The following is a 121,955-nucleotide window of genomic DNA, read 5'->3' as shown; positions in this document are numbered from 1 at the left end:
CTGCAGGGTTACCATAATACATGTATTTCCTTGAGCACAAACCGCAACCTCAGGAAAAATGGTACCCCCATAGAACAGGTATACACCGACAGCGTACACCTCAGTAGGGAGGGTACCTGTGTGCCTTTAGGAAACTTTCGGGAAACTTGACTCATAAGCACAAACAGAACAAATTCTCTTGTAATGTTTTTTGTTGTAAGTTAAGATTCTAAGAACTTACAGATATGTTAAAAAGAGGTACATGTATATACTTGAAAATTATTTATTGTTTGATATAGAAAAATCCCATCTATTAAATGTGTACCAGGTAGGATGCGACTGTCATTGTTGGTCAAACAGTTTTTGAGCGTTAAGTAACGCCTGGCTGGAATGCTTCCCAGGGAGTGGAGATTGTGCACACATTGTGTGCGGGAAAGTGTTGAATCTAATGACCGGGGTAATAGTATATCTGTAAAGTGCTTAGAGACAACGTAGATGCATTAAGCACTATGTAAAAGTGGAAAATTCTTATTATTAATAAGTCAAATGTATATAGAAAGAGCCAAATTACTTCATAAGACTTAGTAATGTACTTTAAACTACCTTTGATTTACTTACAGCCATGTGCCTGACATCTTATGTATAGTCTGATCTTATGTTTACTATGTATTGTATACCAATGTATTTATTTTGTCCTAATGTATTGATGATTGTGTCTGATGATAATCCGACCTTGTGGATTTGTATCAATAAACTTGAAAGTTATTAAAGGTAATAGGCTTTAAATTTTGATTTATTTTTCTCAATTGGTTTCTCTTCCCCACTCTCCTTCCAACAATATTTGCAGATAATCAATCTTATCAATAGGATTTGAAGTACGATTGTCAAGTCTACTCCAATAATAAGATAAGCTGTGGAAATGTTTCCTCTCTTTTAAAAAAAAAGGCTTCCTTTCCAGTCAATGGTACAAGCATACAAATATTGACTCATCATTTGACAGGCAGTTTAAGTTTAATGATCTTGAAACTGTGCAGTTGACTGAGAACAAATCTAGGTGCAATTTTTTTTATAGAACCATCTTGAGATCACTGAGGGGCTATATATGGTAGGCTTAATAACCATGTTTCCCAATATGAGAACTATGAGAACTTTTAAATTGTGTACTGTTTATCATCTTAGAGAGGATTAATTTATTTTGAATTTGATATATGAAAGATAAGTTTGTTTTACATATTTATTTGAAAGTCTTAATTATAAATAGTGTCCACTTCTTTTTTTTCCCCCCGAGTGTAAAAAAATACACTATCCCCATTCATGTTTATAAGCATTAAAATTGTTTTAAATTTTTTTTAAAAGAAAGGCAATAATTGCTCCAACATATAACAGTGACCAATATTTGCAGAATTTTAATCAGCACTAATTTAATCACCATCCATTTCAGTGATCCTGTCACCGATACTGTCATGACAACAAAAGAAGAATATCATATCCACTACACTTTGCATACGTCCAACAAGAAAATGAGAGAGATAAATGGAGAGTTATGGGAACACGATCTCCTTAACACAATTGTGGAACGAAGACACCTACAGTGGTCTGAGCATGTACCTAGATGGAAGAATAGCTTGGCAAACATCATCTTGCAAGGAGGAACTACCCGGTAATGGGAGAAGAAAAAGGGGCAGATCAACTAGTGCATGGACTTGTTAACATCAAGCAGTGGACAGTAATGTCATTTGAGCAGCTATAACTATAAGAGGTGAAGATAGTAAGCTAAGAAGAACCTGTGTTTCAAATCCATTTCGTTGTGGCCCTAACAGCCTCAAAGCTATGGGACATACATTAGATAGATATATAAATATTTATAATCTCTGTTATTAAAGTGGTCTTTCCCTACGAAATGAAAGAAATCTGTACATTATGTGTGAACAATCAAATTGATTCTTATGCCATTCAAAAGGCACAATAGTGGGCAAATATTAAGATATTTAATAACAACAAGTGTCACGCCAGATGAAAAAGACAAGCCAAGCATGAACTGAGAGACGCACTCAAGGTGACGACTGAGTCCCATTTAGTTATTCTTTGTTTGGCTCGATAGACACAACATAAAAGGAACTGACACAAACCTCTAAAGTTGGGGGCAGCACAATTTCATTGATCAGGGTCGCCATTGGGTAACCATGTACCAAATGGTGTTGAATTATCTAATCATCCTCCCCCCCCCCCCCCAGACGTAAGGACGGACGGACAACCCCAAAACATAATGCCTCCGGCTACTTCGTAACGGAGGCATAAAAAGGGCAGCTGGCATACCTGTAGATTGGCTGTCTATAGTTAGTGACGTGTAACCTTGATGCTTTTGTAATAAAAAGAGAATTAAGTGAAGTTTAGTCCATTAATCACCTCTACAAATGACAAGTTAAATGAGGCTTGACAAATCATTACAATGCAAATTTATGATGAGGCAGAAATGAATGTAGGTGATTACCCACAATTAAAGTCAGGTTGAGGGTTATAGAGTGCCAGAAAGCTATGGTGAACAAGCGAATGAACCAGCGAATGAACCAAGACAGAGTGAGCCCAGGACAGGTAGAGGAGGGGGGACAGGGAGGGGGGGGGGGGGGCAGCAGCAATGAGAGGATGCGAGTCACATGGATGAGATGTAGAGCCAGCTAGAGCCACAGGTAAAGAGAAAAAGAGAGAGGGAGAGAGGGAGAGAGAGAGAGGGTGAAAGAGAGAGAGGGAGAAGAGAGAAAGAGAAAGAGAGAGAGAAAGCGAGAGAGGGATAGATAGATAGAGAGAGAAAGAAGTGGGGGGGGGGGGGGGGGGGGGGAGAGGGAGAGAGATGAGTGCCAGCTTAGCAGTCAGGTAATTATACAAACCATATAATAATAATCTGGATTTATTAAGTGCTTAATAAGAAACATCGTCTCTAAGCGCTATTCAGATATAATTACCATGGTCATCGGATTCATTCATGGACAATCTCCACTCCCTGCGGAAATTCCTACCATATGTTCATTGTGAGGGCATATATCTCAATTACCAAGACAAAGGCTTTCGTCATCTTACCAGGTCCCCATTTCTCTCCAGGGTATTGAGTAGTAAATCTAGATTAATGCCTTAATTGCCAAGGAAAATTAGTGAAGTGTCAGGGATCAGACCCACGACCTTTGAATTTCAAGACAAGTTCCTAAACCACTCGACTAAGACACCTCTATCATGGCAGCAGCAATGAGTGGGCAAATCATGGAAATAGCCTAACACACATGTATGGATATCAACAATACCTTATTTTATTGTAGATGCATGTATACGACCTGATAATAAAAAAGGAAGGTAGACGAATGTAAAGTTACAAAGAAAAGAAGACAAAATTCCATTCATGTTCATGAATTCAAGCAAATTGTTCGTAAGTGGCTGAAAACCAAATATTAAACATTTTATAATATTATTATTACATGTACTTTTTATAATGTTCATAATTAAAAGAATTCAAGAAATACTTCCTAGACATGTGATAATAAATTTGTTTTCATACTCTACTGCGTGTACGTACGACGCACCGGTACTGCGCAATCCTGCCTTCTATACAGTAGCTGCTCAGTAAGTTTTACGCCCAGTGCAATGTAGATTGTAATCGACACTGGTACTTACCGTATTATGTCCGTGATAACAGCATAAAATATGAGACTTTGAGACTGGAAGAGACCTGACATATGATCAATAGAGGTAAGTCAAATATTGACAGATATTGTCGATGTCATTTTTGTCATTATTTATTGGCTTTAGGCTATCTAAACCGGACAAATCGTGATGAAAAAGGCTGTTAATTCATAATCAATTATAGCTAGTGCTTTACAATACGCATGCACGTTACGTTACAATACACATGGTCTATGCATCAGGCTTGTTCACAGTACATGTATATATTTGCACAGCATAGGTTGCATGATCACATGATGAAACCTATGATTCTTTGATCATTTGATTATTTAGACTTGGATTTTTAATTTATTTCCAAACAAGAAGCGGGAGAAGCAGATGAGGAATGATTAACACCTTTTTATGAGGTAAAATGTGAAAATTGCTTGTTTCGAGCTATTTAGGGTGGCATTATATCAGAGACTCCATAGACAATGTAGTCTGCTACAGATAGTTTAGTCTGCTACCCATTGTGAATACACACTGTAACTGAATTAGCAGGCAGTATTGTTGAGTATTAAGTAGTTTGCTGTGTGTCTTGTATTGTGTCTTGTATTTTTCAGTTAAGGTCAGATTTGCAGAAAAGAACTTTTGAGCCTTACTACCATTGAGCTAAATTTCAAAGATATTGAGATGTTTCTTATCCATGCAAGCTAGGTTAATATTCCACAACATTTTACCTGGGCCTATTTAGAAGTGACAGAGAATTATATAGGCCTAACCAAACATTCAGAAAATTGGTAAAGAAGAGAATATACAAGGCAACTTTTTAAAATGTTCCTAAGATGTATTTCAAGATAAATAATGATGCCAGTGGGTGAATGTGGCATAGTCCATTGGCTAGAAAAGTCAGAGAAAAAGTTAATGACGTTTTCTTGTTTTGCTTTTAAAAATTGTTATTGTTAGCAGCATTTCATCATTATAACCGAGAGCCTTCATTTTACCAAGTGCAGAGACTAAAGTCATGCCCGGCAACTCCTAGAAAATATGATTTCAAGATTACTATGAATATTTGTGAAATAAATTATGTACATGTATGGATGATGATCAATAATGATGAAGGAAAATATGTTGCAAAATGTAGAGGCACATTTGTATGCACAATGGTGACTTACATGGCTTGTAGTGCACAAGTGGATTCAGCACTCTATAATACAGTATTAACGAACAATATTATAAAATAGACAATTTTAGGGAGTCGTTGTCAAAATTAGAATTAAATTCTACAGCTACTCTTTTCCTCCCTGATCACCATTCATTTAATATTATTAAAACTAGATGGAATTCGACTGCGCGCAGTCGAAAATGATGCCTCCGTCATAGAGCAATTTTACAAACCAAAACAGAAGACATTTTTCAAATTCAAGTTCAATTGTAATCCATTAACAGGTTCTCAGAATATCGTGATTACAAACAATTTCTCATATACATATATGACCCTTTGAACTTTGACCTCATGATCCTAATATCTACTCAGCTCATTGGCTCTGCAAGATATCCAGAGTTAAATAGTAATCCATCTGTCAGTTCTAATGAGAATGCGTTCACAAGCTATTTTTGCATACATAATGAGCCCATGACCTTGGACCTTATGAACCAAGAATCTACACAGTTCATTGGCTCTGCAAGATACATAAATGATCTAAGTTTGGCAGGAATCCATCAATCTGTTCTAATGATAACGCGATCACAAGCTGTTTTTGCATACATAATGGGCGCTGTGACCTTTGACCTTTGACCTCGTTACCCAAAATCTAATAAGTTCATCGGCTCTGCAAGTAACATACATGACCTAAGTTTGGCAGGAATCCATCAATCGGTTCTTGAGATAACGCGATCACAAGCTGTTTTTGCATACATAATGAGCCCTGTGACCTTTGACCTTTGACCTCGTGACCCCAAAATCTAATCAGTTCATTGGCTCTGCAAGATACATACATGACCAAAGTTTGGCAGGAATCCATCTATCGGTTCTTCAGATAACGCGATCACGAGCCGTTTTGCATACATAATGAGCCCTGTGACCTTTGACCTTTGACCTCGTGACCCCAAAATCTAATCAGTTCATCGACTCTACAAGATACATACATGACCAAAGTTTGGCAGGAATCCATCCATCGGTTCTTCAGATAACGCGATCACGAGCTGTTTTTGCATACATAATGAGCCCTGTGACCTTTGACCTTTGACCTCGTGACCCCAAAATCTAATCAGTTCATCGACTTTGCTAGATACATATATGACCAAAGTTTGGTAGGAATCCATTGATCCGTTCTTCAGATAACGTGATCACGAGAACGGGACGTACGTACAGACGTACGTACAGACGTACGGACGGACGGACGGACGGACGGACGGACGGACAACCCGAAAACATAATGCCTCCGGCTACTTCGTAACGGAGGCATAAAAAGGCTCACTTTACATTCAAATATTTGAACAGGCCTTTAATATCTGTTAATTTTCATTGTGTTTAAAATATGAATATCACAGGCCCAACATTGCATTTTCCCTTTATCTTTTTTCTGAACATGAATTGACTTTGATTTTGTGCATTGTTAAATTGTGTTGATTCTTAATCACATAGCTACTTATTCGTACGTATGCATTATGCATATAAATATGATTAAACACCATTATCAATAAAAATATTAAAAATATTATATATTTCTATATACCACAGGCACAAGAAAGGTGCTCAAGACGGTGCTCACAGCATTAACAAAATTCCTGCTGCCTGGCATTGCATTGAATTGAATCGCTTTTTGTAATGATTCCAGCATTTCCTGTGGATAAAGGTGCGGTGCAAAGGAAAACATTTCAGTCAGAGCCAAAAGAATTTGTTCCTGTCTACAAGTACATCTAGAACTGCAAAGAGTAAGTCAATCTCAAGTATTTGATAAACTGATGCCAAAGTAAAAGGGGGAGGAAAGGACAGAGTCTGCCCATCGTTCAATGTTGTTAATCAAATATTATTTATATAGCATGTTCTTATTGATAAAAAGTACATGTATATATTGAAGAAGAAAGAAAACTATGAAACACCTAATATCTGTTGTACAAAATAAACACAAGGGAAACGCTCTCGACGGTCTCGCCTGCATTGCTCATTACAACAAATTTGAGGTTAGGACATTTATAGGCAGGGTGGCCCATTAGCAGGCCCCCACAATGAAATCCTTTGAATATAATCAGCATTTTGAAGTGAATTGACTAAGAATCATCAGAAGAATTATTTACTTTAATTTGTACCAAGATTGATATTAAACTTCAATGAAATATGAACAAATAACAAAAATTGATATTTCATATAAAGTTGTGAAAATATAATCCAAGTCTACTGACCTAGAATGACTTTTGACCTTGACTTTGTGACCTGGAATTTGTGTCATATGATTTGTGATACTTGGTAACCCTAGGGTACAAGTTTCATGGAATTTGAACAAACACTTTCAAAATTATGTTAAAAATTCAAAATCGCTGCCACCGGAAAAGCAACGCCTATGTCTCGCTTTCGCTATGCAGGCGAGACAAAAACTTGACCGAGTTTGCCTTGTATATAAAGCAGAAATAAATAAAATAAATGATGAAGGTGGACTATAATTTTGTTTCCTCTCTTTTTATTACTAGAATGGATTACTGCTTGCTCTGGGATGTCATCCTTCCTTTACTGATACTTGTGGGCAAGCTTATGGTCTGTCATCTAATACAAGTCACTGAAAGGTACATACAGAATAACGCAGATAATAATCTTCCCCTCACAACTCAGGTCAGCAGGGAAAACAATGATGATGCTGATGATAATGATGATGAGTGATGTGATGAGCGATAAGTTGCATGTGATGCATTTCATAGACAACAACAATGTATTATTTACCTCAAAAAACGCTAAGAATCAAGATGGGTATTGCAGTGTGCCTTATGGTCTTCTTTGGACAAAAATTCAAATTCAATCAACTCAAAATGGCAGATGGGAAGATGCTGAGACAACATTCCAAATCCACGAGCTTGTCATATTGGTGCTACCTGTATATAGTGTGTATATACCGTACAACGGAAGAGAGTTTTATGCAATAACATTAATGCAATTGTGTGGATGCAGCTACCAAATAGATTATATGACGTATACTGTAAAATTATAAACTTCTGTGACATGTAACTATTATGAATGAAAGAGATTTTCACAGAATGAAACTTAAACAAATTACAAAAAAGAAAAGTTTTAGGTCAGTGGCAAGTCAATTTTATTATGGCATTTGGAAAAAAACAAAAAATTATTTGATGGATCAGGGCCCCGTTTCATAAAACTTGTTACCAAAAATAAGTTGCATCAACTGTTATTATAAGCTACTGAAATCATGGCACTTGATTGGCTGAGAGCAAATTTGTCACAGAAATTTAGCATTTGTTATTGATAACAAGTTATGAAACAGGGCCCGGGACTACCTTAGAAGTAGGGTCAAATCAGACATCAAAGAGAGCTGAAAAGATTGCAACTGCTTGTGTGAATTTATACATTGAATACCAGGCTGGTAGTCTTTTCGAATTTACCATCATTCAAGATTATTTGATAATGTGTAAAATAGTTCCTAAAAATGGAATGTTGATAATCCCAATGATGTAAAATTCTGCAAAAAATGAAATTTGCATGTGGCTACTTAGAGGTCCGGTGTGTAGCTATAAATTTTTGAAACCATATCCACAAGTGTTGTGCCTTTCTCTCCTTCCTTATCATCACCTTGGACTATTGTACTATATATTTTGTTCTTCTACATTCTGTATCTATTGATGTGCTAACGAAGTGACTGTATTGTAAGACTTTTTAGTATGATATTGTACATAAAATGAATTATTTATTCTTTTGCAAACAAAATGAAATGATTTCCAAGTGTTAACTTAAAATCTTTTATGAAATTGCAGGGTCATATCATAGAACTGCCATTAATTTTGCCAGAGAAAAAAAATACTTTAAAAATTTTGGGGGCTACTTTTCAAGCTTGCTTGCATGAAAATGACACTCTTTAATGCGTTTTGCATTGAAATCTATGCACATTTTGGGGGGCTCTTTTATAACTGTCAGGGGCTCTTTTGGGTATTTCGGGGGCTGATTCACCCCGAGCCCTTGTTTATTTTTTTCACTGAATTTTGCAAGGTTGATTGGGATATTGTATGCATGTAAACAGTGTTGTATTCTAGATGCATACCGTATTTACCCTACAATGTATGTTACCCTATATGAAGGAAGTAATATTTTTTATTTTTAAATACAATAAAAAAATTCAAGATAATACTCAATTGACAGTTGAATCATAGTGAGTGATTGAAATGGTGATGACAAGAATGAAACCAAAGTTCGGAGAACAAAAAAAATTTGTTACAACAATTAAACAAATTCGATCAATTGTACATGCATAGAAAGGAGTTTTCTTGCCAATTATACCACCATACATGTATGGAAAGCCTTGTCCAATGTATGTATATCCATGTTGGTATTTGAAAGTATTTTACACAATTTGGTTTTGACAATAATCATGTCAAGATGCAAGGACACTGTATATTTAGAATAAATTTAGAATAAATTTAAGCAGTTTCTCAAAGGTTGATTGTTATGTTGAATTTAAATTAAGTATTGTACTCAATGAATATTTACACTATTTAAGGGTAGATTTTGTTGTTCTTAATGTTCAAAAGTAATACAAGGTTTTTCAGCTCTAAGATTATTCTAGTGAGTGATTGAAATAGCGATGACGAAAATGAAACCAAAGTTTTGACAACCAAACAGAATTTTCAAAACAAATAAACAAATTATATGAACTGTACATAGCCCAGAAAGAAGTTTTATCGCCAACGATACCAATGATACCTCCATACATGTACGAAAAGCCTTATCCAATGTGTTTATATCCATGTTGGTATTTTACACAATTTCGTTCTGACGATATTATGTCAAGATTCAAGTACAGTGTATAATTATGTTACTATTTAGAATAAGTTGAAATATTTTCTCATAATATAATTTTATTTTGATTGATTGATTGATTGATATGATTTGATTTACCAACAGCAATACAGTAATACATTTCATACAATGTGTTTACATTTACGAGAAGAGAAACTATTGTTTTGTGAAAGAGGCCAGATAAAAGCGCATGTGCTAGTCGAGCCTATTAAACCAGTTTAGAAAACATAACAAAACAAAAATACTTAATTTATTATTACAATCAATACTTAAAAAATAAGAATACTTAAAAAATAATAATAATAATATATAATTTTTATATAGCGCTTAATACAAATGTCTCTAAGCGCTTTACAAGAATACATAACAATGTCTTACAATATACAAACTGATAATGTAAAATATAATTTTGTACATATATGCAGATTATTCAACTTGATATTTAATTCATGGTTTGTTCAACAAATGACTTGTAACAGAATTCTGAAACCTATTTCTAGATCTTGTTACATTAATAGGTAATCTATTACAACATTCACTGCCCACAAAAGACAATGAAAATTGACCTTGTGTGGTTTTAAACTTTGGAAGATTAATTGTCCACCTCTTTTTGTCTTGTGGAATAGCTATGCTCTAGTATAGAGTCTATAATGTCACAGTACTCTATCATTTTCTTAACACAAATTTAAATCTAAATCTTAAAACTGACCTGAGAGGTTTTTTCATGCTTGCCATTCATTTATCACGGTAAAACATCAGACTGCATAAGCTTGCTTGGAGAGCTCCCTTGTGCAATTCCATCTATTGTAGTTTAATGATGATGGCATGGTGCTTCTCCACCTTATTAAGGTACAGTGCTTAATAGCTACATTGTGTGCATTTACACTAAAAAAGGGGGAAAAAAGAAGAAAGAAAGAAAGAAAAACATTTTTTATGTCATTATTAAAAGTTTTTTTATAAATGTAATGCTTCCTGGGAGAAATTTCTGAAAAACAAGTCAGAAAAAATCTTGGAACCAGCGGGATTTGAACTGCCCGGCAAGCTGCCCGGCAAGCAGTAGATGGCAGGTTCAAATCCCACTGGTTCCAAGATTTTTTCTGACTTGTTTTTCAATTACAGATCCTGGGTGTTGTAAGCCAAAACATATGTTCAAATTATTCAAAGTATTACATGATACCTGCATGTACAACTTCTTTTTCTTCACTACTTACATGATAAAGAGGTATAGCGTGTACTACATACATATATGTAGATTACATGATAATCATTTTACTTATGTTGTACTTAAAGCCCCACTGCACTACAGCTACTTGCGCCCTCTATATAGTAAACAATGCCTACCAGTAATCGGTGACCATTGGTCCCCCATGGTCCCATTTTTCTTATATTAATTGAGAGCTGATTTGATGAGATAACCACCCGACAGTGACCATGCAGGGAGGTCTAATCCCTCCTGACCAAACTAGTACAGAGGGGCATTAATCTTTTTACTCAGAGTTAATCGATTTTTATAATAAATCTATTTAATGTTAACCATTCTCATTTGATTGTTATATTGCTGTACTTTTGTTTGGATAATAATCTTCAAACTCAAACTCAAATCATGTAGTTTTATACACTATAGTTCAGTTCAATTTAGTTCAATTTTATTTCACCTAAGACATTTAAAAAGAAAATACCGGTACACAAATGGAATCAAAGTATATATTATATGTATCAATCGGTATTACAAACAAATTGTAAATTTACATGTATGGGTACAAAATTAAATAAAGTTGCTTGGGAGGGGGACAGCCAGAAAGTGGCTGAGGCTAGACAGAGGCAAACAACTTACCGGTAGGCTGAGATATTTTTGTAACTCTTGTTAAATTCTGCCATTCTTTGGACTGATTTTGCTTCATTGCCAAATAAATGTTCATATTAAAATGATCAAAGTACAAAATAAAATTCACACAAATATATAAATAGAGACATATTGGATGTATTTATAAATAATGTACCATAGGCATTAGAGCATTCTGCTCAGTAGTAAGAAAGCTCTAAATGTAAATACATGCAGATGAGAACTGTACCTTGAAATTCATTGAAAGAAAAGTGTCCTTTGTATAGCTTTGTGGTGAGTTACTAAAGGTATAGCTATATATATATATATATTCAATTTTGTTCAAATGTACGTCTTATGTAAATTAATAGTATCTTTCTTGCTTTTATGTCAGCTTTGGGTTGATTGCGTATCGGTCTATTTGCTTTACAAGTGTTACATTTTTTGTACAGAGTGAACACCCCAGGGACTATGGGGTCATGAATTCGGTTCAAATGAACATATTGGAAGCATATGCGATTTTACAATATTCAACGATCATTGTCGCGGTTGAAATCGAGTCTAAAGTAATGAAATTGTAAATAATAAACTCTTTATGTTGTACAGCACCCTCTCTGATATTACTTTAGCTCTTAAACAATGTTTCTTGACAACGATTAACCGATTTGCTATTCCCGTTTGGAAATTATATATCAGAACTACATATTCTGAGATTTGCATGGTCGCAGCTACTATGGAATGGCCTTAGGCGCTATTTGAATTTAACAGGAGCACCGGTAAATTTTGTATTATTAAATTTCTCAAAAGCAGAAGTGTTTTAGGGGTTAAATTTTCTAGTGCTTATAGCTCCACAGGGGCATCCAAATATATCAAAACTTTAAAGAATTATTATCAATCCGATTTTCAAAATTTCCCAAAACTTTGCATTACCTTTAAAGGGGAGGGTCTGCTCTGAGGTTGGTTGGCATAAATAGTCATTTCTGACTGCAATGCCAAAACAAATTTTAAATTAACAACAACAAGAGGTTGGTTTTGGTAGAGGCGGAGGAGTGAGGGGGAGTGGGACTAGGGAAGAGGTGGGTGAGTTCTGATTAAAAGTGGAAAGGTTATGAGTATTTGAAGTTGAGATTGGTGCATGCTCTTGATGTCTTCCTTCTTCCCTTCGCTTCCTTCTTCACTGTAGTTAAGAGCTCCAGAAGTTTATTGCTATAGATTTTGGGTACGTTTTGATGACATTCTGTTAATAAATATTGTAACAGACTTTGTGTAACTTTACTCAGTCCAATATTGCAGTGTGTTTAACAGTTTACATTACCGATAAATGTGATTATATACTGATGTTATGGGACAATTTGGTAGATTGTTCCAGCGTATTGTAAATACTTACCGATTAATGTATGTATTTCTTGTTTGTTTGATACAAGTATAAGTTCTGATTGCTAGATTTATATTACTATTTGAGATTCTTACAGCTGATTTGATGTTTAGATTTAATTATGTCATTCAAGTAAATGACTATAATATTTGATTTCAGTGATTAAACAAGAGAATCAAGATGAAACTTATTTGATTTGGAGATAAATTTGTAACGGTAATTACTTTATATGATATTTAATCAAGAGGATAACAATGTCTCTGTTTAGTTAAATTACTTTGTTTTATTTTCATTAAGATAATCGTGTATTTGTGAAGATGACATTTGTAATTGTTTGAAAAACTAAGATGTGTTTCGTTTGATTATTCTGCCAATTGACAGGTTTTTTTGTTTCTGCGTGCATGAACACCGAGAATCAACGGTTAATGAATAAAGCACCGGTTACGTTAACACACGTCTCTTGGGGTTTCATTTATCGTCTCATTCGTACTACGAAAAATTGGGGGAAACTTCAATCATGAAAATCATTACTGATTTTATTATTTACGATATAAATCTACGTATCTACCTATTCTACTTTGCTATGTTGCACCTCAACATTGCATCACCGAAACTTAAAACACATCGCCAAATTGCTCATACCCCCCCGCCCAATAGCGCCCTCCGTGACCCTTGCGTCCGAGCGCTGCCAACGTAACCTCTTCCTCTTATCACAAGTTCCCTAGAACACACCTTGGTAAAGGCGCTGGGGATGGAGGGAGGGAAAATAGGTAGATACGTAGATTTATATCGTAAATAATAAAATCAGTAATGATTTTCATGATTTACATCAATAAATCAACGTATCTACCTATTCTACTTTGCTATAGACCAGCACAGATTAATGCCGGGTGGTAAAAACCAAGCAAACTTATCAATTTAATGAGAAATAGACGACGAAGCCGCCTTCAGAGAAGCGACCGCGAAGGCTCGTTCGCCCGCGGGCACATCTTTGAGGTAAAAAGCAGTAAAAGAACTTGGAGACTTCCAAAAAGCTGCCTTACAGATATCTCGAACTGAAACTCCGTTGAAAAGAGCCCAAGACGTACTGACACTGCGAGTATCATGAGCACGAGGAGCCCTGCCAGGCGTCAAGGCCTCAGGGCCCGCAGCCTTGATAGCCAGGACTAACCACCTGGAGATCGTATCCCGAGATGCCGCCGAATGTGGCTCTCGAGAAACCAGAAAGAGCTGATCCGACTTGCGAAAAGGCTTCGTCTTGTGAAGATACCATTTGAGGGCGCGAACGGGACACCACAGCTTGTCCCCGGAGACCGAAGACAAATCCGACAAGGGATGGAGCACCACTTCCACTGAACCCGACGTGTCAGATTGATTCTTAGCAATAAAAGAAGCCTTGGGAATCAAACGAACCCCACGTCCTTCCCAGCGGATATGCCCAGGGGCAACTGAAAGGGCATGAAGTGAGCTCCTACGCTGACCAGAAGCGATTGCCATGAGAAAAACCGTCTTGATCGTATTATGCAGAAGCGTCGCAGAACACAGCGGTTCGAAGGGAGGGCGTGCTAAAGCTTCCAAAACCTTGGGTAAACTCCACGCTGGCGTCAGAGGTCTGAAGAAGGGTCTCTTAAGGGAAAAAGACTTCAAAAGAGCCGCTAGCTGAGGAGCAGAGGAAACCGAAGCACCATCGACAAACCCCGAATGAACTGCAGCTATAGCTGACCGATAGCCACGAATCGTCGACAGAGCTCTTCCCTTGTCATACAAAGAGATCAGAAAGTCAGCAATAGAAGGTAAAGACGCCTCTCTAGGGGCGACGCCCACCTCCTCACACCAAGTGTGAAAAGCATCTAACCTGGAGTTGTAAACCGTCCTGGTCGACTCTCGTCTACTCTGGACTAGAAATTGTGCAGCACGTTCGGAGAAACCTGACGAACGAGCCCTCTCCCCGATAACGGCCAAGCGGTCAGATGGAGGATTTCCGGCCGCTGGTGTAGAATACCGGACAGAGGTTGCGACACCAGATCCGGATGACATGGCAACTACCACGGAGTCCCCACCAGGAGGGTCAGGAGATCCTGAAACCACGCCATCACCGACACGTTGTCCGTAAGTATCAGAACCGAGCGACCCACCAGACGAGCACGGAAGTGACGAAGCGAAGCAAACACTCCCATGAGTTCCAACACATTGATGTGGGGCAGAAAGTCCAGATGACTCCAGTCTCCTGAAATCATTGACCCCTGGCAATGACCTCCCCAACCCAACAGCGACGCGTCCATGGTGACGGTCACGGAAGGGAGAGGAACTCGGAAGCGTTTGCCCTGAAGGAGGAAGGAACGACGAAGCCAAGGACCTAGAAGACCCTTGATTCTGGACGACAGGGGGATCCACGTCAAAAGAGAACTCACGCTCGGCTGATAAAACTCCAACAGAAAGAGTTGGAAGGGTCTCATCAATAGTCGACAATCTGGAAGAATGTCGACTAGACTGGAGAGATACCCTAGCCACTGAAGCCAACGCTCGGCTTTCACCCGACGTGCACATCTCAGAGAACGAGCCGTCCTGACTATCGTCTCGACCCTGTCGAGACTGGGACGAGCCAGCTGATGACAAATGTCCAGCTGAGCACCTAGGTAAGACGGCGTGCGAGTCGGGGCGAACTCCGATTTCTCCCAATTTATGAGAAATCCGAGATCTTGAGTCGTGCTGATCAGAATCTGCACATGTATGATCCAACAGCAGAGCCTCCGACTTTGCGACCAAAAACCAGTCGTCCAGATAAGCGAAAAGACGAAGACCCCGTCTTCTCAGAAACGCCATGACCGACGCCACGACTCTCGTGAAAATCCGAGGAGCAGGGCGCAAACCGAACGGGAGCGCTCTGTATCGGTAGAATTTGCCCAGGAAGGAAACCCCAGAAGATCCCGCGACCGCGGATGTATCGGTATATGAAAATAAGCGTCGCGAAGATCCAAAGAGACCGCGACGTCTGCTGGATTCAAAGACGGAAGGATGGTTGCCAGATGATCCATTCGGAAATGAACCTTTCCCAGATGAAGGTTGATCCGCTTCATGTTGAGAATCATTCTTAAAGAACCCGAGCGCTTGGGAATCACGAACACCGGCGACAAACAAAGACACGGGTGATCGTCTACTTCTTCTATTGCCCCCTTCTCTAACAGAGACACGATTTCGGAGGAAATGTGACCCTGAAAAAGAGGGGACATGATCGGAGAGCGGCTCCGGAGGACGCCATTCGGAAGAGGTTCCACAATATCGATGAAGAACCCTTCTCGCACCACCGACAGAACAAACGCGTCGCTGGTGATCTTCTCCCACGCCGGGAGAAATCTCCGGAGCCGCCCGCCGACCTGAGACCCAAGCACTCGGGGGAAGCCATCATCTAGAGAATGACTTCCCACCTCCACGAAAGGGAGTCCGGGAAGATGAATATCCCCCGCGACTACCCCTGGACGACCTACCCCTAGAAGTCGAACCACGAGACGACGCACCACGGTAAGAAGAATCACGGTAAGACGAATCTCGAGACGAAGGACGACCACGATCCCGGTATTCCTCCTCGACCGGGTACCAGTCCTGAGGGCGGCCCTTAGACTGGCCGACGTTCTTACGAGAAGAACCCAAACTCTTCGAACTTTTCTTACGAGGTCTGGAGGAAGGAACCGGCTTTTGGACATCGCGAAAAGCAACAGACAGGTCTCGAGCCTGCTTCTCACCATCAATCTCGGCTTGCAGTAGAGTAGTGAAACTATCTCCACAAAGGTGGGGGCTGGCCACTGGAATCTGCGGAAGCAGTCCTGGAATTTGGCGTGGTCGAATGCCCAAACTAGTGAGCACAGCCTCCCGACGATGCTTCTCGATGGAATGCGAAGCCACCGCAAGCTGTGAGAAAAGAATACCCGATACCTCTCTCATGACCTGCACCAAGATCGAACGATCCTCAACAGTGATATGGAGATCGTCCGCACTAGCCAAAAGCTCCACCAGCATGTCCATAACAACGGACATCCGGAGACCAGAAGCAGTCAATGAAGAAAGATCAAACAGCAAGTTCACTTTTATCAAAAGGACCACGAGTCCCAAACTTCTTCCCCAAACGATGACGACAAGTCTTTTGCGGCGTTCACAAATTCTTCTTTGTGTAGATCAGGAAGAAACAGTCCCTGAACTGCTGAAGAGTCCGATTTAGAAGACAGGAAGCCCCGCCGCCCCGACGATAACTCCGGGACGACACAAGAATCGGGCACATATTTGTGAAACAAGGCTAACGATTCCGCCGCCAGAGACACAAACGGAGTAGACGCATCATCCCCCGCAGCTGAACCAGCCGACTGAGCGATGGAACCAGTGTCCCAACGATCAACCGAGCCCCCCCATCTTGACCAGATAAACAGGGACGATCCCCGCCTATCGGAGCGCCCAACGATGCGTGAGGCGGAGAAGCAAAAAGAGAGGACCCCGGCGGAATACGACAACTCGAAACCCGCACCGGCGACTGCTCAGGAGAGATCGATGCATCTTCGGAAAGCTCCGAAATTAAATCAACCGCGATCGGATCCGAAACTGAAGTAGGAAGAACCGGAGGAGCCGATTCGGGCATCGAAGAGCATAACGCGTCAGCAAAAGCCCGCATCCAATCCGAAAATTCTGGCGGGGGTGGAGGCACTGACGGAGGGAGAGTAGCCACCAAAGGCGGACCCCGAGGAGCCGCAAACGGTTCCGTAACATCAGAGCGCGGTTTCTTCGACGGATAAACAAAATCCGAGGAAGAACCGGCCACAGCGTCCCGGATACCCCGCCTCTTACGAGAAGTAGCGGTAACGGAAACAGCCGATGAAGAAACGGGACGGGTATCCGATAAAAGCCCGACGGTAGGAGCTCCACGCAAACCGAATCGGGAAAACGGAACACGCACCGACGGAGAGGCGCGGTTAGTTGAAGCACCAGGATCCGACTCGGCTGCACGGGTATCCGGACCGAAATTCGGAACCGGCAAAGCCGACAAAGGAACAGAAGAACCGGTCGGTGACCGGTTCAAGTCCGGATCCACGGTAGCAACCCGAATATCCGTCGATGGATTTGTGCACCGACCAAACAAAAGACCTGACGGAACAATTGATGGCGGTGCAGAACTAAGGCCCGTTCCACCCAGAGTTGATACCTCTGGGTTTCCGGGAACCGTCCCGAGGGGAGATAACATCGCCCCCTCGACCATTCTCATGGGCTTGCCTTGCCCGCATAAATGTCCGCTGACATTTGCATCCCCGGGGTTTGCGGTGTCACCACCGCTCCCGAGGGGCGTAACTAACGAAGACTCGCTAGAATCCTTCGTCTTCTTTCTCGCGACAGAATTCGATTTCTTCTTAGAGAAACCTGCTAAGAGAAAATTAGAACTGCGAGACATATTAAACCTGCGGGAAAGAAAGATTAAACAAAGGGTATGAGCAATTATCAAAAAGAATTAAATAAACTACCAGTGACTGAAACACCCCACCGACTACCCCGCACGCACCCGAGACTCGGAGTGAGGACGGGAAAACGCGAAAGAGGAAAAGAACAGTTGTCGGTAAGAAAACGTTCTAGAATACTGATAAATAAATAAATTCACGGAGTGAAACTACTCTCTAACGAAAAAGGAAATCGTAGAGAATAATTATAAAAGGCGAAAATGCGAACCAAAAAGCGACTAAAGAGGAAAAACTCTTCAACTTTTGGGAGCGATTTTTAGTGTAACTTATCCGTTCGGATGTGAAGAGATAAGAGGAAGAGGTTACGTCGGCAGCGCTCGGACGCAAGGGTCACGGAGGGCGCTATTGGGCGGGGGGGTATGAGCAATTTGGCGATGTGTTTTAAGTTTCGGTGATGCAATGTTGAGGTGCAACATAGCAAAGTAGAATAGGTAGATACGTTGATTTATTGATGTAAATCATACATGCACAATAATTATAATTATAGCAGGTGTGCTTCGGTGCAACCCATGCATGGAAAAAGTCTGCTCCGTCGGCTGTGACAAAGAAAACTAGAATTTAATTCGTCACGAGGACGAATAAGGTGGTCTGCCTTCAAGTTATACAGACATGTAAACAATGATGATCATGATGATGATCATGATACTGATGATCTTGATAGTAATGGTGATGACGATGATGATGATGATCATCATCATGATGATGTTGATGATCATCATCAACAGACCATGATGACATCTGATTGAAAAAAATGAGGGGACACTTTTAGATAGCATATAGTCTCAGCTACAACATACTCCAAAATCAACAAAAACCAAGCTTAAATAACGGCGATATTGCTCGTAAAAGAGAGGAATGTAGAATCCAGATTTGAGAAAAAGTCATCTCCCATAGGGACTACACGCAAAAAGTAATGGATCAAGTGATAATAGGGGATAATAAAGTAAATATGGTTGTTTATTACATTATTTGCGATTGTACGTGTTTGAATATTCAAAGGAGATGGTACAGTGAAAGGTCAAAAAGAAAAAAAAGTGAAGAAAACAAATTGTTGGAGACACCCGGACTCGAACCAGGGACCTCGAGGTCGGAAGTCAAGTGCGTTACCGATATACCAAAACATTTCCCATAGAGATCACACGTAAACGGAAAATGGAATTCTCAAATCCCACTTTGCAAGTGAAATATGAGCATGATCCCGGCATCTGATCGAGAAATAAATGTCACATTTGTGATAGCTTATTGTCTCAGCTACAACATACTCGATGCTCAGCGAAAACGAAGCTAAGACGACGGAGATATTGCTCGTGAAAGACGGAAATGTAGAATCCATTTTTCAGAAAAAGTCATGTCCCATAGAGAATACACGCAAAATGTAAAAAATTGACATGCCTCCTTTAATCGCAAAAAAAAGCCATGATATTTTCATCAAAATGAAAATTTGTGGATACTGCATCTGTAGAAAATTGTCTCAGCTAAAACATATCAAAATTTGGATGAAATCGATCAATATTTACAGAGATACAATCAATTTTCCAAAAATATGATGACGTCATAATATGCAAATTGAAATTTTGAGTTCGGAGGGCCATTATGATGATGTCATGAGTTAATTGAGGGTCAAATGAGACATGAAATCATATTTCCGACTCATACTTTATCAAGATATGAAAAAAAAATTGGGGTCATTTTGCATCCTAAAGAGCTACAATGGATTTTGTATAGGCATGTTTTTGCCCATATATGCTATGTATTACAAGAGCTCGCACGCACAGACATTTACCTTGAACGGAGGCCATCATAAATACGTCATGAGTTAATTGAGTGTTCGAACGGAATTTACCTTGAACGGACGCTCATTTCGTTATTAATGATTATAAAGAGATAAACATGGTATCAAATTGTTCGGAATAAAATGGGCAATACTATGATAGACAAAAAAAAAGGAGATTTTAGGTTGCGTACGACCATTACGAACACAAACGTGCGCGTAAACGGAAAATGCAATTCTCAAATCCCACTTTGTAAGTGAAATATGAGCATGATCCCGGCATCTGATCGAAAAATAAAGGGCACACTTGTGATAGCTTATTGTCTCAGCTAACACATACTTAAAGCTCAGCGTAAACAAAGATAAAACGACGGAGATATTGCTCGCGAAAGACGAGAATGTAGAATCCAGTTTTGAGAAAAAGTCATGTCCCATAGAGAATACACGCAAAATGTAAAAAATTGACATGCCTCCTTTAATCGCAAAAATACGCCATGATACCATTGTCAAAATGAAATATCGTGGTGACTGCATTTGTAGAAAATATTCTCAGGTAGAACATATCAAAATTTGAAAGAAAATTGATCAATATTTACAGAGATACAATCAATTTTCCAAAAATCTGCTGACGTCATAATATGAAAATTGAAATTTTGAGTTCGGAGGCCATTATGATGACGTCATGAGTTAATAGAGGGTCAAATGAGACATGAATTCATATCTCCGACTCATATTCTATCTAAATATTTAAGAAAAATGGGGGGTAACCATCCATTCTGAAGAGTTACAATGAATTTTGTATAGGCATGTTTTTGCACATGTATTGTGGATACAGATAGCGCAGATCCGCGCGTACTGTAAACTTTGACGGACGCTCATTGCGTTATTACTGGTCAAAAAAAGGTGAACAAGGTATCAAAATGCTTGGAAAAATGTAATAAATATAAAAGTGAAAATTTGGCAATTCCATGTTGCAAAATGTTAGTACGCGCGGTTACGCGCGGAAACGCGCAAAAATATAAGTGCTCGCGCGCAAATTTTGAAAATGCTTACAATGGCCTGAAACGTGTGCAAAAAAAATTTGGAATGAATTTGAGCATTTTAAAATTTTGATGCGCGCATTTTTAGTTGACCTTTGACTTGAAGTTGATGTATACCAAATATGGTTGATTTTTGATGACTCGTTATTGAGATATGATAATGACCTGATTTTTACAAAATGGCGCCTGGATGACGTCACGATGACCCCATGAACTTGAAAAAGGTTTTAGGAACTTGATATTATAGGACCTGATGACTGACAGAAATTTCGAAGGAAATTGACCTTGTTGATGTCGAGTAAACGTGTGCACAAAAAAGTGTACGGAAGAAATAAAAATAAAGAAAGAAAGAAAGAAAGAAAGAAAGAAAATTCTAGCGAAATCAATAGGTGATCTGTCGTTGACAGACCACCTAATAAAATGAAACGTACATTCTCTATATAGTGATGGTACATAGCTTGGGTTGCCGGCACATGATTTGAGCTCATTCAAAGTGTTGGTCGCACTGGAAATTTGTATGAGAAACCCTTGCACATGACGTCATCATGTTCACTATAGTGTGGCGAGCGGGCTTTGACTGAAATCGAATCGGTTTCAAAGGGAAGTGAACAAGGAGTGTCAACTACCCAAGTGAACACGAGAAAGGCTTTGTCTTTGACACAGTCGAAAAGGCCTTAATGGTACAACATCTCGCTTCAATGGAGCTTAGGAAATGTTTGGCCTGGCTTTAGTTCTGGCCAGTGTTATCAGCAACAATAGAGTTTTGTGGAATATTCATACCAGGTACACATCACCTACCCTGGGTCAAGTGAGGCAAATAGATTCATTGCAGTTTTCGGTGTGGCGTGATCGGAAAGAGTGCTGCGCTTGAGACTCAAAACTTCGAATCTGTGTGGGGCGATTTTTGAACCCGTTTTCTTTTGTTGATATTATAGTATATTGGTTGCTCGCTCACCTTCGCTGCACATTTTCTCATACAATGTATATAGCTACAATACTGCCTAGTCTTGACAAAATAAACCATATATTTATGAGGTCAAGGAAAATGACTATGTGCACATGCGCAGGTATAGATAGTTCATAGGAAATATAATGTAAGTTAGCGGCCGGGAAGGAGTGAGGGGAGGGGGTTTGAAACAATAGACATTAATTGATAGACATTTCATATATTTATATTTAAATTTATAAATAGTTATAAGTATTTTAGAATTTGAAGTCGGCTAATCAACAACTATTAGACTTATACAGTAGACTGCATAAAATCTAAATTAACAATGATATCGACAACTACAGCATTTAGTCAAATTGGGTTATTTTCCCCACTTGCTTGAGAGCAGCAACAGTTATGTACCTACTTAACACTACTCAAAATTCATACACATGTCAGAATAAGCAAGGATTACAATATATAAATTGAAGCACCAGTGTTTGTTTCCCAAATTTGATTTATAATTGTCCTCTTACCTTATTGACAAGAATTTATTCACAATTGTGTTTCACATTTGGTGGAAATTTTCTCTATTTTTCAATTCAGTACATCATATCATATATATCACACAATACAAGCCAAATTCTGTAAAAGATTTTAACAACAGGATGCTTATAAGATAGCACAAACTACACAGTATCGAAATAATTCAACGGATGAAAGTTCTAAAGAAAAATCAAGCAAACAATAAGAGAGTATAAATGTTTGAAAGTCAAAATAATTACTACGAGTCTATCCCTTTAAGACATATATTATTTCCTAATATTTGATCTTTGCTCATTGAATTGACCTGCTTACCGAACAATCAGGCAGTCATATCCTATTAGCGTGATGCAAACCGCAAACAACCCACACGTGCCACTCACGCTGGCCAGGCCCATTGAATCATACATGCAAGTGTCAACCACTGTCTACTCCTATTGTAATAGGGACATTACATTTAATGCATATTTATGGTACAGCATGCATTGTGTCTGCACGCTGCGTGATACACACTTTCACAGTCAAGTGACACATTCATAGACAAACCCAGAGAAAGGAGATTTATTAAAGGTCCTAATTGTCAAGCCTAATAATGCATGATCATTAAATCGTTGTCATACAGAAATTTCCTGATGGTAATCTCCAGAGTTTAAACGGTTGAGACTGAGAGCTCAGCATTGGGGGTTTAATTTTCTTTTTTCTTTTGTCAGTTTAGATTTTCATAATCTCTCTTTTAATATTCCATGCATTTAGTTTTAGACTGAGCACAGTACAGTAAATTCTTCTTATTAACGGAAGGGGAAACCTTGTATAGTGCACAGCTGATCTAGTAGCACATGCTTTCTCACTGAAACTTTTGTTGCCCTTATTATATGATAGTATGCAGGCGCATACGCAGGGGGGGGGGGGGTGTTTTGGGGGTTAATTTTTTTGCTAAACAAAATTAATACCCCCCCCCCCCCCTCCAACCACTGAGCGAAATATCGGTCGGCACGATTTTCAAATTTCGGGGGGCAAAAAAGAAGGAAAAAAATTGTTGCTGGTTCTAGAAAACATACCTTACCTTGCAGAATGAAGACCATGCACCACTAGATATTCTTGATCCTCGATGGTGTCGTGACCAGCCAATTCTCTGTCGCACCGCAAATCTTGCTGACATACAGAGTAGCGGAGTATAGATTGATCCTCTATGAATTGACAACACCACTGACTTGATCAATGATCAGGTTCTTTCTCTGACCATCTGCTGAAAATGCAGGGAAATTGATAATTGAAGAAAAGTTTCAGATATCCATTTTGAAAAAGATTACATATGTCATGTACTTATTATGTATGTAAAGTTCTGCAGAGAACATGTCATGAAAATGTTTGCTAAATATACGTGTACAACATTTGGTTTGTCGGATGTGCTGAAGTACAGATTTAAAGAGAAGTTTGGTCATGTGTTCTAAACTTCTAATTAACATGAAAAATAGTTTAGAAGCTTTCTCATTGCTTGATTATCAGTTGGAAAAACATCATATGCTCTGAAAAGAATTCTTCTGCAAATGTCTTCGCATTTCATGAGGAATTGATAGTTTGGACCTAATTAGCTATAAATAAAAATGCCACACATCCCTTTTGTCCCTTTTCTGTGTGCGTGTTTGTTGGACACAAATTCGCCCGGTTGCAGAAATGCATAGTGAATGATAACCAAAGCATAGATCAATTCAAGGGATGCGTTATTAGCTGATCAAATACTGATATTATCTCTTTTGACAATCCGCTACAAATTAAATGAAAGCATCATCATCAGTATCTATTCAGCATCAGCATCAGCATCAGCATCAGTATACGGAAGTGTGAGGTGATCCTGTTGAAACCTATAATAAATAACACTTTGCTTTTCATCCCAAGTTCCCAACTGCCACCACTAAAACCCTGATTTTAGTTACCTCAACCACAAACACCAACCACACCACAACCACCACATTATCCTCACGAAGTACACTAAATAATTACCACTCAAACCGAAAACAGTTTCCTTCTTCTTTTGCTGGCTGCATGTTCAGTCATGAAGAATAGTTTGTTCCTCTGATCTCCATCACCATGGCTGTAATCTGGCTCCTTGCGTCTCTTCATGATATCTCACTTCCAAGAAAGGATACAGAATTTGAAGTAACACCTGTATTATAATGTAGGTTTAAAGACCATTCAAGGGAAATAAGAAAAAGAGGTCTTTAATAGCAGGCAAGTAATGTGAATTGAATTTGATGAGGATGTAAGATAACAGTCGCTAACTTCACGCCCGCGCCCCTTCGTCAGTATGGTACATGTACATGCAATTGTAGTTGTGCAGCGGTTGCCGTAAAACCTGTGAGAGAGTGTATATCAATCATAATGTCTTTGTTTTCAGGAAAAATACTCCAAAAAAGATTTTTAAAATTGACACGAAATGGGTAAGAAACAAAACGACTTTTAAATCATGACCATTATTTGAACAATTGATGAAGATTTAGTTGATTTTTGGGTACCGTTATGTTTTAGTCAGGTATCTTGACGCCGGAGTTACAGGTCAAAGTCTGGATACATTAGCCCCAGAAACATAAGAACTATTCATAACCATTATTATTTGAACAATTGATGAAGATTTAGGATTAATTAGGGGTCTAGATCTAGACCTAGTTGATTTTTGGTAGAGTCTATGTTTTATTAAATCTCCACGCCGGAGTTATGAGTCAAAGTCTGAGATCGAACCAACCAACCAACCAAACAAATAAGACAACAGAATGATTGAAAGAAATGTGGGGAATAGTTGAGAGAAAGGGAGCGGGATCGGGAGCGCCAATTCCCTGCCAAGCGCCCGGCATGGCGCGCGAGCCGGGATGATATGGGCGAGCAAGCCAAGCTGAAATAGCCTGAGCTGTGCCGCATCTCAAGGGTCAAGCGAACTCCAGGGAGCTCCGCCGCCCACTCCTTTGGCGGCGGAGCTCCCTGGAGTTAGGCTCAGCTAGCAGCAGGACATCGGTTGACATCGCGGTTTCATGCAGAAATTATGGGCGTGTTTGTCACGGGGTTTGTCAGAGCTATAAATAGGGATTAAAAAGAATTTTCACAGAACGATAGGTAGCTGAGATACAGAAATATCAGTCAATTTAAAATGAAAGATACCACACCTACCGTGCATTCGTTTTGTCTTTATCCAAGTTCAGACTTCAGTTTCTCTCCGAGTAAAGAGTTTTGGTGTGCCTGTATAACATGTACTGTCGATGTCGAGTCTGGCTGCAGATAGCCTTGCGCGGGTCTCATATTATCGAATTAAATGACAGCTTTCGTTCTGCTTAGAATTCCGAATCAGAACTAGAGAGAAAATAATAGCTTAGAAGGGACTGAAAATAGAAAAGGATTCTGCATATTCTTTCATGATTATTCTAAATGTTACACAGCTAGCAAAAAAAAGATCTTCCAATTTCATGTCGTTTTAAAATGAGACCGGATGTAAAGTAGGCTAATTTGTAAAGAAAAAAACAAACTTTGTCTAGATCTACTAAAGATTATAAACAAATACACGAAACTAAGTGACAAACCAATCAGCTCATTTTGCTACCCTGAAATACAGATTACAGTACACTTTTATGAACATTCAGAAAATGTTTTGGGTAAAATCAAACTTGAAACCTAAGCGCTATATGTAACCATAATCATTTCCTTTATTCGGGCACTGGCATGCAACAACCTGAAGCGAATCTTCTTTGGTACTAGTATTCTATTATTCACTTCTTAATCTACTTTTAACACCCTATCCTCTTCTCTGGCATTCATGACAAGCCAACACTATTTGTGTTTTTAGCATTTTAATTTTGCAGAACACAATTCTGTTGACTCCTCCCTTTATCTTCTCTTTGCTTTTCAACTCAAACTTCCCACCCCCTGGTCATGAGGCTATGGAGGCTATAGTATATTGTGACGAGATCTGGTTCCATGAACTTGGTAGCAATTCCGAACGACACGAACCAGGTCTCGTCTTATAAATCAGTCAACTCTCCCAGACAGTCGACTCTCACAACTCACAACTATTCAACGAGGATCTCAATCATGCATTCATCAATCACTTCAATCAAAGTAATATCCGAGACAAATAACGACAACTTACAATGATGTTTGATCTTTCAGCTTACTTTACTGCATTCCTTACTGCATCAATACAAAACACGGACTGCCCGTTCGCAGCGTTATCAAATCACTTATATCAATCTGACCAAAATGTCGCCCTCTTCAGGTTAAACACTGTAACATTCCGTCACACAACCCCCCACTTAGACTAGAACGTCCTCGTTCTAAACCTACCGAAACGACATTTTAAACATAGCTCAACAATATAGGCATTAAAAACATGTAAAACGGTTTTTACTATTAATTCTTGTTTTCCTAACCAATCTATAAGAAAGGCCAAGCAAATCAACGTAATAAGCTACACATTTGCCTTTTTCTCTTCTTCCTGTTATTTTTATAGATATATAATTATATAACACAAGTAATCACAAATACAAAGACATTGATCAACAATGTCCAAAATACGTTTGGAAATGTAAAGAATATCAAAACACTTTTCTCGTAAGATCACTAGTAATACTTAAGTTACAACAACAACAAAAAACCTGACCTCTAGTAGGCCTACCTGATTTAAGCAAATTGTAAACTGAGGCCTATAGTTGTAATCAAAACAGATCAAGTAAACCAGTAAGACTTAGTGTTAACTTAAACAAGTATGAAGCGGTCGAAGAACTCCTTCGTCTTTCTCGTACGAACTACGCGTCCTTCAATAGTAAAGGTCGTCGTAATCCTCTTCTCAACTCTCGCTTTCTTGAAAACCGGTCTGTCTGTACGCGCATTTCCAGTGGCACCCTCTCCTCCACTCTCAGCTTCTTCCGACGAAGATGATGCTGATGACGATGACGAAACCACCTCATCCTGGGATGCGGCTCTCTTAAGCATGGCAAGAGGCTTGCCTCTGGCATCTCTGGAAGAATCAATACTAGGCACTGGAGTTGGATGTACACTTATAATGGCTGTGTTGTTTTCCTGTGGCTGGTCTCTGTCGTCTCTCTTCGTCTCCGGACAACGTCGATCTGGGGATTTTGCCCTTTCACCGCCCCGGCCCACCGGTTCTCTTTCTTTGCTCGACTCTCTTCTGGAAACCGTGCGCTGTTCGTCCTTTCGGTGTCCGTCCACGTGCCTTTCATAATTCCCCCGCCTGGTAGAGGAATAATCGCAGGTCTTGCAGTTCCACTTCCGGGATCCATCCCGATGGTTCTCCCCGATATGGCGCATCAGGCTGCGGTGGTACAAGAACGTGGAAAGACATTCTCGGCACTTGTAAAGCCGGTCCCCATCCAAGTCCTCTGGTTTCTTCCACTCCTCAGACATTATTCTGCAATTGTGAAGAACAAAACACAAATAATTATTTATGTCGATAATTCTTATTTAATAAAAGAAATCTGGTGGTTTTCGTTTTCTTCTGGGATAGCGACTCTCAATCACGGGAGTCTGAGGTAGATCAGTGGGAAGATCGAACCCGGGTTGATGATCATCAGGCAAGTTCTCATCAAGCTGGGGTTGGTCATCAGCAGGGGTCTCATCAAGCTGGGGTTGATGATCATCTGACAAAGTTTCATCACTGGCAGGGCTGATCTCTTCTGGTATGACCTCAGGGGAAAGATTAGGAGAATCAGCAAAGGGAAATTCCTCCTCAGGAACTCTAAGGCGATACTCCCATGCAAGAAGATCTTCACCAGTGTACAGCTTGAGCCTATCTACATGTACTACCTTTGCTTTCGATCGGCGACTCAGCTGAATCCGAAACGTAACATCTGAGATCTTCGTAACCACTAGGTAAGGACCCATCCATCGCAGCTGTAATTTCGGGGAAACCCCCTTCTTCTTGCTGTGATCATATAACCAAACAAACTGTCCTTCCTTGAGATTAGTGGTGGTAGCTTTCCTGTCATAATTGCGTTTCTGACGCCTGGCACTCTTCCTAAGACACTCGCTAGCCCGTTCGTGAGCTTGTTGTAGATTCTGGCGTAGCTTTTCAGCGTAGTCTGTTTTTGGTTCATCACAGCGATACTTTGGATTCTCCATAGTCAGGTCTATTGGAAGCGTCACTTCTCTCCCGAGCATGAGCATGTTGGGTGACTCTCCCGTGGATTCTTGTGCAGTACAGCGATATGCGCTAGTTGCATATGGCAAGCACTCATCCCATTCCCTAGACTTCTTTGACTGCTCGATGAGCATGGCGGTGATATTGATGAGGGTTTTGTTGAACCTCTCAATGAGCCCATCTGATTTCGGGTTGTAAGCTGTTGTTCTTGTCTTTCGAATGCCCAACAGGGAACACATCTCTGCAAACACCTGCGATTCAAAATTAGTTCCTTGATCGGTATGTAGTTCACGAGGGACACCAAAACGGCACACAAATTCTTCGACAAACTTTTGGGCCACTGTTGTAGCTCGAGCATCCGGAAGCGCATACGCTTCCATCCATTTGCTCTTATAATCCCCTACTACAAGGATCCACTGATTCCCATGGATGGTCTTGGGTAAAGGCCCGACAAGGTCCATTGCTACTCTTTCCATTGGCTCTCCCACCTCGTACTGTTGAAGTCGAGCACGTGCCCTCTTTGAGGGGGATTTTCTTCTGGCGCACAGGTCACACGACCGGATGAATGACCTCACGTCTCCTGACATGCCTGACCAATGAACCCTCTGTTTTACGTTTGACAATGTCTTGGTAACGCCTAGATGACCTCCTATTGTACCCCCATGGATTGCTTCTAGGTATTCTTTTCGGTACTTCCGTGGCAGGATAACCTTCCATTTCACGCATGCCCCATCCGACGTCTCCCATTTTCTGCATAGTACTCCTTGCTTGCAATCCAATTGGTCCCACTGAGCCCAGTACGTTTTCTTTGCAGCTGTCGAGTTGGCTATTGTTTCCCAATCTGGTCTACAGCTTCTTCCTTCCTTAGCCTTCAATACCCAGCTCATACTATCATCTTCCAACTGGCCTTCTCTTAAGGCCTCTCGAGTGACCCCAGGTAAGGCAATAATTGCCCTACAATGGAACTGGACTTGCTCGGAGGGAGTATCTGTCTCTGTAGATGTGTCTTCGCCGTCACTTGTGTCATCAACAAGGCCACACTGAGAACATGGTTTTCTGGACAGACTGTCGGCATTCACATGTTTCTTTCCTGGACGATGGTGTATTGTCAGTTTGTATGCTGCGATAACCTCGATCCAACGTGCCAATTGGCCCTCTGGATTTTTGAAGTTGAGGAGCCACTGCAAAGAAGCGTGGTCTGTTCTAACGGTCAGCTTCCTACCGTAGAGATACTGCTTGAAGTATTTCAAATAGAACACAACTGCTAGCAGCTCGCGACGGGTCACACAGTAGTTCCTCTCAGCCCTCGATAGCTTCTTGCTTGCGTAAGCGACTACTTTTTCCTCGCCTTCCTGAATTTGGGACAACACAGCCCCTATACCATTCTGACTGGCATCAGTGTCAAGCAGGAAATCCCCCTCTGGTAAGGGACATACTAGGATCGGAGCCTGGATAAGGCACTCCTTCAACTCTTCGAAAGCTCTTTGACATTCGTCATTCCACTCGAAACGCCTAGCCTTCTCAGTCAGTTCATGAAGTGGTGATGCGATGGATGCGAACCCGCGAATGAACTTGCGGTAATAGGATGCAAGCCCCAAGAAGCTTCGAACATCCTTGCTGCATGTGGGATTGGGCCAATTCCGAATGGTCTCGACCTTGGCAGGGTCGGTTGTGATTCCTTCTGAAGACACGATGTGACCTAGGTATTTCACCGACTGTTGAAACAAATTGCACTTGGATGGTTTCAATTTCAAATTGGCTTCCCGGAGCCGCGCCAATGTTGTGCGAAGTCGTACGATTTGCTCATCAACTGTCCGACCGAACACTATTACATCATCCAAATAGATGAGCAATATGTCCCATTGTAGACCAGCCATCACTTTCTCCATCAACCTCTCGAAAGTTGCGGGGGCATTACACAGCCCAAATGGCATTACCTTCCACTTGTATAGGCCGCCGCGAACCACAAAAGATGATTTGTCTTGAGCTTCATTATCAAGGGCAACTTGCCAATAGCCTGCAGCTAGATCTAAGGTTGAAAACCACTTGGCCCCGCCTAGTGCATCCAAGGTCTCATCTATTCGGGGGACAGGGTAGGCGTCTTTTACAGTTGCTACATTCAGGCCGCGGTAATCTACACACAACCGTTTTGTACCGTCCTTCTTAGTCACAAGCACTACATTGGCTGCCCAGGGGCTATCGGAAGGTTCGATGAGACCTTCTTGCACTAATGATTTGACTTGGCGATCAATCTCTTGCTGATTGACGATAGGGTGACGTCGAAGGCGTTGTCTTATAGGTCTTGAATTGCCGGTTTCGATGTGGTGTCTGACAGCATTGGTCCGGCCCAAATCGTGACTTCCAGAAGAAAATACATCTTGAAAATCCACGAGGCACTGTTTGATAGCTTGGTGATATTTCGGATCGATGTTGCTCAGGCTTCGTTGCAACAAGTCTTGTAGGTATGAAGGAACTTCATCGTTTCCACTATTCTCTGTCCTTTCCCCACTTTCATGCACTTCCGCTGGTGAGATCATCCCGACCATTGTTCCCCGGCGAAGTGTTATCTTGTTGTTCCCCGGGTTAAACAACCTCAGTGGCAAAACATCTGCCTCTGCAGTGACAAGGGACCTTGCCAACACCAGCCCATGGCGAGCCAATTCGCCTCCGCCTGCAACTGGTTCGATTATGGCAGTACCCGTCATCTCGTCCACACAGTTGGCGATCTCACCTTGCGCGAGCGTTTCTTGACCTGGTTGCACCTCAATAGTTTCTTTCACTAAAATCCTTCTTAGGAATGATCTCCCTATCTGGTTAAGGCATCGAATGTGTTCCCCGTTCAAGATGAGTTCCAGCCGGAAGAAGTCTAGAACCCCAGCGGTTGGAATCAAAAAGTCCATTCCAAGTATTACCTGGTTCCTAATATTAGCAAAGATGACCTTTAATGGAAAGATTGTCTTTCCAACTTTGACTTCTGTCCAGGCAACTCCTAGCACATCAAGTGGCGTTCCATCTACCTGCTGAACCCTGACGTTGTCTTGTTCAAGAACCGGTCTCTGCTCTTTCGCAATACTGTAGTACATGTCAGTTCTAACAATTGTGTCAGTTGAACCTGTATCGATGAGGAGTCTACATTTTATAGACCTGATGGTACCCTCTACAAATAAGCCTTGCTTGGGTTCTTCGTTAGGTGTAAGTGTTACAATCCTTCCATCATCAAGTCGACTAGGTCCGTTACTTCTTACAGCCTTCCCGTGGACCTTCCGGTCAGCTGTTCGTCGTTTCCCGACCTCTCCTTTTCAGGAAGAGGACATTCCCTTGCGAAATGTCCATTTTCGTTGCAGTTGAAGCATATCAAATCTTCTTTTCTCCGCCATTTCTTGCCGGAATTTCCAGGAGTTGGTGGTTTGGGAACTCTCTCAGAAGAAAGAAATCTTTCATTCATGAGCCTTGTCATTGTCTCGAATTGTGTTGCCTGCCTTTCACACAAATGCTCCAATTTCTGGATGAGTTGCTCAGATTCCTTTTCTGAACCCCTCACCAATTTGTGCGGACGTCTCTCCGATCTTCGTTCTTCTTCGATTCTTTCATAGTTCTCTGTCTCTATGGCCGCACGAATAGCTTCGTCAATGTCCTTTGGCCTAGCTCTGTGCACTCCTTCTCGGATAGTCCGGTCTTCTATTGCCTCAATAAAATGGTTCTTCTCGAGCCTTTTTCTCCCAACCTCTGGAATGTCTGGGTAGGCTTTGATTGCCAATTCACATATGACTTGGCCAAGTTCCTTCAGTGTTTCTGTTTGGCCTTGACGGCGATGACGCAATTCAAACAGAAAATTTTCTGCCTGTTGACTTGGGCCAAATCGCTGCTCTAGGAGCTTGGTCAGTCCCCTATACGTAAGTTTGCGATCGTGCTGATGGTCCAACAGACGGAGTGCTTCACCTTGAAGGCTTACAGTCAGAAAAGCACTTGCCTGCTCCTCTGTCCAACCATTTATATCTTTGCATGCTTCAAAGTGTTTCAAGTACTGATGCCACGATGTTTGTCCATTGAACCGATCAGGTGTTATGCAAGGCCTTTGGCTCTGTTTTGTTACTATTGAACAATCTCTAGAAACTTCTTCTTTTATTTCCACATCACCCTGCTTGTTGTCAGGCTTCTTCGTAAGAGCCGATTTCGTTCTTCCACTGGCCTTTTCCCATGGAAAATTGGGATCGAATCCTTCAAGGAAAGGGGACCCAATGTCCCCAGCCAACTCTTGAGAAAACATGGTATCCGGCACAGGAGTCGAACAATCGGTTCCAACCTTCCGGTCTGGGGTCAATAGCTCAGGATACAAGCCCTTCTTCTCTCCACATTCGGGCGTGTTTTCACCCTTGTTTCTCTCAGTGTACGGTCCATTGAAAACTATGTCCGTATCTACTCTCCTTCTCACAGATGGTTCTTCGAACTGTCCAAGCTTGACGGTACTTTGTGAAGACAATCCCTGTTGTCTTGCTTCTATCAGATTAATTTTTGACCGTGCATTGTCACGTTCCAACTGTAAAATTTGATTCTCCATTCGTAGACGTTCCAGCTCTGTGTTCAATTGAGTTAGGTCACATTCATTAACTGAGGACCTTTGATGCTCCTTTTTATCCATGGTGAATTTATTAAGAGCTGTAGCACAAAGAACTTCCACCTCAAGTAGAACCTCAATTGGCACCTCAACTGACACCTCAACTTGGCACCTCAACTTGGCACCTCACCTGGCACCTCAACTTGGCACCTCACCTGGCACCTCAACTTGGCACCTCAACTTGGCACCTCAACTTGGCACCTCACCTTGCACCTCAACTTGGCACCTCAACTTGGCACCTCACCTGGCACCTCAACTTGGCACCTCAACTTGCACCTCAACTTGGCACCTCAACTTGGCACCTCACCTGGCTGCACTTCTCGATAGTTCGCAGCTCACGTTAGCACCTAAAAAGGTGGCGTGTTTTGAGTCCGTGTCTTAGTATGTAGTTTCACGCTGGAAGCATGACCCACGCTGTTTTAGTTGTCCCGCCGCTGCCACCAGTGTGACGAGATCTGGTTCCATGAACTTGGTAGCAATTCCGAACGACACGAACCAGGTCTCGTCTTATAAATCAGTCAACTCTCCCAGACAGTCGACTCTCACAACTCACAACTATTCAACGAGGATCTCAATCATGCATTCATCAATCACTTCAATCAAAGTAATATCCGAGACAAATAACGACAACTTACAATGATGTTTGATCTTTCAGCTTACTTTACTGCATTCCTTACTGCATCAATACAAAACACGGACTGCCCGTTCGCAGCGTTATCAAATCACTTATATCAATCTGACCAAAATGTCGCCCTCTTCAGGTTAAACACTGTAACATTCCGTCACAATATCCACCAAATGAAGGTTGATTGGTCACTAGTCGATATACTTTCCAGTTAACGTTCACTTGTTCCGCCACACAAGTTCACTTGTTCTCACACAAAATGTAGCTTTGACATCAAAGAAGTATATTTTATTACAAATGCCAAGTCTGATGCTTGCATATATCTTATCAAAGGTTACATGCATATGAAGAAGAAAACAGAATCCAAACATATAAGTATTTATATATACATTGTTTTTTTCATCAGTATATTTTTAACATACCTTTATCATGAAAGAATGCCCAAATATGTGTAAACTAGACTTTTATCAAGACAAAGTTATCGGGGTGTGGGGATAGTAGTGGTGGCTGGGGCTGGAGTTATTTCATTATTTTTTGTTATCATTTTTTGTAATATATAATTGCCATTCTATGCAGTTTCACATAACGTTATTTTAATGTCATACAAGTTTAAAGTCCAATTTTTATAAATGAACAGTGCTGTTGCACCCATCCCACACTCTCAGACAAATATTCCTCCACAAATCAAGCATTCAAACAGGCTTGCTTGGTGTCTTGTGCACAGAGTGCAGACATACTTTATTACATAATTATGCATGTACAGGACCAAAGAACATAAAATGTGCATCAATTACAAACTCACATTATTGCATAAAATGTGTTGCATTCATGAATCTTTTTTTCCTTCTCCTTTATTCAACTCATCACCTAGCTATAGAAACCACATGGTTCAAGTATCAAAGCTATACAGGGAATTAGACAATTCAGAAGGCACCAGTTAATCTATGTACACACTTTACTCCCCTTTATTCATACAAAATTACAACATGTAGAGGAACATTGTGTATACCCGGTAGGACCTACATAAAAATTGACTGCATTATTTTCATTTGAGATGATCATTCTAATGGTAACTACCGGTAGTTACTGTCAACTTATTAAATGATGTTTTCCAATTCTGGACACACAAAAATGTCATCCTAAAAAAAATCATGGAAGTTTTGCATAAATCATGCTACTGTGTATGGTTTATAATACATTCATTTCTTTGTGAAATGTCTACTAGTATTTGACTGACATTTCATCAAGACATCAGGCACCCCATACTTCAAATCCACTTTAGCACCATGTCTGAACTTCATCTCCCTTATAATTATATTACAAAATATTAACGTTTAAATGAAGAAAACAGAGAGTTGGAATCTTTCAATGATTATCATTGATACCGTACTCCGAGTGCCTTGTCTCCTCTGGACATTGACGATCAAAGACTAATTCTTTCACTGGTAATTTTTAATGTGCTAGTATTTCTGTTACCAGTCATGAAATACAGAGATCCATGTACTTGATAGTTGACATGCTTTCCCACTCCCCTTATTCCCCCCCCCCCCCCATCATTTCTTAGTCTTTCCAGTTGATATATCCTAATCTGTGCTTGTCATCATGTGACCTACAAACTGGATTTGTCTTGAACCATCAAAGCAGATTTCTCTTTATCATTCCACTTATTTTACATTTATAAGCAAAACCAAGTTTATGTCTGCTTTTATTAACTGCTACATACGGTAGGTTTAATATTGCTAACGTATCCATATACCACATCTTATCCATTACATAAAAGAGAGCGCTATAATACTTGTAGTAATATTATATATAATTATATGTTATATTTATAATAGCACAAGACTTATAAAACATTGATGGCAGTGAGGAAGGCACCAACCACTGCAACCTTGAAATATCTTTCTAGGTCACTCTGTTTTGGAAGAAAACAAATTTAGTTCCTGCCAAACCTTGACATCCCTGTGTCAACAATGGTATTAATATCTGTAGGAGCAACTATTTGGATTGATAAATCATAGTTTACATAATATTGTTCAATAATGAAATCATTTCCTTCCCAATTAAATACTAGTACCTTTGTCCCTTTTCAATGAAGGACTGGGAACTAGCCATTCCGCCGTGACTCAACGAGCCAACCTTGTATTGATGATGAATGGCAAGCCATTTGGGCTATGATTTCAAAAGCCATTCATAATAAGTCAAAATAGGGTTTGTAGAAAAAAACACATGTTATTTGCTTTGATAATAAGATCTTGTTTTTCATGCAACATTTCCTTTTGACAGTATTTGTATTGTAACCAATTGTATCTTGAATTGGTAGGTGTAGTTGTGAAATTTAATTCTAATACTGTTTCAATCTCTAAAAATAAGCCATTTAAGACCGTTTTAATCTCTGAAAATAAGCTGTGTATATAATGTTTTCTACTCAAAATCATTGAATCAACTAATATTCAACGGGTTAACAATGGCAGTACTATAGAGCTGGCTCTTACGTTGTTGTTTTTTAAATTCACTGTAATAAAGAAAAATGCGCAGAATACTGCAAAATAATGATTGTCTGATTTAGTAAGTGCTTTTCCTGAGGTAATGGAAAGGCAAATACTAATTATTTATTACCATGGCTTTAGCCAACCTACCATGTGATACAGCACTTAAAGAATGTATTCCTACTTGGTATCACTCTTCTTCACTGGAGGGAGAGCAGCAAATATAGTTCGACATCTTGCCAAAAGCAACATTAAGGCAACCCTTTCTATCCAATTAAGTTTATGAATGATTGTAAATTCAAAAGTCAAATTCCGCATTTTACAGACTTGTTTGATCGTGGTGTTTTGTCATACATGCATAATATTCAATTGGAACAAATTTCTCAATGCTAATATGAAACTACTAATTGCTGTTTCAACATTGGTATCTCATGTTATTATGTGAATGTTCTTTGGAAATTTGTATTGTAATTCATGTTCATTTCAGTTTTTAACTGCCAGACACGAAGATCTTAATAAAATCCATTTGATCTATCTATCTATCTATATCTATCTAAAAATGAAAATCTTTTAATCCAAACATGTACCGGTTTTCACTTCTTGAGTGTAGTCCAGAATCTGGTCGATCTAATTGGGTGTAATCACCAAAACTGCGATCTCCCCAAAACCAAGATAGCTTGATCACTAAATTTCAATGCCAAGCGTACCATCTACGCGTACAGATTCCTGGATCACCCCAGCTCCAGCTTGCAGCAGGGTGAGGATGGGAGAGATCGCCAAGCGCAAAATGAAATAACAACGTACAGATTCTAGGCTAATTAGGTGGGACTTGATATCCACAGAATGGAGTTATACAACAAAAAAGGGGGAAAAAGTAAGTAGCTCTCATGTGACAATGATTTACATACGATCATGATAGAGAATATCTTGTTTCAGTTTGCATTTGTCCTTGTCAAAGAAATTTAGAAATATGACATGTCATTGATCACAAAAGAAATACAAACAAATGCTATTTGATTTCCCCATCTTCGATCACAATACAAACAGATAACATATGCTTTTATCGCAAATATGTGGGGGCACTTGATATGTTTATATACAACTGTAATAGCTTTTCACTACAACCACGTTATCTACGTGTGCATACAGGAGAGCATACACAGTAAACTTCATCCATTTTACATTGTCGAACGGGTGACAGCGACTGTTGCCTGTGCTTTATCAAAATGTTAACAAATTGGTGAATTTTGTTAGGGGCAGGGAGTAGGGGGGGGGGGGGGGGTTCAATATGTGCAAGTTAAGTGTGGCCAAGCTACATTGGGCATGGGGGGGGGCATAAAGTGGTGAAAGAAAGAAAAAAGCAAGAACAAGAGAGGTAGGGAAAAAGAAGGGTAAAAGGATGAACTGCCTCCCGTCCCTTCTCCCTAATCAGTAGCCTTAGAAATGTGCATCCCCCAAGTAAGACTAGTGCCTTGTCCCCATTCCCCCACCCCCAACAACAAAATTTCCAGTGCCCCTTCTGTAGGCGGACTCATGCTACGTGACTCTTAGCTGATACTAGCATGTCCCCTGTTGAGGTGGAAGATTTACAGCGTTAAAGGATAACTGCATGCTCTTGTCTTTAAAAGTTGAAAATCTATCTGAAAGATGTCACCAACAAAGAAAAAGCTGGACTAGACACAAATATCCCGAATATATTTGAAAATATCCCCTTTTTTTGGTGCTGTTTCTTCTCTTTCCTTCTCCTCTCTTTCATACTTTTTTTTTATTTCTTTCTCTCGATCTTCACATTAATATGTACATCTAAACCAAGGACTAACCATAACAAGCTTTGTTTGACCTTTAGCCCCTTCTGTTATATATCAAACTTAAATTATGTGATTTGTCTTGCATGTAAATATTCTTCATATTATTTTCATTTATTATTTGTCCAAACATCAACATACAAAAATACAAAATATGTGTTACATTGTTTTGTAGAAAATAAACAATAATGCTGTTGTACATATTTATTGTTTTAACTTTAAAGAGACAGTGTAATTGATTTAAACATGATATATAATCTAACATTAACTCATTTTATGACAGAACATAATACATCACATCTTCATATTATAACTTTGGCGATATGAACAAAACACCCCTTGTTTGTGTACCCTTGTAGTATTATAAAAACCTTGTGCATCTTGCATCATTGTTTAAAGCAGAATAAACTAAACCTGAAACCTAAGATTATTCTTCAGGAAAGCCACGGAGACTCATTTCATTACGTACAGGTCCGAGTAATCATCTTCTCATTAATAAACCCTAAGTAACGTGTCACCACAGCATACACGCCCGGCGCGTTGGGCTGGGCACAGCCATACCCCCAACTAGTCACGCCCACCACTTTCCAAACGGAGTTACTGTTCTCGCAGACCAACGGGCCGCCGCTGTCCCCGTCGCAGCTGTCGATACCCCCTCTGAGGTACCCAGCACAGAGCATCTGAGGGGTTAGCTTGTTACCGTAGACATTCTGCCTGGTGCAGGTCGACCGTGGTAGGAGGGGCACGCGAGCCTCTTGCAGCCTGCTTGGATAATTATCGTTCCCTGGACAGGCAGGAGAAAAGAAAAATATTCTCAAAATATAATTGTCTGCACTTTGCTCACACTTGGTGCATACAGGCGACTGTAAAGATACCGAGACATATACAGACTCTCCTATTGCAGCGCTCAAGCATTATAAAGAATAAATTCCTGCCAGGTACCAATTGATATAAGCATCTTACTTGTGGAAGTTGCAATCAAGGGTTTATAAACGACCTATCATATGGCCATTAACTTTAATATTGCAACCAATTGATTTGAGTGATCAATGAAAGTGTAATTGAAACAAGAGCTCTTTTCCTGTCTTTCTTGTAAATTAATGTTATGAATGCAACTTCAGCTCAAGAGCACTTTAAGTGCTTCCTCTTCATCTTCCTCTACAAAAACAACTAGATGGAACTTTGACTGCGCGCAGTCGGAAATGATGCCTCCGTCATAGAGCAAGTTTACAAAACAGAAGAAAGTTTCATTGTAATCCATTAACAGGTTCTCAGAATATCGTGATTACAAGCAATTTCTCATATACATATATGACCCTTTGATCTTTGACCTCATGACCCTAAAATCTACTCAGTTCATTGGCTCTGCAAGATGTCCTGAGTTAAATAGTAATCTATCTGTCAGTTCTAATGAGAATGCGTTCACAAGCTATTTTTGCATACATAATGAGCCCATGACATTTGACCTTTGACCTCATGACCCAAGAATCTACTCAGTTCATTGGCTCTGCAAGATACATACATGATCTATGTTTGGCAGGAATCCATCAATCGGTTCTTGAGATAATGCGATCACGAGCTGTTTTTGCATACATAATGAGCCCTGTGACCTTTGACCTTTGACCTCGTGACCCCAAAATCTAATCAGTTCATTGGCTCTGCAAGATACATACATGACCAAAGTTTGGCAGGAATCCATCAATCGGTTCTTCAGATAACGCGATCACGAGAACGGGACGTACGGACGGACAACCCGAAAACATAATTCCTCCGGCTACTTTGTAACGGAGGCATAAAAATTACCAGCAAATTGATACATGTCAATAATGACAAGAGATAAATTTGTGATTGAAAACAGACAGCTGCTTAAAAATTTACCTAATCCATACTAACTGATTTGTATGTAGAATATAGATGGGAAGAGAATAAAAAGACATAGTACTTTCTCAATTTCTTTTGCAGCTGCATTATCCTTGAAGCAATTCACAGCCATATATCTTAAATAAGTGGGTATTGTTCCATTTTATATTCACTTTCTCTGTACTTATTTCATCTCTTTCCTCTCAAATGTTGATGCTAGGACAAATGTACCTTGGACTGACTGTTGTACAGAACTCAATATACATATTTGCACAGTAAGGAAAGAGGAATAAATAGCAGAGAAAGAGAGAGAGAGAGAGAGAGAGAGAGAGAGAACAAGGGACAGATAAAGAGAGGGGAGAGGAGAGATTACTGGGCCCCATTGCATACAAATTACCTCTGATGATAACTTTGTGATGAATATATATTAACTACCATGGCAACATTTTTACTCAACACCCAATCAAACCATTGTTTCCATAGAAATTACCATCAATGGTAAGTTTTATGCAACAGGGCCTAGTAATCTCTCCTCTTCCCCTCTTGTCTATCTGTCCCTTGCTATCTCTCTCTCTCTCTCTCTCTCTCTCTCTCTCTTTTCTCCTCCTCCTCCTCCTCTCTCTCTCTCTCTCTCTCTCTCTCGCTCATTTTCTCCCTCTCTCTGCGTATTTAGTTCTCTTTCCTTGCTGCGCAATTCTGTACATTGTGTCCTATGGAACATATGGGGAGTAGACAGTTAACGGGTATTTTTGTCCTAGCATCAAAATTTGTCATTTGACATTTGACACGTACCTGTGTTCCCCCAGCCAGAAATCCAACACTGATGATCCGCCGCAAACTCGCCATCCGTTGGTAGGCAGGCCGGCGTGACGAACGACGTGATGTGAGCGGGGCGATCCAGCCTTAGGACAGCGATGTCGTTGTTCGTGGTCCTGGAGTCGTAGTCCGGATGCTTGTAAATACAGCTGATGCGGAAGTCTTGTTCGGAGGATTCGTTAATGTGCTGGTGGTGCTCCCCAAGGCGGACCTTGAATGAGTTCTTGCCGTATCTGAGAAGAGTTTAGTTTGATGAAATGAAGGTGGACATTTTTTAAACAGTAATAAATCTACATCTAAAATATGGGTATTTTTTATATTTGGTGGTGGTGGTTATTTAACCGACGGCTTTAGGTCCTTTCTGAGGGACCTGGTAATGAGAATTAATGCCTTACCAAAGGCCACTAGCGCATCGACTTGGTTTCGAACCTGGGTCACCGGATTACGAGACCACTGCTCTACCGACTGAGCTATCGCGCCTCCCTATGCAAGGTTTGTACTTGCAGTTCTTCCTGTGTGTACCAACTTTTGATGATACTAGTGGAAATGTTGTATGTACATTCAACCATTGTTATCTACTGGTATACTTTACTCCAAGTATAGTTCCAATTTCAAAATAAAAGTATTGTAAAAATGCTGTGAAATAAAGCTGGCTGACTAAAATATTGTATATTTTGCTCTTTTGTCAGTGTGACAGTTCAGAGTGACAATCTAGATGTGATTGTTGCTATGGTTGCTATGGGTGTAATGCTATTTACGTTGTGAACATTGTTGGTAAGATGAACATGGACATCACCTTTGAAAGCAGTGGGCAGCGGTCAGCACGTGGGTTTCATCGATGAGCGTTCCTCCGCAGTAGTGACCACTCCCTCTTAAGATCAGCTGAGCTTGCCACGGCCAGTTTCCTCTCTTCGCAGAGGATCCCCCTATGATTCTAGCCATGATGTTACCGTTCTCTATGCCCCTAACTCCGCAAGGCACTGGAAGTTCAAAAAGGTATATGAGGACAGTTATAGAAATAATATTAGTAATAGGTCCATTTATACAGCGCAGCTACTACTGCGCTTAATACAAGTATCACATTATGAACCATGCTGTAGCTGGGCCCAATCCTACCGGCTACCCAATTACTTCACCTGGGTGTTGAGTGGCAAACATAGATTAATGTCTTGCCAAAGGAATTAGTGCAGCGGCAGGACTCGAACCATGAACCATGAACCATGTGATCCACAGTCTGGTGACATATCTACTACACCACGACACCTCTACTCAATTCCTCTAGTCAAAATGAAAAGAAGGAAAAAGAAGAAGAGCTAGTAGATTATTAGTGACTTACGTGTCTCTCTCCCGCACTCGACACCCACATCTTCGTTGTGCTGACAGTTGTGCCTTCCAATACCATTGGGGATGGTGCACTGAGCTAACGATGGTTCCGTCCCGGCACATGTCACATCATCCAGCCAAATCTGTGTTGTCCCCTCGCCGAATATGGCCTGTGGGTAGACTTGTACGTCGCCACTGCAATGGATCAATTCATTTGGAAAGGGTTCTAAAGAACGCATTTTCCCCTCAATTTTAAGTGATCTGACATTTGCCCTGGCAACAATTTTTTTGACAGGCTTTATTTCTTCTAAGGTATACGATTATAAAGGTTAGGTGCTGTGGAAATTTATATTTGATTGATCACAACTTTACAAATTCACAAGTTACATCACAAAGTTGTTAAAGTTGACAATTTATGGCATTCAGAGGATGTGTGTCCAATAATATAAAGAAATAATTTCTTCAGAGAAAATAAGAAACTATGAATTTGTAGCACACAACAATTAGGTGAACAAAGCTTATTACAAGGAATATCACAGAGTTGTCAATCTATGTTTGTGCGATCAAAACTTTACAAATTCACACATTATATCACTGAGTGTCAATTTGTGTTTTGATCCAGGACAACTTTACAATTTTAAGGTACATGAACATGTATATCACAAAGTTTTTAATTTGCGATGATCGATTATAACTCTACAAATGCGTAATAAAATCTTATATCCTCCATCAGATTTTCTTCGAACTTCCACTGGTTCCTTTCTTCCATTTTTCTGCTTTGACAACAAATTTGTTTTAATTTGTTTAAATGTTTTTTTGGGGGGAAGGACTTCTCCTTAAATGTATTTCAATAACTCACCTGATGCCAAGCTGATTGCAGACAACTCTTGCGGCCGCTTCGCTGAAATAATCGTCACAAACCGTGCCCCATTGATTGTTATGAAAGACCTCAACCCTGCCTGAGGTTCGCCCATTTCCGCCAACAAGCCGGACCGGCAAGACTGGAAGCTCTAGAGAAGAGGAGAAGAGAACGCCATTTGACATGTATGGAAAACCAAGCAAGGCATTTATATCTGTGTATGGTTACACATAATAATTAAAGTTCAATCAATATCTACCGGTGCATGTATATCTCCACACTAAAAATACATAAGTTCACTGACACCCTATTTCACACCTACAAGAATGTGGGAGCTGGAAATGGATGGCAGAAGAGGGAAAGGAAGACCGCAGATTTGGTGGAAAGTTATGGTGAAAATATAAAGCAGTAAGTTTGGTCTAAATGGGGAGGATTCGTGAGACAAGAAGAAGTGAGGGGGGAGGGAGTGTCATCATGGTGTGAAAGTCAGTTTCCTCTCATAAGAGGGAAAATGCTGACTTTAATCGATAATGATGATGATGACGATGATGAAACATGACAAAGAAGAAAATAAGAGGGCTAAAACAGCTGATGAAATCATGACTGGAACAATACGGTTCCACAAATATGAGTAGGCCTATACAGGCATAAACAAGTACACACATACTCCTATTTCAGATATCACACCATTCGTTCAGTATTAAGTAGATTGTAAACACATACAGTAGGTACATGTACATTGTATACAAACATGAATGTTTATATGGTAGAGTGCAAAATACATTCAAAATTTTGTGCAGAAAAAAATGAGAATTGAAAAGGATACTCCACAAGACAAGCAAAACTCAGAGAGAGAAAAAAAGAGAGACACGGACAAACAGACAGATCTAGACAGACAGATAGACTGACAGATCAATGGCAAAAAATCTACAGAGAAGTACAGTGAGAGACTGAATGGAGCTTGAGGGAAGAGAGCAATTCAGAGACTTGTATAAAAAAAGAATTGAGATGAGGATAAGAAATAGAGAGACTGGAACACAGGCAATAAAAGTACGAGAGAGTTGCTACAAAGTGCAAATAAGAGAGAGAAGAAATAAAAGAAAAAATTATCAAAAGAGGCGGGGATAGAGATATCATGAAAAATGCTACGGTACACCCTTTTTCTTCCATGAATAGTCTACCGGTACCTGGTAATACAAAGTCCAAAAAACGGATTCTTCCATTGCGTTCCCTATTGTGTTCCTGTATTGCGTACTTGACTGAGCGCATCAATTGAATGACCATATTGATATTTTTTAGCTGTTTCAAAAGATCCTATTCATAACAATATTTTCGTATATATAGTTTGATATTTGAGAATGGTTCAGATATTTAGAAAAGCTTATAACATGCAGCCTTGTACATCAGATGGATAAAATGCATATTCTCCGCCCCTCCTCCCCCCAAAATGGACTCTTCTTACTGAAACGCACATATAAAAACGCACGCATATACATTAAGCTCGCTTACGACCCATGCGAGAACACCACTTTGCCAGTTGCTGTTGAGGAGTCTAGACACTAAAGTGAAAGCTGCGTGATATTTACTGTACCGTACATTAACTTGTGTACACGTTAAATCCTCGCAAACTTGAACATTTGAAAGGATTTTTGTGCTATCGTTTTGAGGTAAGAGCCAAAAGTACTGTTTGTTAAGCTAGCTAAATAATATAGGTTAAAGGTAGCTTCTTTGTAATACAGTTCAATGATCATAAATGCATAAACTTAAAAAGAAAGGCCATTATTCAACTTCGACTTTAAAAGTGCAGCAAGGTAAATTTGTAGTAGACTTGTTCAGGGCACGTTCACGTAGGTGTTGGTCGGGCATTTACTAACAGCTATTGAGATCAATACAGATGTATTTGGTAGTCATGTCAGATCTTTTAGTTTCATAACTGAGATTTTGAATTTTCGTAAATATACTGTAGTCAAGAATTCAAGCAAAATTCATGGTGACAATCATGGAGTTGACTGTGGATCATTTCTTTCCCCACGTTCTAGCATTCGACAACCATGGGTACCTGTCTAACAAGAGTCAGCAATGCTTTTTGCTTTGACAATGGGGAATACGACAGCATGGAAGAGACGGAGAAGGAAAGCCCTCAAAAGGACGCCAAGGTTACCTTACCACTGCCAGTTGACGTTGACGCAGATGAGGCAGACAGACAAGAAGAACATTTAGGGAAGGACAACTACCTGTCTCAGGGATCAAAGTGCCTATACACCCAACTCGACAGCAAGATGCACTGTGAAGGGAAGTAGTCTCCAACCATACCATGCCATTTGGTGAACAAAATAATGTACTCGTAGCTTCCATGAGAGCCATTTGATAAAACATGCAGTGCCTTTAATGAACATCTTCAAAGTAAAAATCTATATGGTAACTTTCAACAACCGTGTTCCTTGATATCAGTTTTGGATGTTTCATGTCATCAGGAATTTATTGAGCCTTGTATCTAAGAGGTGTAGTTCATGACATGAATATACATTGTACTTCCACGCCAAATGTCTTCATCTGTATGTAACCTGGTATCTTCTAAGATTGTGACTCCAAATGTAAGTTTTTCGTTATGTAATACCACATACATTTTTCTATTCCTTTGGTTTTTAGAGTTATAGCCTTTGTACAAGTTGAGGGTAGAGCCATCAAACCTCAGATATGACAATATAGAAGTTAACTACAGTGTACACCTGACACAATGTACCCCTTAAAAAGTACCCCTATTTACCTGTCAGACAACCAGTTTAGGAAGGTGGTAGTTTTAATAATTTATTTGATTCTGTATACAATACTACCAATTACCAAACTTGTCAACATGGCAGCTGACATTTGAGGTTTAGATTTATAAAAGTACTATCAAATTTGGCCTCTGTCTACAGTATATTTACAATTTACGTAAAATGTATCACTAGCTGGACGAGACTTAAAGATGAAGTTGAGTTCTGATGTCCTTCCACATACCTGCCCAATAAAAATGAAAGCGCTCACAAATTATTTTTCACCTCTCCCCAGAACTCGACCTAATTCTCTTTAAAACCAGGGTTCAAGATTCCTCTAAGGGCTCCATCTGACTTCATCAATATTGATAATGATAAAGTTAACACTAAATAGCACTTAGGAACGATTTAAAATTATGCATGTTGTTATAGTCATCTTTATTAATGCGGTCTGACCAGCCCTTCTCTGGCCATTTTCACATGCAAAAATGTATTTTTTTGCAATAACTTCAATATTTTTATTTTAGAAAACTACACAAATTTTCTTCTATTTTCTCATGGAAAAATGAAAAATAGACAAAAAAACAGATCAAAAGATAGATGAAAAATATATTCAGAGTTGAGAATATTGAAAAACATGTTTTCTGTGTTTATTTCCCCCCACTATTTTTGACTACCGTAGTTGTACAGGTAGACTATTTTATTTTGACAAATTGAATCACAGAAAAGTATTCAATACAAGAAGTTCATCTACAACACTTAAATACCGGTAAAGGAAAATGTTCACTGTAATGTACTGTAATTTGTGATAACAATAAACATATATGTATAAGAACATTAAGTGCATGTAAATGGAATGTTTTGCAGGAAATGTAAATCTAAACATTTCAAATAGGATGCTATTAGGGAACATATTTGGTATCTAACTCCATGTACATGCACATGGATCTATTACATGTAAATGCCATTTCATTTCCTTTCCAAGGAAAAAAAACAACCCACCTTAAACCAGTTAAAACCGGTTTACACCAATGCCTCTAGAACCCAGTTAGGTTGGGTCCGCAGGTGCATGTATGTGTGTGTTTTTCTGCGGACAGTGAATTTAAAAATAAATATTGAAGAAGTTCCATTCTATAAATATAAACATTTCAGGTAAACCCAGGTAAACATGGTTTGGCTACTGTACCGTGAAGTTCAATTGTTATCCATTTGTCACAATGCGTGGGTAGCTGTCCTGGAAGTATTGCAACATGCAAGTACATGACCCTTTACAAATTAAAAGTAGAGCTCTTTTCAGTTTCCCATCTTAAGAAAAGAATCAAGAGTTAAATGGCAGTTTTCTATCAGGAAAGAACCATGGTTTTTAAAATGGTAAAGAATGCCATGGTGCATTTCTATTACCGTAGTCTTTCCATAATTCATGTCTTCTTCATGTCTGTTCACCTAACAATGTGCAAGGACTGCAGACATGTATTTGTGTGCTTTATATTTATTTTTTATTTATATGTAGAATAAGATGGGATTTAGGGCTAAAAAATGTTGTATTGTAAAGCAGGCTGATTGTACAATGTACAAGTACGCCATCATACCATGTACATGTGTCTATTGTTTACGTTGTCTATGCTAGCGTTTTTCAATCATTGTGCCGCGAGACAAATTTAGTTAGATTAAAAAAATATATTTCGGAATAAAATTGTTTTTTGTGAAACACCAATATTAGAAACCTCTAGAGTATGTATTACTTAGAAACGGAAAGATTTTAAACAGAGATGTGCCCAAAATGAATACCTCAATATTTTGGCGATAAGGTGCCCATCTATCATTTTATTTGACAGCAAGGTGCCAGAATATATCACTTGACAAGTTTCAGAGTGATGCACAAGTAATATTCTGTGATGAATTTGGGATTGGGGCGATGCAAAATTCTTTATTTCTGAAAGGGTGCTGTGACTGAAAAAGGTTGAAAAACACTGGTCTATATGCAATGCTTAAGATTTGTTGGTGTAATGATCACACCCAAGTGATAAGACTGAAGAAAGTTATTTAAGTTTGGGCAGGTAATTGATGCAGAGGAATATGTACATGTGGCCACTTTTTGGCAATATAATGTTGAAAGGAAAGCTGTAGCTTGATATCTTAGATAAGTTAAACTTGGAGGCTGAAGAAACAATAATGGAGCAGGCAGTTGTTGCAAAAAACGAATGTATGTATCAATGTTGAAAGGAGAACTATAACATGAAATACTTGAGAATACTTATCAATTGTAAAAATGTATTGATTACCGGTATACATGTCAGCTGGCTACCAAATACAGTAAATCCTGCCACTTTGGCCATGTAGCAATCTCCAAGAGGATGTACATGAATCAGTTGTAAAACCTCTCTAGAGAGGCCACCTGTCTTATTTGGCCAGTTGGATCCCTTGGGTTCCTTGGGTATGGAAAGGTATTAACTGTTATCACTGGACATACTTAAAGTTGACCAAAGAGGACAAATGTACTTTGAATTAATCACTACATTTATAGGAGATTGTTACCGATATTGAAAAGGTTTCATATCATATTTGTTTGTTTTGATATATGCAGTAAATATTCATTTAAAGGTGGTGTGTCTCTTTTGCAGGCTATAACATATAAACATGTGTGAATCTTATAAACATGAGATAATAGCAACTGAAAACTCCCCTGAAAAGAACTGGTAATTGCCTTTCTGTGGAATTAAATCGACCATTGGGAATTTTGGCAACGCATTTCAAAATTTATGCATAGAAAATAGACCGATTTTCAGACCCATATACTGTATGGTCGTACGTTTTGTGCTGCGCAATGATTCAATCAGCTTAATTTGGGCCATTACAAGAAGTGGGTTATTGATGAGTACAAATGCTCATGTACCTGTTATAGCTCATGTTATGTATGTTATTACCAAAGAAATAAAGAAGTCAGTCAGTCACTCAATAGTGTCTGACAGTGAAGTCTAGAAAGTAAACAGGTTTCCTTGCATAATTTCAATACTAGGACACTGCATGCCAACAATTAAAGTTCACAGATAGGACATGCATAAGCGACATGAACAAAATTCCTGCAAAATTCTACAGAATTTAAGGTTAGCTGTAAAAGGGATACACTACCTTTAATGCTTAATAGGTTTGATGCATACAACTTATGCACATTTATATATACAGAATATAAGTAAAATGAATATATTGTTTTGATCAAATATTTGCGCATTTGTATTTAGATATGATTTGTTTAGGACCTGATGCAACATTTCTGTAAAGGATCTTTGGCTATTATAATGGAATGAATTTGCAGCTTTTAGATGCTGCTTGTAAGTGTCGGCTTGCATGGTGATGTAGATATACAGTAGGCTTGCCGAGAGTCCTTTTCAGGATCCTCAATCCCCCTCTCTCTCTCTCTCACACATGGTGCACCCGCAAGCCTACTGTATATTTGCAGCTTTTGTTTGATGTCTGCCTGACTTGATCTTGCCTGACATTGCAACCATACATGCAGTCAGATGGAAGATTGCTTTACCTATAATTTATGCCATGCAAATGTTTTGTTCCATGCTCTTATTCGGCTGGATTAACATGCCAGAAGAAAAGATAAAAGGGCTCCTGTGTATTTGCACGAGGCAGATGGACTAGGGCCTGTAGAGATGTGATGTACCAGTAGGGAGTGGCAAGATTGCCAATAGATAGAGTCTATAATATACGACCGCCTGTTCTCTTATGTTTGATATTTTGCCTGGATTTGAATAAAGCACAAAGACTTGAAAGTTAAAACAGAATGAGCTTGAGCCTGCGTTTTTATTTTTTGGTTTCACTACACTACTTGCATCTGTCTAACATTTTTAATTATACATATATGTAATATGTTCTTGTAATAAATTAATTATAATACTTCAACCTGTACTATTTCATTACTGTCAACATTTGCTTGACATTCTGAGCACACTCAGCCTAGTTCACACATTAAACATTAAAACACCTGCAATTGCACGTCATAAATCTACTGGTGTACGTAACACGCTTCTCAGATAATTACTCCACAGTCAACAACCTACACTAGTAAACCAAAGTCTAACTTAAAATCGGGATCAAACGCTTAAACTTAACGTTATCGCAACTCTCAACCCAACCCTAAACGCAAACACGGGACCATGCAAACCTCAACCTATATTGTTGACCAAAAAAAGCCCAGAGCAAATGACGATTCACTAAAACCGGTTATTTTGATAGAAAGATCATAGAGTGTCAGTTGGGGACGCAGTTCATTGCATGGTTTGATCAAATTCCTGTTTGTATATTTTACTTGACTGCTATTAAACAAAGCATGTGTATGCTTGTAAGTAAGCAATAAGGGGACAGACGGCTTTAAGTTTTCTCCAAGGGACTTGGAATCAAGTATTAAAGCTTTACCAAAGGGCACTAGCGCATCGACTTGGTTTTTAACCCAGGACCTACCGGTTATGAGACCACTGCTCTACCACTGAGCCATCGCACCTCCTCATTTCTCCTCCACTTATCTCTGATCATTACAAATCCAAAATAAGGCTTTGCACATGAGAGATAAAAAAATTCTTTATGTGCAATTGTCAGCAATTGTTAAAAAAAACCTGTACATACAGAATGAACTTCACAAGTTAGCTCAATTGCTTCTTTGTATCTACTGACTTGAGTCGGCAACAAATCATTCGTTACCCGGCAAATCCCATTGACTATCCTATCATTGATAATGGCAAACTAGTTTAACCATAATTTGTATAGTTATGGGCGATCTCATAAAAGTAAATACATGCACGTGCGATACAGGTGGTAAAAAGAAATCTGACCTTTTAAATGTCAACACTAAGAGGAGCTTAAACCATGTATGGTAGCATAATCGGTCTATGATCTAAATATAGGTGATCAACACCAATAAAGAGGAGACGACAAACTATAGGCAGGGTAGGAATTTTGGGCCAAGAAGCAAAGCCGTATAAAAGCTACAATGTTCATGGATAACCAGTTTGTGAGTCATCAATTCTATTTGCTTCGCATTGTGATCATTTTCACACATGACTTTTGCCCTTTCCCCATCTCCTTGCATGTATCTGAAGATTAAACCAATATTAAAACTGATTGATTGTTTATGCATGATGGTCGGCCCTGACAGAAGATCCCGCGACAGCTAACTACATTCCTTGTACATAATTGGCTGGGTGATCACAGTGTTGGATTACTCTCTCTCTCTCTCTTTCTCCGCGCCTCTTTGTTTCAATCGTATTCTTTCTGTCTCTATATCACTAAATGTCTCTTTCTCTTTCTCTGTCTGTCAGTCTCTCTCTCTCTCTCTCTCTCTCTCTCTCTCCCTCCGTCCATCTATATGTCTTTCTCTCTGTCAAACCCCCTTTGCTCTCTCTCTCCCTTCCCCCCTCTACCTCTCTCTCTCTCTCTCATATTCTTTCAAGTCGTCAGCCTTTTGAACATGTTAGCCATTTTAATTAGTCTGCTCAAATTGAGCAATGAGGCATGAACAACGGAAATAATTTACTAGTCTTTACAATCAGATTATATGGGTGCTATTATAAGCATACCGGTACATGTTGACGCAAAGGAAAATGTTTACCTACAGTTGTATTGCCTTGCAAATAACTTCCTCAATTCAAGTTGACTTCGCACTCCAGATGGTCTAAATCATATTACCGGTAAATGATAATCATGCCCATTGTCTGATATAGATGTCAAATGCACACAGAATGACACTTTAATGGAGCCATGACTCAGATCACGGCTGTTTAATCTAGAGAGAAACAAAACTGTAAATACAGATTGAACAAAACACTTCACAAGGTCAATTGCTTCTTTGTAACTACTGTACTGATTCGACATTGACTCTCCTATCACTGATAATGGCAAAGTAATTTTATCAGAATTTGTTTAATATGGGTGATCTCCTTTAAATGACTACAGGACTCATGGACGTTTATGCCAACTATGCAAAAATAGTATAGGGAATTATGGTAAGAGTTCTCGGCAAAAATAGCAGTGCCTCAACTTACAACATACTTTTGGTATTTTGTTTACGGATAATCTTACCAAGTAGAATTTATTGTATAGAATATTTGTGAGTCATCATCTGTCTCTGTGTCACACCCATTTCCTCTATCTCATTTTCTCATTCCCTCTCTCCCACCCTCACTCTGTCTGTCTGTCTTTCTATCTCTTACTCTCTTTACATTTACTGGTATCTCTGTCTTCTTTTCTTTCTCTCCCTCCCTAGTACCCCACCCCCTTCTCTCTCTCTCTCTCTCTCTCTCTCTCTCTCTCTCTCTATTTCAATCATATTCTTTGTCTCTTGATCATTCAATCTCCCTCTCTCTCTCAGGCAAGGTCATTCACATTCTTTTAATCTCTCTTTTTTTAAAGGAATAACTTTCTCTCCATCTCTCTCTCTCTCTTTCTCTCTCTCTTTCTATAAATATGTTTCTATAAATCTTGAACTGTCCAAGGGCCCTTTTTTTCTTCATTCACCCACTCTCTCCCTTGTTCTTTCTGTTTCTGTGTCACAACAATTTCCTCTCTTCCTCCCTCCCTATGTCTGTCTGTCTGTCTGTCTATTTCTTACTCTCTTTACATGTATCTCTGTTATCTTTACTTTCTCCCCGCCCCCCTTCCCCTCCCCCTCTCTCTTCCTCTCTGTCAACCTCTCTCTCCCCTGTCTACCTCTCTCTCTCTCTCTTTCTCCCTCTCTCTTTCTCCCTCTCTCTCTCTCTCTCTCTCTTTCTCTCTCTCTCTTTCCTCCTCTGTCTTCCTCTCTCCTACCCTCTTGAATTGTCGGCCATTTAATCTGCTGACATTTGAATCAGCCAGGTATGAACAATGGAAATCGATGATACCGGTCTAAATATTCATATTTAATAACTTTGGGGCTATCAAGCATACATGATGGCACAAAGGGAAAGGATTACCTTCACCGTGAATCAACATGTTTATTAGGGATGGAAATTTCAACAAAATTAATCAAAAATAGAAAAAAACATTATGTCTTTACACAATTAATTGTTGGATTTGTGTGTGCAGTCAGCCAGTCATGGAAATATGTTCCCTCTTTTCCACAAATATTTGTCATGACGCACAAGATTTCATACCAGTTGCATGGCCTTGCAAATAACTTCCTCAACTCAAAGTAACTTCAATCCAGATGGTCTGAATCATATTAACATAATAAATGGTATTCATACCCATTGTCTGATATAAAGGTCAAATGCACACTGAATGATGCTTTAATGAAGCCTGCCTCAGATAATGGGCTGTGTAATCTAGCGAGAAAAGATGTGCTTAATTTTGTAACAGCATCTTTTCCAGATGCCTCATTTTGCTCACTCTGCAACTAATTAAATGCATCCAAAAGATGTGCAGCTCTAGTAAACTCTAATCGCGATCCAATATAATAAGATTTTTGCTTACAGTCAGTTTCACAATAGCCTATATGTAGCTGCAGATTATAGAGGAGGTGGTTCAGACTGTATAGGATGTTTTGTAAAATATATTGTAATGCCTGAGGCTTAATAATCACATTACTGTTTATTATCAAGACAGAGTTAAATGGTCCTTTTTAGTTAGACCAGTGCAATTGCTTTTGACATTATAGGGATGATGATGATGGTGATGATGATGATGATGATGATGATGATGATGATGATGATGATGATGATGATGATGATATTGATGATGATGATAATGATGATGATGATGATGATGATGATGACGATGACACGATGATGATGATGATGATGATGATGGTGATGATGGTACAACGACGACGACGATGATGATGATGATAATGATGATGATATTGATATTGATGATGATGATAATAATGATGAAATTAATATTAATGATGATGATTATGATCATGGTAATGATGATAATGACATTAATCTTCATTTGCCATACTTAATAGCTATTATTATAATTATCCTACACTTACACCGATCTCAGACAGACTGAGAGACCGCCGCCTCCGTTTCAGTGGTCATTGCTGGAGGAGCACGAATGAAATCATTTCACAAATTCTCTTCTGGGAGCTCTCAAGGGGCAAACGCACCAGAGGGCACCCAGCAATGACTTACATACATGTAGACCAGTTAGAAAAAGACACCTGTCTACCAAGGCAGGAATTCCCAAAGATCACAGAGAATAGAACTGAATGGAAAAAGCTTGTCAAATCAGTGCGAGTACACTCAACCTAGAAGTAGTGTCCTATAAAAATTTCCCACTAACCTGGCTGGCAATTCAGTTCGTCCGATCCATCATTACAGTTATCCATATCGTTGCACACATTCCCCTCAGGAATACACTTGAGATTGTTACACTCAAAATGATTGGCAGGACAGTCTGGTGGATAAAGTCAGACAAAAAAGAAAGAAAAGAGTAAAAACAGAAGTCTTCTTTTGTAATTTTCAGCAAATGAAATAACCATGGTGCATTTGCGTACATAGACAATCTGTCTGTCCTCAATCTGTGGTAGAGCTTATGACAGTTCCCTCTTTTGCTCATTGAATACCTCGCGGTAGGCTCTACCATTTGTTATTTTTTGTTATTAGGCAAAGTAAGGTTAATGGTATAGACCATTTTTGGTCATGCGATTGCATTGTGAAAGAAACATTGTGGAATTGATTGGTGTGTACCGCAAGGTTCTGGAATCATCAAAATGATAAGAAATTTGGCCCAGTCTTGGTAAAGTTACAAGCACTGTACACAGAAAGATGTATATGGGACTACGCGATATCTATCCAGTCCGGATAGATATGATAATTTACCAAATATATCAATTATTAGGCGATACTTTTTCCCTGCAAAATTTGTATCATCGCGTATTAGTCAAAACATATTCTTTCACATAATTGGTAATAAGAGCTTCCATTTCATTTTTTGAGAGGGGTGTGTTTCCAAAACTGGTCTATACCTTTAAGCAGGGTATTGTATGAATTATTTTAAAAGACAAAAAAAGAAGTTTTGAATACATTTCTTCTTGAAATGCATCAGTATAAAATAATCTCATATGACCTGCACTTGGCTAGGAGTAATTTATTTGGATATAATAATTTGATCATAACATTATTAAAAGAATACATAGTTGGTTTTTGTAGTTTATCAGCTCTAGACCTAAATAATACAGAGAATCTAATGTAGATATTCCAGTCAGAGTGGATCTCCTCAAATTTGTCTTTTATTATAAATATGATTTATCATGGAATTGTTGTTACATTTTTAGCTTGGGTGAATTCAGATGGAGGATCAGAACCTTTATTCATCCCTATCAATGAAGCTAAAGAATGGAAACTAGAGCGGAAAGGGGGATAGGGTTTCTGGTTGCTATTCAAAACCAATCCCCTGCATGATTAGTATCAAAATCGGCTTTCAATACCCCAAAGTGACAAATAAAGTTCATGTTATGACAGTTCAATCACTGCATAATACATATATTATGGTTACAGTTTACTGATGGGTTGATAGTAATAATGGTATGGCGGTGAGGATGGTTAACCAAGAGAAAGAAAAACGTTTCACACTTTTTTCTTTCCGCTTACTGAAGGATAGAACATACAGTACACCCGAGGGTGTTTCACAAAGATCCTACCTCAAACTGAACTCTAAGTTGGACTTAAATATTATGGAGAGCCATATTCAAAAGCAAAAATTCAAGTATTTTAGACTTTTCATAAATTCCACATCAAGAATATGAAATCTCCTTGATAATAGACAATATTAATGATTTGAATCAACATTTTATGCCTTTTAAAATAAACTTTTACAGAATATTTTCAAAGATGCTCTCGGCTGTCCATAGTCTTTAAGTCCAACTTAGAGATAAGTTCAACCTAGGATCTTTGTGAAACACCCCCTGACTCGGTTTTACAGAGGTAGAAAGTGAAAATTCAAACAAATGTAGGACCTTGGTTGAGTTTGCATAGGACCCCCGCGGCCTCTCCTACGACACAGTTATTTACCCCCCAGCCTGGGTGGGGGCAGTCAGCTAGGGACTGCTCGTTTCCAGTGCAGCGTACATCGTCCATGAAGATATCGACAAGGTTTCCATGCCCGAATTCACCCACGATGTAGACATCTGATGCACCTCTGTTTGGGAATAAAAATAATAATAATAATTTAACAAATAATGGTCATTTGTATTGCATTATAAATAAAAGAAGTAAAAGCACTTACAATGTCAAAAAAACACAGGCAAAAAAGACTACCAGTAACTCTGTGGGAAAAGAAATGGCGACAGATTTTCTATTGTTCGAATTGAGTATGGTATATTATTAAAGATTTTAGAAGCAGTAACACTCCATCGTTTATCAGCAGTGGAAAGAGTTCATACGGGAACTACGAGTCTAGAAGTGTCATTCATGGAACAAAGATTACTTGTGGGTAAGTAAATCATGTCGGTAAGGGAAAAAAAACTAGCTCTGTGGGAAAAAAAATGTTGACAGATTATCTATTGTTTGAACTGAGTATGGTATAATCTTACAGATTTTAGAACCAGTAATGCTATATTGTTTATCAGCAGCGGAAAGAGTTCATACATGAACTACAAGTCTAGAAGTGACATTTATGAAACAAAGATTACTTGTGGGTATGAAAATAAATCATGTTGGAATAAGAGGGGGCACAAGGCTAATCTGTCTTATTGTGACAGATTATCCTTAAGCTAAACAGGCTACGGTATCCAATAAAGTCTACTACGACAGTAACTACAACTACTTCTAAATGTGGCCTACAATGTGGAAACAAGTCTTCAAGTGCTTGTATGTCAAATGGTCTGGCAAGAATTGCTCCAAGGAAAACATTTTACACCTAAGTACCATTCCCAACTCTAATCCTTCACCTACATGTAACCTAAAACCAATTGGAACTCCAACCCTCCCCTATATCTTTGACAAATAAAAGCCCATAGCCAACACGGCGTTCTTGTGATCTGCTGGCTTTTTTCAAAACTGTTCTAAAATTGTACCAATCACCTGACAAAAATAAATTTGTGTTTCTATAGTTATCAACCTAAAAAAAACTTTACCTGGCATTGCATAGGTAAATGGTTAAGGAGTATGAATAAGATAAAGGATAATGTAAAACACTGCGTATAGGGCTCGTCCTACTCTATTCTATAGGGAGTGCTCTTCTCTATGTGAGTGCATACACAGGCGTCAACAAGTCTACTCAACAGGATGTTTTACTGATCACTGAGATTGTAATATTTGAAGCTCATTTGAATACGTATAGCCACAAGGAACCCCATACATCAAAATGTGTTTGGGTGATTGCTACACTTTAACACAGACCTATTTGACATTGCTTACTACTACCCACTACCCAAGTCTCGCCTATGTCAATTGATAAGCCAACTATAAACACTGGATATCTACATATTTCCGGCTTTGACTGGATTGGACAAGCCGCTGGAGCGTACGTCAGATCACAGAGTCACTCACCTCGTGTATCCTAACTGCCTACAGACAACATGTCCGTCGCTCAAGTCCCATTCGTCGTCGCATACCAACCCCCACTTGCCCCGGTACTTGACCTCCACGCGACCTTCGTTTGGAGCAGTTCCATTGACGATACGGACTTCAAATTCTTCCAAGGTACCTACGGAAATCATTCAGACAATACAGGAGTATGTGAGACAGCTAGGTTACTAAAAACAGAAGTGGAAAAAGCAGTTCCATTGACGATACAGACTTCATATGCTTCCAAGGTTCCTATAATAAGTAAATCATTCAGACAATACAGTAGTGACTAGTGGGACAGGGTTACTCAAATAGAAGTGGAACAATCAGTAATTATAATAAGCCTATTGCACCCTACACAATAAGACTATGATCCAATTTTGAAGGATTATGCAACAGCATTTGGGAGAGTTATCCATACCTATGTCACGATCTTTTGACAAAACCGACAATTTGAGATTTTCATAGAATTAGTGATCTCATATTTCAAAGATTCATAACTTTCTTATTACTGGTCCGATTTATGTCAAACTTTTGCAATTCTGTTTCCATGTATCTTATTTTTATGCTTTCACACAAATGAACTTATCACAAGGGTTGGCTTGCCCTTCAAAAGCAAGGAGGCACCATTTTATGATCATGACAAATCTGACTATTGGGATGGTAAAAAGTGAATACTGTACATACCACAGTTTGATTCATCTGTGAAGTCTCCACAATCATTATCACCATCGCAAAGCCATTCGTTGGGGATGCACCGGCCGGATGGACAGGGATGATATTCAATGCCGTTTGCATTTGTGCAATCAGCTATGGGAAAAAGAAAAGAAAACAAAACAAAATAAATTGGCTCTAAGACATCTTTGCTTTCATTTTGCATCAATTTCTTCAGTGCTCATACATTATGAAAATGTAGAATTTTTATGTCAAATAACCTCTGACATTTTGCCCATCTACCCTCATATACAATCAGTTTATCCAATAGTGTGAAGTACATGTACAATTCATGAATTTTCAGATTTTTTTTTCCGCTAGAGAACAATGGATTGTATTTACTAACCTAGTCATTTTTAAAGAGATACACTGTATGCTATTGTTTAAGTGACCCAAACATGTGGAGCATTGTAAGCAGCACTTGTAACTGCAAGGAAAAGGCAATCAAATACTTTTGGATTGAATTAGAATTTGAGTACCGTATGTTTTGTCCTCAAGTTTACATCCAAGGGATGAATCTCTTGGTATTGCAATGACAACACAAAAGTCAGACAAATGAAAAAACTTGTTTATGGACCTCTTTACATGACATGTACTATTTATTAAAAGAAATGCAATCTCTCTCTAATGTACATGTATGAATGGAAGCACCTGTTTACAGTATTAGATGAATTGGATTCAAAACTTAACCCGTTGACTGCTGAACTTTCTCATTCCCATAGACTTAACACAGGGACAACCCGTAAAAAATGGGATAGAGGGAGTGACGTATCATGGCAAATACTGGTTAACGCCATGTACGTCTTCTTTTGGACAACTGCATGTAAAAGAATGGCCTTGATTAACTGGGTCAGCGCGCTAACATTCACGAAACAGACCGAAGTTCTCCTTATGCTTCGGTTTCGCGTATGTTGCACGCACGTGAATGCTGCGGTCGCGTCGTCCGTAGTCGTATTATACCCGATTGGCCCCGATTAGGGCCACGGGAAAGACACATAGTCTCGTCATGATACACTCCCTTTAATTGATGGGGATCCTTCTGTCATCACACAATTTAAACCACCACCAAAAAAAGTTCTTTCTACTTCTCTTTTGGTGCCCTTCACAACTTACTTGTCTGGGAAATTCGCTCATAGTGGGCAGTGCCCTGACGACTGAAAAGCCTTCCATTTTGCGATCGGCTGACGTTAAACAGACTGCATGTTCTCTCAGCTGAGTTGTAATCAAAGGAACGGCACACAAACGTCATGGCCGAGACGCAGAATCGTGCGCACTCGTCGGCTGTTTTCTCCATGTAGATGACAGCGGGCTCCCTATTTGGAAGATATTTGTCGGCAATGATGGTGAAGTCATCCATTGGATCGGCTGAGGAAAGAAGAAAAGGAAGATAAAAATGACAGCTTAGGTGTTTCAAAAATATTCAAAATTTGTATTTGTCGAGATGTGAAGGTTGTGGGTTTAATCTTCAGCAAAACTTTAATGTCTTTTAGCAAGGCATTTCATCTTCATTACTCTCCCCTACTAACGTGCTGAATGGGTACTGAGCCAGAATGCAATGGCCTGGATAATAATACCATACATGTGTATATTTGTTAGGCCCTTAGAGAGATTGTACTTGGGCGAACAGGCAGAATGTAAATCTAGAATATTATCATTGTCATTATATTTGGTTTGATGTAGTGATGATTGTTTCACCCGACTGCTAAGAAAGCATATATGCTTGTAAGTATTAAGCAGCCAGGGGACTGACGGCTTTAAGTTCTCTCAAAGGGACTTGTTAAAAAAGATTAATGCCTTACTAAAGGACATGAGCGCATCGACTTGGTTTCGAACCCGAGACCTCCCGCTTACAAGCCCGCTGCTCTTACACTGAGCCGCCGCACCTTCTCCATCTCATACATAGAGAACTGACAAAGTAAACGCCTCTAAGAAGAGAAGCTCCTCATCACAGATGAAAAAACTACACTCTCAAAGATCTTTACTAAAGCATCCAAACAGCAAGAAAGGAACAGCTTGTGATCTCTAGGAAACATTAAACTCACACTTGGGTAAGCGGACATACGTTTTGCCTCACATCATGTACATATTTATCAAATGGAGCATGATACTAATACCCACTTTTAAACATGTACATGTATCTGTGGACTATTTCTAATATATAAACAATAGTGTTCTTTGCTCTCGCTGACGTTTTGTTTCAGAAAGTTTTAAATTAAACAATAGGAGCTCAACAACACCACTAAGTTCCTTTCTTCTTATTTTTGATATTGCAAGTAACAAGGCTCCGTTTTCAAATTGGAGTATTAAAATGTACCTGGACTACATATATGCAGCCAAAATTTGAGCATTGTCTCTGACACATTTAACTTGTATCATTGACTAATTAAGATGATTTCTAAAAGTCAGTAATAAACACGAGAGTACTCAAAGATGGCTGATTTCATTCTGTCTATAATGTCGCACTGCGCAGACGCAGCTTTACTTTAAACACTATTGCTAGACCCTCGTTGTCTAGCTTAGAGTAGTTACGCTTTGTGGAATTCAGACTTCATGATAATAGCCTATTGGCCTTTCCGAACCATCCTCCATGACGTATGACAGTACTACCCCCACTCCGTAAGGGCTGGCATCGCAGACCAGGATGAGAGGCTTGTTGCTGTCATAGTGCATCAAAATTTGCGCCAACTTCAGGCCTTCTTTCGCTTGTTCAAATGCTTTCCGCTGTTTTCTCCCGGTGGAGCTCTAACATGGTAGACAGATTTCGCAAGAACTTTCCATAATAGTTCAGCATACCAAGTACGCTCTCAGTTCCTTGATGTTCATTGGTACTGCCCACTCGCTGATTGCTTTCACTCGGCCCTCTGTTGGCCACAGCCACTCTGCGCTGACCATGTGGCCCAGATACTGCACTTCATGAGTAATTCGCATTTCGTGTTAGACGCAGTCCTGCTTTCTTCAGTCTCTGAAGAACTTGCTCAAGGTTGTCGAGGTGCTCTCCTTTTGAACTGCCTGTCACTAGCAGATCATCCAGGTAGACAGCGACTCCTGGAATCCAGACTAAGAGATTGTCCATCGTTCGCTGGAATACGGCTGAAGCTGTTGATATTCCAAATGGCATTCTTGTATATTAGAATATATAGTCCGCGATGCGTATTAATCTTAACTAATTCGCAGAGTCTAGAGACAAGACTAGTTGCTGGTATGAGTGTGACATGTCCAGTTTCGTGAATTGCTTCCCATTCACGAGTTTGGTGAACAACTCGTCGATCCTGGGAATCGGATAAGTATCCGTTCTTGCAGCATTATTCACTGTAAGTCGATAGTCTCCACAGATCCTAATAGTGCCGTCAGGTTTGTCAATGGGAACGATTGGTGCATCCCATTTAAAGTACTGGACTGGTTCCAGAATCTTCTTGTCTAACAAGCGATCTATCTCTTGATCTCTTGACGAGCAGGTGGCACTGGACAGGCTTTGACTAACTTTGGTTGGACAGCCGTATCGATGTCAATATCGACTTCAGCTTGAGCTTGTAGCTTGAGACAAGACTTTGTAGTTGGTCTTTGATGATGATGAATACCTCCTGCCAGTGTTGCCGGATAGCATTTTTATTTATTCATTATATTCAATTCATTTTCATAAAAAACACAGCAAAAGCAAATAAACATACAAGTATATACCGGTATACATACAAAGGCAGAGAATGTTCAGTTTACAAGATAACTTAAAATGAATAGGAGCTAGAACAAAGGAAAATCCCATGGTGGCCTTGTTTAAAAAAGTTCCCCTGAATATTTTACTTAATATTACTGAGTATATGTTAGTTAAAGATATCACAAAAGACAGCGATAAACACAATATAAAGACAACAAAAATATGTGTGAAATAATTTAAAATTGGAGGGTGCATAAAGGTTTGGAAGGTAAATTCAGTTTGGAAGCATGCCTCCAGTCTCGTCCTAGAAGGCTTGGCCCCGCCTCCTTAGCAACCAGAATTCTTAGCATTTCTGTCTGCTTATGATTGACAGGCACAAAACATTCTCCAACTACCAGACTTTCCATTTATTATAAATACAAAGATTTACCCGGCCACCATGAAGCTTCAACTCATTTCCTTTCCACTTTTTTCACTGATTAGTGTGACACAGAAAGCAGTATCTATCTCCATTAATATGAATTTTTCCTTCACATTCATGTCTACTGTGAAACGATCCGATTTCTTTATTTCTCTTGAAGTATGGTAGAGAGTGTACATTCACTTCCTCCTCTTCTTCCAGGTGGTGGCTTTTCAGATTTTTCTCACTAGACCATGACCGGCATGGTTGTGTTTTCTTCCCCGGCTTATCCTCATAATGACATATTTAACTATGTATCATTGAGATGATTTCCGAGAGTCAGTAATAAACACGACAGGACACAAAAATGGCTGATTTCACTCTGTCACACAATGTCGCACTGGGAAAGGCGCAGCTTTACAAGAATGCAACATCAATCATCAAGATAACATACATTACAGATTCCTTTTTTTTTCTGTGCTGAAAGAGAATTTTTTTTTTTTTTTAAGTCACTGCATCTTCTTTACAAAAAAATTATATTAAAAAACAATTAGAAGAAAACTCTACTAGGAAAAAGGTAACTGAAGTTTGAGACTATTTAGAAGGTATCACAGTACAGTGCATGAAGATTGAAGGTAAATCGCCATGGTTTTTTTAATAATGTGTAAAACAATGGCCACTGCGCACCACAAAGGAGTGGTGCTTATTCACCGAGCTCTGTGTGTTGTAGGATTCAGAAATGTGAAGTGTATCTTCACATCATAATTTAAAAAAATAAAATCGCTGTGGTTTTCCCCACATCATATCTGAACAAGCCACAAAGAGCTTAATCCATAATTTAAAACCAAAAAAGATAGGAAGCAATTGAAACTCTTCAGTGATTTCTCACTTCTTGCCCACATTCAAGAAATGAAGGACATGAGATGGAAATAGGTTTTTCCAATGTCAGTACCTAGGGGGAGGCCTTTTGTTGATTTGGTAAATGCGACAATAGCCACCCACTTGCTCTGTAAACATGGAAGTATTTGTTGAGAAAACACTTCACGTGCCTTTTTATTAGAACTAAATATGTATCTTTGAAGAAACAGAAATAGAGTATACAATGACATCTGTGTGTTGTAGGATTCATTAATGTGAAGCGTATTACACTTCACATCATCATTTTTTTTTAAATGCTGTGGTTTTGGCACATATCATATCTGAACAAGCCTTAAAGAGCTAAATCCATAATATAAAACCACAAAAGACAGGAAGCAATTGAAAAAACACTTCAGTGATTGATGAAGGACATGATTTGTAAATGCGTTTTTTCCAATGTAAGTACCCAGGAGGAGGCCTTTTGTTGATTGGGTAAATGCATCAATATAGCCGCCCACTTGTTCTGAAAACATGGAAGTATTTGTTGAGAAAACACTTCGCTTGACCTTCAACTGTATTTGGTCTAAATATGTCTCTTTGAAGAAAACACAAAAGAGTATACAAGGTAATATGTCTCTTTGAAAAAACACAATAGAGTATCCAAGGTAATCTGTCACTATACCGATATAACTTGCCATTCAGTCAAATTTTGGTGTGTTTTTTCATTTTCTTTTTCTGCTATGATATGCGCATGCAAGGCTGCAAGGGATATTCATACAACGCACATATATCGATCTTCACAGGAGAGGAGACAGCTTGATATTATATGCCAAATTGCTTACTTCATGATGGATCAATCATAAATCATTCAAAATTAAATTGACAATCACGGAATTCATTTCTACTTCTGGTTATAGATAAATAAATTGTTTAATTACAGAACTAGAAGTTGTACAGAGGGGATAAGCTGATGTACATGTACAATTAGCACTCCACATTTTTATATTACAATAATTGGACTAAAAGCCAGGTCTACTTTGAGGCTACTGATCTGGAAAAGAAAAACTATCAATTATATAATTGTGTTAACCCCTTGCCTACTGGAACCGGGTGGCTACTGCATTAGCCTACACGAATGAATGAATTAAATAATCAATGAGTTAAGATATCAATGTCCTTTAATGTCGAAGCGAGGTTGAAATGTACATGTATTCATGCAAACAGCCACAAAAGGGGTAAATTGGAAAACAACCAAGAACCGTGAGAAATTAATGGTTTAAAAATGTATCCCATAGAAATAAGCAACTCTGGTTTGAAATGATTCAATTCTTTTCAATTAAGTTGTCAACTTGTCATGATAACAAAATACATATATTTTGGGGTATTTTGAACACCTGGCTGGCACTACCTCAGGTGGTGGAAGGCATAAAAGTGATAATGCGTCATTTACAAAGTGCTATTAATACAATCTATTCATATCACAGTTCAAGGCCGCCATTCACAGGATCAGCCGACATAAATGGAAATTCCTATTTTTACCAGGCCCTAACATCATTTGTATAGGCCTATATAGGTCATCACATAATGAGTCATATTTACACAACTGAAAGGTTATCAAGAATGAGGCAAAATTAAGAGAAATATACATGCATGTTACAATGTCACCATGGAAACACATGTTTCATGATTATTTCATTATTATTACTGGTACAATCAAGATTAGGATTTACAATTAGGATTACCAGTGTGATTATGACTACACCTATGATCATAATTATGATTGTGATTATGACTATTATGATTTTTACCACTATGATTAGAAACAAATATGTGAGTGATTTCAAGTTTGGTGTTCGAAGCTGTGAGAACACCAACACCAGCCACAACACCGAAATTTGAAAGAGCCTGGTGTTGAGATTGAATTTGGAAAATATGACGTATGTCCGGTAGGCAGTGTTAAAGCTGGTGTTGAATGCCGTCTGCTGAACCGAGTATCATGGTTGGTGCTGTTGACGATTTACGTTTAATTTTCCCATTCACCAACACCAGCCTCTAGGGATTGGGAAATTCATGATTTCAAGTTTGACGTTGCTATCAACTTACAATGTACGTATACTGTAGGTAACAGTCGCCGTTCGCTTACAGCTACTATTGAATGATTAAAACTCATAGGTAAATCACTGAATAACAATATTTTTTCTTTTGAATTTGTCTAATGGTTTTACATTTGCTAATCGATATGATGTAATTTATTGGAATTTCTGAATGGATTATGCTTTAATCGCATGACTTTTAATCTGTAGAGTAGGACGTCACTCGATCGGTGTTGAATCTGGTGTTGAGCTATCGATAACGTGATCTGTATCGTCCTTCTAAACGGACCGTCAGTGTTGGAGCTCACTTCAGCAGCCTTTCCACGCCCTCAACACCAACACCAACACAGAACACCATATTTGAAATCACCCAATGTGCAGCATAATCACAGGAAAAAAAGGGTTATTTCTGATTACTTTAAGTTGTAAAATTTGCCGGATAAAATGACCCTGTAAAAACAACACTGCACCAGCAGCCACCTGGACAGAATATGTCAACATGTGTACATAGCAATTGCTTCGATGTCATATACCAAGCTCTGTGAAAAATCTGGGTGTATATATGGCTTGATTCTGGCCGACACATATATCTAACACATGCAAATTTGCCTTTTATATGTTATACAATCTCCATCACATTTGTAGATATACTTATAGACCAGAAAAGCACAGAAAGCCTTGCCCATGCATTTATTAGCAGTAGGCGTGATTATTGTAATGGATCATTGTTTGACTTGCCAGATTCACAAGTAATCAAGTTGCAGCATGTTCATAATGCATGTGCAAGACTTGTGTCTAATGCCTCAAATTTTCCCATACTACACCTGTTTTAATTATTTTACTTTGGTTGCCAAAAAGGCAGAGAATTGTATTAAAAATAATTTTGCTTGTTTACAAAGCGTTGAATGGTCAAACCACATATAATTTATCTGAATTATTATCTTTTAAATCACATCCTTACGCACGTAACTTGCGAAGTACACGGGAAAAGCTGCTTCTAAAGCTACGTACCTCACACAAAAACAAATTAAAGTAACTCTTGGAGATTGTGCTTTCAGTTGCGCCACTCCAAGGCTTTGGAATAACCTATCACTGGACATAAGAAAAGCCTCATCTGTTGCCGATGTCTCAAAGTTTTGTTAAAGACGCACTCGTTTTCAGGAGTATTTGAATAGTTTGTACTTTTTATTATGTTTGTATTAAAAGTAGCACTGTTAGGAGTTTTGTGTTCATCAAAGCGCAGTCGAGTATATTTATATAGTGGCTGCGCTATCTAAATTGATCCAATTAGTATTATTATTATATGCACATGTTGCATTATGAACCATGGGAACAGCTGCCAGCTGTTGAAATTAATACACTGGGGTTAGCCACATGGTCCCCTGCACAAATTGATTTTTATTTTTATCACTTGTCAACTCAGATGATTATAAAATCATAAAAGTAAATGCCCAGACAAGATGCTCATGTTAGCCCCAACTGTTCATCACAACAAACAATTCTCTTAATCTAAATTGGTAAACTCTGCACCTAAACAAGTAATCAGTGCTGTATTTATCACCCCTGTATTTGTCAATGGTTTCCTCTATATATATATATATTACAGAAAATGTGTTGTCTGTATTAAGTCAATTAAATTAATCTTCTTGTATCGTAAACTTGCCTTTTAAGGCCAGTAATATTTATATGTTAACGGAAGATTTAATATTGTGCTCAATGATTTTCTTAAACCTAAAGAGAAGGCACTAGTAAACTTGCCAGTCATGCAAGTAACATCTAAATTTAGGGGCTTGTCTTGTGCCAATATAAGTAGCCACACAAGGCCAGGCAAGTGAAAGCTCGATTTTTCTGTAACTAATCATGGATACGGAAGAACCATGACATGACCCTCTAGATGCACAAAGCCAGAAGCGACATAGATAAGTTGGCATTTGCCCAATGCTCTATCCCAGAATGGAACAGCCTTCCAGAGAATACTCCTGAGACATCTATAATGCCCTTATATTGCTAAACAATTATTTCTCTTCCTCACACCACTTGTAATCTTTAGTTCATCTTTGTGATAGGCTATGTTGCCCTTTGAAGATTAACAGAAGAAGAAGAAGAAGTGGGTTTGATGGCCTTGCATCAATTTATCTCTCATGGCACAAAATGGATCAAGTAATGGCTGCAAGACTACAAATTGAATATTCTGTACCAACAATCATTGCACAATGACCTCAAACAATACCTTTGTGACAGGAGCTAATTATTATTATATATGCATGATTTATTGAATAAAGAACAGATTTATAATTTGTGTATATAAGTTTTGGTTGGTAATTTATAGTCAGACAATGGTGCGCTTAGAAACAACCGCATTAAGCACCTAATATGTTGTGTGTTATTAGGATGAAATTTCTAAAGAGACTTACGGCATCCGGTTTCGTCACTCCCATCTGTACAGTCACTTTGGCCATTGCACTGGAATCTCTCAGGAACACATGATACACTAAATAAAAGAGATTTCAGGATATGTTGGACATGATTTGCATTAGAAAAATAATTTGAAATACATGTACATTCATGAATACATTGCGAAAAAAATGATCCTTGAATTACCGTTTGATTAAATTAATGCTTCAAAATATACAAAACCTGGAACAGTACAAGAGATTAATTGGTCAGCAGAATATAACTCTCAGTATCACCAAATAAGAATACATACATGTACCTCAATTCTAAGGTACAGAAGAAATATATATTTTAAACACAAATTGTATTACCAGTGACAATGCAAATGTTCCAGATCTTTTTTGCTCTTTGCAGCAGAGGGTAAATATGAAACTTAACCTTCGCATGACATCCAGCACACATTCTTGTAAGTGCACAATGATATTCAAGCTGAAGGCACAAATACATAAGAAGAACTCCACTAAATCTTTTCATTTCATTCAGCTGTGTTGACATAAACCCCAAGCTAGACTCGATTGTGGAGATCTTTACCATTGATTATTAACAGCTAACCAGAGGTCTATCACCATTTTTGACGGCATTATACGACAGCGATCTAATCGCCTGTGAATCAATCGCTACTGGGGTAGGAGGACTGGAATGCTAATTGTTCAAGATGAAGAGATATGGATATAATCAAGGTAATTGCCGTGCTAATGTTGTAGGGTGTGCATGAAAATGATCTAAAGTGACACTGCATGATAGGGTGATAGGGCTTTTATGAATGGTTGCATGGATACATTTCTCTACATACCGGTACATAGTGGGTTCTACAAGTATCTTCATCTACATGTATACAAACATGTAGTGACACTGATAGGGTGATAGATTTTTAAATGGTTGGATATACATTGGGTTCTACAAGTATCTTTATCTATACATACAAGCATGTAGTGACACTGATAGGGTGATAGAGTTTTTATGGTTGCATGATACATTGGGTTCTACGAGTATCTTTATCTACATGTATACAAACATGTATTGATAGTGATAGGGTAATAGGGGTTTTGAATGGTTAGATACATTTCTCTTCATAAAAGGTTTTACAAGTATCTTTATCTACAGCTACATGTATACAAACATGATACATGTATGGTGGTCATGAGGATAATTTGTAGTTGTATGATACATGCTCCTCGACAATTTCTTGGCAGCAAATTTCCAACACAAACCAAATGTTCAGCTCCAATTCTGAACCAAACGCGGCTATACCTAACCCCTGAACCTAGCCTAAAAAACCAACGGCAATATGAATTGAATGAAATTACACTGTAGATTGTCTAATAAATAACAATACAATCAAACTGCTCTTAAGTTTATCAATATACATGTGTGTTCTATATATATATACACATTTTCTCAATACATCAAAAAACTCCTCTTTTTTTTGTTTTTGAGTTAACATCTTCGAACCCTCCAATGTAATCAAATAGAATAAGATCAAAGGGCAACGACATTGTAATTGTGTTTCATCGTACTCTAAAGAGACAATTATTGATGAAGGGTAAACAGATTGACGGTTTATTGCACATGAATAATCAAGTGAACGGTGAATAGATAGTCTTGATGTTCAGACCCACCTTCCAGAGGCACACTCAAATTCTGCTGCTGTGCATGAGACAGTTGGTTCTGGTGCTAGGGTGCAAGAAAAATGAAGAGAAAGACAGGAATAAAGTCAAATTATAATAAAAGTATTACACATATAAGCTGTCAATAGATTCTTCAGGAAACAATACACTTAGGTTATTTTCAAGACACATACACACAACATTTCTCTCTCTCTCTTTCTCTCTCGCTCCCCCCCCCCCCTCTCTCTTTCTCTCTCGCTTTCCCCCCTCTCTCTCTCTCTTTTTCTCTCTCTCTCTCTTTTTCTCTCTCTCTCTCTCTCACACACACACACCCACCCACTCCCTCTCTCTCGCTTTCCCTCTCTCCTTCTTTGTCTCTCTCTCTCTCTCTCTCTCTCTCTCTCTCACTGGTATATCTGTTGACTATGGCTATCATGCTATTCATAACCTCCCTGTTTCTAGCCTTCCCAATGATCTCTATTCCTTGGTCTTTCGCTCCTCTCTCTATCTCTCCTCAAGCCATCTCTGCAGAGTGCAGACTATCGAACCATAATAATACACACAATAATGAAGTTGTAAGATCCTTATGTTGAGACAATTATAACGTAAACTCCCCGTAGCCAAATTGAAATACTCTTGGATGGAGGTATTGGGAGTGTAGTCTTTAGACAACAATGTGGGTTTTGCCAGCGATCGTCGCTGGAGGGGAGAAGGAGAGATTGACAGGTTGCCATAGTAACCCAGACTGCACATGCCTGCACTGAGCTCCGCGACATAGTCAATCAATGTTTAGAATCACAAGTTAATGAGGTCAGTGTCTAGGAATAATGGGGTCAGTGTCTAGGGATAATGGGGTTCTGTTTTAGATCATGGAAGTAGGGGAAGTTGAATGACTGAAAGGGAGATACGAAGTGTTACATGTACTACATGTACTACATAGCATTTTTGTTTTGTTTCATATCTGTCGTTACTTTGCATTTTTGTAAGCACATTATGTTGATATTTATGAGTGGATAAATAAATCAATAAATCAATTTGTTTTTATGATTGTTTACAATTCATGATGCAAGGGATAAACAGAAAAAGGAAAGATTTAGAGGTGAAAAGAAGAGAGAGAGCCAGAGAGTGAGCCAGAGGAGAGAGAGCCAGAGAGTGAGAGGATATATATATAGAGAGAGAGAGAGAGAGAGAGAGAGATAGCGAGAGCGGGGGAAGAAGGAGAACTTAGAGATGCATTGGTATGTGGGCTGCAATGTGCATCAGGCCTCCCATCTCCCTGGTTGTACTGATACAATGAAAAACCGCATGTAAACCGCAAGTAACGCAAACGCTATGTGTGGTAAACAATTTTATCAGCTGAGTTAGGCCTCCTGTTCAGCAAGCAAAGAAGGGGGGTATTTCAATACCCGACTTTATAGCCATTTACTCGGGTTTGCGAGCTACGAGGGTTAGACGTAATGATAATGTAACACAATGCAAGTTATGTAGTCATTTGTCATTTACTCCATGGCCAATCATGCAACACATCTACCTGACACATATATGCAGCCTATTATAGTGATGTAGTCTTCACATAAAGACTGCTTTGCTTCTTTATTCATCCTTAAACACTTAAACTAATATCAAAACTATAAAAGTACTTTGGATTGGGGCTGAATACAGTATAAATATACAATTAGAATACAAGAGAAAAATGAACTCTCAACTTGTACTGGATATACATTGATCTATAGCAGTTTTACCAGAAGTTCACAAAGTTCATTGGATAAGAGCATGTATTGAGTATGAGCAAAGAGCACGATTGATATTCCATTCAACAGTTCTTAGTAGCATAAGTATAGTCATAGAAAGTCTACCTGGAGTAGGGGGAGACGAGGGTCTCCCGTACACCTCCACCTCACAGAAGGACAGGTAGTCCTTGCGAGGAGAGCCAATGTGCACATACTGCCCTCTGATGGGGCTGGGGCAATCGATCCTGATGCGCTGGTGAGGGGTGCGGCTGGCGGCATTGGTCATGGTCCGTGTGATGCGACCACACTGGGTGCGTGTGGATGGGTCAGTGGCCGAAGACCCAATGGTGACCATTGCTCCACGCAGTCTCTCTCCTATGGAAGGAATGGAGGTGGAACCAGATCGTCATTACTATCATCCACATTTATGTATTTTTATATATTTCTGAAAACATAATTACACAGGATACACAAAATCATTAATGAAACTGTTTTCCATCTCTGACATGCTTTTCACAACTACTCTCATGATAAATTACATTATCATCGACTTTATCATCAAGGTCATCATCATCATCATCATCATCATCATCATCATCATCATCAACATCATTATTGTCATCATCATTATTCACATCATCATCAGTATCAATATGATCATTAAAATGATCAATACTCCATGAACTATCTCTCGATCTCCTCTCCTACAAACAGGAAGAGTGGAATTATAAAGTCATCATCACAATCATCAACTACATCACTAACAGTATCATTAAAATCAACATCATTATCATGAGTATCTTTATCGTTTTCATCATTGTCATTATATTTCATCATGATGAATGATGTTCCATGCACTCTCTCTCTCTTTCTCCAACAAAGGGAATGGAGGGGAACCAGGACATCATTCCTAGTATCATCTAGTACTAATAGCATCCAAACCAACACCATCATCATCATTATTATCATCATCATTATTATCATCATCACCTTCACCATCATCATCATCATCATCATCATCATCACCATCACCATCATCATCATCATCGTCATCATCATAATCATCATCATCATCACCTTCACCATCACCATCACCAGCATCACCAGCACCACCATCATCATCATCATCATCATCATCGTCACCATCATCATCATCAACATCATCACCTTCACCAACACCATCACCAGCACCATCATCAACATCATCAACATCATCACCATCATCATCATCACCATCACTTTCATCATCATCATCATCATCACCACCACCACCACGACCACCACCACCACCACCACCACTTTCATCATCATCATCATCATCGTAGTCATCATCGTTATCATCATCATCATCCCCATCATCTTATCACCATTACCATCTTATCATGAATATGACTGATAACACCAGGCAGTCTCTCTCCTACCAAATTAATACAGCAGATCTAAATCATTGTTATCATCAACATCATGACATTATATAGTGCCATGCAGGGATTTGAACCCATGACCTTTGCACCTCCAGTCACATGTTAAAGCCAATACACCTCTACAACCCTTCCTATGCTTAGAACAAAGAGTTGTTTCTAACCTTGGACATCTTTGTTGACTATGACCACTGTAGTAACATCATAGGCTGCTTCCAGATCAATATACCACCATGAATTTGCTCTAGACTCTACAGAAGAACATTAAAAGGTACATTATGACTAACTAAAATGTCAGATTCGCTAAGAAACATTACCATCACCAGAATCTGCCCTGTACTCAACAAGACATTAATCAAGAAGATATTATGGGGATTTTCGATGTAGGTCATTTTTAAAGGAATAAGTTTAAAATTGTGTGTTTTCTAGAAAACTGTACTAACAATCTCCCCTACATGCTCTACAAGATAATGACAAGTATGTAATGAGGAGGTTATTCACAAAAGGTCATTCACAAAAGAACAAGTATAAAATTTTGAGTATTCTAGAAAACTGTACTAACAATCTCCCCAATGCTCTACAAAACCACAATGAAAAGTATGTTATGAGGAGGTTATTCACAAAAGGTAATTTACAAAAGAATGAGTATAACATTTTGCGTTTTTCTAGAAAACTGTACTAACAATCTCCCCCATGCTCTACAAAACAACAAGTTTTGAGGAGGTTTAGGTACTATTCTAAAGTTTCAGATTTTCCAAGAAAGAATACAACCACGAATAGTCCCTGGACTCTACAAAACAACGTTGAATGGTACGTTATAATCCTGATGTACTTAACATATCAAGCAAGAACAAATTCAGGAATTCTAGATTGTCTGATAAGTTTATGGTTTCAAATAACTCAAGAAACTATAAATCTCTTTAATATTTTGAAAAACTTTCCTCTACTTTAACATTAAACATTTATCTTTGCTCTATCTTAGATTGCAAACATTTTTTAAAGGTAAAGACCAGTTATGGTCATGCGATTGCATTGTGAAAGAAACGTTGTGGAATCTATCATAAAAGGTTGATCATCTAGCATAGATCTAGCATCTGCAAGGTTCTGGAATCATCAAAATGATAAGAAATTTGGCCCATTCTTCGTAAAGTTACAAGCACTATACACAGAAAGATGTATATGGGACTACCCTATATCTCTCACAGACCATGAGAGAAACAAATTTACCAAATATATGAATTAGTAGGCGGTTTCCCGGCAAATTTTTTATCATCATGTATTAGTCAAAACATATTCTTTCACATGATTGGTAATGAGAGCTTCCATTTCATTTTTTGAAATTGGGGCGTTTCCAATACTGGTCTTTACCTTTAAGTGAACAAATGTTAAATTTCATGCATTTAATGAATAATTACTGATTCATGAATGACATTTCTATTAGCACATGGTCATCCGGGTAGCATACTTACGAGTTCTGGAGCATGAGCCTTGATCGAAAGAGGGATTTGGGTTCCCATCGACGGCCAGGCCAGCATTAGCCATGATACCCCCTGAGGTGTGAGTAGAGCTCTGAAACGCAGGCTTCCCGCGAGATACTGGTATCGGCCCTAGGGAAAATATGGGCATAGACAAGTGTGAGTGAAAATACGACAAGAGAAGATTCTGAAATATGCCCATTTTCAGAAATAGACCATTTTACTAAATGTAATTAGAATGTTGAATTTTTCTTCCCAAAACCACTCATGGTCAAGTATCTAAATTAATATGAATGTGTATATTATCATCAATAAAGACCAGGATGATGCAAAGTACCCATGCTTAAACAGGGCCATCATGAAAGAACGATGTGTGACTGTAGGGGGGAAATACGATAAACAAGACAAATTTGACTGGACTGTGTCTCCTATATGCCTCCGCCCTAAATTCAGTATAGGAAGTGGATGGAATTACTTGAAAACAAAATAACATTTGGTTTGCCACTAGCTCCCGGAACCAAAGTAGTGCCAAAGATTTAGTAGGCTTCAATGCCAAGGCCAGATCCTGTGTCCCACACTGGATCGGGATTGAGAAGTGACTCAAGCAGAATCCAGACTGCCCGGTAAGTCTTGATCAAATTTTAAGGCCTTCAAAAGCAATGCATTAGTAACTGATCAATTGATAAGATCAGGGGGGAAAGTGGGTGCTAAAACAAAGTAGGTTTTAGTGAGAGTTAAAAAAAAAATAAAAAAATAAATAGAGTATAAAAATATTAAAACAATCAACAACAAAAATCTGAGCGCTTGCACAAGGCCTTCAACCAAGTCATAAAAAACGGTACCTCACCCCCACCTTCCCCTAATTTTAAACCCGATTTACATTGATCTCAGGTACTGTCCATTTTGGGAAGAAAAAAATCATGATAAAAATAAGAAAATCAGGAAGAAAAAATAAACCGGAAAATAAACAAGATTTACAGTATTTATATCAGTTAAGTGACTGTGGGCATAATTGCAAAGTTTGCAACACTATTCCAATTTGTTAACACTTCAGGAAAACGTCTTTATCATTTTACTATTTCAAGACAATTTTTTTATTAATGTGTGATATTGACTATTTGTTTTATTATTATGTAATTGTCAAGCCTTATTTGACGTTTACTGATGCATCATTTTCCATATTTGCATTGAGTATCTATTTTCTTTATGCTTTGTTAATAGCTATGCCACTTAATATTTACTTACTATTGTTATGATATTTCATCCTTAAACATAAGTCATGTATAATGGTTGTTATTTTACCCGACTGCTAAGAAAGCATAAATGTTGTAAGCAACCAGAGGACCAACAGCTTTAGGTCCTCTCCAAAAGACCTGGTAATGAGGATAAATGCCATACCAAAGGGCACTAGCAAAATTATGAGACCACTGCTCTACCAACTGAGCTATCGGCCACCTCATGTGATGATGGACATAGATGATTTTCAATTCAAATCAATTTTCTCACCCGATGGAGCCTGGGTTGGTGGCGGCGGGCGAGCCGTGGGTCGGCTGGTTGGGGGCGCTGTTGAAGTTTCGCAAGTTGAGATGTTACAGTACATCCAGCCACTGACCGTAGAAGAACCAGAATCCTTGTAGTAACACCAAGGGCGTCTATCACTGTCCGGGTTGCGGCAGAAGTTATGATTGCCAATGTCTGGACAGAAATATCAATTAATTTATCAAACAATGTATGACATTGAAGTTTATTAACAACAACAAAGTGTATGTAAATCATAAAACGATGCTAGGCAAAACAATAAAATACATGCTGTACATAATGTACAAAACAATGAATTACTGCAAAAGCCTACATAAAACACATTTTTACAAAAGTTCCAAGTTGTTGCTAAAAGAAAACCAAAAATTAGTGCTAGTCAAGATCGGTTTTCTCTGTTCACTATATATCAAATAATTCTTTTATGACAGAATATATATAATAATAATAATAACAATATGTCTTGTTTATTCAGGGTAGCCTCATCAGTTAATACCAAGAACCCTGCAATCACATTGATCCTATTTTTTATAAAATATCAGATTTATTTATGCATCAGATTTATTAGCATACATGTACATGTAGTTCTGGTAGGCATTAACCATGCAATGATGTTTAGTGCATTGATTTCTACAAATGGGTCGGGAGAGACAGCTGTAGATAAAGGCATATTGCAAAATTTCTCGTTCAACTTCAACTTTGATTTGATTTGATTTGATTTATTGGTTTCTGCATCTTGTTGCAATCTGAAAACACTTCCAAATTTGTGACGTTTTTTTTTCACGCAACAGTTTCTGACTTAACACTATCTACAGTGATTCTGAATATGACATCACTTATGCCCGATGAAGATGGTGAATTTCAGGAAGACCTCAGGCTTACCTCCGTCAGGAAAGAGGACCGGTGTAACCCCTACATTATCCATTGCTGCTGCTTGCCAGTTGGTGCACTGGTGTCCTTGCGTTGTAGTGAAGCTGAAACCCCGGTAATTTTCCCCAGTCCCTAAATAACAGTTGGGCGTGGCTACATGAGGAAAGAACCAGACAGAAATCACGCAAGGTTATAAGGTAAAGATCAGTTCTGGTCATGCGATTGCATTGGGACAGAAACGTTGTGGAATCGATCAGAAAAGGTTAATCATCTAGCATGTAAGTATTGGTGTGCACTTCAAAGTTCTGGAGTCATCAAAATCATAATAAATTTGGCCCAATCTTGGTAAAGTAACAAGCACTGCACACAGAAAGATGTATATGGGACTGCACGAATGGCGTCAGGGCTACTAACCTTGATTTCCTAATCTTTCTATTCTCATCACTCAGCCAGTATACATTTTCTACCAAAATTGTTTGGCAAATGACATTTAGTTGTAATCTTGAACATTCAGTGTAAGTTTTCATTTGATTCTGTGAGTCAAGTCAAGTCGAGTCTTTAAGTCAGGGGATTCATACACAAATGACTGAAATTATACTGAAAATCTACATAATTATCTTTGTATTAAGTTATCTTGGAAATCTGATGGCTTTTCCAAATAAAATGTCAGAGTCGTGAAATGTTTCATCTCTTTACAAAAAGCTGAGTAAATCCAAGCTATTTTAATTGTCTAATACTTGATCTACCACATCTTAAATGTCAGCATCTTTGATAACTGTTATAGAGCTAATAGCTCTGCCAGAGCTTGAATCAGCTAAATCAACACAGGAAATATTTTATGTCAATTTATGTTCACAGTTTCATAATACAATTAAAAAGATATTTGGTAACTTATGGGAAAATACAACTTTGGACTTGCCTAGCTATTAATGGCACTTGTTTGGCAAGTGGTCATAGACATTTTTAGAAGCAGTGGTTGTAGACATTCAATATACTAACATCTACAGGATTCACACTAGGTATGTCTTCATCAGCTTGAGATTGCCAAATAGCCCGCTATTTCTGATTTGGGAAATAATCCTGAAGTTACAAATCACGTCTTCACCAGTGTTCACGCATAGTGCAAGTCTTCGGGCTGGTGAAGACGCACTGGACAAAGAGCAGGATATTTTGACCAAATATCTGGCTAATTGCAACTGCGGGCTGATGAAGACGCAAATTAGCTGGATAATTTGCTATCGGGATAGTTAAAATAGCGGGATATTTGGCAACCTCGAGCTGATGAAGATGGGCCTAATGTCCTACCTGGACCTCTCCTGGAAAAGAAGTCATAGGGATTATCTGGGAAGTCACTCCTGATGGAAACCTGGCTCGGTGACTTGTTACTAAGCCAGCACCTGTTGGCACGTCGGGCAAAGTCAAAGGAAGCGCAAGGCCAGGCAGCGACCAGACACCTCTCAGCACATTCCTCCATCGATACTGCAGTCAAGGATTCGATGTTGTTACCCGGCATCGCAGAGTTTGGTGTGATGTCAAAGAGGGCGATCGGACCTGTGGAGAATAGGAAATGGAATGATATTGTTTCCATATCTGGAGGAATTTTTGACAATTTTGAGGATTTATAAGCATATTTTATCATTACCATGATCATGATCATGATCATCATCAATATCACCAATCCCTATCATCATCATCCTCATCATCTTGGTAAACATCACAATCATCAATATCCCCATCACCTTAATCACCATCAACATCATCTTCATCATCAATATCACCTGTCACCATCATCCTCATCATCATCACCGTAAATTCATAATCATCATCATCTTCATGGTCACCATCAATATCACCATCATCATCATCATCATCATAAATTCATTATCATCAACACCATCATCAATATCACCAATCATCATCATCATCATCATAATCATAAATTCAAAATCATCATCATCTTCATCATCATGGACACCATGCATCAATATCACCCTCATCACAATCATCGTACTCATCCTCATCATCATTTTGATCAATATCACCATTCATCATCATCACCATCATCATCATTATTTCATCTCCATCATCCTCATCAAACAATGATCACTCACCAATATCCAGCCTCTCGTAGTAATTAAACCGTGTGCTGAGCAAGAAGGTAAGATCTACATCTCTCGAGTTGCTGGAGCTGGTCAGGCACTCATTGGACTGCTCGTTGTACTCAAACGATCTGCAGACAAAGCTTCTCTCCTTGTTACACCTCTCAGCGCAGAGTTCGGCCGTGGCTACCGAGTGGGTCCCGTCGTTGTTCCCGCCGAGGTAGGCAGCGGGGACGAGGGCATATTCGGAGAGGTAGGTGGTAGCTTCGCCATTTCCTGTATGGGAGCGATGAAATATTTAAACTGGAATAAGGCAGGGAAATGAAAAAGGAATGAGTTACAAAGGTTCTACGGCTAGCACCCATGGTAATTTTCCAAAGTCTAATGTTCTCAGGACATTAATTACAGCACATTTCCTTGTCGCATTCATATACATGTACAATCAAACACAAATTGGCAACATTGTGACGTATCTTGAGAGATCCTCTCCAATCTGCTCTGTACAAAAAATGTCATAAACTTTCATTTTCTATGTCAATGACGGAATATATATTTTCTATTCAGGGGTTGTATGGAAACATATTTGCAATTATAATATTTACTGTGCATGTATGATTGAAAATTTTCTTAGTGCAGAGCAAATGGGATAGGAGCTCGTAACATACGTCACAGAGTTGCCAATTTGTGTTTGTTTGAACACAACTTTAAAAATTCATAACTTTCTTATTTTCAATAGGAATTTGCTCAAACTTTGCTTCATTGACCTGTTCCCCTTATTCATCCGCTCCCACTGAAACCTCGTTAATATCAGGTTCGACTTCCCCTTTAAAGACACGATAAGTGACAGTGAGGAAGCCAAGGGAGCTAGGAAACTGTAACACATGCAAACTTTGCACTATAACCTTTCAAGATACTGCACCAATTAAAGCGCCATTCCATCTTTCACCATAATTTGAGTCTCACCTCCCTGACTCAATGCATCCTTGAAGTTAAGTATACATCTTGCCTTAAATAGCTTTCAAAAAGCATGATACACCAGTCCAAGTACATTTGTACGGTACGTATCACCATAAGTTATCAGTAAACAAGCATTAAAGTGTCTTTATAAGTGAAATGTTGAGACTACTTTTTTATCATTATGTCTCAAAATGACTTTAAAGGACTAACAAAACATATCATAATCAACATAGATGTCTCAACTTTAATTCAAAATTTAGATTATAACTTGACGTAGCAATCAGTCAAATCAATTATCCCTGCAGAAAAAACCCTCATTCCTGTATAACATGATGCATGATATAAAATGCATAGTTGCATACTTGAGTATATATGCTTGTAACAAGTGTTATCTACTAGTTGTAAAACATAAAATACATTAGCTAGACATCATTATTTTCCATGCATCATCAACATCAACATTACAGTCAACAGTACATGCCTACATTACAGTAAAAATGCTGTGCCTTGTATAAAACTGCATAGGCCGCAAAGCTACATCCAAGTATATAAAAAGCAAACTTTACCAAAATGTATATTAAAATAATACTTAACGAGAAAAATCTGTAATTACAAGATTTCTGTACATCATTGTTTACATATTGATACACAGAAAACTCCGTGGAATCTAATCTCACAATCCAAGTTCCTGTAATAGAAAATAAGCTTTCTCTATAGTCACAAAAGGACCGCTATCCATAACGTGTGACAAAATAAATAACGGTCCTTTATGAATAGCGGTCCTTATAGATAGCTAGCAAACCATGACAATTTACCTTGCTATTCATAAGGACAGCCATTCATAAGGACCACTATTCATAAGAACCGCTATCCATAACGCGTGACTAATTGAATAGCGGTCTTTTATAAATAACTGTCCTCATGAATAGCGAGCAGACACAGATTGTTCACCCTATTTAACAAATTGTTCCCCATAGGCTTATATAGGTTTGATGAAAAATAATGAAAAAAGAAAACATATATATAAATACAAAGGCAAAGCAACAGCTAATTAACACTAAAGTAAGATCGTACATGCTTATTGAAGCCATGCGGACATACATAAAAGACGCACAATGCAGGTTAAATACACAGGGGTAGGTATATTCTGAAGACACAGAGTCAGACCCTTGTCAGTTGTAGTCAGTATCAGAGTGGCTGAACTGTTAAGACTATTGTACAGCATGGTCTCTAGCACACCTACAAACACTGTAGGCTCTGCACTATTCATGTAGCTGCTCCTGACAAGGTTTGCCAGAGACCAAGAGATTTAGGCTCAGCTCACGGCTTTATGGCATTATATTCAAGTTTCAAATAAGAGACTATGCCTGCAGAATAGGTTGGCACTGGCAGGATGGAGCATATAGGGTAGCATTCCTAAGCAGTATGTAAAGCGCATAAAATAGGCGAGATATATTTAAGGGGTAACATATTCAAGCGTGGTGCAATACAAAAGGGGTGGGCTAGGGGTTAGGGATAACACTATGAACATGAAGGACAAAGAAAGCGGACAAAATATACAGTTCCTCATTCTACCCCCAACAATTGCTGTGGTAGACAAAGGAACATCCCTTCACTGCTATTACGTAAAATGTGTAGAACAGGTGTCACATGCATATTCACCTGTGCTACTTATTTTTACATAATAGCAGTGAAGGGATGTTCCTTGTCTACCACAGCAATTGTTGATATGTCATGTTCATAGTGTAATATTCTCAGACTGTGTAGATCGAGCATAAGGGGGTGGGGTTGGGTTAGGGGCATCATTCCCAAGCTTTGCAGACACAACAGGGGTGGGTATCAGGGTAACATTCCGAAGCGATCAACCACCTTGGACAGTCTGGGCTGTCGTTGCACAAGAGGTCCGAGGGTTGCCGACATCGCAGTACTCCCGGATTATGCGAGGGTTCGTAGTGTAGCACCAAGGCTGGGAGAAGGTACCAGGGTTCCTGCAATGGTTGTGGTTTCCCAGGATGCCGGGGTACTGGGCGGGGGTGTAGCTGTGGCCGTGGGGCGTCTGGACGTTCCAACGCTGACAGGCGTAGCCAGAGATGGTCTGCCTGACCACGCCCCTGTAGTCTTGACCGTTGGACATGGTGAAGCACTCAGGATCTCGCGCCCTGGTCACTGAAAACAAAAAGCAAGAAATGGATAGCGAGAAATCAGTAAATATAAGATTCATGGCAAGTTCTAAAACCAGAATAGCAATGTATTTCTACACTTATTACATCTTTCATACATAATTCAGTAACGATGTCTCTCATTATAGACAGAAGAAAAAAAGGAGGATTTATTCCAATTTACTATTTCACATACCGGTATTATTTATGCTACAGAACTTTATCTGGAATCTCTCACATGGTAAGGAATACTTGTGCTCACACTTATTATTATACATGTATTATTATATCGTGTAAAAATTGCAGGAGAAATTAATGCCGAAAATTTAACACTGGAATATTTCAATCCTATTTCTGATAGGACTGTTAAAAGATGAAGGGGACATCCTGATATCATCTACAGTTTCATTCACCTCATTATATGCCTGGTTCCTATGTGACATCCTAAAAAAAGGCAGTTTTGTTTGGACCAGGTGAATTTTGTAGTTAGAAATTATGCATTGAACTCTTTTGACTGTTGATGTTAAATAATGGCAAGATAATTTTAATCTACCGCCCACAATGTAATGCAAGAGGGTTAGTTCTGTGGTCAGTGCAGTGGATAACAGATTTAAAAAATGATTTTAAAATTTCAAAAAAAATCTAAATTCAATATATACCTGGTACCTGAGAGCTTCCATCTGATCCGGTCGCCCCACTCGAGCCCGCTACCGTTCCACCTGTTGCTGATCCAGGGGTTGATGTTTCAGAAGGCTTGGACCCTAGTATGCTCTGAAGCCAGGGTGGGAGCTCGTTTACATTGAAACGCAACATAATTTGGGAGGAATCTGGGATCGTTGGCGCGCCTTGAACTGACCTGATGGCTGTTAGGAGGTCAACACTTAGTGAAAATGGGCAGGTCTAAGGTATTTCATTTCATTTTTCACTAACAACATTTAGTTATGTATTCTTTATACTTGTATTAATTGATTCGCTCATATCAAACACCAAAGAACACATCGAGGGGTCAGTGACACAAAGATGTAACTCCATTTTGGCCATTTTGAGAAAAAGTGGTTTATGTGTCACTGAGCACTTGGGGCTTAAGGAGTTAAGTCTATGTTTCACTAGCCAATGACTTCAATGGAGTATTGGGTGGAGTTAAGTCTTTGTGTTTCCTTGAAAGCCCACATTTCTCTGAACATTTTGATATCAAATACTCATTTTAGCAAAATATGGAATTATGTCTTTGTGTCACCAAACTCTTAACATTTCATGGAGTTTCATTATATACATTAACCGTATGGAACACAAAATTACAAAATGCCTAAGACCTAGCTAAAAATGGTCTCCAAAATATCATAAGGCCTTCACAATCATACACCTGTATTTAGATTCACTTCTAAGAATACTATAAAATATGAATCTTGCCACTACTGTTGTTTTATTGCATATTTGTTGTGATATAATTATTCTTGTATTATGTTTTGCATGAGAAATAAAATCATTTGAATCACCATTTGAATCACTACTGGAGGACCTCTATACACATAAATAACATTGGACTATTCAATAAGGTAGCTTAATTAGCGGAATATGGTGGTATGGAAAGATGCGTCCGGAATTAAAAATCCATAATAGTTTAATAGTTTGTTCATTCAAAGTTCTTTTTAGCACATCTGAATGGAATTTTAGCAAACACTAACCCTCAATGAGGTAGTATGCATTTACCAGTCAAATACAAACTGCATCCCAGTCGACTTTCGTACAATCACAGTATATACCTACGACAAACCTGAATGGGCAACAAAGGGAACCCACTTTTAGTTACACTGAAGAAGAACAACAACTAGATGGAAAAAAATCCTTCCAGAATGAAAATGAAAGAAAATCGCGATGAAAGGTGAAAAAAATTCTCTAACGTAGATGGATAAAACAGGCACCAGCATCACCCAACTAACATCTCTGACTTTAAACTTTAAAAGTCGAGAGAAATTTTGTCAAAATGTCTTGATTATTTTGAATTGTCATTTTAGTCACTTTTGTTGACGCTATCACAAGCAGCCCTGGTAAGTGTCATGATTAAATATGTCCCAAAACTATTATATATTGAGAAATATTTATGTGATTATGAACAATCAATATTTTTGACGAGAGTCAATTTTGTGTTTGAGACTAAGAACTTGAAATCAAATTGCATTACCGGTATGGTTTTTCATAACGGTAAACCCTTTCCTGTACGAGTGAAAAGACTTTCAACAATTGCAGCTTGTGTTCCGGAAGGATCTCTTCCTGCCACTTCATTTAGCTATTTAGATCATCTTTTGTTAAATACATGTAGTTACAAGGGCCCTGTTGTGACAATGCTTCAGCCGTATGAATTGCAGATTGTATGGGACCGATGTCAAAAAGGTATTTGTGCTGTGCAACCATGGGTATCCTTATACTGGTAATGCGGATATCATGCGGATAATAGTATGAACAATATTGCTTAACACGATGATACTCTAAATATCCCCTTTAAACATCCTCTTTGGAGTAAAAGCATCCATTTGTAACTCTATTTTCAAATTCTTTATACTGGTTGAAACGGTTATTATTATTAGATCTGCACTGTCAATCACAGATGCTTGCCAGGGCTGTTCTCTGTGACTGAAAAAGAATTTTAAAAAGACTGAAAATGAAAGAAAAGGAGCTACTGTATGATTTAAACTTGTCATATGAAGTTTCATTACTGATTTACATGTTTAATAACCTAGTGGTTTTGAGTCAATCTGTCATTTAAAAGTTCTGAAATAATATCACTGTCAAACGAGACCGATACCAGACCGACAACAGACCAATCTAACAATGACAATCCCTTAATAGATGAACTGGTTGTAGATTCACCAGTTTGGGGTCGGTCTGGCGGAGTGACAATGCAAGCAATGAGCTTGACATTGCCACGTTTCTTTACCTCTATTGGGTGACGTTCTCTCCGGCTGGCATCTGACCCCGGCGACCTCTTCACCTTTGTCACAGTTGTGCGATCTCCATTCTGGAAAGTCGCATTCGCTCAGCCCTGGCTCCATTCCAGTGCATCGGACGTCATCCATGGCAAAGCCGTTATCATTGAAGCCATATTCGTCTGCTGCCCTCTGTACTGCCTCCAGGGCACCACTGTCATGAAAACAAAAAAAGTGGATTTATTTTAGCATTTACAATGAAAGAAGTCTTGTGTGCAACAGTTGTGTGATATGAATAGTACGATTTGATGGGAAAAGCACCACATGAAATAGTTCTCTAAAGAAAGAATGAGGTTTGTACATTACATGACCTTAAATAATTTCATCAATTGCCAAAATGATAAAGAAGTACTTTCTGAAGCCTATGTGTACTTAAATAAATTGAAATCTCTCAAAAATGACTGTAAAAGAGAAGACATAATTTTTGTTGGTGAAAATTCAAACATTTCTTACTGCACCTCCTAGAATACTTCTTCCAACCATGGAAGATTTTCAGCAGAAGCTTTAATATTTAAACATATCTGCTCCACTTATATAAAAAGTGATAAACCACCTCTAAGCACAGTGACGAATAAAATCCATTACCCCCAATGCCTCCAGCATGACTTATTTCAGTATTAACTGTATTGTTTTATTTATCCAGTCATTAATGTTTATTTACGTTTGTTACATTTTTGACAGTTTCAATATTGAAATTTATGAAAGTTATGTCATGAGTAGGCCTACTATCTCACATGAATTTGTGCATGATTGTAAAAATTTGATTTAATTTGTCTACAAGAAATGTTGAATTAAATAGCATTATAGCTAGTGAAATTTAACTTTTAGATTATTGTTGCGGCACACACCAATATGGTTCCACTCTTTAATTTGATTTGCATTGAACTCTATGCAAACTTTTTTGGCTCTTTTATGTCTTTCGGGGGCTCTTTTTGGCATTTTGGGGGCTAATTTGCCCGAGCCCCCATGTATTTTTTTTAGTGCTGTAACATCACGGATATCTCCAATTCCGTTTAACCGCCTGTCAAAACCGGACGGTTTTCGGTTAAACGATTTATTTAAAAAAAAAAAAAAAAAAAAAAAAAAAAAAAAAAAATCGTTTTTTTTTTTTTTTTAGCCGTGTGAAAAAGCTAGAAGGTGATTTAACTGAAGGCGCCGATTTGTGCTTGTGAACTAGTCACAAATAATAGTAACAATGTCGTTTTAGAATAATGTGTAAGATCATTAAAGTAAATTTAAAAACAGTAGAGGACCTAGGATAGAACCTTGTGGTACACCATGTGTTAAACTTGGATGAATATATATTGAGATCTATTACAAAGATTACTTTCAAACCAAGATGACAGACAAATTGGAGTGTTGTTCTAGTTTCCAAGTGGTAAGTCATCACACCGATTACTGAGCTGGGAGACATTGCCAGGCATAGTGCCAGGTGGAGGGGCATAAATCGAAACTTAAAAAAAAAAAAAAAAAAAAAAAAAATATTTAAAAAAAAAAAAAAATTATAAAAAAAAAAAAAAAAAAAAAAAAAAAAAAAACGGGAAAACGAAACCGTCCAATTGCAAACGGAATCCGCCATGGGCGGTCGGATACCGGACGGTTAAACGTTTGACTACAGCACTAATTTTTTTCCCTGATGGATACTCCGTAATTACAATCTATCATGCAGATTTTTGTGTGAACTGAAAGTTTTTCCAACAGCAGCTGGGCAGCATTTCAAGAAACCATTACTATTACGAGTTTGCAGACAACCGGCCAATGGAACCAGTCATTTTGATGGCCTGGGTTCAAATCAATCCCACCGCTGCCACCCACCATGTTTCGATAGCTGATGGCCTAGCGTTGATTCACTACAAATCCAACTGAACTAGCACAATACAAGACAAGAACTACATCATGTTCATGTGTCTACACCATGAAGGAGATACTCTCTGCAACTGCGGAGAGAATCAGACGATGGACCACATCTTGCAGTGCGGCGGAACGGGTTGCACAGATGAAGACCTGGCCCTTGTTAATGAAACAGCCATTGCAGCAATCGGGCGATGGAAGAACTTATAATTTAATTTAATTTGATCTAAGGAGATACGAATGAACGAACCAAAAACTGATGAACCTTAAAAATCGTTATTGCGTCACAATCATTCTTGCGCCCTAATATGATGATAGTGTAGCTGCTCCAGCTCACAAAGATAATGAATATTCAAACGTATGTAGGAAACATGCATTTCAGTGGGATCTCGGTGAGCTTGTACTTACAATGTATACCCAGGAGATGTGCGATATGTTGTTTATCAGTTAGACAGTTTATTTAAAACTTAAAGGGGCAATTTGAGGAAGTTACATGCAATATTTCATAAATCTTTAAGAGCTATGTTAACTAGAAAATACCATGAAAAATAAATATTTATGCTGGTTGAGCTATTTTACACATATATTACGTTAAATCAAAGGGCAAAAGTGGTGGCTTTATTCTTATTAACCATCCAGACAAACGACCCCCCCCCCCCCCCATTATACAACTGTGTCACGAAATGATTCCCAGTTTTCTGGAGGTCTGCTCGCTATTCATAAGGACCGCTATTCATTTAGTCACGAGTTATGAATAGCGGTCCTATTATGAATAATGGCTGTCCTTATGAATAGCGAGGTAAATTGTCTATGGTTTGTTCACTATTTGTAAGGACAGCTATTTATAAAGGATTGCTATTCATTTTGTCATGCGGTATGTAGAGCGAGCCTTATGAATAATGGTCCTTATGAATAGCAGTCTTTATGCATAGCGAGCTTGACCTGTTTTCTGAAGGTGATCTACCATAACATATACAAGGGCAGGTTTAGTCTTTTCACACTTACTTAAAACCCAGTTGGTTGCAGACCACAGTAGCTTCTTCAATGCCCCAATAGTCATCGCATACCATGTACCACTGGTCTTCGTAGTTGATCTCGACCCGACCATCGTATTCCGACGTTCCACCCTGGAGCCTCACTGGGTGTCCTGCGGAAGAGAGAAGAAGATTGAAATGAATTCACAAAGAAATGAAGAGTCTATCTTTAGGTTTGCAGGAAGCCATCAATATGATTGATGCATGGTATGAGACTATGAAGTATGATGATCATGATGATGATCATGATGATGATCTTGATCATGCGCCCGCTTTCCCATGTTTCCCTTAGCAAAGTAGTCATGGATCTGTCATATATGAGCTATTTAAACATCAACAAAAAGTTAGAAATCTACATAGATAGATGACTGAGATAGATAGAATGAATGAAAATAAATAGATGAACATTTTTTATGGACAACACGCAACAGCGCCACTCACGCAACAATACTACACGCGATCGCGATCAGCGTAGACACGGGTTTAATACCACTACCAGGAGCTAGGAGGGAGCGCCCCCGGAACTGCCGGTGGTGGAAGGGTGCATGTTCGCACTCTCCCCAAACCAAATCGGGCCACACAATTGTACCGGGCAGATCATTCATTATCATTAACTTCACTTTCCAAAGTTTAAATTGGTCACTTACAGGACATTTTCACTTACAGTAAGTTTCCGTAGCTGAAATGAAAAAAGGCCATCATTATTTTCTTCCATTTGAGCTCCATCATGCCTATTCGATTCTTTGGCCAGCTAGATGCTGACGTTATACGTTTGCGATTGGACGGTTGCGGAAGCCACGCTTCCCTCCCCCCCCCCCCCCCGGCACCACTCACCCAAATCCGACCCCATCCTTCATCCCACCCTTTTCTGCGTCCATGAAATAAAATGTGATTTAGACTGCCAAATTTCTTAGATCTTGATTTAGTCGTTTTTCATGTTTATTGTGTTTTAGAAATATAATTTTGTATATATCATGTCTATAAGTTCATTATTTTATCTTACTCTGTTTTATATATCTTTCTGCATTGTACTGTAAATATGTTGTGCTCTCCTACCCCTGAAGGGGGTCGATAGAGTCCAATAAAAACTTACTTCTTACTTCTTGGTGAATATTAAAACTGTGAATTAAAAAAAAAAAATCATCGAAAAAAGGGGCTGTCAAGAGTTGAGAAGAAAAAAAAATGATATATTGCGCAATTAATGGATGTTTATGATTCGTCTAAATATTTCGCTCCTCCTCTCCTTGCTTAATTACTTCGTAACAAATAACTTGCACTTCTCCTGAGTCCTGTTCGAACAGGATAGATCTATTTCACCAAGGGTTGCTATTTTACATATCTCATAATATCATGGCCGGGCGACTTTTCACCACCAACTGATAATTGAAAGAGGTCAAGACTGAGTGATCATTTGTTATCGTTTAATATACTTGAAACTTATCTCAGTCTCTTATTTCATTTATTTTCTTTTAATTCCTGTATTGTAGCGAATCCAGCATTGTGATAGGACAGGCCTATAAGCCGTGGGCCCCTGTTTCATTTTCCCCTTCAGTTTCTGGATACGCCAGGACTGCTAAAGAGGTTGTTGTTAGTAAATGTTTTATGGCGTTCATTCAGTAATGAATATATACGCCATAAATATCTTCAATTTTATAAGAAAATCAGTTATAGTCTTCATAAGAAAACTGAGAATAAAGATTTGTAATGAAATAATTAATTAATAAGTAACGCTAAAGAGGTCATTTAAAATAGCGTCATGATTGTTCTTACGGTGACTGCTAGCTGCTCTGTTCTGCCCCTGGGTGTCGACTTGTGCACCATCTTGAATGGTTCGTATCTCGGCCAGGAGTCGGTTCAGCTCGGCGATCACCGGGTCAATGTCGGAGTCAATGTCCTCGTCGTCGTCATCATCATCGTCACGCCGCTCCCTGTGGCGTCCTTCCTCGGTCACCTGCACCAAATCAACCTTGCTCGCTAAATAATAATAAATGAAAAGACCAAAACTTTCTTGAATCAGAAGAGTGGAAATCCACTATATAGTTTTCGGTGTCAATGTCATATACACAGATCACTTCGTTCTAGAATTGAATCCACTGCAAATTGCAGCGAAGTCCACTCCGAAGTGATGGTTTCCCAGTTCCCACCCCCCCCCCCCCCCCACTCAGTGTTATTTAGGGTACGCATATGCTTGTTCCCTCTCTTTGAAAGCACCCCCTATCTGAGGACTGCCAACATTTCTGGACCCCCCTTTCGCGGGCTTTTCGCAGGTTTTTCCTGCCTTGGAGACCCCCCCCCCCCCTAAATCCGGAACACTGCTCAATGAACCCACCTACAGAAACGGATCCACGTGGCGATTTTTCCGGCCTAGGCCCCCCCCCCCAGCCCCCGAAACCGTTAAAAATTAGGGATAATAAAGTAAATTTAACCTTTTTTAAAAGGAAAAACAAAAGCGGCCCCCCCCCCTCCCCGCTTATTCACCGGCTGGATCCGCTCTATCTCAGGACATGCAGACCCTCCCCCCTTATCTCAGATAAGCTGTCATTACTGGTAAGAGGACATACTTCTACTACTTTTTTTTTTTGGGGGGGGGGGTCTCAAAAATTTCGCAACGTCTCAGCCAGCAGATAAGCGGGGGGGGGGGGTAAGAGCACTTTCTTTTTTCTTTTTTTTTGTGTCCCAAAATTTGGCCGATCGATATTTCGTTTCGTTGGGGGGGGGGGGTTCCTCCAAAACACACACATAAAAAAAAGTTAAAGGGGGGGGGGGGGTACGCGCCTGATGATATAACATATGGGGAAGGGTCAACATTAAAATAAATCGCTTTTGTATATCACACTTACCATAGCTGGGAGCATGTATCTTCTTAGCTTTTAGTTTGGCATCAACGTGTGTCATCTAAAGAGATTCAGAACGAGAGAGAAATGTTAATTAGAATTTCTTCCTCCTTTATTCTGAAATCTTAATTATTACTTTTAAGGCGGCACGAAAATTAAATTCACACTCACAATATATTTGCTATCTCAAGTGTCAAGCAGATGCACAATATCAATATTCCTAAAATAAGGTTATAAACTTATATGGATTCATTTCTAGGCATGCACATACTGTTTATTGATTGTATTTCGTTGAAGTAACCTATCATTATTGCATACATAGTTCTCAAATACACACACAAAAAAATCTTCTTGCGAAGTACATAATAGAGGTCAAAAGATTATTCCAAATACATTTTCAAATATTCTCAAATACATCCAAAAAAAAATCTTCTATACGAAGTACATAATATAGAAGTCAAAAGGTTATTCCAAAGAGAATGCCGGGGTATTACCGCGGACGCTATCGGAACTACGCAATAATTCCTTTTCAGTAATGTTATCCCTTATTTGAATTATATATAGGAAGTTCTGAAAGTTCCGATAAAAAGCATTAGATCCAGGGGCGTCTCTTTAAAGGGCCTACTTTCTACCATTGGCAATTCCCACATCCGTGTCCTAATTCATCTTCTTTGAATTCACACTCTCTCGTTTCCCCCTTTTTTTCAATTATATTCCAAAACATACTTTCCATGGCAGCATCAGTCTTTTTATGGGATCCGAGGAGGGGGGGGAGGAGGTGGGTGGGGCTAAGGGCAGGAAATGTTTGGGAACTTTATACCAGCCTTTCAAAACTCACTCAGTGGGGGTTGTAAAGAATTGCTACAAAATATTTAATTTCATTTTGTAATAGCTAAGGAAATAACAGAAGGTTGGGCCATCAAAGCATCTCGTTACACGGATATTCCTGCAGAGGAGCTGGAGGGCGGGATGTCTCCAATTCCCCATGTCCACGGCGCCCCACATCGACACTGCCTATTTCCCCTGCTGCTTCTTTACTTCTCATTTTTCATCTTCATTTTCCCCGGTGTATGACCCCAACTGAGAGCTTCGGACCGGATGTTGTAAGTCCTTCCGGATTACTCTAATCCATTATATTTTCACAATGCAGATATTGATGTTGCTGCATTGTATTTAGTGTATGAATATTTTTAAGGTAAAATAATATAACTTCCTTGTTTTAAAGTTCCAGGTACGAGACCAATGAACCTGAATCGACGGCTGTTAAATATGTTTTGCTGTAGGTATATAGTCCAAAAATTGCGAAATAAGGAACATACACATTCAAGTATCATTTTTCTTTAAAATTTGGGACATAGAGCTATAATAGTTGATTAAATCATTAAGTAACAGTGCACATATTGCAAAGTAAGGAAATGTGTAGGAGAGAAAAGTGTGATGTGAGGTTTCATGGTTGCTTCACAGATAGATTTGGAAAAATCTATCTATCAATGAAAAATCATACAGGAGTTTCAATTTATCGACACCTTTTTGAAAAAAATATTCTAAATATATCATGTGAACAACAAGCAAACTTCGTATCATTTTGAACACTTATTTTTTCTTTCCCGAATATTTGTCTTCGAATTGCATAAAAGCAGCGCTATAATGAACCCCGACCATACAGTGTAATGTTGTTTGTATGTACCATGGAGTCGTCCTCGACTCATGGGACCTGTTTCACAAAGCATTTTTTCAATGACAAATGACAAAAACCAGTGACAAATCTGCTGATAACCAATCCGAAGCAAGGATTTCAGTAGCTTACAACAAAAACTGTCATTTGTCACTGATGACAAGTTTTGTGAAACGCTCTCCTGGTGACCCCATGAACAAACCCTCTCAAAGCTTCTCTGTCCTGAGCGAGTTTGCACATCTCTCCTATAATCTATTCCAGTCTACAAAGTGTATATCAAACAATTTCATAACAAACCAGTCAGGTCGCGTTAACCTGAAAACTATCTGACGGCTCGCCCTGTGATTTAAAAGTTCATTTCAAAGAATTCCTGACTCAATGACAAGAACAGAAAGTTGCCAATGTTTCCATGGCAACGCGAGTTTATTGCCAACATTGCAACACAGATAACCCATATGAATGTGGTATCCGTGAGAGAGCAAAGAACTATTTGGTCGCCGTATAAATCACTTTTTAGGTAATTGTTTTGAAGGCTTATGGTAATTTGTCGATCATGCAGTTTTCAGTGTGATTATATTATCATGATAATGGACACGGGAGATCAATTCACGCTGAATTATTCATATAGTCCTTTAATAAACGCTCGTCGTATATGAATACTTTATATAACACCTTTAAAATATGAATTCCGATTAATTTCATGAGAAAAGATTTTCAGAGTGATTTTTCTTCTATTCCTTCTCTCATAATGCAGAGTTGATGTCTTATATGACTTCACTAAATATAATTTCTTCTCCTGTACATGTAAAGATCGAACTCTATCGACAAATTTACACCCTCTTCAAATAAAACTATATTCGATGTAGGCCTTGTGAAACAATGTAGGCATTCGACAATATTCTATGCATTTCTTTTGGTTTTAAGTTTTATAGTCCAAAGTTTGATATATCACTTGAAAAAATTGATCATAATTGTAGTGGCCTTGATAACTGATACAAGAATCGCATAAACAAAATGAAATATACAATGATCTAAATAGGGAACAAAAATGCAGACAATAATGTCTTCAAATTTTCAAAGCGCTTTACATTACGAACAGATACCCTTGCTAAGCTTGGCAGTGTTTTGGGACTGCGTATCTAATTATAACATTTATAGCGCTGTTATAAATAATTCAGATCTGAGAATCGAAAGGAGAGAAGGACAGAAAGGACTCGTAGATAGTGAAAGAGGCATGGACCGAAAGAGAACGGAGAGATGGAACGAGGACGGGAGAAGGGGGGGGGGTAGACAAAGGGAATTAATAAAGAGGGGAGGGAGAAGGAAGGAAGGAGGGAAAGGGAACATAGAGGGTGAGAGAGAGAGAGAGAGAGAGAGAGAGAGAGAGAGAGAGAGAGAGAGAGCGAGAGGGGGGGGGGGGTAAGAGAGTTGGAGTCTTGGAGAGAGAGAGAGAGAGAGAGAGAGAGAGAGAGAGAAAGGGAGAGAGACCCCTTATATCACCCCCTCCCCTCTCGAGAGGGGAGGGGGTGATATAAGGGGTCAGAGAGGCAATTGAGAGAAGTGAATGAACAGGAGATATTGACGAAAACAAATGACAGACGTCGCATAAAAAGCGGCAACCCGTTGCATGTCCATTTCAACAAGCAACGAAATTGACCGGAAATCCCTGGACAAATTGAGTCATAGATAATAGTCGTCGCGTGTGAACGGGAGGGATGCATGTCATATCATAGGCAGAGAGATGCCTTCACGTCATCTAAAAGTGACAGGGGACAACCAAGCATGGCTTATCAAAAAGGGGGTTAATGTACATAATATTACACAGGACTAGGTAAAATGCAGACAAAGTATCACTACCGAAACTGACAAGGAAAATGCAAGTCGATACAAAAAATTATTTTAAGATAGGAAAATAAGCTGAGACCGCTTGCAAATACAATGATGATAATCAGATATTGATAACAACGGGGGGGGGGGGGGGGGGGGGGTGTGATAGTAATTGGCCATACAGATAATGAAAGTAATATGATTCACAGAAGTTTTAGACTTGGTTAAAATGAATTTATGGCAGTCATTAAGATAGAAAATACCGTATATCATCTATTACTTTTCTCATCCCCAATATTTCATTTATGCAAACCATTTCCCCCCCAATATTCCATTGTAAAAAGTCACAAAACATCTACTCAAAAGACAGACCTAAACATCATGTACTAACTTAAACGATGTGGATTGAAATGTGTGGTTCTGTGACCCGCTGACCTCAATTATCACCGGGGATCTTCTCCGCATGATTTACTTCAAAGTTCAAGTCAGGAGCGATACTTTTTATCGCTTCAGAGCGGACACATCTTCTGCAACTGTTGAGGGACAGTCGTGATGACTGATAGCTCCTCATAGACCCTTTTCATAGTGCTTCTATCGGAGTCACACCGATGAAAATACCGATTTATTTTTCCTTATGTAAACAAAGGTGAAACCGCCGCTTTCTCTGCATGTCCTTTTCATACTGCGGGTGAAATTCAGCCCGCTGTGGCGAGCCCTCGCCGGTGTCCACACATGATAGAAAGAGAATTTCTCCCGCTCTTGAGCAGGATAATTTAATCGCCTATTTCTCTTCTTTTCAACGGCTATTCCATCGGCTTTTTCTCCTCTGTACCATTCATAGTGGCCGTTTCATCGGATGCGTCCGGATGCATCCGATGAAAATCAGGCCAGTTTGAAAGGGGTAAGAGAATAAACACACGTTCAAACCAGACAGGGATATACCATAGCTAACAGAGTTGAGATAGTTACATCACCGGAAGTTTACCTTGCCGAAATGGTTTCTTTTCCATAGAGATTGTACGTGGAAGGCAACTTTTTGGGAGCTCTATATGAATTGACCTTTGAACGCGTATGTACGTCACAGCTATCACTCTCAATATGATATGAGTTATTCTAATACAACTTGATTAATGAAGGATAAAACGAAGTACCTTGGAAACTGAGAAAATAGATTCGAAAAAAATCTACCGAGACGGCCGATTTTTCTTTGGGATGAGCGACGGATTATTCGTAATTTAACTTCAAACATAAATTCCAAAACTTATTTGTGGAACTACCCTCCCAATCCCAAGCCTAAAATCTGCTGAGATGCAATACTTTTTGTGGATAAACCGTCCAACTTTGGTCGAGCAAATAAAAATAGCACTTTTGATCCGAATTTGGTTGGCCTACTTTTCATTGTCTTAAACGAAATCCAGGGCTCGAATCTCGGACATGTAACAACTTTGAAACAACGTATACTTTTATCTTTCGTCTCTTACGTGGCAGGAGGAAATGTAATGTTGGCGCATAATGTACCACTATAATATTGTACAAAGGACAATGGACATCATTAACATCTTTGATGAAAATATGCTTGGGAATCGAAATCGTTTGACAGAATTTCATATCTGCATCTCATAATTGAACAGGTTACGTATATTTATAATAGACTCATGTTGGCCCAAACGTTGATAGCCATCATTCTCCGCTCGGTCACCTTTTGTACGAGACTAAAAGATGAATTTTTTCAATCCGTCTTACATCTTTCTAAATGTACTAGTTCTTCAGTTTCATGTGAAGTTGATCTTGAGATATGATTCATGCACAAACAACATTCCCCAGGCTCTTTTTCCAGGTAAGCGGCGGTAAGCGTGGGCAGAAAGATTCCAGCTGACAACTTTTGTCATCGTCACTAAGCGACACTTGTTCCGTTTTAAACACCTGGTATTTTTCGTTTGTGAACTCTCGAAAGTTGGACAAGGGATAGAAAAGGTGAAATCACGTTTTTTTTGTTTTTTTTTTTTTTACTGGTCCTTCTATATTCCATACTGTATTTTGTATTATTGATACACAAGTCATGTAGTATGTTTTTTTGGCTATGGTCAAATAACATATCTTGAATCTTGAATTGTGACACCGTTGTATTCAATTTTCCAGTGGAAGATTATTCCAAATAGCTCAATGAATTCATGCTATTCAGAGTTGAACCATCAGAAAATAGAATTATATTGGTAAAGAATTATACATTAAGTACATCAATTTTGTATAACAACAGTTGTATAACAATGTTCTTTAAGTTTAAGGTATTTTTTGTCCAAGATTTCCTCTTTATAATGCCTTGCATCTGCCACTAATTTTGTCATTGTCTGTTTATCTCTCCTCTGTTATGCAATTTTGATCAATAACGTGATATTAAAAACAAATATGCAGAAATACAAGACAATTAGGCAATTGTTATCCTGAGGTTAATACTAAAACCATAGAGGGGAAATCATACCTTGAGCTCAATGAAAGTACATGACCTATATTGCAATGTTTTGTTTTGAAGCTTGCTTGTTTTCTTAATGAGTTCCGGCGTTGTTTCGATCCCCGTCACTTTTCATGGTTCACTTGATAAAAAAATTCGTTGAAACGTGTGAACAGAATTTGAGGAATAAAGGGTGAAGCTATATGGTGCATTTTCCTATCATCTCATAATATCTATAGTTCATTACCACCCTCTGAACCTGCTCTCCTTCCCATTTTCTGTCTTAATGTTTGTTAGACCAGCCCCTAATCATCGCCTTACATGTATTCGTGTAATCTTTAGCCCCCCCCCCCCCCGTGACACCGCCCACCCCCACCCCCACACACACACACATACACTCTCTGGCCAAAATGGAAGTTTACCAGATATATTGGAGGCTATGTGGGTCAACGGAAGTGCTAATGAACGATAAATGGAAATCCCTTTGAAATATAAGTACAATGAAACTGTGTTTAAGTGTTACGGTATAAGTTACGTTACCAGATTGTGTGTGCATACCAGAGCCATTAATATGGAATCATATCTTATGGATTTCCAGAATTGTTTATGTTAATCATATTCCAGTTGTCGGCATTTTTTCAAAATAACCTGTACAATATGCCTTGTATATTTCACGATGTTCTTAATTTGACAGTTATTACATATAGACTTTAAAAATTCTCTTTAAAACATACTTGTTCAAACATAATTTTGATCGAGTTAAAGTCGGGCATTTACAGCAATTACTTCTCCCTTTTTATATATTGATTCCGGAGCGCATAAAGACGCCATCGCAGTGATATGCGCTGTATAAAAGCACGGTATTATTATTATCAATGGGTAGAGGTTCGGAATACCTGAGTAAATTGCTAACATAAATCATATCTTTAAAATCGTTAATTTAATTAAAGCAAAAATTGATCACATACTTATATTCTTCACAATCCTAATAGTCTATATTTTTTAAGAAACTGCTATATTTTACATATTATTATAACGTTTTACATATGATATATATCGTTTTAATTTATAGTAGACTCGAGACTTCGCAAAGAAAATAAAAACTTACCAAAGTGGACACGCACATTAAAGCTCCCAAACATAAACACACAAATTTGAGTGATCCCATGCTGTCAATTCCAAGTTTGTCAGTCCCGGGAAAATATATTTATGAAACCTCGGGTCTAGAGCGATCCCCCTGCTTCTCCCCTCCTCTCCAAGAGATCCGAAACCTTCAGCAAAACTGGAACATGCCGCTGCGCAACACGAAACGATTTAATTCCGACTATTCCTTTCCTGAACTAGGATAACCAATCCTCTCTCTAAAAAAAAATTGTTGAAGATGGTTACATATCATACAGTTCTAGTGGAGAATTTATCATAGATTAAGCTACACTAACTCGAGCGTATAGGCCTTGCCGATTAAACAAAAATAAGTAGAGTTTGCCAAGTTTTTGTGACTGACCGCTCCCGCGTTTTGGCTAGAGTTTAAATACGAGTTAAGCCTGTCTTGGTATGGGTACGTCTGTGCGTGTCGGTGACGGCTTAATGAATGTTCGGGCTTGATTGTTCTATATTTTGTTTTATCTATGAAAATCCAGTCGTTAAATGAGGGCTGAATATCCTGTTTAAAACAAAGTTAGTCCCCATAGTCCGAGTTGTTCTGCGACAAAAGAAAAGAGGTCAAATAAGATTAGTAGTATGAATAAAAAGACAGAAATACCCGACCCGAGGGGGGGGGGGGGGGGTGGCTGTATGGAGAGAGGAGGCGAGGGTGGGGGTTAATGATTTATGAAGTGTATTCCGGAAAATTAATTATTGTTCACAGTCGTCTCCTTGGAACAAGAAGGGCGTTAACTCATTTAGTTTAACATATAACTAGGAGTTAATCCTCTTCGGGCTTCTTGTTCCCCCCCCCCCTCTCTCTCTCACACTCTCTCTCTCTGTCTCAGTTTCCCGATCATTCTCAGTCTTTCTGTCTCTCTCTGTCTCTCTGTTATCTCTCTCTCTCTCTCTCTGTCTCTCTGTTTCTCTCTTTGTTTCTCTCTCATTCTATATGTCTCTCTCTCTCGCTCTCTCTCTATCTCTCTTTAACTTAGTAAGCATTACCACTCTCCCAGTTGCCGAAAAGGTACACATGAAAAGAAACAAGAGAGAGAGAGAGAGAGAGGAGAGAGAGAGAGAGAGAGAAAGAGAAAGATAGGGGAAATCGGATCAGATTGCAGGATTATTTTTTCGATTTCTTGGGGTTATGTGGCCGAGACTCCATATTGCTGGGGTGCCTATGCTTTTGACAATAGCCCATATATATCTAGCCCCCCCCCCCCACCTATCCCCACCCTTTGTTGATCAATGTCGGCATACGTCACTGTTGTATACACCCCTTCTCGATTTGTCCTCTTCAATCTTAGTTTTGCATGATGGAAAATAATGTTTTTGAACCATGACCGCATTCCAGTATTCCAAAACGTCACATTTGTTTTCACCGTATCGAGCAAGATTATAGCCTTTGAACAGGTGATGGTAGTTATGGCATTATTATGTTAACTCGGGAAAAAGTTTGTTTCATAATTTGTTTGTAACAGCTGTTGGAGAAACACTCCCTCTCTATCAAAATCAAATTTGAAAATTGAGTGATGCAAGTAAAATAAAATCAGGCAATTCGGCCTTCACCAGACACTCAGGGGCGGATCCAGCTTTTTATAAAGGGGGGGGGGTTGGGGTGGTATGCGAGGGAGCGTAGCGACCGAGTCCAAGCGAGCGGAGCGAGCGAGGGAGGAGGGTAGGAGTGGGGTGTCCCCCTCCCACAGTAGGGAAATTTTTGAAAATCTGTGTGTGAAAATGGCGTTTTCTTGCATCTAAAACACCACTATTTTTGGTATAGAGGTCGTTGCCAAATTAACCCCCATGAAAATTTGTAAAATTAAGTTGCATTTTCCTGCAATGTAAGGCCAGTTAACAACACAGATACAAAGAACTGGGGACCTTGGAATAAGCACTGTTAGCCTAATACTTTTATTATGAACAGCTTGTCACTGATACTCACTGGCAAATCTCAGTCAAATATGATGGACTGGCAGAGAGAGACGCCTTGGATGTTTCTGTACAAATCCCTGAACTATTTTGCTTGTCACTACACTCAGACCAGACTGATAAAAAAGTGAGCAACTTAAACAAGTAATCCAGGAAATGAGCAGCCCAGCTCAGCGTGCGTTGCCAGGTTAAATCTTCACAAAATCCCCACCCAAACGACACTTAAAATATCCCCAAAGTTGCCAAATTTTGACAGAAAATCCCAAATTCGTTTTTCATAAAACTCAATATTGTTTTCATTCCCAAATATTTATTTTTCATCCCCAAAGACTTCAACAATCCCCCAATTTTTTTTTTTTTTAATGTGGGGATTTTGGGGATGAGAATCGGCAACGCTGGCCTAGCTTGTCACTTCGGCGGTGGCCCGTGTCCTCAAAAAAGCTGATGGGGGGGGGGGGGGGGGGCAAGGGACTCTGTGACATTTGTTCGCCCAACCCCCCTCCCCCCCAAAAAGAAATAATAATAATAATAATAATAATAATAATAATAATAATAATAATAATAATAATAATAATAATAATAATAATAATGATAATAATAAATGAAATTAATACATAGAAATAGAATAAAATAAAATTACAAGTTTAAAAAAAAAGATAAGATTTTAAAAAATGGTCCCCGGATTTTTTTTTTTTTTTTTTTTTGGGGGGGGGGGGTTGCAACCCCCCCAACCCCCCCTCTAGATCCGCTTCTGACACTCTTATCAAACTATCCAATTTAAACCAGTCCGCCCCCCCCCCCCATTACCCCAACAGGCAAATACAAAAATGAGGAGTAGAAGAATATGAAGAAGAAGAAAAAAAATAAAAAATAGAAGAAGAAGAAGAAGAAGAAAAAGAAGAAGAAAAAAAGAAGCACCTTCTTCATGAAATACCAAGCTGCAAATTGTAGCCCTTTTTGTATTTGTTTGTATAAAACAAAGTAAAAGAGAGACTTAAAGAGAAATAAAGCGACGGAGAGGAGGAAGAGAGAGAGAGAGATATATATATACATGAGAGAGAGAGAGAGAGAGAGAGAGAGAGAGAGAGAGAAGGGGAGAGAGACGGATACAGAGAGAGAGAGAAAGAGAGACGGTAAAAGAGAGACCAGAGAGAGAGAGAGAGAGAGAGAGAGATAGACGGATGAAGAGAGAGGGAGAGGGAAGGGGGGTATGAGCTCCAACTTTTCAGGGAACTCTTGACTACAAGTTTATTATAGCAGGGATATATAATTGTCTCACCATGATCATATTGAAGAAGGCATCCCAAATGCTATCTTAATTAAGGGGGGGGGGTGGGGGTATATAAATAGATTTCGGGAAGAAAACGGCATCCCAGTAATCGCTTTTTCACCAGTTTGTCTTCGCCGAACTTTCCTCAGACAAAGCTCTTTTCCCAGGAACGCGTGACTATAATGTATGCCGGGTTATTGCGTGGGTGAGAGGTACCAAGCGGTGTCATGGATATTAGAAGGGTCTGGATTCAAATAACATGACTCACACCAACCCAAGGGGTTTCCCGAGCTATTTCCTTCACTCCAATACACTATGGAACGAATTGATGTAGCCTGTCGTTCGTGCCAGTTGATTTTTTCCCCACCAAGTATTCCAACGTTTGTTTGTCAGTTTTCTATTTGGTACACGCTTGGGTTTGTGTGCATGGCTAAACTAAAATTCTCCATTTACTGCAATTTCAATGTAATCTGTGTTTGATAAAACTCATGAACTTATTTGTTTAAAGTGTTTACGAGCGTTATATTTTGTGAGACATAATAAATTGTTAGATGCAAACGCCATGAGCACTCAGCAGAGGTGAACACCACCGCTATAACACAGGGGGCCATCATCATCTTCACCATCACCATTATCATTATCATTATCATAATCCCCATCATAATTATCCTCTTCATCATCAACCCCTTTATCTACATCCAGAAGGACTATTAAATACAGGAGAACATTTATTCCGACTACATAATTATAATCAAAGCATCTCCAAGCATTGCAAACCCCGGCGGTGTCTCATTCTAACTTGGTTTTAATCAATAGTTTCCCATTCTGTTCCAATTCTTTTATGATCTTTATCAAGTCTGAACGCGCTGATCCATAGAAAACTAAACGCATATTTTTCAAGTCAATGATTTCTATTTGTAATATGACAATTGATAAAGAACCATATACAACCATGCGTATTATTATGTTTATTTATACATCGTGCGGAATCTGTTTACACCTGCCCATTCATTCGCTGCGATCCCCCTCAAATCTGGTAAAGACGACCGCAAAAAAAAAAGGCAATTGTTGATTCTCTGCATGGTCGGCCCACGGCCCGGGGGCGAAATATTGTTTGGGGAATTATTCTTGTGTTATCCAATCGGATCTATAGGAAATGATCTGTTGTAGTAAAGCGTTAAATTGTGAGGTATCAGGGTATTCACTATTCAGAATGCCATTTTTTTTTTCATTTCAAAAGAATTATTGACTCGTGACTCGTGAGGATGTGAGATGACACAACGCTATTATTTCTTATGACACTTACCTCAAAGCAAGTCTTTTTCACCAAACACTGAACTATTCTATTATCATCCGATGGATCAGCATTTAGGAAACGATCTGTTGTAGTATAAAAGCGTGAGTGTGTGACTTATTGGTTTCAATTGAAGTGGTATAAGTGTATTCAGAACGCCATTTTTCCTTTTAAACGAATGCTATTGACTCGTGAGGAAGTGGGATGAATACATCGAATTCATTTTTATGACACTCCCTCCAAGGCAAGTTTTATTTATCAAACATTGAAAACATAATTCCCCTTGTCAATGGGACTTCTGCTTTGTGCAAAATGAAATGCCGGTATAGCATGCAGTTGAGTGTAATTTATTGCACAAAATCTCGGCTCACATTCTCATAATCGAGAAGCATATCGTAGCCAACCATAGCCCCATTACTATCCTGGCTGTGTATTAAAAGCTGTGCTATTGATTCTCAACATTTCAAAAACCACTGTACAAAAACTCAACTGATTTTTACTAAAAATCGGTACTTTAGTGACACTTAACTGTAAAATACGATTTTCTTTTCAACTTTTCGATGTTAGAAAGAATACTTTGAAAATTCAAATCGTGAGTCTACTGTCAAACTTGCCGATCAACCACTTCGTATTCATTGTGTGCATTAGTGTACAATTGTGTGCAATGTGTGTATTGTGTGCAATTGCTGCCTCTCAGCACAAGCACTAGAGGTCAATACCGGAGTGATCGTAGCCTGATTGCAGTTACAGGGGGAGGGGTGCACTATGAGAGGATGGAATATATAGATGGAATGTACGGCAGCAAAGCGCCGCAGCAGAAGAGGATGTGAAGAGGGTCTTTTCTGTTGTTAATTGCATTACTGCTTTCACGTTCCCTTCCCTTTCAAACTTTCTTTCTTTTTTCTCTTTAAAATGTACTTACTCTATATATTTTTTTTTATTATGTCTCCCCTTCTTTAATTTTTTAATCTCTATGTCTCTCTGTGTGTCTCTTCCTCGATCTGTCTCTGCCTCTCTCTCTCTCTCTCTCTCTCTTTCCCTGTGTCTCTCGATCTGTATCTCCGTCTCTCTCTCTCTGTATCTCGGCCCCCCCCCTCTCTCTCTCTTAATTCTCTAGGGAGGGAAATTGCTATCCAACAATAAAGAGTTTTCAATGTAAACTTATACTTTAATCATGACGACGCTATTGAAGAAACAAAATAATGTGGACAAACATTATGGTTTGTCCTACCTAACAACAGGAAATGTATGCAATTCTCATTCTGACTCTTGAAATACAATTATTCGAAACAGGTGAATGAAATGATTTAAAACGAGGCATTAAACAAATATTTGTGCATTACATTTGAGAACATTACGAAAAAGGCCCATTGCCTGATTTTCAAACTCAGTGATCAGCTTTATTATAAATGTAAGCTTTAATGAGTGAAATTAAATTAATCATAATACGCCCATGCCTTCTCGAGTTTAATAAAAGCCTACCACTGCATGACAGTCATCACAAAAAATACAGTGCGTAGGTTGGTTTTTCCTGTCGGTGGGTAGTTTAATTACCCATCAAACGGAAACAAAGTACGATTTAGCCTAGGTTTTAGGAAGGTAAAGGGGGAAACCATGAGGGTCAAATACCAAAACCAAAGTACTTTCTCTTCACCTGTTCCTTTCCGTGACGCGCTGCGCCCTCAGATAATGACCCCAAGAAAATGACTGATCACTAGGGGTATGGAGAGTAGGAAGGGAGATGTGGGGGAAGAGAAAGATATAATAAGGGGAGAGAGATAGAGAGAGAGAGAGAGACAGAGAGAGACAGAGAGAGAGAGAGAGAGACAGAGAGAGAGAGACAGAGAGAGAGAGACAGAAAGAGGCAGCTCATTATTTCTAATTGTTGTGAGGAGGGACATTAATCGCACTGTTTAAAAAATGCATTTAAGCCACTTTATGTGACAGGTATGCGCATAATACATAGTACACTACACTTTGCTTTCATAAAAGGAAAAGTAATTAGATTACTGCTATAGATAATTGAAACTACCATTAACCCAACAATTACAACTGCATAGTCACAATCAAAACCCGTCCTTAAACCGATTTCCTTATCTGCTAGTCTCGTTATTAATGTCGGCAAACTCTCAAGTGTAGCAGTCAATCGATGAAGTTTGTCAAGCTCCGAATTAGTCTGTTTTCAAGAACTCGGATTTATATCCTTATTAGCTCACTACCCAAGCCATGTTTCATTTAAAGTAGCTGTGCGAAGATTTTTTTTTTTAAACTAACTTTTTTTTCATTATTGCAAAGGTGAAACTTTGATTGGACAATTTTATCGAAATTCAATGCTTGAAAACATTCGAAGTTATGATTATTATCAATTACAAAACGTTTAAATACAGCCCTGGCTTAGCACCTGAAGAGCTCTCCGAACGCTGCTGAGATGTGTGAGATCTCATGTTAGACATGACTTACAAGCATACGATATCCTAAAGAATGAATATAATTGCAATGCTATCATTTCTCAAATTATGAGTTTAGTGTATATAAATGTAATGGAACTTTACACCAATCAAAAAGTGATATGAAACCGATCCTGATAACTTAAATATTTTGTTTGCAAAAATACAGGATAGGGGGTTAATGAACAATCAAATAAACCACACTTTAAAATTGAAACCCCCCGGAATGATAGCATGGACGGCATTTGTTCCCTCTTGAAACGCCGAACATACTGCAGCAGTGACGGGGGCGGATCTACTGGGGTCGGGGGGCCGGCCCCTACCTTGGCCCCCCAAAACAGGTAAATTTAACCTTGTTCATAAAAAGAAGAAGACGGGCCCCTTTCCCCTGGCTCAAGGGGGGAGGGGGGGGGGGGGGGGTGAGGGTGTTGAGTAAAAAAAAAAAATAGTGCTCCTTACCCCTCCCCCCCCCCCTCCCCGCTTAATCGCCGGCTGGCTGATTCGCCGCTAAAAGATTTCTCACGATTTGAGGGAGGAAAAAATTCTTCTCTACGGCCATGCATTATGGTTCAAGGCATGCATGGCCACACAGAGGATTTTTTCATGTTGGGGATCGGGGCAAAAAACAATTATTGATATTTTTTTGCATTTTCCTTTTTTATTTTATTTGTGGGGGCTGCCACCTACGCTAGCACCCGCTGCGTACAGTCATGATTCAGTGGCAAAGAAATGGCGTCGTTCCTGTGAGGCCCCAGGATCACAACCGTTTCGATGTGGTATGTTAGTGCCCTTTTGTGAATCATTAATCCTCATTACTGTCAGTTGATGTTGACTTAAAGCCGTAGGTCCCGTAGTTGATAAGCATAGTAGCACACACATGCTTTAGCAGTCACTTAAACAAACACTTGCAAACTATTATTAAATAAAATCTGAGAACGTATAGTATTATCTAGATCTCAAAGATCTCAATCAAAGTTTAAAAAATACCAATGTAAAACAAAACGCTTCCAGTGCAGCTCTCTTCCTTACTTTATAAATCTTTTGAATAAAATGTATTACCAATATAAATTGTATTTTTAGAATTTCACAGTCCATGATTGAACTATGTGAATGAATTTTGATAGTTTTTATCTCAATTTTCTGCATTACTGAATAATTCTTGCCATCTCCCCTCATCTGTAATGATAAGGTACCCTTTGTCTGTCTCTTCCTCTCTTCAACTCTCTCTCTCTCTCTCTCTCTCTCTCTCTCTCTCTCCCTCTCTATCTCTTTTCGTCTTTCTCTCTCGTCCCCCTTCTCTCTCTTTCTTTCTCTCCTTCTCTCTCTTTGTCATCACTCCAACTCTCCCTCTCCTACACCTCTCCCTATCTCTTTCCTTTTTTAACAAAAATTTGAATCTGATCAATGAAATCTTATGAAATGTCTATATGTTTGATTATTGATTTATGTCATATTTTGTGTTATTTCAATTTGAATTGCAATTGTATTGTATATAACCTTGTGAAATGGATCGCAATTCAGCCATTGGCTGCGATGATCTTTTTAATAAAAACCATTTCTATCTATCTATCTATCTATCTATTAAGAATGGATCATTGACAAAGTCATTCCATAAACTGGGGTAAAAAAGTATTATCCCACCTTTATGACCAATTACAGTGATGTGATCATACATGTTAAAAGTTCGTTTATATGTGTGATGATGTATACGAAAAATGAAGCAATGTCCTAGACCTAACAGCTCGCTAATAACTTACACAGTGGGCGAGGTTATTAAGTTTCTATTGGTCATTGATTTTGTGTTTTTGTTAATGAAACTTTATGTACTTGGTTTTTTTTAGTGACAAACTCTATCAATATGCCGATATTTTAAGGGGGCACCCCTCCCTTCCACTCGGCCGAGAGAGTGCCTAAATAACCCGGCCCTTTTAGGGTTAAACTGTCACAATTCCCCTTAAATCAGATATAGACCTACACGTTTGTCTTCAGTATACAAGTGCCATTACTTAACATTTAAGAGTAGATTTTCATTTCTGACCATTTCCCCAAAGCCGTCGTCTTCCAATTACTCAATTTGTGACAATGTTTACTGGTTTATGCAGCTTATTGTTGGGAAACAGTGCCATTTTTATCATTGATGATGGTCTGTTTTCACTCAAACTTTCAGATTATCTTTAATTGTACATCTAGCATTGACGTCACTACCTTAGCACCATTTCCCCTCATCTGATGAATGTTACCTAGTCCCTTTAAACAAGAGCTCAACTATCCCTTTAAAGATTTACAGAACATTATTTCATATCATTGATTACTATGATTCAGGATTAATTACTTCCATATAACTGAAATGAATTAGTAATATTTTGTCAAACGCATTATGCTTTGTTAATTTCGCGTGGTGGAATATGATTTAAAAGCAACCAATCAATCGATCAATCTGAGACACTAGTTGGCGCTGTTTAAATGAAATAGGGCTATTATATTGAATGCACGAGTATGTGCGAATTTGATGCATTGTTATCCTTCCTTCAACATTTTCTTTAACGATAGTCTGACTGGTACCGTTAATTCTTCAAGAAATAGGGCACTTTTATTTACTCAATTGCACTGAAAAAACAAGAGAAATTTGAATTCAGTCATTTATTTATTATCAACTTATTATATCTTTAAGCGCAAAACAATAAAAACTCGTACAAACAAAATTAGATGAAGCATTCCAGATTAACGAAATTGTACATCAATATTTGATTTGATATCAATTACTTCAACTGCACAATTCATTACTGGATGTTGCAATCAAATCTTTTACTTCAATAGAAATAGACAGCAAAAAACACATTATCTACATAATACAAAGTGTGTGATACCAAAGCAAAGCCTATAACATGTACTCTCGTATAATAAATTTTGTATACTTTGTAAAATATAGTTTGTAATTTATTTATTGTATATAATTTCTTTTTTCCTTCTTCAAAGTGGAAATACAAATTGAACTTGAACTTTTATCTTGAGGTGAAAGCTTTAAAACCAAAACAGATTACCTTTCCACTGATTGTGAAAAAAAGAACTAATTGTCAAGTTACATCACCAACCAGATGAACCGTTTATGTGAATACGCATCATACATGAGCACAAAGAGCAAAAATCACAACATTTTAAAGTCAATTTCTAATCATTAATCATTAAAGTCTCAAAACTGGCAGCGTTTTGTGAACATTTCATAATCATTTATTGCAATGTACACATTTGAAACTTTTTGAATTGGATTTAATAACCTTCATTCAATACATATTGTTTGTTTTTTTTTTAACTACAAAGGGGTAAAAAATATAAATACTATAATTCAGGATCAATTACTTCCATATAAATTAGTATAATTTTATCAAAAATATGCTTTGTTAATATGCGTAGTGGAATATGATTTAAAACTAAAAGTAATGAATTAATCTGGACCTTGTGGCAGATTAGCCCTGTGCTAAACAAGTTATCCAATAAAGTCTACTACTACTATTACCGAGACACTAGTTGGCGCTGTTTAACTGAAAAAGGGTATTATATTGAATGCACGCGTGTGTGCGAATTTTGATGCATTGTTATCCTTCTTTCGACATGTAACTACAAAGAGGGTGAAAAATATAAATAATTAGGTCGATATAAGGAGGAAAAGCGGATTTATTTAAACCGTAAGAAACCTCTAACTGCAATAAATTTTCGTAAATTTCACAAACATACGAGACAAGACATCAGTCATGAAATCTGATCAAGAGGAAGCGAGAACATTGTCCACTAGTATAGATATATCGACTGCTATGAGAGACATAACTGTTTACAAAGGCTCAAGGGGACGTTACATCCTGCTATGACCCCGAGGCGCGTCAAGGCGCGGTGAGGGTTCATAGCAGGATGTAAGGTCCCCGAGAGCCAGTATAGAAACAGCCATGCCTCGAATATTAAAGCAGTCTATATATCTTTTATATACCGAATTCACAAAATAGTCTACAAAGAATTCTTGCCTTATTATCCTTTTATAGAGTAAAGATTAGTTAAAACATCACAGATACTCTGAAACACTGTCTGTTAATCTTCGCTGGAAAGTTGCCTGAATTTTACTATCATTCGCGAATCGCACACACACTGTATGGTATCCGTGCTCGCACAAAGAAACGTTTTACACGTAAACCAATGGGGATCTCAGCAAAATTTAACTATGCCCATGACCCGGGGCAACGGGCATCTTTGTCATTAACTATGCCTATAATACCAGGGGCGACGGGCATAGTTCGTTTCTTTGCGGGCATGGCTAATATCACGACTCCAATTTCGAACAATCAGATGACTAGATTTATTCAACATAATAAAGATAAGTATCTACTGTTCTCTAATATCGTATAGTGCAGGTACCTTCTAACGATTCCCCCTTAAAAATGTAAAAAACATAAAATGAGACTTTTGTCAGTTTGTTGAAATCAGATTTGAATAATTTGTAGAGGTATCCTAGTCGAGTGGATTAAGCACTTGACCGAAGATGCGAAGGTCGTGGGTTCGAGCCTCGGAACGGAACTTATGTCCTTTCGCAAAATATTTATCTACATTTGCCGATTAATTACAGTCTTAAGCGCTTTGAGCACTTTGCGTGGTGGATGTGAGCACTAGAGATAGCTATATAGTGCCCGATTTGTCAGTAATAGTCAAACTTTTGGGGTCCTTGTAACCTTTTCAAATGTATGCTATATACCGACATTATTCATTTCGATGAAAGCCGGCGGTAGGGCTGCTCCATTCCCTGATGTATCTTTCCTCGACCTTCCTCCTTCGCCACCATCCACTGCATCAACGTTTCCCCTCGATGTCGGCCCCGATGTCGGCTTGGATGTCAGCTCGGTTGTTGATTTCGTTGTTGAGGATGAGGATGATGATGCAGTTTCACTAATGTGAAGTTGACTCGAGGCGACCTCTCGTCCGTGCTTGCCACTTCGGCAGGTCTTGCACAATTGTTTGCGGAAGAATGGCATGCGGACAAAGTAGAGAAGGAATATGAAGAAGCCCTGAAGCGCGTTCAAAGCGATAAAGAGCCCCTCTGCAACCTTAACAAGAAATTTAAAAAATAAGATGATCTAACTATAGAAACTTCATATGGAGATTAAGTAGAACAATACCAAAATAGTTTCCACAGAAGGCCATGACATTATTGAAAGTGACGTTTGCCATGAGACAGAAATACCCAAGAAGAATTCCACTGGTTTGGTCATAATCGACGCAAAGACTCAAGTCTTACTTAACAGGGAAAAACTTAGCCTAGACTAGACCGCAGGAGAACCTCATTTGTCGCGTTTCCAGATAAATTTGAGTACTGGTCGTATCATTACATCGTGACAGGAACTGTCTAAAGGCGAGTGGAAAATGTTTATTATGAAGCAAAGGAGAATTGGTGAATGTTGAGAGGTTTCGGATTACACACGCGTGTAGGTGGAATGTTTGGTCCTGTATTTTTAGTGATATTTCGAATATAAGTGCATTTAAGGAGCAATACTTTTCTTTGGATTTTCTAGTATGATATTCTTAAAAACTGACATACTACAAATGAGTATGCAAAAACAATCACCATTCGTCTTTACAAAAACGAAATCGCCTCTGTAAAATAAAGGGAATACCTGGCTTATTTTGTCGATGAAGAGCAGAAAACCAGCTGTCCAAGTCAAGCCCAGAATAACAAGGTTAGAGATGGCGATCTGGACTCGGTTGATGGTTTCCCGACGTTCATCTCTCTTGTCTTCCCTCACTAGACCTTCAGGATTAGCTGATCGGACCAACCGGACGATGACCATGGAGAAGATGACGATGTTGACGAGGAGCATGATCCCGATTGGGATGAGGAGTCCGCCAATCTGAGACCAGAACTTGAGGAAGCACCTAGTACGTTGTAAAAGTCGAAATAGAGTGATCCACAACCGTTGGCCAACTGCACTTTAATGTTATATAATATTCTACTGATTTCGTTGAGCCCAACTTGAGGACTAAAGTCATGTTAAGCAAATGGCTCACTCGGTCTAACTTCTGTTTTACAATTTATTTTAGACCGACCTAGCGTTTGGTATAAGTTTTAGTGAATACGGAGCAGTTGTGGCGTGCGCCTGTAATACAGCTAACAATGGAAGTTACAAACTGATTCAGTCGAGGACACAGGTTCGAAGCTGAGTCACGTCTTTCAGATGGTGACGTTTAAAGCTCGGTCCCCAGACGTAAATATTCATATCTGATTGATAAGCGTCTGTAAAAACCCAATACACACACACATGCAGGTTCCCAATGCAAACGCTTAACAGTTTCCACCAAACAAAAAACATTCTGGTTCCTGGCAACGTCTAAGCACATCTGATCCGATTTATTAAAAAGTATCCACTGAGGAAAATGCCTAGTGCCCATTTTCTAGTACAAGATGAGGTGACATTGACAAATGTTCAAACTGAAATTTCTCGCAAATTTTACTTTCTTATGAAAATTTAAACCTTTAAGCAGGCTTTTAGAGCCCGCACATCACTGCTTTGTAACAGTCTGTGTGCCTGAGATATTATTTCGAGAAGGCTCAATTCGAATCATCGGGTCTTCGTCGCGTTACACGATCTTTCGCAAAACGAAAGCTGAAGATGACGCGACCTTTCGTAGACTTGCCTTAGGGGGTTTCACAAAGTGTGGGGTAAATTAGACCAGATCATTTGTAGATGAGAGGGGTTTATTTCGCAAACATTTCCCCCGACATTTCGTGAATCAAAAAGCATTCTTTCACAAAAGGTCGGGTGACGCGACCACCCGACCAGACGTGATGACCCGATGATTCGAAGTAAGCCTTCTCGAAATACTATCCCAGGCACACAAACGGGACCGTCACGAGACTAACCCCTGATCAAAACTTGATAAAAGAATTTATCAACTTGAAATGAGTGTGGATTTGGTTTGACACTGTCTCTGGTTTGATGTTGTGCCTGAGGTATAAAAACATCATCCAAGCAATGAAATACAATATTTTGTTTGAACGATATATATTAGGAGTACTCACCGATCGTGATGGGCGTACTTTTTTCTTGCAACCGCCCCAGTCACGGTGACGATCAATGCAGGGATACCTGTAGGAATATAATGAAAATAATTAAGACTGATTAATGCAGTAAAAATATATCATATTAACAATCAGGAGCAAATAGCTGAAATGAGCCAGAGACCATTAACATCTTGCCAACAATTGATATCTTGAATTAGAGTCGTCAATAGTTTTGTCTAGATTTTGTTATGGAAAATAAGTTTTGTATAGCAATGGTAAGAGACAGTGTAAAAAATCATAATGATGGCAAGAAAGCAACAACAAATGATAACAAAAGAACACTAACAGGACTAAGGAGCACCTGCAGAAGACCGTGCCCCACGATGACCTCAACCCTTACTCTGACCCGAACTCGACTTCTAACCATAATCCAGGGGGGTGTTTCACAAAGATCCGAAGTCGAACTTAACTTAACTTAAGTTGGACTTAAACATTATGGAGAGCCATTTGTAGCCTTAAAATTATTCAAAAGCAAAACTACAAGTATTTTAGACTTTTCATAAATTCCACATCAAGAACATGAAATCTCCTTGATAATAGAAATTAGGAATGATTTGAATCAACACTTTATGCCTTTTAAAATAAGTTGTACACAGCATTTTCGAAAATGCTAAGAGCTTTCCATAATTGGTAACCAACTTAGAGATAAGTTCAACTTAAAATCTTTGTGAAACACCCCCTGATATTGACTCTGATCTTGACCCTTGTCCGATCCCTAACCATAAAACACTGTGGAGGAATCGTGGTTTAGTGGTTAATTCACTTGCTCTCATTCCTAGGGTTTAGTGTTCGAATCCTATGATTAATAATAATTGCAGTACCCTCAGGAAGAATAGCATGGAAGTCAATAAGGCTTCCCTGGGTATACATGTATACTGGTCCACAGGCGCGTACGCAGGATTTTTTCAAGGGGGGTGTTTTAACATTTATAAATCGGGCCGAAAATTTCGCAACGACTCAGCCAGCCGCTGAATAAGCGGGGGGGGGGGGGGGGGGGGGGGGGGGGGGGGGGGGGGGGGGGGGGGGGGGGGGGGGGGGGGGGGGGGGGGGGGGGGGGGGTAAGAGGTCACCTTTTTTTTTTTTTTTGGTCTCGAAATTTGAAAATTTGACATTTTGCTCCGTTGGGGGGGGGGGGTAAGGTCAGCTTTTTTAGGTCAACCATGGGAATTTTTTTTTTTTTTTTTTTTTTTTAATTAAAAAAAAAAAAAAAAAAAAAAAAAAATCCAAAAGGGGGGGGGGGGGGGGGGTTTTAGAGAAATTTAGGGGGGGTTTACACACAAAAAATTACCAAAGGGGGGGGTTTAACCCCCCAAACACCCCCCTGTGTACGCGCCTGCTGGTCCATTATGTCGTATTCTTCAGCTGCAACAGTAAGCCAAAACTAATTCTCGTAGATTAATATTCGATTCCCCACTGTATGATAATTACCACAAGCAGCAAGTGTCGCTTTCTGCATAAATCTTGGAATATACGTATCAAAGATCTTGATGATGTGCAAGTAGGCATTGAATCCTTCGACACCCATCCAGGCCATCGAGGACAGCAGGGAGTAATGGATGACGGCCGTCAAAATGGCGCATGGGATCGGAGCGACCTCACGATTGTCTAGCGTCGAGTCGAGGACGAGCATGATGACGAAGGAGATGTAGAGTAAGAGGAGAGTGAGGCAGAGGAGTATGAGAATCTTGAATCTTTGTTGCTTCCTCAAAACTCTGTGATTAGGTGGTTTGACAGATAAATAAATAAAAAGAGTGTTTCAACCAGTAACAATTATTACAGCTTAGGTCAGTGGCGGATCTGTATGAGGCATGTGGAAGGGGTAATGCCAATGGGACATAGGATAATGAAGACGGTCTCTCATGAAAGAGATATTTTGGTGAGAAATTAATGTTCTATCCTCATGATCATGTCTTTTGCAATAGCAATAGTTACTCGGCAACCAGGGGCGTAAATCCGTACCGATGAGTGGGGGGGGGGGATGATCGGCGATAGCCATCACATACTAGCACGAGCACACGCCCACACTAATTTACGCAAGCGCGCGCGATCGCGCACGCACAAACACACAACACACACACACACACACCACACAAACGCACACTCACACACACGCACACACAAACGAACAAACAACAAACAATATTAGAGAAAGAAGACGATTCGTTGTACCATTCTCGAAAATAATCCTCGTCTGAATTCAGTTCCCCCCTTCCCTCCCGCGCGAAGCGCGGAAGCTTTTACGTTTCATAAAATCATTGGAGAAAGAAGACGATTCGTTGTACCGTTCTCGACTTTTAATCCTCGTCTGAATTCAGTCCCCCCCCAGAAAGAAGACGATTCGTTGTTCCGTTCTCGACTCCTAATCCTCGTCTGAATTCAGTTCCCGCCTCCCCTCCCGCGCGAAGCGCCTAAGCTTTTACGTTTCATGAAATCATTAGAGAAAGAAGACGATTCGTTGTACCGTTCTCGACTTAATCCTCGTCTGAATTCAGTCCCCCCCCCCCTCCCTCGCGAAGCGCGGAAGATTTTACGTTTCATTAAATCATTAGAGAAAGAAGACGATTCGTTGTACCGTTCTCGACTTTTAATCCTCATCTGAATTCAGTTTTTTCCTTCCCCCCCCCTCCCTCCCGCGCGAAGCTATTACGTTTCATTAAATCATTAGAGAAAGAAGACGATTCGTTGTACCATTCTTGACTTTTAATCCTCATCTGAATTCAGTTTTTCCCTCCCCCCTCCCCCTCCCTCCCGCGCGAAGCGCGGAAGCTTTTACGTTTCATTAAATCATTATAGAAAGAAGACTATTCGTTGTACCATTCTTGACTTTTAATCCTCATCTGAATTCAGTTTTTCCCTCCCCCCTCCCCCCCCCTTCCGCGCGAAGCGCGGAAGCTTTTACGTTTCATTAAATCATTAGAGAAAGAAGACGATTCGTTGTACCATTCTCGACTCTTAATTTCTTTAAAAAGGGGGTGGGGTTTTTTCTCTCTCTCTTTGGACTCCTGAGAAATGTAAAAAGGAGGTTATAAAATATCTTGAATATCATAGAAAAATTGATCAAATCCCGGGATCAAATTCCTGAAATTCCTGCTAGCTTTGAAAGCTCATCCAGGATTATTTCATTTTGAAAAGTAAAAGCATTGCCCCCAGTCCCCCTCGATCGACTAGAGCTCATCTGAAATGGGGAGGGGGGGGGGGGGGGGGTCTCAAGGTAGGAAAAGCCAGCGAAAAGCCGGCGAAAGGGGGATTCAGAAATGTTGGCAGTCCTGAGATAGGGTGGGGGGGGGGGGTGCTTTTAAAGGGCGGGATCGAGCGTACGCGTACCCTAAATAATACTAAGTGGGGGGAGCCGGGCATCTACTGTACATGATTGCACTTTTTAAGCGCTCGCGCGCTGGCGCACTTTACGTCTGGGCTATAATAATACCTTGCAAAATAACGAAAAATTATTCTAAAGTTTATGAAGTGCTTGTTCGCGCACGTCGCGCAACTACTCTTAATGATCATGACATACTTTATCCGTGTAGGCTATACAGTTATACTTACATTTAAAAAATAACTCATTTCTCATGTATTATGCTAAAATTGAAACAATCACATTTTCTTCTTCTTCTTCTTCCTTTTTTTCTCTCTTTTTTTTGCAATATCAGGGGGGATGATTGTACCGGCCACCCCCCCTACTTCAAGCCAGGGGGGGATGCAGCCCCCCCCCATCCCCCGGGATTTACGCCCCTGTCGGCAACATAACGTCTAAGGAATGTGTGAAGTAAAATGTGGGTGTGTGCGTAAACGTATATTTATATACAAACATATATATAAATAATAATTAAAACAAATGAAATAGATCCAATTGTTTTAATTATTCTTTGTGTATTGCCGTGACGGACGATTATCAACATTAAATTATGTGTTCTCTTTATATAATTGTTAGTGGACTTGTTGGACTGTCATCAAAAGCGATAACAAATCAAAACGATTTCCACTTCACGGCTCTTTCCACAACCATGTTTATTTCAAGTTGGCCGATGTGCCGGTTTGAGGGAAGGGTGTGGGTGTGTGGTCTTGAGGTGCGTGCGGGTGTTTGGGTGCATGTGCGTGCGTGTGTGTACCATGGTGTGTAGGTTCATTTTACCTGTTTGATAGATAGGCTCCCACCGTAATGATTAAGCTGACAATGGAGATGCCACATCCAATGTAACTTAAGTTTCTATACACGTGTTCCAATGCATGCTCCTCATGATATATGTCCTGTAAAACAAAATGAGCCGAAAGTTAAAATTATTATTTTGCTTTTATCCATTCAGAGTTTCAGACGACCTTAAGTTGTTGACATGAGTATCTGCAAAAGTCGTGAAAATTATGAATTAATGTCAACAAATAAGTTAATATGAGCATGTGATAAATTGTTATCATAATATAGATGTAGGGGAAAATTATGGGATAATGATGTTATTTCGTAGATCAGTAATGATGGTTCTACCACATTTACCACCAAAAATGTACGTTTTTAAGACAAATAATTAATATTTTTATCGTAGACAACTGGACAAATTTTTTACAATATATTTATCTATTAAGAAAAGACTACCATTATTTTGTTGGGTTTTTAGATATTCGATGTGGAAAAACCTTCCAATATTGTCTTGATAAAAGGTATTATTATAAAGCAGTATATTGGTAACTTCTAGACTTTTTATTAAGTTTCATTAATTCCACATTTTACATAGAAAAACAATTAATATTCTTTTCATAATTTTTTTTTTATACAGGCGTATATTATTATAAGAGTAGATTTCACACAAAAATAAAATAATTAAGATTTCAAATCAAATATAATGTACGGAAAATAAGTATGAAATTTCGAAATATGTAGATATAACAGGCATGGTAGAACAATGTAAAATGTGAGGAGCCTAAATAAAAAGCATAGCTTGTATGTGAATATGTTCCGGTACACAATATAGTAGGTCTGAATTTATTTTTAAATTTAATTTATCGTTTGTCCTTCTTGAACAAGAGAACTCAATAATTTCGAAACAAATTAACTGCTGTCACAGATTAAAAAAAACTTAAACATGGTTACATCAACAGGTTACATGTCTTTGCTCGTTTAGCTATAAAACTAAACTTTTGCTTGTCACTTTACAACGCATTGAATGGTCAAACCTAAATTATTTGTCTTTTAAATCACATCCATATGCACGTAACTTGCGAACAGTGAACAGGACAGGCTGCTTCTTAAGCTACCTCACACAAAAACAAAAGTAAATCTTGGAGATTGTGCTTTCAAATGCGCCCTCCAAAGCTTTGGAATAGTCTACCACTAAACATAAAAAAGCCCCATCTCTTGCTGTCTGCACAGTTATGTTGAAGACGCAGTTGTTTTCAGGAGCTTTAAAATATTTTTAAAATAATTTAAATTTTTTTACTGTTTGTCTGTAAAGTAGCACTGTGATGAGTTTTTTTTCTTCATCACAGCGCAGTAGAGTACACTAAATTATATAGTAGCTGCGCTTTATCAATAGATCTACTTAATATTATTACATTATTATTAAAACAATCTTACCATTAACACCGCAAAGCTAGTGAGATGGTTGCATCCGCACACGACTCTACCATAACCAGTTGCATTGGACGACTCGTCTGCGTTATAGCGACTCGGTAGACTATGTGAAAGCAGCCTGCATCCATCTGAGGACCAGTCTGTTAGGTCTTCATCCCAGAAAGTACATACTGGATTGCGACCAGGCTAAGTTCAGGGATTTACAAAAATAATAAATATGAAAGAAAGGAAAAACTATTTTTATTAACTCTTATCCTGCCATAATGAATACAGCCTAATGCCACAGGGCTAATACCCGATGTGCCAAGCCACAAATCCCCCTGTGCCAAGTTAATTTTGAGATAAGCGAAACACTATGCACAGTACAATGAGCAAAAAAATAACTGCTAATACGTATGCGAGCAATCATGCATAAAGCACCGAAGCGATGAGTCGCTCGCGTGAATAAAGCACCCAATCGATAACGCGCTCGCGTGTACAAAGCACTATAACGGCAGCGTGCATGCGGCCTTATGGCAGGATATGAGTTAAAATAGGCTGTGGTTTAGATTCTCATCGTTTCTCAAGATATAACAGCGAACGATATCCTGACAACATGTCGGGATATTGAGTGGCTCAGTGGTTCAACATCTCATCTAATAACAACAACAACAACAGCAATTTTTTTTCTTCAAAGAAAGATTATGATCACCACTCGAGAGACAATATATTTCTGTATAAGTGCGTTCGGAAATAGGAATCTCTCCCTTTCGAAAACGGTGTAATCTCCCTGCCTTTTCGAGCCTGTCGTCGTTATTTCAAAAGTTTAAAAAGAGACCGACTTTTGAAAGACTAAAGTATACCACGAGAAGAAAAGGCCAGGGTTGAGAACTTGATACGAAACGCTTTCTGTTTTAGCATGCACACACACACACACACACACACACACAATGTTTCGCAAGATGGATGCTCTTTCTCGAAACAAAATCAGTGACCTTACATTTAGAAAAATAAAACCTCTGTTTTTACCTCGAGTGGTGTGAAGGTGAAGTTTATCAACTCGTCTACCATCTCCACCTTTCTCCTTCCAATCTTGAGAGACAGAACAAGCGTATTGGCCGATCGGTTGAAACCTTCATGACTCTCGCTGATATTACGTAATGACCTGGATATATGAAGGGATGGCGAGGAGTAGACGTTGAACACCAGCTTCTGGTAGTGGCTCTCGTTGTTGGGCATATCGAATTCGGTGGTTGAAGTTTGAGACGATGATGAAGGAGTGGAGAAGATCTCTTTCGGGATGCTTACTTGAGCTGCGGTATTATTTCTTTGGTCCCGTCTATTGAAATCCGTTGCGTTGTGCAGGCTGAAGTGAGATGCGGTCAGTTCTTGAGTACTTGAAGTGGGGAGATCTCGCGCTATGACCAGACCTTGGCTGAAGTCATCAGGTGCTACACTCCGGATCTGTTTTGGATGAGCAAAATGAGGTCAGGATAAATGAAAGGTAGAGAGAGACATCTGAAGAGAGAGAGAGAGAGGGAGAGAGAGAGAGAGAGAGGGGGGGGGGGGGGGGGGGGGAAAATAGAGGGCCTTGGGGGGGGGGGGGGGCTAAGGACAAAGACCTCCTAAAAAAAAAGATATAAAAGGAGTACCGAGAACGTGCAAACATTGCCGCTAAAATGTTTAACAGCATTGTAACGTACCTCTTTATAAACAGAACATTAGTTCAACCCTTCGATATTCAATGTTACAATGTTAAAGTCTCAAATTGTGAGGACAAAATAGAATATGCATTACGCATTAATTATCTTCTTTATTCAGAATGTGTACCTTTTTTTGGGGGGGGGGGGGGGGAGGGGGAGATTCGCTTCAAAATATTTCGCTTCCAGCCAGACGGTATTCTTCTTAAGGTTTGTCTGTACGGTAATCATATATGTTTGGGGGAAAAAAGTGGCAATTTAATCTACTCTTTTGAAAACTAATTTGTGCTCTCATCATTGTTGGTCACCTGTACTGCCACGTTAGGCCTTGTGATGCTAATAGATTCTCCATCATCTAATTGAACGTTGCTCAGCTGTCGCTCGAAGGACAGCACGAATTGACTCACAGCGTCCTCTTCTTCCTCGGCCTCCCGAAGCTTCTCCATGCCAACATCAGCAATGTTGCTTGCAATCGTTGCCACATAATCCAAGATCTTAATATGGTATGCAAGCAAACATAGATATGTTTCTAAATTTTATAATATTGCTGTGTGGTGTTGCCACCGTTATCGTTATTTGTTATATTGCTTTTGTACTTTCATGTTTGTGTTATAATGGAAATATTTGATTACTTTGTAAAAAAAAAGATAATATCAGCCTTGAGCTGCATGTCGTGAGGTTGTTTTCTAATAAACCGATTCAATTCAACAATCAATTCAATTCAATTCAATGTGACCATCATTTCACCAATCCGAAACGTGTGATATTTGAATATCAAGTATATACCAATCACAAGGCACGTTCAAAGCACCTACATAGAACTACCACATGCATTAATTTTGCTTTAGCAAAGCTACCCTGTGTTCTGAATTCATGCAGTAAATTTCTTCCAAACTGCATGAAAAGTAGGGTAAAAAAATTGCCCGACATGAGATAAAAGGGTCTGACCAATTTTAAGGCAATTTAGAGCCCAACTCTGATATTTGTTGGCCCAATCAACATCCCCCTTCAGGCCGGAAGTACTTTGGGATGGGGGGGGGGGGGGGAGGGAGCAAACATTCCAGGGGGCTCACCTCCTAGGGGCAGTGGCGTAATGAGCAAAACACGTTTGGAGGGGGGCAGAAGAAAAATCTGTATCACCACCATATAGGCCTACATGATACATACAGGCCGCGCCAAACGTTTTTCAAAGTGGAGTATTAACGATCAGGTAGAGCGTAAATTGACGTGTGGTCCAGGGACTGAGCCCCGGCAGGGGGTCAAGGGGCTGAGGCCCCGGAAGCTCCGGTTTTTTTTAGCATTAAATTAGGGTCTTTAGATACCTTATTTGTGACACTGGCAGGTCACTAATTGGCGAGGAGTCCTGGTGGCAGAGCCCCGGAAGCTCAGGGCTTTTAGATATTTAATTACGGTCAGATGAGCATCCAGGGGCCCGCCTTAGGGCCCTTGGTGGGGTCAAGGGGGCAGATTCCCCGGAAGCTCAGGGGTTTTAGGCATTTAATTACGATCAGATGAGCATATTTTGATACCTCATTTGTGACATTGGAAGGTCACTTATTTTTCTCTCTCACTATCTTTCTTTTTCTATGTAACATACTTTTTCAAAAAGTGAGGGGGGGGGGGGGTTGAGCCCCCGAGCCCAGCCGTTCTTAAGGCCCTGACATGAAGGCTATTAAATAAGCATATTTTCGCCCGACTGTTAATTTGGGAATTTCTTATTTTCCAACAAACGCATAAAAAGGTAGGACTTACCAAAGAAAATGAGAATAAATACCGGAAAATCATGTCATTTCAGCAACATTTGTAAATCACTGGTATCGAATAAGAAATAACTCCCCCCCCCCCCCCCCTCCCATCAGTACGCCAGCGTTCAGGGGCTCATGTCTTCTCACCCCTGTAACAAAAAACACACACGCTTTTCTATCCTCTCACAATATTTCCACGATATGCTCGTATCGCTATAATTAAAAAACCTCCATTGATAAATATAGGTGGCATGCGGAATGTTTAGGAAATTTTATTCCTTTTAACTTTCCTTTTCTTTGAATGGAATTTTATATGTGATTTAATTCAGGTTTTCATTATTGTTATGTTCTTTTGGGTTAAAAACACAAACCATCTTTACTCCTTTACTGCTTTTCTTCTTCTTTTTTTTTGGAGGGGAGGGGGCGTTTTGAGGGGCAAAAATGCGTTTTGCCCCCCCCCCCCACTTCCGGCGCCTATGTCCCCCTTTACTACAAATTACGCAAAGACTGCCCAAGTGAAGACCATAATTGCCTAAAAGTTGGTCAGACACATAATTTCCATTGCAATGTTCGCAAATTTCGATAGGTGCTAACAAGGCGATCCGAATTGCAGTAAGTAGTTGTTTTATAAAGTTTTTGAATTGTGTTCAATGCATTATGGATATGAACTAACATCCGTATCGGTATAGTTAAGATCGGCAATCCTGGATGAAATATTGGACACGAGTATAACATCGGCTGCCGATATGTTCTCAGTCACGAGCCTTGCGATGTTTTCTGAAACATCCAGAGCCACGTCATTCGTCAAATTTCTCTGGAAGGATGAAATTGTGATAATGATTATGGAGAAAACTTGTATTTCTTGTTTTTCGAAGGTTTGTATTTTAGAAGGCTGATAATTCCGAAATACCATTACTCAGAAATTAAGATAAGGTAAATAAAACCTAAGAATTGATTTTGCTTTAAACTGTCTTTGAACTTAGAATCACTTCCGTATGATCTCCAGATTATACCATACCATTGATTTGCTTAATAACTTGTACAGTGCGTCCCAGAAAAAACGAAACCGAGAATTATCGATGTTTATCATAAATTAATCACAATTATAAATAATAAATGACACATATTTGTAAAACTTAGATCCCCCTTCTTCATTTGATGAACTCATATGATGCATATTTCACGCATGAGTGATAAAATCGATTTGAAGAAAGGGAACCAAAAAGTCATTTGGCAGACGGTATCTGAATTACGAAGAGAAAATCATATTTCTAGAAAGTTCCGTTTTGCCCTTCCATATGACACCTCAATCAGGAAAAATGAGCAAGGAATAACAAAGTTCTGTTTGTTTAAAGTAATGCTTGCATTTCCATGATTTGATTAAACGAATTCGTTTTCACTGGCTGCCTACCGTAGCAACAAGCAGCGATTGACAACAGACTTAACTCTGTTTCGTTGACAATCAGCCACCCATGAATTCTTTCTTCTATTGTATTAATTTGATTAAGTTATGATAAAACATCGAATATTCTCGGCTTCGTTTTTTCTGGGATGCACTGTATATACATATTTATATTGTCAATAATCGAATATCTCCTAGATGAACCAAGGGGAGAACTTTGTTTTCCAGCGCTTTGAGCAATTAGTTTGTTGGAAATTTTATGTGATTAAATTCAAAGGGCCTTTGTAATATTGTTATCTCTATTCAACG

The 121,955-nt window shown here is 39.0% G+C and overlaps 4 protein-coding genes and 1 long non-coding RNA gene across 6 annotated transcripts in view; all 5 read right to left on the bottom strand.

Moving 5' to 3' along the window:
- Positions 1–17,131: 17,131 nt before the first annotated feature.
- LOC115921575 (verprolin-like) lies at positions 17,132–18,271 on the bottom strand. Its single transcript, XM_030979145.1, has one exon. The coding sequence runs from the start codon at positions 18,269–18,271 to the stop codon at positions 17,132–17,134; it is 1,140 nt and encodes a 379-aa protein (XP_030835005.1).
- A 5,325-nt stretch (positions 18,272–23,596) lies between these two features.
- On the bottom strand, positions 23,597–25,865 carry LOC115921710. The gene is made up of 3 exons (XR_004063061.1): positions 25,777–25,865; positions 24,619–24,781; positions 23,597–23,863 (listed from the first exon to the last, which is right to left on the bottom strand). It is a non-coding gene; the product is annotated as an uncharacterized LOC115921710 (long non-coding RNA).
- A 1,183-nt stretch (positions 25,866–27,048) lies between these two features.
- Positions 27,049–34,159, bottom strand: LOC115921709 (RE1-silencing transcription factor-like). Its single transcript, XM_030979698.1, has 2 exons — positions 34,007–34,159; positions 27,049–28,027 (listed from the first exon to the last, which is right to left on the bottom strand). Exon 2 carries the CDS (start codon positions 28,021–28,023, stop codon positions 27,355–27,357), a length of 669 nt encoding a protein of 222 aa, XP_030835558.1. The 5' UTR covers positions 28,024–28,027; positions 34,007–34,159; the 3' UTR covers positions 27,049–27,354.
- A 539-nt stretch (positions 34,160–34,698) lies between these two features.
- On the bottom strand, positions 34,699–97,674 carry LOC578177. 2 transcript variants are annotated; one of them, XM_030979696.1, is made up of 26 exons: positions 97,187–97,674; positions 90,134–90,188; positions 89,064–89,267; positions 87,265–87,406; positions 84,360–84,562; positions 82,084–82,287; positions 81,135–81,431; positions 78,321–78,584; positions 77,515–77,760; positions 76,222–76,362; positions 75,310–75,498; positions 73,798–73,935; positions 72,493–72,579; positions 71,034–71,282; positions 69,190–69,244; positions 67,531–67,607; positions 59,227–59,478; positions 58,087–58,209; positions 57,382–57,538; positions 55,848–56,029; positions 54,173–54,286; positions 43,149–43,299; positions 42,303–42,484; positions 41,763–41,946; positions 40,943–41,199; positions 34,699–39,074 (listed from the first exon to the last, which is right to left on the bottom strand). In XM_030979696.1, exons 1-26 carry the CDS (start codon positions 97,244–97,246, stop codon positions 38,752–38,754), a joined length of 4,536 nt encoding a protein of 1,511 aa, XP_030835556.1. In that variant the 5' UTR covers positions 97,247–97,674; the 3' UTR covers positions 34,699–38,751. The 2 variants fall into 2 exon arrangements, with proteins under 2 accessions (XP_030835556.1, XP_030835557.1); XM_030979697.1 differs by lacking the exons at positions 81,135–81,431; positions 82,084–82,287.
- A 9,189-nt stretch (positions 97,675–106,863) lies between these two features.
- Positions 106,864–121,955, bottom strand: part of LOC115921574 (adhesion G-protein coupled receptor G6-like) — a 21,226-nt gene continuing 6,134 nt past the window's right edge. Inside the window, exons 3-11 of the mRNA XM_030979144.1 lie at positions 120,918–121,058; positions 118,808–118,993; positions 117,829–118,263; positions 116,824–117,006; positions 115,390–115,505; positions 112,686–112,969; positions 111,216–111,282; positions 109,813–110,071; positions 106,864–109,245 (exon numbers count right to left, since the gene is read on the bottom strand). Coding sequence (XP_030835004.1) covers positions 108,889–109,245; positions 109,813–110,071; positions 111,216–111,282; positions 112,686–112,969; positions 115,390–115,505; positions 116,824–117,006; positions 117,829–118,263; positions 118,808–118,993; positions 120,918–121,058 — 2,028 coding nt within the window. The 3' untranslated portion in view covers positions 106,864–108,888. The remainder of the gene's footprint in view (positions 109,246–109,812; positions 110,072–111,215; positions 111,283–112,685; positions 112,970–115,389; positions 115,506–116,823; positions 117,007–117,828; positions 118,264–118,807; positions 118,994–120,917; positions 121,059–121,955) is intronic.

This window comes from Strongylocentrotus purpuratus, unplaced genomic scaffold (assembly GCF_000002235.5).
Source record: "Strongylocentrotus purpuratus isolate Spur 01 unplaced genomic scaffold, Spur_5.0 spur5_scaffold_10, whole genome shotgun sequence".
Taxonomy (NCBI): Eukaryota; Metazoa; Echinodermata; class Echinoidea; order Camarodonta; family Strongylocentrotidae; genus Strongylocentrotus; species Strongylocentrotus purpuratus.
Note: the sequence above shows the minus strand (reverse complement) of the source record. Positions and strands in the feature narration are given on the sequence as shown.

Excerpts from the sequence above, each read along its gene's own strand:
- LOC115921709 (XM_030979698.1), bottom strand. The coding sequence starts at position 28,023 with ATGTCTGAGGAGTGGAAGAAACCAGAGGACTTGGATGGGGACCGGCTT.
- LOC115921575 (XM_030979145.1), bottom strand. The coding sequence starts at position 18,271 with ATGTCTCGCAGTTCTAATTTTCTCTTAGCAGGTTTCTCTAAGAAGAAA.
- LOC578177 (XM_030979696.1), bottom strand. The coding sequence starts at position 97,246 with ATGGGATCACTCAAATTTGTGTGTTTATGTTTGGGAGCTTTAATGTGC. Across the intron at positions 89,268-90,133 it reads GATACATGCTCCCAGCTATG|CGAGCAAGGTTGATTTGGTG; the intron begins GTAAGTGTGATA and ends ATTATTATTTAG. Across the intron at positions 72,580-73,797 it reads AGGCTCATGCTCCAGAACTC|AGTCTAGAGCAAATTCATGG; the intron begins GTAAGTATGCTA and ends GTTCTTCTGTAG.